The 144,179-nt window shown below is 41.0% G+C and overlaps 2 long non-coding RNA genes across 6 annotated transcripts; one reads left to right on the top strand and one right to left on the bottom strand.

Annotated features, from left to right (window-relative positions):
• The first annotated feature begins 23,504 nt into the window (after positions 1-23,504).
• On the top strand, positions 23,505-134,128 carry LOC124094712 (uncharacterized). 5 transcript variants are annotated; one of them, XR_006852335.2, is made up of 7 exons: positions 23,505-24,576; positions 25,047-25,248; positions 70,527-70,639; positions 114,663-114,833; positions 125,174-125,318; positions 128,113-128,187; positions 133,440-134,128. It is a non-coding gene; the product is annotated as an uncharacterized LOC124094712 (long non-coding RNA). The 5 variants fall into 5 exon arrangements; XR_006852327.2 differs by lacking the exons at positions 23,505-24,576; positions 25,047-25,248 and adding exons at positions 38,436-38,634; positions 51,360-51,520; XR_009226908.1 differs by lacking the exons at positions 23,505-24,576; positions 25,047-25,248 and adding an exon at positions 38,469-38,634 and having other exon boundaries at positions 133,443-134,128.
• On the bottom strand, positions 96,208-103,283 carry LOC124094877 (uncharacterized). The gene is made up of 2 exons (XR_009226916.1): positions 103,214-103,283; positions 96,208-101,059 (listed from the first exon to the last, which is right to left on the bottom strand). It is a non-coding gene; the product is annotated as an uncharacterized LOC124094877 (long non-coding RNA).
• Positions 134,129-144,179: the final 10,051 nt, after the last annotated feature.

Here is a 144,179-nt window from a genome sequence, read left to right as displayed (position 1 = left end):
AGAACTCAGACTTTTTTTTTTCTTACAGAAATTATATATGTTTAATATAAATCAAACCCTCCCAAAATGACTGAATGTATAAGATGGGTACAGCCTTATTTAACATAATTTAATTACATTTAGCAATACATTTGTAGTATCTTAGTTTTCTGCTGCTACAATAGAATACCCATGGATTGGGAAATTTTAAAAGAACTGAAGTTTATTTCTCAGAGTTCTGAAGGCTGGGAGTCCAAGGCCACATCTGGTGAGGGCCTTCTTTCAGCATCAAAATGTGGCAGAGGGCATCACGTGACAAGATCAAAAGAGCATGCAAGCTCAAGTCTCCTCTTCTTAGGAAGCTACTAGTCCCATCATGGAGGCCCCTTCTCATGACCTCATCTAACCCTATTACCGCCCCAAAGCTCCATCTCCAAATACCATCAACATACACAATGCATGAACTTGGGGGTGGGGGGACACAGTCAAACCACAGCATATTCTTTACCTTGGGAGGAACAAGAATTCAGCAATGAGTAAGACCTACTTCTGATTTTCAAGTAGCTCATAGTGGGATAGGGAAAGCCACCCATAAATGCATGATTGCCAAGTGGCACAATGGGTGCAGAGTAGCCCTGGGTGCTTTCACAGGGCACACAGATCACTTGTGGACTGAGTACATGTGTGCTGTGGTTGAGGGACAAACCAAGGGTGCTGGAGCTCATTTCCCTCTGATAATCTCTGGCAGCAGAAGAGCAAGGATCTCCCTCCCCGACTCTTCCAACCACCAGCTCCCAAGTGGTCAGGTCCATGCCCAGAGCGAAGGCTGAAGAACTTGTCAAACCAGGACTTGCTGCCAAAGCCACTCTGCAGGCTAACTTCCTGTTTTTTCCGTATTTTTCACCAGGAACCACAGAAAGGGTAACTTGATTTTCTTCCACTGACAGCTCTGTTGGTTTCTTTCCTGGATTATCGTGCAGCTGGGAGTGGGCCAGGAAGCCCATTAAGAGCTTCTCACTGTCTTTCTGATAAAATCCAACCTCCCTTCCAGGTGGGTCCTCATCTCCCTCTCCATCTTCCCCAACATGTCCACACTGCACTCCCCGTGATTCCTCTGACCCACCACACTCCAGTCTTCTCCAGTCTCTTCTACATACTGCCCCTCTGGTCTAGAGCACCTTTCCTCCTACTCTTGGCTGGCTGAAGCCGGGTCATTCTTTGGTCTTCAGTGTCCACACCATTTCCTTAGGGAGGTGTGTGCTGACCTCTGAGATAAGGGAGCTCCTAGATAACCCAGGACTTATCTTAGGTCTGCATCAACCTTCACAGTGATTGTTCCCTTCACACCTTTCTTCTATAAGCACAGATCGCATTCCCAGGGCCTGCCCCATAATTTGGTAGATGCAGGGCCAGGTGACCTGTGCTGTCACACAGGGACTCATGCTTAGGAAGGTGGATTAATGTTGTTGTCATCTAGAAAATATTTCATTCTGCACAGGGGACCCCATGCTTTCATTTTTTTTTTTCTGGGCCTCACATGTTATACAACTGACGCTACATGGTCAGTGAACAAAATTAATGCATATATTACCCCTTACAAAATGTTGAGCCAAGTAAATTAAGGCCTCTGAACTCCTGATTTCGAACACAATAAAATAATCTGGGGGAAAAAATTGCACTATTTTATGTAGAAAACTTTATGATCTGTTTTGCTATTTTCAGATATTGTTTGTTCATATGAGAAAAAAAGAAACAATCCCCGAAAGATCGGTGCTGTCTGTCCTGCAAGATGGATCTTTATTAAAAATTATATTTGATTCAATCACAATCATTATAAATTAAAAAAAAAAGAAAACTGAGTCCAGGATGATTTAGTCTTGTGTTTGATTCATTTAAATTAAAAAGACAGGTACAACTTAGAAAGGAAAGGAAGCAGGAAAAATTCTGCAAATAGTGATATCTTGATTTCTACCTCTATGAGGGGAAGGAAGAAAGTGTATCTGTTTGGATAGTAAAAGCCATATTAGAAAAGTTAAAATGTAGCGGACGTGGCTATTCCATGAATCAGCTCGAGGGTAATATTTAAGAGAGAACGTCCCCGGGCTTTGAACTTGTAAGGCCTGAAAAAGGCCACGAGGTAGGCTTTGTGAAAGCATTCAGGAAGTCTCTTAGTCTTACAGGTGGCATAAATTTATTTCTCAGTTATGGACGCTGAGAAGTTCAAGATCAAGGCACTAACAGATTCGATGTCCAGGCCCCTTCCTCAAAGCCTGTGCCTTCTCTCTATGTCTGCACATGGTGGAAGGGATGATGGACTGCCCTTGGGCCTTTTACAAGGACATGGATGCCATTCCTGAGGACTTCACCTCCCAGAGACCTCACCTCCTAATACTGTCCCTTTGGGGTTTAGGAATTTGACATGTGAATTTGGGGAACACAAACATTCAGCCTATAGAAGGGAGTCCTTTGTTTTTATAAGGGTCTCTCTGAGTCACCTCACTATCTCTAGCAGGGACAATGACTGTCTTCACCATCTTTGGCACTCTGGAGAAGGCAGCTCTGGTGGGAAGGTGGATTCTGCTCACCAGGGCCTGAACTCTCTCTGCCATGTGATAATCTGACTTTTTCTAACTCCTGTGAGTCAAGAGGGACCCGATCCAGGTGTGTCCTCACCAATAACTTGCTGTGTGACTTCCCCTCTTCAGACCTCAGCTTCCCCATCTGTAAAATGAAGAATAGAAAGTTTTCTCATCCTCTCCTGCTTGTCTTTCCGGTACCCCAAATCTCTGCCAAAGAGCATCCCTTCTCCTGATCCCAGGAATGAGAAACTCTCATCCAGATCTCCATTGGCATTTCCTCAACCCTCCCTTCTTTCTTGAAAATGCTATTGTGTTTTTCCCTTTGTCCTTCTGTATATTCTCTCTCACTCTTTCATTTTTTTTTGTAAAACAAACAAACAAAACCCCTTCTTGTTGGCACATTATAATTACAGATATTAGTGGGACACATAGTCACACATGCATACAACATAATTCAGTCAGTTTTGTTCCCCATTTCCCTACCTACCTCCCTCCCCCCGGCTCCTTTCCTCTACTCTAGAGTTTTCCTTTATTTTCATGAGAGCACCCCTGACCTTTTACCCTCTACCCTTTCTTGAGTTCCCTGCCTCATGTCTGCTCAACCTTTGAGAAGTTAAATTCCACCCTCCCAAACTCTCTCCAGCTGTGTGCCACATTCTGCCATTTTTCTATAGCTTCCCATGCATTCTTACAGTCTGTGATTTCTTCTGTCCTTGGTCTCATCACACTGTTTTATCATTATCCATTTCCTTGTTTGTTGCTCTGGAGTTTGAAAGTTCTTTGAGGTCCTAGACTCTTCCTCTTCAACATCTAGCCCAGTCACAGGGACATAGCAGGTAGCCAAACTATAGAATGAATGATTGAACAAATGAACGGGTGAAGGCCTCCTTTTCACCAAGCATTCTTTTGGAAAGACGTACTGTGCTTAACTGGGCCTTCTGGAACACAGTGAGTAATTTGGAGGAGTCAAGGTGTAGAGGTTCAGGCTGGTGAGAGAAAGGGTCTCTCCACTGCTCTGCTGGCCCTCCTGCTTGGCCTCAGCCCCCATCAGCCTAGACTACAGTGTCATTGTAAGGAGTAGTTACGGGAGGTACCAGGGAGCTTCCGGGGTTTTATTGATCTCCTCTGCCTTAGCTGGACAGTCTTCAACCCATCTGAATGGGGTTGACAGTAAGAAGGTGGGGAGGGGAACACTCTGGGTAGCTCCTGTAGGCTGCCATGATTTCTCCCTCAGAGATGCCCAGAAGCACCTAAATAGAGATGTGATCATCAGGCGTGGCCAGCAGTGGGCACAGTGGAAATCATGTGTGCAGCAAACACTCGTGGAGGGTCTGCACTAGTGCCAGGCAAGAGACTGGTGCTGGCTAAGATCTACGGATGAACCAGGTGCAGTACCTGTCTCAAGAAGCTACTCCTCTCTAATGGAGCTAGATCACAGACAGAGGATTAGAGTGGAATGACTTTAGCTACTCTTTTTTACTCCACTCAGGATCTAAACAGTTAATAAGCCCACATCCCTGATTTTATGGAAATGGAAATGTCAAGCTAATAGTAGGAAATTTTAAAATTAACCAAGTCCTTTTACGAGCACAACCTTTAGACCTCATAGAAATCTCATGAGTTATGTAGAATTGTCCTCTTCTCAGATAAGGCTAGGAGAGGCTAGGAGAAATTAAATGACTTGCTTAAAGTCACCCAGTGTCCTGGTGTGTCCTGGGACCAGTACCATTCGAATCGTTCTCCTAACTGTTGTGTATACTCCATTTTCCAGAAGGCTTGCTACTTAGGAAGCCAGATCTAAGTTTCTCTGAGGTCTTGAGGTGCCTTTAAAATGACCACAGAGTTTGGCTCCATATCCTTAAGTCAGAAGTGTCTTTTTTTAGTTTTGAGAAAATTAAATATCCACAGCAGGCCTATGATGAGATGGGAGGAGGTCTGAGCATAAGAGAAGGAAACTACAGCCCAGGGTGGGGAGTTGGTGGGAGGAAGGTGACATGCTGGGCTCATCTGGCCTGGGGAGTAGTGACTCCGGGCTGCTCTGGTTGCAGAGGCCAGGCTGGGGAAGGAGGCTGGTGGCCCCAGGCATAATGGTCAAAGGACAATGCATACTCAGGCCAAGCAGACACCAGCACTGGCACTGATTGGCACTAGTGAGCATAATCCAGCAATTGGGAGTTGGCCTGATTGCTACCCGGTGGCCCAGAGCAGGGCAGGCAGGGGCAGCCAGTGAGCAATGCAGATTCTCCCCCTCCAGGGAGGAGACAGGCACAGGGCAGGGAAAGACTATCCTAGAGAGAGCCAGGAGGTGGGGACTTGGGTCAGATTATTGATCAGATTTTGATGTAAGGAATAAAGGCATAAGAAAGGTGCCAGCACTCATTGAGTACCTACTGTGTGCCACGCGCTTTTCCATATGCGAGCTCCAGTCTTCCCAACAGTCTTGTGAGGGGGAATTAGCATCCATACTGCATGGGCAAGCTCATAATTTGCCAGAGGTCCTGGAGTTAATCAGAGGCCAAGGCCAAGTTTGAATCTGAACACAGACAGGCCTGACTGCCCCTCCCCCCAAACAAGGCAAAGCTCTTCCTGGGGCTGGGGACACCAGGGTGCACCCCCGCCCAGCACTGGGGGATGTTTTGATCCTGGTAATGAAGTCCAGCCCACTTTGGCATACCCCTGGCCAGGGACCTCTGGTCCTACCCAGAAACAAAGAAAGTCAGGGCCTGTAGGCGGGTGGAGCCCATAGGAGACCCCCCAGGGTGGTCAAGGCCAGGGAACCCAGGAAGGACACCATAGGAAGTGTGGTAACTTGCAATTAAGTGGAAGAGCCAATTACTCAGAATACCGCAGGCCTCAACCATTCTGAAACGAGTTTACTGTAATTCCAGATAAAAACAAGACTTTCGGAGCGGATACTTAGAGACTTGAGGCAGGGTTGGTTTATTTTTTTCTCTACAGTTTCAGTATAATTCAGCACTTTCACTTTGCGAAGATAAGCCTGACCTTTCTGTGGTCTGGGGACTGCTGACTCAACAATTGGGGTAACCAGTGGTGCACTCATGACCCGAAACAAGCCTGGCGGTTGTCAGGGTTTTCAATCTCCTCCCTTGGGCTCTCGCCATCTCTGGAAACAGGGCCTTTATCAGCCCTGGGAGCCCAGGTGACAATAGGGGTCTGGATAGGCGGTCATGATTTCAAGAGCTTTTGAAGAGGGAATTTTCCCAAGTTCACTGGGGAGGACAGAGCGCTGATTTAGCCTGGGTCTTCCCTCCTTCCCTATGGTAGCCCAGATGGCGACTGAAGATGAAAAACGAAAAGAGGAAGGAAGAGGGGAGAAAAGGGGAAGAGAGGATGGGGACAGTGGGGTGGCCAGCAAGGAAGGATTGCTTTTATTTCCTTGGAAATATTTTGCTTCTTTCTAAAGCTTAAATTTGAGGTTCTCTCGGAAAAGGAAAAAAACCTAGTTTCCTCCAAATGCCTCTGCACAAGGATTTTCAACTGGCTCTGTTAGTAGTTTCTTTGGAGTCTGACTGTGAACTTGTTTACTCCCCATGTGAGAAACACAGACGAAAATTCTACCGTCTCCAAAACAAAGGCAGCCCTCACCCCACCTGTGAGCCACAAAGTGACATTTTTGATGTACTTATCATAAATCAAATCTGCTGTGTACACCAGTAAATGGTGCCAGTAAGCCAGGTGTAACCAAATCGGACTTCAGCCTTGACTTCCAGTGCTGACCTAGGAAAATGATAAGCCATGGGTGCCCTGCACCTGCCCTTGCAGAAGATGGAGATGGTTGCAGGGGTCAGAGTCTGGGATAAGGAGAATCTGGAATCAATGATGACCCAGTGGTCATGAGCAACGGGCTCAAGAAAAGTCAGATGGAGTGAGTCACACTTTAGAATTTCGTGTGGCCTCTGTTTGCTTCTCATGGGTTTTCTACATTTTCCTTGTAAGAACAGATGCTCAACTTTGCTGTGGGCTAAAGGGAAGGTCTCAAAAATGACCTACATTCTGGCTGATAGGATCCAAGCCCTGGCTCAAGCCTTAAGCGACAGTCCCTGGTCCTGAATGGATTCTCCATAAATGTATCTGGCACAAAGAACCCAGAGAAAGGATGCCATGAAATGGTGCCAGTACTCTGCCCAGTGTAAAATGACCAGCAAGAACCACGCTGTGTTTGGAGAGATACAGAGTAACTGGGAGGATATGGAATGGTGGGTTTATAGGTGATTTTGATTTTCTTAACAATGTTTAAAAATAGGTTTGAATTCCCCCTCAATCATTGCATCAAACATGTCACCTATCTAAATTGAATTAATTTTCAATTTGAGCCTCTTTTTAAAAATTTTTCTTTTAGTTGTAGATGGACACAATACCTTTGTTTTATTTATTTTTATGTGGTGCTGAGAATCGATCCCAGGGCCTCACACATGCTAGGCAAGCGCTCTACCGCTGAGCTACAACCCTTTGAGCCTCTGCTTTTAATGATTAAAAAATGCCATCAAAATTTTATTTTGCAGAGACTATCCTCTTCTGTAAGATTATAAAATGATCCCAGGGTCTTATATGGTACTTCAGAGACCATCACTGGTGGTCACCATCTTTATTGCTGCTAATCTTTTCCCTTCTTTGGGACACTGAATAGCAGGGAGTGTCCCTTCACTGTGGCCTTCCTTATCATCTCATCTGCAAGCTTTGTTGTAGAGATTGTTTTGGAGTTTGAGGCTGTGGCTTGGGAGACCTAGCCATTATAGCATGCCATGATCTCAGATGCCATGTATAAGGGGGACAAGGACTTTAAGGAAACTCCAACCTTCCACTCCCCTTTGTAATATTGGAAAATAGCCTCCATGGTTTAGATCTTTGCCCCTTCCTACTCACAACACCATTCCTATCTCCTTCCACTCTGGATCAATCCAGATTGACTGCCTCAACAAAACACTACAAATCAGAAGGCTTAAACAAAAGGCCAGGTGCAGTGAGCACACCTCTAATCCCAGTGGCTCAGGAGGCTGAGACAGGAGGATCACAAATTCAAAGCCAGCCTTAGCAAAAGCAAGTGCTAAGCAACTCAGTGAGACCCTGTCTCTAAATAAAAGACAAAATAGGGCTGGGGATGTGGCTCAGTGGTCGAGTGCCTCTGAGTTCAATCCCCCATACCAGGAAAAAAAAAGGCTTAAACAACAGTAAGTGATTTTCGTATTCCCGCTCTAGAAGTCTGCAATCAAAGTGTGTCAGAATGGGTTCCTTTTGAGGCTGTAAGGGGAGGATCAGTTCTAGGCCTTACTCCTTGGCTTATAGATGGTTGTCTTCTCCCTATGCATATCTCTGTGCTCAAATTTCCCCTTTTTATAAGGACACCAGTCTTATTGGATGGGAGCCCACCCTAATGACCTCACTTTAGCATGTTTACCTCTCTGAAGACCTGATCTCCAATTAAGGTCAATTCTGAGATACCAGGGGATAGGACTTCAACTTATGCATTTTTTTTGGGGGGGGGGGTAAACAAACCAATCCATAATAGGCCTAAATATAAGGATGGGGGAAACAACCAAGAGCTCAGGCTAAAAATAAATAAATAAATCAACTGAATTTTGTTGTTGTTTGGTAGGGAACTTGAACTTAGGGCCCTGCACATGCTAAGTATGTGCTCTACCACTGAACAATAAAGGCCATAAACTTGACTTTGCCAAATAGTATTAGATTCACAGAAAAATGGAGAAGATAGTACAGAGTTCCCATATACTTTTGCACCATGGGAGACCAGAGTCCATGGCTTGTTCAGATTTCCTTAGTTTCTTCTCAATGTTCTTTTTCAGGCCACCCAGGGTACCGTGCTGCATTTATTTATGTGTCTCTGAGTTTCTCTTGGCGGTGCCTGTCTCCAACTCCTTGTTTGGATGACTTTGACAGTTTTAAAGAGTTTAATGAAGTATTTTATAGGAGGCCTGTGTTAGCTTTGTGTTGCTGTAATCGAAAACTTATCAAGAACATCTCAGAGGAGGAAAAGCTTATTTTAGGCTCATAGTTTTAGAGGCCTTAGTACATGGTCAGCCAACTCCATTGTTCTGTAGGCAGAGCCTGACAGAAGGACATGTGTAGGAAAGCTGCTCAATTCATGACAGCTGGGAACAAAGTATAATCCCCAAAGGCATATACCCCTAGTGACCTACTTCCTCCAGTCATGCCCCATCTACCTACAGTTACCACCCAGTAATCCAATCAAATTATTAATCCAGTAAACTGATTAATCCACTGATTAGATTATGACACTCCTACTCTAATAATTTCATCTCTGAATTCCTGCATTGAGCTCTTTGGGGGGATACCTGGTATCTAAACCATCACAATACCCCTTGGTTGGATTTTGTCTGGTGTTTTTCTCATGATTAGGCTGCAGTTATGGGTTTTGGGAAAGCAGATGGCAGCTATGCAGAATAATATGATTTATTACTGTTGTTATTGATCTTGACCACCTGGATGAAGTAGTGTTTATCAGATTTCTTGACTGTAAAGTTACTCTTTCCCCCTGTTTTCTCTACTGGACTCTCTGAAGGAAGTCACTTTATACAACATACCCTACAGGAGTAGGGGTCTGTGTTCTCCTTCCTCAAGGAGGGTCTCCATAATTACCTAGAACTCTTCTGCATGGAAATTTGTCTCTTTTCACCATTTATTAATTTTTTTCAATCATTTATTTATATCAGTGTGGACTCATGGATATTTATTTTATGCTTTACCTTCTTTAAAAAAAATTTTTTTTGGTTGTTGATGGACCTTTATTTTACTTATTTTTATGTGGTGCTGAGGATAGAACCCAGTACCTCACACATTAGGCAAGCACTCTACCACTGTGCCACACCCCCAGCCCTATGCTTTGCTTACTAATTCAATACTACTTTATTTTATTGCTCAAATGGTTCCGTCTTTGGCCATTGGGAGCTCTTTCAGTTGACACTGGTGACATTTTGACATGTCACTCATTATCAATGTGGAGGTTTTTGTTTTCTGTTTTTTGAGTACTTTCTTACTTTCTGGCTCTATGACATGCCATGTTCCCACTTATTGGTACTGACTCAGGACCAGTTTTGTTTTTTGTATGAGTCTCTAAATTGTTCCTGATATCCACATTCCCATTTTTGGTCTTTATTCGAGAAACTCAATTTTGTCTTTGTCCTTATTATGGTTTGGATCTGGAATGTCCCCCCAAACTTTATGTGTTGAAGCTTGGCTTCCAATACAGCAAGGTTCAGAGATAGGACTTTTGGGACAGAATTGAACCATGAGGGCTCTAATCTCATTAGTAGATCAATTCATTTAATGGATTCTAATTATAATTAGAATAAAATACTTAGAGGAAGTGGAAACTCTAGGCAGGTGGAGCCTTGGTGTATGTGTGTGTGTGTGGGGGGGTGCCATGGGACTATATCTTGTCCTTGGCCCCTTCCAGGCTCTCCCTCAGTGCTCCCCAGCTACCAAGAGCTGACAGGATTTCCTCTGCCACGCCCTTCCACCATGATGTTTCCACATTGGACTGATTGTGAACAGAAACCTCTGAAACCATGATCCAAATAAATTTAAACATCATTTTTCCCATAGTATATTCCATAGTATAGGTGAAAATAGAGCCCTAAAATCATGTGATCCCCATTTTTTAGAGTCTCATTCCATATTAACCAAAATAAATTTTTTTCCCTCCAAGTTGTTTTTCTTAGGCATTTGGTTGTAGTGATAAAAAAACTGATCAACCCAGTCCTCACTTGATCCCTATGTCTAGTGACATCCCATTTGCTGACAGCTTATGTGCTTCCCTGATGTTGACCACAGTTCTGCTTTCGTGCTTCCCGTGTCACATCTTCCCTATTCCCCATTTCCATGCTGCCTCCCTTTCCCAGCCCTTCACCTTCCCCAAACCCAGCCTGGGACCTCTTTGCAGCCAAGTCTTTCTAGGGCAGACAGGTCCATCCTTACCAGATCCCCAGTCACTACCCCTCCTCAAGATGATTCATTTTATTATCCCCGTACAAACTCTTCGGCCTCCTTAAATATCATTTTCCATAGCATATTCCATAGAATATGTGAAAATAGAGCCCTAAAATCAGGTGGTCCCAATTTTTTAGAGTCTCATTCCATATTAACATCTTATAACCATGTCCTCAATAAAGAAAAGTTTTGCTCTGTAAAGATGATCATGAAATCATCTTTTGCTATTGTCGCTGGCTTTGCACCTGGTGTTCCACAGTACCTACTTTGGGAAACATTGCCCTGAATGCTGAAAGGCAGTGTAGTACAATGGTTAAGTGCCTCTGCCTCCACAAGTGACCTCTCAAGTGAGTTACTCATTCTCATCTTCACCTACACATCAAACGGATCATAGTATATTGTTTTATAAGGGATACAATGAGATAATTAAGGCAAAGTGTTTAAAATGGCACCAGGATGTTATCATCACTTCATAGGTGACATTTATTATATTTTTCTCTTATGCCATTTTAGGTTACTTCCATTTCTATAAGTGTACTCTGACTTTAAGGTACTTTTTCTTGGCAATAACTAACCGCCCCAGGGTCTGTGCGATGCAGACATTTTAGATAACTTCCCTATAATTTGTGACCTGACATGTGTGTATATTAAAGCCACTTTGCCAAATTTTTGCTTACTCCTGCAACCTCAGGAGGTTTTCCTGCACTTTATTTAGTTACCTAAAGAGTGCTTCAATTAAAAAAAAAATCTGCATGATCTTCAGGGGCAAAAATCAGATTTTTTTTGTACATAAATGTTATATTTGACTTTCTCATTTAGAATAAAATGATTTAGATAAAAGAAAAAAAAATCAGACTGCATCTCTCCCACAAAACAGATGGGCATGGATTCAGCACAAGACAGCATCTAGTGGTACAAATAGTGCCCTTTCTTTTAGAAGAGAGAATGACTTGTTTTGTGCCCATGCCAAAGTCTGGAACAAAATTTAAGTTACTCCTCGTTTATTTCCATTTTTCTGTTTTATCTTCAACTGTCTCATGACTCTGTCATTTCTGACCTCAGCCTCCTTTTTCTACAGGATCTCATGGGCCCAAAGGAATAATTTCTTCTAGAAACAAACAAACCCAAAACGATAAATGAAGAAACTTACTTTGTTTCTTAATTATAAATAACATACCAATATATTCTCTTACAGATAAAACTGAAGACCATCAATCCAACCTCATGATGCTTATCAGTTTGCATTTACACATACACTCGCACACACACACACACACACACACACTATTGTCTTGTGTTTGCTTTCAGAAAAATTGCATAACATTTTATTTTCAGTCAACTTTTATATTGATTTGAGACGTGTTAGTCATTATCACTCACAACTGACTTCATCCGGTTAAGATATACTTCAACTACTAATAATTAATACTATTAGTATCTATTGCACTATTTTTAAATTAGATTACCTAGGTCTATTGTTCTTGGACTTTGCTACATGAGACTCACCTGGGAAGCCTTTAAAATACTTGATGCTTCATCTACATCTACAATAACAAAATCAGAATCTTGAGGGAGAATCTTGTGCACCCAGGCATCAGGAGTTTTGAAAAATGGCCAGGTGAGTCCAAAAGGCAGATGAGTTTGAGAACCTATCTCCTTAAGCCCAACTCCTGAGGACTTCTTGTTCTACTCCACAGTAGAAAGGTTTTGAATTCATTACTCATTCAGGCTCTGCCAAGATGAAAGTTGGTTTGCAAAGGCAGATCAGGGGAATCTTTTCTGCACTATGGTCAGCACCAACAACAGTTGAGAATTAGCTTTTTATTGTAATTTCTTTTCTGATATTTTGGAAATATACTAACTTCTGAACTGTCAATAAAACTTGAGGGACAACTGGGATCTAGGGAGGGTTTTATTTTTTCAATTTATAAACGTACTTTAAAATCTACTTATAAAAAAAATTTATTTTCCAGAACTCTATAGAAGTTGGTCTAAAGGTCTATCATTTAGATGTTGCATTGGTGATAACATTTGAAATTAAAAAAAAGTACTAAATTATGGAATTACAGATGTTCCATGCATACAGAAAATTAAAAGGCAATGATTTATAACGTGATGGGAGGCCAAATAATGAAGAGGAAAAGCAAGGGCTCGCCTTTAGAAAAATTTATGTTCAAATATTGACTACACCACTTTATCTATACTTTGGTCAAGTCACTTCATCTTTTGGAGCCTATTTCTTCACCTGTAAAATGAATACAATATTTCCTGTCCCATATATGAGTTCTGATGATGACTGAATTTTGATATAAAGTACCTAACAGTCATTGGCACAACATAGGCATTCAGCAAGTGTTATGTGGTATTTCCACATCAATGATTGAAAATAGTTCATTATTCAGTTGTTGGGTGGTAAAAACAGAATTTGAATATTGATTTCTCCTGTATTAGTCAGCTTTTTGTCATTGTAATGAAATAACTGAGACAGATGAGCTTTGTAAAGGAAAGAAGTTTATTTAGCTCCTAGGTATGGAGCCTGAAAGTCCAAGCACCATTGTGTAGGCTCTGGTGAGGGTTCCCTTTGGGCAGTATTACCTCTTGGTGAATTGCAATGGCACATGGACTTGTGGGAGCAAGAGATCACATCTTGCTACAGAAAGCCAGAGAAAGAGAAAGAGAGAGACAGACAAACACACAGGGGTTGGGGGGTGACTCAGGGGTCAGGTTCAGACTCTTGTAAATACTCGCTGTCATGAAAAGTTACTCAAGAAAACCAGTATTTCCTTCCTTAGTGGCCTAAAGACCACCCCTCACATCACCACACTGCAGACCTAGCTCCCAACACATGAAATTTGGTGAGACAAACAGCATTCAAACCACAGCTTGACTCCCTGTTTGTTTGTTTTGTTGTTGTTGTTCCACAACTTGAAGACAGTGGAGTGATCCTCAAGGAGAGGAAATAGAGTATTTTCAAAGGGAAACTTAACAGCAGTGGGGACAAGTCAAAGGTGAAACATTTATAGTACCAAGAGTCCTTGCTCTGTCTGGTTCTGATATGAAGCAATTTCAGTTTAGCATAATTTAGTTAAATGGTCCCAGACTTCAATAACATCAGGCACTTTCAGTTTCCATGATATATTAATTGTGATCAATCCAATAAAGAGACTACATTACAAATGCTGTCACTCACTCTTCAGTTCCCAGATTCCTACATAAATAACAGATGTTCAATAGCACAGCGACTTATCACATCACTTCTGTACTGTGCATCCATCACTGGGGTCCTATAGAGACAGCAAAGCTTGTAGTTGTGTTGCTTCCTTGTCACTCCATGATAAATCCACGTGATATTTTACAAAACTGGAGAATCAAATGAAGGAACTGGCCATGATGATGAAAGTGAAGGAAGAAAACAAAAAGGGACAATGCTGGAAATGATTTGTGGTTGAATGTAAACGAAAGAGGCCTCCGCATGCGGGGAGCTCTGCATGTGCAACCAGAGAAACTCGGTGGAGATGAATGTCGTGACGCAGATGAGAAAATGGTTCTGATGAAAGCAATGAATGAAGATGGATGAAAAACTTCACATTAAAGAAATTCCTGGATAGATTTTGCAACCATGAGAGCGCAAAGGAATAAATTTTGGAAGCTGGTCCAAACTTCGAAAGGAGCATGAAGATTTGCCAAGCTTTAGATAAAATGCTTGCTCAAAAAATGTTTCCTCAGTGTCATGAGTTGTATGATGAGAAGACAAGCATGTTCATACTACTCTTTTTTTAAAAACATTTATTTTTTTTTTAGAAATAGTTGGACACAATATCTTTATTTTATTGATTTTTATGTGGTGCTGAGGATCGAACCCAGGGCCTCACACGTGCTAGACGAGTGCTCTACCGCTGAGCCGCAGTCCCAGCCCATGTTCGCACTCCTCTTGATAAGTTGTTTTTACACAAAAATAAAACACTTTAGTTTTCCGTATTTTCTCATGCTTTAGTTGGCATCTACTAAAGAAATATTAGTTTTACTATTTTTATTTCTCAGTACATTTATAATTGAAGGAAATAATTTATAGTATTTTGAAAAAAATTAAATATCCTAAGACAAACATAACTTTTCCTGTTGATTATTAAGATTGTTTAGCATGGTTTCAACCTGCATGGTCGTTTTTATGGCCTTTGCTATGGTGCAAATAGAGCCTGTGCCAAATGGTCTGACTTCTAAGTCATTTGAGGCTGAGCTGGTAGTTGACTAAGATTAAGAGCAATCCACAGGGAGCTTGGGTCCTTCCTCTGCTACTTCTGGAGAAACCAAGGACAAATACCCAGGCCCCTCCAAAGCCACATGTGAGGAGCCCAGGAGAAACCATTTAGATCCTTCCTGGAAGTTTAATCCTTTCCTAAGAATTTCTTCAAAATCTTTCTGTGCTGTGAACAGTTTTATCTGCTTCCACCAGAAGCCTTAGCTTCTAAAGTTGCAGGAGGATTCAAGTTGAAAGTATAGCTACAAAGCACTTGCACTCTACCTGATTTATATTTAACAGTCAATGAAACATCATTATTATTATCATAAATCTTTTTGTTGACTGTAGTTTCACCAACTGTCCCAGTTTTCCTAGGACTTAGTATTCTTGGGATACAGGATTTTCAGAGCTAAAACTGGAACAGATCCAGGCAAATCAAGATGGTTAGTTACCCCATTTGACTCTCTAGTCCCAAATCAAACAAAATATTGGAATTAGTGCAATAAATTCCCTTGGGATTTAGGAAGTCATTGGAAGAGGGAAAATTCTTTATGCATAGTTTCCAGAATAGAATTTTAGGGATTGAAGATTTTGTGGTCCATGTTTCAACAAAGCACAGGGTGACCTGCAGTCCAATCCAGGTAGACTCTGTTGACAAGTATCATGCACAAACTACTTTCCTAGGAACTGAGGAAAATACTAGGTGAGAAAGACTCGTTTCCTGCCCCATAGCAACAGTTTACATTCTAGGAAGGAAGAACATCAGCTATTTGCATTATGACTTACCACCATTTATAGAGAACTCACTCTGAGAAAGATGTTTTAGACAGGTAATCTTGGGGCTGAGGATGTAGTTCAGTGGTAGAGTGCTTGCCAAGCATGCTAAGGCCTCAAGTTTGATCCTCAGCACCTAAAAAAAGAAAAAAAAAATAGTGATCTTATTTCCTCCCCATGACAATCCTAACAATATATTGTTACTCTCTTCTTACAGATAAGGAAACTGAGATTCAGAGCTACTGAGTTAAGTAAAGTCACCAAGCCTGTAGGTGTTATAATTGATCTTAGGACCTAGATCTGTAGTGACCAAGAGCATGGGCTCTGGGGTCAGGCAAATCTGTGTTTGAATCTTAACTGTCTCACTATCTTGCTGTGACAAATGTCTGTGAGCTATTGTTTCCTTCTCTATAAAATGGAACTAATAATATCCACTTTCAAGAGTTGCAAAGATTAAGTGAGAAATGCACTTAGCAAGGGCCTAATATATGGCAAATGCTTAGCAAGTATATATCATCTCATCTTCACTCTAAGTCCTATGTGGTTCCTGTGTAGCAGGTGGTCTTTCTCACCTCTCTGCAAATCCTTAGGGGAAAGAGGAATCAACGTGATACACCAAGGGTTCAGAGGTGGGGGAGACTGCTTCAGTCTATGGTCATCAAAAAAAGGCTTCGTGAAACACTGGAATGGATATAGTTTCAATAGGTTGAACTTGGGGCAGGAAGAATATTCCAGGCAGAATGTAGAGGGTGGGATTTCAGCTGAGGCAAAGAATCAGGGAAGCATGATGAATTGGGGGGAATGATAACTACTGTTGGGTACCATGAAGGTTTCTTATAAGATGAATGATGGAGATGGTGCTGGCAAGATGGCAAACTTTGTAACTGCGGAAATATTTCTGAGAAGGTCTATCTTTGCTTCATAGATGCTGTTCTGGCTGTCTTTTCTGTTCAGGCCTCCCAACTGGGCTTCCATCAAGAGTTGCTTCCCTAGGGCTTGCTCCCTCCTGACACTGCCCTCCTTGGCCTTGGGAGTCTCTCTCTCATCTTCATCCCTCCTATGTGGTGCGCTGGAACTGGAGTGCACAGCTGTGCTTGTTAACACTTCTGGGGTGTTCTCAAGTAAGCTACCAAAGTTTGCTGAATGGGTTGGATGGAGGTGGGGGCAGAGGCTGGAACTGGATCACAACCAACTAGAACACAAAAGCACCGTTCCGCCAAGATGCACAGGGCTCAAGTTTCTTGACTTCCTAAAACAGCCTGGGACAGGTATGGGAAGGTCTGTTGGAAAAGTATGGTCCTGAGAGGTTACAGAAAACAGAAGGATGAATTCTTATTATTTCCAGAGAGAAGACGTTTTATGTGGGGAAATCTCTGGGAAGAAGGCAAGGAAGGAAACAGACAGCATCATGCATCATGACCTAGGGAATAATAACATTTTCCTATGAACTTCAGCAGAGAGAAGTTGTTTGGCATGGAGGGTATTATGAACTGGATTTTGTCTTCCAAAATTCATGCCTTGGAGTACTAAGCCCCAGCACCTCAGAATGTGGCTGCATTTGGAGACAGGCTGTTTACAGAGGTAACTAAGTTAAGATGAGGTCATCTGGGCAGGTTCTTATGCAGTATGACTGGTGTCCTCAGAAAAAGAGACAATTTGGGCATAGACACCTAGACACCTTGATCTTAGACTTTGAGCTTCCAGAATTGTGAGAAAAATTAGTTTCCCTTGTGGAAGCTCCCAGTCTGTGGTACTTGTTATGTGGCACACAGGGTGAACGACTATCAGCAGCTCAGCCTCTGACAGCACTTGGTATTTCCTTAGCTTCTTCTTTTCTTCTGTCATGAGCTCCCCCAAAGCCATGTACTTCAGGGATCAGTTGATATATATTTTAGTGATTAAAAAAAATGAAAGCGAATCTCCTTCTCCAGGGTGGATCCCAGTGACCTGCATGAGACCAGCACAGCTCCTCTGCAGCAACCTCGAAGCAGGGGTCCGTCTGCCAGTCTCTCCTCCAGCTGAAGGAACCATCTCGGCTTTACCGAGGATTGAAAGGGGATATGGTTCTATCCTGCATTAAATAGTGAACAGCTTAATCAATAGCAATTTTAAGATTTCTGTCATCCTTAGTCCTACTACCCCGGGGCTTCATCTCGACCCTTTCCTCCAGCAACCCAAGGACACCCCCCTACCCGCCCTGCCACCATTTGCAGTGCAGTTTGGCTCTGTTCAGCTTTGCCAGTCATGGGGCCCTGGGGACCCACAGTCCCTGGAGGCTCAGCCTCTCCACAGGTTTACCAAAACCTTCACTCTAACAAAATGGGTCTTTCCCAGGGGCTTCTTCTTCTGCTAAGGAAACTATGGATTTTTTTTTCCTTTATGTTTCCATCTTTTACTGAGCAAATATTGCAACCTTTGACGTCTTTATCAGACTTTCCTTTGTAAGAAGTGTGTGAAGAAAAAACAAGGTATACCTCTTCCTTTGGGAGCTGATCCTTCCAGGGTTCATGGCCAACCTCCCTTCTCCTTTCTAAGTGGACCCCTCTTCGGATTGGGCTTCCTTATCCAGCCCAGTTGTTTAATTTCAGAAAGGTCTCTGACCCCAGCATGGACATAGTCCCTCACCCCAGCATGGACAGGCAGCAGTCCTTCTACATCAGCCAAGATGCTGATGGTTCCTGGGGAGTTTCAGGAGTGGTATGATTTAGATATGAGGTGTCCCCCAAAAGCTCATGTGTGAGACAATGCAAAAATTTCCAGAGGTAAAATGATCAGATTATGAGAGGTATAATTTAACCAGTGGATTAATCCACTGATTTGGATTAAACCAGTGATAACTGTAGGCAGGTAGGGATGGCTGGAGGAGGTAGGTCACTGGGGGTCACATCTTTGGTGTATATATTTTGTCCCTGGGGAGCAGAGCTCTCTCTGCTTCCTGGTGCCATGTCCTGAGCTATTTTCCTTTGCCATGACTTTCTGCCATGATGCTCTGCGTCACTTTAGGCCCAGAGCTGTGGGGTTGGTTGTCTGTGGATGAAGACCTCTGAAACCACTAACCAAAATAAAACTTTCTTTCTCTTTGTTGTTCTTGTCAGATCTTTTGGTCACAGCAATGACGAAGCTGACTAAAACTAGAGACAAGTGCAACATGAGGACCCTTTCCTCCAGCAACCCAAGGACACCCCCCTGCACGCCCTGCCACCATTTGCCGTGCGGGTGTGCATGTGGGACCCAGCCTGACTTGGCTCCACTCCACTCTCCACCCTCAGAACAGGTGTCTGACTCCATCACAGTCGGCGGTGCCCCTTGGCCTCAGCTCCTCCCCTTAGGTCTTGTTCCCAGAAGATATGTGAGTTGGTATACTGGTGGACTCCTTCCCTCATGGAGTGGGGATGGCATGTTCCCCACCCATCTGTCATTTCCTGACCCAGGTTTTAGGAAACTGGAATGAAGCTGCGTGAAGGTGAACAAGACAGCCATTCTGAGTCCAGCAGACACCAGAATGAACATCTCCACAGTTAAGCAGATGAGAAGATCTCATCAGGGGTTCTCTGGAATCCCTGATACCTTTCTTGATCTCCTGTCTTCAGCAAATACCACGCCTCCAGGCACTGTTTTAGACTCAGAGAATTCCTTGGGTCCTAGAGCCCTGCACACCTCACTCCAACACTTAGGGCAAGTCTGTCACCTGGTCCTGACAAGGACTTTTGTGTGGATGCCAAACCAGCCTCCTCTATCTGACAGTCACAGTGAAGATGTCCACCTGGCTCACTTCTCAGCTTGATGAGACTCTGAGCCCTAGGTCAATATGACTGGCTTCTGACAGGAAGCCTCTAGTTTCACTCCAAGTCAACCACAAAATAGAAGTCAATATCTTTTCATATATTCAAAGTGAAGCCCATCCCCTCAAGTGCATAGAGCAATGCAGATTATAGTGAAAATTTAATGAGAAGGAAAATGTGCTCCTTACATGGCAAATCAGGTAGCAAACAACTTAACAAAACTCTGTTAGTCACTTTGGTTTTCCCCATCTCCAGCCAACAACTCACAACTCTCTTTGTTGTGAGTTGCTTGGTCTCTCCCCTACCATCCATCCTGACTCTGGCACCCTCTTTTCTGGCACCTGTGACTTCTGCAGGTATTTGGCATGGTGTTCCATGTGTGCCAACAGCCAACAGGATCAAATTGGTTGGTGCTGTTCAAATCTTCTCCAGTCTTTCTGTTTTGTTTTTTTTTTTTTTTTTTTTTTTGGTCTACTGATTTTATCCATTACTGAGAAGGAAGTGTTCAACCCTCCAATTGAGATCATAGATGGATCCATTTCTGTCTTTAGTTCTGTCAATTTTTTCTTTATAGATTTTGAAGCTCCCTGTTAGGTGCAAATACATTTAGGTTGTCAGGTCTTTTGGTTGAATGGACCCTTTTATTGTGCTGAAATATCTTTGTCTCTGGCAATTTTTTTTGCCCTGAAGTCTACATTGTCTGATATTGATATAGTTTTCCCTTTTCACACACTCTTACTTTATGTGTAAAATATCTGCATCTTTATACTTAAAATATTTATCTTGCAAACAGTATAGAGATGGGTCCTGCCTTGTTATCTGAACTATTTCTGCCTTTTACTCGACTTGCTTAGTCTTTTCACATTTAACGTCATTGTGGATATCTCTGGGTGTGAGTCTGTCATGCTAATATTCATTCCTTCTGTTCTTTGTTCTCCTTGTGCTTATTTCCTGCCTTCTTTTAAGCGATTCAACTATTTGCTAATTGGTTGTTTTATTTATATGATTTTTTTTAGCCTTTTTGTGTTAGTTTTTAGAGGTGGTTCTAGAATTTGGAAGTTATCATACTCTACATTCAAATATTGTGTTACTTCTCAATGCTTTCGCATTGTTCCAATCATGTACTTTGACTTGGTGCCTCCCCCACAAGGGGCAAATCTGAGTGTTTGGGTGGGACGAGGGTGTCAGTCACTCCAATGTTGTAGTTGCCCTGGGTCTGGGCTGTTGTGGCTTTCATTGGATTCAGGTCGCCACTATCTTCCAATATCACAAAAACACGACGAGGACTTGCCAAGCCCGAGCAGCTGTGAGCCTCTAGGGATCCCTTATGCCTCACAGTTAAATGGCCAACTTTCCAAAGCATGAGTGGCCTTTCTTGCTCTGTAACCTGGCTGGCAGCTTTTGGGGCTGCTGGGGAGTCCTCTTTGCTGGTCAGTTTCTCCCCTGGCTTTCTATGCCTTCACAGACTTTTCTCTCTCTGACCTTTTGTCTTGTCCCAGCTCTCCAGGGGCTGCTGGGCTGCACTTGGCAAAGGACAGGCGGGTTTGGAAGGGATTTCGTTAGCCCTCTGGCCCCCCTCAGCCTTCTGCAGAGGCAGCGTTGGGGAGGTTTGGCTCAGGTTTCCTGCACTGCTTCTCAGCTCTTGCATTTCGTCCCCAGACTCTTATGTCCACCCTATGCTCTTGGGATCCTGGAAGTATTTCTCTTATCAGTCCACAAGCAGCTGTTCAAAGTTTGTTAACAACTCAGCTGATTTCCTTTTAACTCTCATTTACGGAACATTCTTTCTTCTCCCACTGATCCTGCTATATTCTGAATGTACATGTCCCTCCAAAATTTGTACGTTGAAACTGAAGCCCCAATGTGATAATATTAAGAGGTGGGGCCTTCTGGAGCACATTAGGTTATGAGGGTGGAGCCCTCATGCCTGGGATGAGTGCCCTTATAAAAGAAACCTAAGCAAGCCTGTTTGCCCCTTTTTCCCCTTCTGCCATACGAGGCTGCAGAAGGATCCATCTCTGAGAAACAGGCCCTAACCAGACAGAATGAATTGATTAGCACTTTGATCTTAGACTTCCCAATATCCAGAATTGTGAGTAATAACCTTCTCTTGTTCATAAATTTCCCTGTCTAAGGAATTTTGTTGTAGTAGCTTTAATGAATTAAGATGGTCACTTGAGATGAAAGCAAACTAGGAAAGGTTTAGAAATTTAGTTCATTGAGATATCTTTGCGTTCTCAGCCCTAGAATGCGTTTAATAAACTTTGTAGCTTTCCCCATCTTTTTTCATTGTTACTCGAGGAACAATTGTATTATTGTGCTTCTTAATACATCTGGACTAGAAATGAAACTCCCCAAGTGAATTTTTATATTTTATATGTGACCAGGTTTACCTTTCTGATAATTTCTAATATCTTTCTTTATCGCCACTCTGAAACTTCACAATGATATAGACACCTTGGTAAGGGCCTGCTGTGTGGGGTTTTAAGCAGTCCCTTTCAATGCCTCAGTTGTGTGAAATATTCTTATATTATTGCCTTAATAATTTTATTCCTTTCATTTGCTATTTTTCCCTAGAATTCATACTACTTGTATGCTGGACTTCCTCTCTTGATCCTCTGGGGCTCTTAGCTTTTCTTCCAAATGTTTATGTTTTTCTCTTTTTATTCCATTTTATCAAGATTTTTCTTTTCAGTTTTATCTTCCAATCCTTTGGATTAAAATAATTTTGTATACATGCGCACATGCATACATGTATATATGTATACATACATTATGAATAGATAGATAAATAGATAGATATGGATATATAGATATATAGGCTGGTCTTTATTCTTCTTCCTTTAAAAATATGAATCTTCTTGTTTCTCAGACACAAATTCTATGACGGTATGAATTACATCATTTTTTTTCTTTGGCTCCTTCTGTCCACACTGTCTCTGCTTCTTCTAAGTTCCTCTCCCATTAGTTTTCTTGGTTGATTGGTTGGTTTTGGTCTCTGTCCTTTATGTTAGTTTCTCAAAAGCCTAATGGTCTTTGGTTGTCCCTTTATAGTGAAGAGTAAGAAGCCCACAAGATGAGATCTCTGTGTGTCTGCACAGGGTCTATTGATTTGTGGGCTTCACCGAATGGGACCTAGGTGCCAGTATTTCTAAGTCTTTTTTTAAATTTGAAATTTGAATTCCCTGGAGAGGAGTACTCTGGGGTCCAGTGGGGAAGGTGGTTATGGGTCTACTGTTGAACATTCACTTAACCCCTCAGTCAATGAGAGGATCCTACTGGCCTTCCTCAGTCCTCCACAGAAACTTCTGGTTTGGTTTCTCTGGAGAACAAGCCCTGTTGGGGGACTGCTCCACTCTTCAGGAATCTTGGCATCTGACTCCTCTTTCTGCAGCTAATCCTACTATTTCTAGTAGTATCTCTTGCTGTACAATTGCCATCTGAAGTTCCCACTTCTCAAACCTTTCCAGGGTGCTGTGATCTGAATTGAATTGCTTTGGGGGGGCACCTTCCCCTGCCCCCAAAAGAAGCTAGATTTCCATTTTCTTTACTTTTTTCAGTTTCTTTTCTTTTTACTCTCACCCATTTTTAAATGGGTGTCTAGAAAAATTAGCGCATGATAAAGGGAAAGTAGGGGCTGGAAGGCTCACAAAAGAATTAGCATTTGACTGGGTCTTGAATAGTCAGTTGACTTTTCACTCTTGGAAAGGTGTCTGGAGAGTTAATGCAGGGAAGAGAATTCTGGGCCCAAGAAGTCACATGAGCAAAGGGGGAGACATGTGATTTAGGTTAAATGCTTTCTTTACCCTTAGTCAGTCACCTATTTCACCATCTGCTTTCCATATGCAAAACGTTGGACATTTCTGACCCAGTGTAGTCTCTTCTCCTGTACTTTGGTCTTTTTCCATTTTTGATGTTCAAAAATTGTCAATTAGTGGGACTTGGGAGTGCAGCAGTACTAAGTGCATTTGTTTAATTCAGGGTTTTCCAACTTGACATGGTCAGCATTTGGAGCCTGATGATTTTCTTGTTAGAGGGAAGCCCATGCCCTGTGCATTGTAGAATAAGCAGCATCTGGACCTCTAGATGCCAGTAGCTCCTACCCCTAGTTGTGACTTCACAGCCTCCGCACTGTGAACAATAACCTTCTGTTGTTCGTAAATTATCCCGTCTTAGGTATTTGTCTTTAGACATTGCCAAAAGCTTCTCAGAGGAGCAAATCAACCAGTTGAGAACCACTGGTTTAAATTCCTCTCTTTTATTGGATGTCTAGAAAAATAGATTCAACAGTGAATGATGGGGAGAGAGGAGAAAAAGGAGCTTTAGTAGGCTTATAAAGGAATTGGCATTTTGACCGGGTCTGGAACAGTCAGTTGGATTTTGTCTGGTGGAAGATTGGCTGGTGCAATAGAGAGTAGGGAGAGAAATTCTAGGTCAAGGAAACCCAAGAAAAAATGAGAGCAGAGATTTAGGTCAAATGGTTTAGTATAATCTCAGCGTAAGATATCTGTGATGGGGAAATTTTTGGAAAGGTAAGTGACAGATTACAAAGGCCCTGAATGCTCGGATATGGAACTTGGACATGAGCCTGCAGAGAAGTGATCACATCTTTCATTTTGAGCAATAAGTCTGACTTGAAAAAGTGGGAACTGGGTGCTGGGAAACCAGTTAGTTGTCTACTGTAATAGTTGGGAATAAGAAGGCCTGACTTGGGCGATGGGAACCGGAATTGGAAGCTTCAAGTGTCCTCATTTCCTCAATATTAAAGGAACCGAAGAGGGCGTTGGAGATAAACAGTGGTTAATGAAGATTTCACAGACATATTTGTCTATTCAAAGAAACACTCTCTTAATTCAAGGAAAGTACCTCACCAGTGGGAATTTCAGGGGGTGCATGCCCTTACAACCACACCTAGGAAGCAGCACCTTATTTAATTGGTGTGTTGTCAGCTCAGGGTCTAATTATAGCAATTGCCTATCACAAATGGTATTGGTGCTTGAGGTTAAAAAGGGAACTAATACTTCCTAATGAAGCCTCTTTAAATTTGCATCCGAAGGCAAAGCAGCCTACGGAAGAACTGAAGTTCTTTGAGAAGGAACTCAGTGCTTTTGCCCTTGACACCTCGGTTCCTAATCTTAGTAAGAGAAAGGGAACTACCCTTTTCTCTCAGGTCTGCTTGGAAGATGAAGCCAGTTTGACTTTCTGCCAACTACTGCTGTCTCTTAAAAAAAAAAAGGTAATTATAGATACTATCTTTGAATCATTATATCTTTACAAATAAGGAGTTCAATAAAAGCAAAGGAAAGATGGGGTGTGTGTGTGTGTGTGTGTGTGTGTAGAGGGGTAGATCTTGGAATTTGGGGGTTAAAAAGGAAATATTTATAAATGGAGGCTTCCTAGAAGTAAAATTAGAAATGAACAACTGAAACTGTGGTTGTCACCCCCAAGGGACAGGTGAAGTGGCCCTACCACTCTGCTCCAACTTTCCCCCTCTCTGCTTTCAATTTCTCCTCACTACTCCATCCTGCTTATTAGTGAATCGATGGGGGAAGTTTTGGTGTAACCTGAATATTTCCTGACTTGAGTCAAATCAGAAAAAAAGTACAGAAAGGAGATATGGTTTTGAGAGCAAAGGGAAATTGACTAAATGTGAAATCTTCAGTCACCATAGAAACTTCAGAGTGTCCATTTTGCGTTTCGTTGAAGGTTCTTGGAGACACAGGACAGCAGATCCTGACACCTAGCAATGGAGTGAATAATCAGACATGGCTTATGTGTCCCCATCGTCTTCGATTGTATTTCACTGGCTTCCCACTGGAAAGTGTGCCACACGATTGACTGCTGCAGGCTCAGAAAGTTTTGCTAACTATAGAAAAAACGGTGACAAGGAAGTTGGAAGATTCTGGAGGTATAGATAACATGAGCAGTGAGTTGCTGCTTGAAGGGATCAAACTTCATTAGATGGTGGGGATGTGTGTGATTTAACTTTATATTATTTCCTCTGAATTTTGGGGATGAGATCAGATGCATTTTAACAAATGACTCTCAGTCCAAGCCTGCTCTCTTCCATTCAAAATGTCCAATGAAACTACAATAAAATAGATAAGTTTTGACTAGATTTTAGTACTCATCTGCAAGATTCATCCTTGTTTTCGACTCAGAAAAAGGTTTTATTTTTGTGTGCAATGCCGTATTGAGGGGACAGCTCTCTGTCTAATTGCAGCTGGGTGGAGGTGTAATAGTACATCTGTACATTGCCCAATGTGAATGGATTTTGACATAATAAGAGATCATGCCCATTGATGTGTTTGTTTGCAATTATAGCTTGTCTCTCAAGTAGGATGCTGTTTTCTGAAAACTATTAATGAAACAGTAAACCTTGTACAAATCTAGACTTGGAAAGAATAGAACAAATGTTGGGAAACTTTGTCACAATTGACAATTGCTATTTTTTGTTTGTTTGTTTTGGGTGGTGCTGAGGATTGAACCTAGGGTCTTGTGCATGCTAGGTAAGCACTCTACCAACTGAATTATATATCCTTAGCCCCTGACAACTGCTAATGTTCACTCAGTTGGTCAGAAGCAGCGCCGTCATTGGTTAAATAAATTTTACGATGAAACCTCAAATATCTACATGTCCTCAGTCTATAACTTGTTAACCATTGCTAGACTTTAGCTGGATTGAGGATGGTAGGTAAAGGTAGACACCCAGAGGAAAGTGGTGTTACTGGATAGTCCGTTTTTTTTTTTTGTTCTTTTAAAATTCTGTAAGTGTTAACCATTCACTAAAATCAGTAAGCCTCTTGAACCATTTTCTTGTTCTGATATAGTGGGGTGCTGGTGAGGACTGTGTTTTCATTTCTGAAACTCAGAAGATTGACTGCCATGAGGAGGATTCAAAGTACTTTGTGCCGATTTGGTGGAGTCTGGATCTGATTTGAGCCTATTTGTGGGGGCCTGATTGGGGAGCCACTTTTGGGGATTGTTCAACAGGCTCAGATACCAATAATAATGAAGGCTAACATTTGTGGAGTGTTTCCTTCCTAAGTGTCTCACATAGATTCATCCATAGACTCCTTAAATGGCCCCAGGGCATGTCTCCATCTTAGAGATGAGAAGACGAGGCCCAGGGATATTAAATACATTGGCTGCTAGTACATGGTACAGCCAGAATTGGAAGCCAGGTGATCTGATGTTGAAGTCCACACTCCTAGCACCCATGATTCCTCTTGAAATAATTTGTTCTGGGGTAAACAGGTAGAGATGTGGCAAAAAAAGGGGGGACATTTATTAACCTGGACAGACCTGTGGAATATGAAATCTTGGGAACAAAAAAAAAATGGAATAGGATGAGATGTGGGGAAGATAATCTGAATGAAACTACTTATTTGCATGCTCTGATCCCAGGGTGATAGTGATCAATGTAGGAAAAGGATACCACTCATTTTTTACAGCAAATATTTATGGAGTGTCTACTGTCCTGTCTGCACCAGGCAGCTGTGCAAAGCAGAGGATCCTACAGCATTCCCCGGGAGGAATAGGCATCGCTGACCTTCAATTTGGAGACTCTGGCTTCATATTGCTCTTAGAAAGTTCCAGTAACTCAAGTGCACCTTGTACTTTTCTCAACTTTCTGTTGAAACCTTCTCAAGAGTTTCAGGTGTGGTCACCAACATAGTAAGTGAGTGGTGGGCTTGGAAGAACTGGCAGAGGGAATACACAAAGCTGAGGTGCCCCTGCCCATGGAAGTGCCAGGGCGACACGGTGATCCCAGAAGAACTTAAGATAAAACTTCCCGTCTCCAACACAGGTCTGAGCATCTTATATTACCTGTAACGTTGTTTTGGCTCTTCTTTATTTGCCCAGTGCTTGACTTGGTGAGGAACTGTTCAATAGTTATTTAGCCTGCATACTGTAAATCTTCAGGTTTGACCACAGAAGTATTAATTTGATTATGTGAATTCTACCCAACTCCATCAGCCCTGTATGCTGTGTTACTATGCTGGCTACCTTCCTTTGCCCGCCTAAATCCATCTCACTCTGTGCCCTGGGAAGTGAGCTGGGGCTTGGTTCATTGGGCTCCTCTGGCCCTCCAGCTTCTGCTTGGGAATCAGTTAATGGAAAGCGCTGGCTGAGACCAGAGGATGGGAGGAGAGTGACAGGAGTATCTATCTCCTTGACAGGCCTACTGCTGGGTCACGAGGTGGCAGTGGTTTAGTTCCTCTGTGAAAAGCCACAGCTCTTGTCAGACAGCCTCTAGTAAAACTATAGTTTCAGTCCAGTCTGGGTTCCTGTGACCATTGCCTCCCCCATCCCTCCAGGTCTATGAATTCCTAATGTGCAGTGACATTTAAAATATAAGATATAAAGAAAATAAAAATAAAATATAAGATATAATAACAGAGTACAAGGTATGGTCTAAAAACTATGTGATTGAGAATGATGGAATAAGAGGAATTATGGCTTGGAATGTGGTGATTGTGCTTTATTGTTCTCAGAAGAAAGAGAAGGGAATGGAAGAGCCGATTAAGTGCAGAGAATTATCTATCGATCATCTCTGAGCCAGGTCAATGTGCATGTCTCAGCTTGCTTCACTCCACCGATAGTCTTGTGGGAACTGCTGTTACTCTTATTTTAGAGATTATGGACTTGACTGTGGTTATACAGTTAGTAACCACTGCTAGTTAAGTGGCAGGGCCCGGATTTTACTGCAGACCTCAAGGGCGGATGAAATTGCTGCTTCTACCCCAGGCACCTCCTAGGAATAGGCCATTCTTCCTTGGCACTCTTGGGCTAGAAGACAAGGGTACAAGAAAAGGGAGGCCAGGATTTCACAGATGGTGATGGATTCCAGATGTCAGGTCCTTTCTTATTTTGGCAGCTGATAAGATAGCAGGAAGGAGCCAGGGTACCAGGATGAAGAAAGCACCTTGCTGAAGGATGAGGGGAGGAAAGGATGCACATGACGGTGTCTTAATCTGTTCTCTGTTCCTGTGACTGAATACCACAGATTGGGTTATTCACGAATAGAGGTTTATATAGCTTAAGGTGCTGGAGGCTGGGAAGTCCAAGAACATGGTGCTGATGCCTGGTGAGGGCTTCTTTGCTGCACCATAACATGGCTGGGGGCATCTCAGAGTGAGACAGAGCAAATGTTCTAGGGTCAGATCTTTCCTCCTCATCTCATAAAAGCATTAATGCTATTGTATGACCCCACCCTCATGATGTCATTTCACCCTGATTAAATCTCAAAGGCGCCACCCCCAGATACCATTAGCATATGATTTGGGGAATTAAGTTTCCAATACACAAACTTTGAGGGGAATACATTCAAGCCATAGCAGCGGGCAAGGTTTGAATGGTAGCCTTAAGTGCATACTCCCTGTGAAGCTTTCTCTAGGCTCACCCTGCTTACTTTCAACTGTATGGATAAATAAGAGCCAAGGTCTTCAAATCCTTTGGTTGAGTGGAAACCATGAATGTGAATGGCTCAGAGAGATCATTAGTCATATCCTTAGCTGTGACTACCTCACACACTTTATTTTATAGGAGCCTTCTACTGAGAGGGTCCTTTGGATTATCCTTTTGAATCAGATGTCAAAGAGTGGTCTTATGTTTTAGGTTTTGTTTTGTTTTGTATTGGGAATTGAACTCAGGGGCACTCAACCACTGAGCCACCTCCCCAAACCTATTTCGAATTTTATTTAGAGACAGGGTCTCACTGAGTTGCTTAGTGCCTCGATGCTGCTGAGGCTGGCTTTGAACTCACCATCCTCTTGCCCTAGCCTCCCAAACCTCTGGGATTATAGGTGTGCGCCATTGCAGCTGGCTTGGTTTTATGTTTTGCGGAAGGAATTACACCTTCATTTCCATTGTGAATTCCTACTGTTCTGATTGATAACACATACACTTGTAGCTTCCAAAGCCGGGTCAGGGCTTTGGAATAGACGGAACTGGCATCAAATTTTGGCTTAGCTGTGAAGTAAGTTAGAGTGTAGCTTGGCTGTATAAAACAAATTTGAAATAATAGAGAGATCAACAAAATAGCTTTTTAAAAAAATTTCTCAGTCTGAGGTGTTCTGAGACTGGAATAACTGTTATTCACTATGCACTGTTCAGAGACCAAGATCCTTCAGTTTTGTTTTTGCACAACCCATAAAATGATGCTTTCAAATGTAAAGTCCAAAGTGGTTCTTACTTCATCGGTATTCCAAGCAGCAGCATGGTGGCAGAGGAGAAAGCGTTGGTGTTGGCGGGAAGATCTCTTTCCCTTTAAAAGAAAACCTATGGTGTTACCCAAAAGCATACTATTTTTCTTCAAAGCCTATTGGCCAGATCTTATTCTCATGTCTGTAGGTGGCTGCAGGGAAGGTTGGGAATTGTAGTCCTTTTCCTAAGAGGCATGTGCCAAGTCCAAAAATCTATCACTTTGGGACCAACTATATGGCTTTAGGCTAATGAACTAACTTCTATGTCTCCTTTTCTGCATCTCTAAAAGGGGAATAATAAGACTACTTCATAGAGTTGACATGATGATTTAAAAGAAATATAATTGATGCACTTAGTGAGCATTTGATAGAGAAGCTGTGATTATTGTTGGTTCATTGAGGCTGGGAAAAGTTATGGAACCATGGACCCAGCCCATAGGACCCTGAGTTTGCCATTCTTTTTCAAAGAAAGCTCATGTTTGAATCCTGTAAAGGTCTTTCTGATTAGGGCTTAGTGATCAAAAAATTCCAATTAAAAGCAAAAAGGTACATTTCACATTATTCCTAGGAGAAAAGCAATAGTGGTGGCTACAATTTCTTTTTCTAGTCACTAACTCGTAGAGGACCATGGGTTAAGGTGGGAAGCAGAGTTTGGCTTCATCTTCTGCTACTTATCATGTCTACAGCTCACCTTTTATTCCCAGTCCTGGTCCCCCAATTTCAAGCTGAAGTCTGCCTACTCCTTACTTAGTGTTTTTTTGCTTTAGATCCCCACACCTTGGCCCCTGTCCAGCCCACCGCAGAAGCCATTCATATTTACACTGAAGTTAGCAATGAATTATTACTAGAAAATAATTTTTATAATCACCCAATTTGCTGGCTTTGTTTTATGAGGCTGGTAATAAAGCAGGTCCTAAATCTGATGGAAGTAGAAGCGTCTTCCTTCCTGAGTATGGCGCAGAACCTCATTAGGGAATGTGTTTGCACTCTGATGTGGCTAATCCATTTTAAAAGACCCTGTAAAGTATCTGCAGTTAAGTTACCTGAGCCTCTCTGGAGGGTAATTCATTTGTCCTGTGGCTTATGAAACACCAGTTCTTCCATATGGGTGGCCCGAAAGACATTCCTTTGTTTTCAGGTAGCCACAGATTTGCTGAACACCCTCCATTCAAAGTCAGCGAGCATTGGTTGAGGGACTTCTGTGTGCCAAACACTTTTATAGTTGCCAGCTAGTCCACCTTCGCAGAATGACATTGCCACTCTGGTTTGTGGAAGACCAATTGGACCACTTGGCACAATTGAATCTCAGAGTTCTGTGGTGATTCTTTTTTCTTGGTGGTGCTGGGGATTGACCCAGGGCCTTGTACCTACCAGGCCACTCTCTACCACTGAGCCCCAGCCCCAGCCTTTGTGGCCATTCTTAATGCATTTCAAGACCTCCTTTCCTTGCTCCAATTCCTCCTCATGGAAAAAATTATCTCCTTAACTTCATCACTGCCTCTGGAAGCAAAAAAACTGAAAGCCCATGGTAGTTGAAACATGCATAGATTTTTAAATTGGCAGGAGTTCGAGGCTCTTCTTTTTTTGCTCTAAATCATCCAAGAATTTCTCAGCTGCAAGGGTTGCATTATTAACAAATGGAGATGCTAATAGAAGCTATTAAAAGCCAATAGCTTTTCTTCATTTCCTTCTCTCTTTCCTTCCTTTCCCCTTTCCACCTCCCTCCTTCTTTCCCTTTCCATTCCTCCCTTCTATTTCTTTCGGTTCCATCTCTCCCTTTTCCTCTGCTTTCCTTTTTGCTTTGTAAATTGCTGTGACTGCAATAAGCCGCCTAAAGGTTTTGCGGTTTTGGTGAACTAACATTTAACAGATCACCGATAATCACTAGTTTGTCCTCACTACAGTGAACTCACTTGTTGCGCTTTACACACACAGTTAAGGGAACCAAAATGAATCGGGCTGCACATTCTGGTTCTCCACAATGAGGTGCTGTCACTTGACATGCATCACTTACAGTAAGAACTTTGGTTTTTCAAACTGATCCTGTGTTCCTCAATTCTATCTGGCGAGTAGAAGCGGTAATGGAAAACTGCTGGGAGCCATTAGCCAAGTAGGTATGACAATTTCCTTGCCAGCGTACCCCATGTTGTTTAGTGGAAGGACTTGTGGAAATAGGACATTTTGCAGTGACATTGCATGTAGGTGACCTTGCTCAAGGACCAGGGCGGATTAGGGTGTTCCCAGTTTAGGATAATCGGGTTTAGGGCGTTCCAGGTTTAAGATTATTCCTCCTGGGAATAGGGCGTATCCTGCTTCCTGAGTTCCCCTTGAGTTCTCACGGGATTCAGACAGTATTTTTTGGGAGACAGAAGCCCAGTGGATGTAGATTTGGGCAGAGAACGTGGATTTCCCCAGAACGTGTTTGTAGACGGCTGGTGTGAGTTCGGGAATAAAGAGTTGCTGTTTGAATCTACAAGCTGTGTGGTGGCTCGTGATGTGTGCCCAGCCAGACTGCGGCAGAAAACAAAAAGGTTCTGCACAAAATTAGGGCAGAACCTTAGTGAGGAATTGAAAGCATTCCTTTTTACTGTAGGTCCCAAAAAACAGCTCTGGAATTTCGTTTAGTGATAGCAAGAAAAGCTAGGGCCAGGGAGCACAGGACCGCCCCGCTCCGCCCCTACCAACTCCTTTAATCTTTTTTTGTTGAATCACTGCCACTTGAATCTAAGGAAATATCTTGGGTTAAATATAATAGTTTGCATTACCATAACCTGTTACTAGGTGAGGTCTCAAAACAGCTTTTATTTCCACATAATGCCTTTTGATAGTAAAAATAAATAAATAAATAAATAAAACAAAAAAACCCATGGCTCTTCTAGTAATTAGTAATGCTTTTCAACAATTGCTCTCATAGAGGATTGTTGTGAATCGGCCTAATTCTACAAGTGTGGGTTCTGTTTCATATTAGTATTTGTACATAGATACAGGGAAGAGACTATAGATAGGCAGAAATATTATACTTAACAACCCGGAAAACTTTAAAACCCGAATTGTGCCTCTTTCTCCTGTTAGGTTAAAAAACAAGAGTCCACACAATTATGCATGTTTAATGATTTGTTTATTGAAGATAAATGTCTTATTTCTTCAAAAAACTATAAAATGGAACATGATGGTTCTAATAACTTGAAAGAACCATAAGCTTCTCCTCTAAATTCACAGAAACTGGCATTGACTGTTTTCTTTTTTACTCTGGTGTGGGGGGAAGGAGACCATTTTCCATAACATGATAAAATAGCCCACAAGCATTATTCAACAACTAGGGAGAAGCATTGTACTTTTGTCGATTTGAATATTGAAAAGTTTGCAGGGAATGCATTCATAATTTCAATGGAAGTAAAAGCAAGAAAAATGCAAAGTCTGATTCTGTAAAAAGTGGGAAAAATACACATTAAAAAGATTGAAAAGATGCACATTAAAATGTTAGTATTGTTTACTCTGGATTTTGAGATGATTTGCTAGGAATATTTACCTTCTCTATGCTTTAATGCCACTTTCCATTTTTACAGTGGTTAGGTTATATTCTTTTAAGAGAAAGAAAACTTTAAGAAAACTCACATGTATTAGGCCGAACTTGGTGGCGCATGCCTGTAATCTCATCAACTTGGGAGGCTGAGGCAGGAGGATCACAAGTTCAAACTCAGCCTCAGCAACTTAGTGAGGTCTGAATCAACTCAGCAAGACCCTGTCTCTAATAAAATACAAAATAAGGCTGGGGGTGTGGTTCAGTGGTAGAGTGCCCCTGAGTTCAATCTCTGGTACCTGGCCCCCCCTTAAAAAAAGAGCGAACATAGCTATGTTCAAAAAAATCTTTATGTTGGACACTGAAATTTGAATTTCATGTATTATTTATTCTTTTTCTCCCCACTATTTAAACACATAAAAATCATTCATAACTTATGAATCATATATAAGCAGTTGACAGATCAGATTTATCCCTTAGGTCATAACTGGCCAACCCCCGCTCTATTCTATTATTCCATATTTTTCTAGAAGACCTTAAAATAAAGATGCATTCATGACTTTTCACCTTTCTTACTTTGTAGGTTTTAATAGTGTCAAGTATTTTTAATGAGTGCATGTACTTGAATCTTTCTATGGTAAAAATGCATTCCTATGGGTCAGAGCCAAATTGGCTCCTCTGACTGAAATCCTAGATCTGCGGGGCCAAGTCCTACACTAGGTTAAAATTCAAGTGATGCTGAGGAAAGGAAAGGGGTCTTTCCTAGCAAACCTGGCAATGTCAAAGCCATTGGTAGCCCCTGTGCTTGAGACAGCCTGCAACAGTTGCAACTTTTTCTGAGGCTTCCTCAGGACCCCTGTGGGAAGGAAGCAGTCATTCTCCCCCAGGCTATCACAAGGGCTGAGCTGGAGCCACTTTCCCCACTGGGATGACTCAGAAATAACCCACACGGGTACCTTGCTGGTTCAAGGAGGATGTTGTTTCTAGGAGAAGGGGTATCCGGAGCCAGAGGCCATGGCAGTTCAATGCTAGTAATTTTGTGGTCCTTCTGAGTAGCTGCTGTTGTAAGCTGTGGTGACTTTGGGGTGGGAGGGAATAGATTTAAACTCTACTTGTTTTTTTTTTCAAGTATTAACAGACTGTTTGGTGGAAGGGTTGCTCATTCCCAGAGTCCTTTGATATTGTTGCTTTTGTTGTTTAAAAAAAATTAAAAAAAAAATTTTTTTTTGTTTTCGTTAACTGTTTATTACCTAGCTTAGTAATGGACAGCTCCTCAAAACCTCATCTTGACAAGATCACGGTCATTGAGGAGATGGGACAGTGGGTGTCTGGGGAGAGCACAGCATGAGGTTAAATGGCACCCCTAGAGAATGGATCAAAGAAGGCAGAATGTGTTTATTCAATACCTATGATGTTCTAGATCTCAACAGCCCCCGTACCTTCTATTTGCTCTCTATGCTCACAATCAGATAGACACAATATGATTCTGGGGCTGATGGGAGGTCAGGGGAGAAGGGTTTGGGAATTTTTATACCTGTTAACTTTAGTTTTAGGACTCCAGATTTTGAAATGTATATAGACCTTACGTAACAGGGATTGAGAACCAGGAGCCAGGACCCATGGGTCCTGCACATGAGGTTGGCTAATCCACTGTGCCCATCATTCTTAGGTCTTAAATGGATCATTCTTAATGCCTAATAATGCTGCTGCTCAAGATACTGGAGTTATTTGCCAAATTGAATGAGTAAGAAAGCTTATTCACCTAGGAACCTCACTTCCAGGCAAGAGAGACCCAGGGAATGCCTTCTGGAGGAGAATTGTGGTGTCTGAGCTGAAGGGAAGGCAGCAGATCAGAGAGGGTGGTGGAGGTCTGGAAAGCAGTATGGGAGGTGAAGTCAGAACTCATAATAGACCAGGGGACAGTCCACCTAAAGTCTTGCTCCAAGAAAGCTGAGCTGGACAGTGGGAACAGGAGCATGAGCACAGGATCAATGGGAATCACCAGGACAAAGCTAAGCTCACTGAGATGTTAGAGTCGCTATAAGGCACCTCTCACCAGGAGGTTGGGCTTGGAGAGTTGGGGTGTGGGAGGTGTTGGGAGTGTCACACCGAGTTACACCTATACATACACACACACACACACATCCAAATGCACAATCTTTATCTACCATACAATTGGGGAATAGGGAACTCCTCAAAAAATGTTATTTGATAGCCGAAGTTTGCTAGTTAATCCCCTAAAATGGCAGTGCATGAGAACCATTTCAGTAGCTTTAGAGAAACATCAAAACTTGGGCCCAAACTCACAACAACTGAACAGAATTTGCTGAGATGGGTCTCAGATAGGGATGTTTTCGAAAACATTCTTCTTGGCAATTATCCTCCATAACCAGGTTTGGTAACTGCTACATTTTAAATTTATTTTTAATGAACAGATTGCTATTTACACTGAGCAGCTAAGACTACAACACTTTTATTGCTATTAAATGTTCTTCTCTCTCTGCTCTTGGAGTCGGCCATTCATCTCTGGGAGCTATTTGTCTTCCTACTTGGTCTCCTTTGGTGTCATCTGGAATTTCTAAGGAAGTTTATAATATCAGGGGAAGCTGCTAACCAAAATTGTTAGAATTGTGGTTGACAATCATCCCATCCATTTGGCTAGTGGCTTTTTGGTCTTCCAAACTTCTAGTTTTGAGATCTCCAAGTATTAAAGTGTCTTTAGTTCTTAGTTTTGGGGACTTAGTTATGGTAAGAACCCAGAGCCCAGAAACCTGAATCATGGAGAAGAGGGCAGGTTTGCCAGTCCACTTGTGCACACGGGAGCTCCCCTTTTCTCAAAGTGTAGAATTTGAGTGAGAGTTCCCTAGGGAGCTAAGTGGCAAAAAAGCAGAGCAGAGGTGACAAAGAGCACTGGAGACCCACATTATGGTTCCATCTCCCTCATTAGCTATGTGACTAGGGCTGGCCTTTCTGCTTCCCTGGACCAACTGTAAAATACAGATGAATCGGTTTAAAAAATTGGGACAATTTTTGGAAATATTCAAACAGAAAATCATATCAAAAAATGTAATAATTACATATGCACCACCCAATGTAATAAGTCCTATTATTTTTCCCACATATGCTTCTTTCTTTATTTATTTTTTTGCTGGGGTGGGGGTACCAGGGATTGAACTCAGGGCCACTCGACAACTGAGCCACATCCTTAGCCCTATTTTGTATTTTATTTAGAGGCAGCATCTCACTGAGTTGATTAGTGCCTCATCATTGCTGAGGCTGGCTTTGAACTTGGGATCCTCCTGCCTCAGCTTCCCAAGCCTCTGGGATTACAGGCATTTGCCACCGTGCCCAGCTGCTGCTTTCTGTTTTGAAGATACTATCAAACCCTTTTCTTGAACTCCCTGCATAATCCCATTTTCCTCTCTTCTTCCCTAGAAATAATCTTTCTCCCACTGTGGAAGTTGATCATTCCCTTTTGTATTTATACTGTAACCAACCTGTCCACACACAACACACACAACTCCATTTTGCTGGTTTTTGCACTTCAAATGAATGGTCTAACAGTTCTTGTCCTTCTTCAATTTACTTTTTAAAAATTTGATATTATGCTTTTGATGTTACTCTGTGTTGATGCATTTGGCTCTGGTCTGTCTGTATAATGTCCCATTCAATGAATGCACCATTTGATTCAGCCATTCTTTGTTGATGTTGCTCAGGACAGAGAAATGTCAAGGTTTCTTTGAGTGTGAACCTTTCTGAATGTGGCATAAAAATGTAAATTTTTCTGAAGAAGTTTTGGGACACTTTCAGCTTTTCCCCAGAGTCATCCGTGGCCCACTTTTTTGAATTTTAACTTTAGACGCAGGTGGGAAATCAGCAGAAATCTGATCTTTGAATGATTGGGGGTCATCACTGTGTCTAGTGAGCACAAGAGAGACTGTCTTAGTCCATTTTCTATTGCTATAAAAGAATACCATGGATTGGTTAACTAATACATCAAAGGAATTTATTTCTCACAATTCTGGAGGTTGGGAAGTTCAGTGTCAAGGTGCTGGCATTGGGTGAGGGTCTTCTCGCTGCATTATATTATGGCAGAGGGCATCACTTGGGGAGAGAGCTCTGCTTTATAACAAAGCCACTCCTTCAAAAACTAACCTGATGCCACAATAACAGCATTAATCCATGCCTGAGGGTGGAGCCCTCATGAGCTAATCACTTTTTCAAGGCTCCATCTCTCAATACTGTTACAATGGCCATTAAATTTCAACAGGCGTTTTGGAAGGAACATAGCAGGCTGGGTCATGCAGTGGCTACAAGCACAGACTCTGGAATCAGACATTGTAACGTTGCCACCTGTGTGTCCTGTGATCTTGAGCAAAGTGTGTGTCCTTTCATCTAGAAAGTGGGAAGTCAATTTTACTTCATCTGTTTGCCATGAGGATTATTAAACATAAGGTACATGGTGCTTAGCAGCTGGGCACCTGTAATCTCAGTGACTCTGGAGGCTGAGGCAGGAAGATTGCAAGGCCAACATCAGCAACTTAGTGAGGCCCTAAGCAACTTAGTGAGACCCTGTCTCAAAGTAAAAAATAAAAACCACTGGGGAGGGCTGGGGATGTGGCTCAAGCAGTAGCGCGCTCGCCTGGCATGCGTGCGGCCTGAGTTCGATCCTCAGCACCACATACAAACAAAGATATGTTGTGTCCGCCAAAAAACTAAAAAAAATAAATATTAAAATTCTCTCTCTCTCTCCCTCTCTCACTCTCTCTTTAAAAAAAAAAAAAACCCACTGGGGATGTAGCTCAGTGGTTAAGCACTCCTGGGTTGAATCACCAGTACCAAAAAAAACCCCAAACAAACAAACCCCCCCAAACAAAAAAAAAAACCCGCTTAGCAGAATGTAAGTGCTTGATAAAGTGATTGAACAAATAGTGTGTATGTGTGCACATGTGTGTACACACGATAGGGCGAGGGAGAGGACCGGAATTCTGCCATAAGCAGTATATTTATTGTTTATTCTAGCATCACACAATGCCTGGCACTTAATAAACATTTGCTAAAAAGGGGAAAAAACTGAATAAGCGCGTCTATAACTGAGATTATTGGAAAACTGTATTTTCCAGTGGAATCAGGGGAAGCTGGTCTCTGAAATGACCACAGAGAAGTTTTTCAGTGGTTCCTTTTAGTAGAGAGTGACTCAGAAAAGTTGAGAAGAAAATTTCCTGAAGACCAAATATTCTGTCAATCCAACCAGTCACTTCTTCCAATCTTCTAGAACAATCTTGCTGAAGTTTTAGGCAAAAAAAAAAGTAAAATAAGGAAAAAAAAAAAAAAAAACAGAAGCAACCTACAGTCCAGATATTATCTACAGTTTCCTATCTGTCCCCGTGGCCCCTCCCTTCCCTCCTGGCTCCCTCCTGGGTGACCAGTGTTCATCCTCTAGACGGCAAGTGAATGTCCACGTTTACATGAGAGCAGCAGGCACTTCCTGACTGGCTCCCTTCAGACAAGGAGCCTCTGTTCGCCTTGGGACTAGGGAGCAAACAGCCACTGACAGTCCCAGCTGGTGAGTGAAAAGCCCCAGCGCCCAGAGACGGTTATGCTTTGCGTACATATTTTTTAGCAATGGATAGTTAGCAAACCCATCGGTTATGATATTGCCAGCCATTGAAAAAGCAACACCCAGCAATAGTGTTTACAAGTTAATGTTTAAGAAAACAAAGCTCGTCTATCTGGAGTTCCTCTTAAGTGGCAAAGTTTGCAAAGGTGTGTCCTTTCTAAATAAAGTGCTCTTACTGGTAGCTCATACCCAATAGTGGTGGAGTATTGTTATGACTGTGTCTTACTTGGAGGTTGTGTTTATGTCCAGCTTCAAGCCTTTAAAAAAAAACGTATATACATTTGAGACATTTTACTTGACTCCTATTAAAAAACAAAACAAAATAAAAACAAGAAGAGGAAAATGAGTGTTGCCGCTGGACTTCAATGTTAGAGATGGAGTGTGGCTGGCTGGTGGTCACTGGTATGCTCAAATGGATTCCAATTCCCTGCTTTGAATCAGCTTTGGCCTGCCTTAGGGGTCAAAGTGGGACCTTTTGTTAGGGACCATCTTGAGTGGTGGGAGGGGCAACAAGTATTATAGGATTGTAGGTTGCTATTGTCTCACATGTGAGTTTTCAGGGTACTTTTTTTTTTTTAAAGGGAAACTTGGGGGGGGGGGAGAGAGAGAGGGGGAGAGAGAGAGAGAGAGAGAGAGAGAGAGAGAGAGAGAGAGAGAGAATGCTCTCCAGAAGGGCGGTGCAGACATAGGCCTGGCTGTCCCTCACTAACCCCATCCCCCAGGCCACTAACCCATGCGTTCTCCCTGACCCAGAGACGGAATATAAATGAAATGCTTTGCTGTACAGGACACTAACTGGCAGCGGCCTGCTGGAGCTGAGGCCATTTTCTAAGCAGCTCACTAATCAGAAGTGACTGGGGCTCTGGAGAGAACACAGTCCAGCCCTGGTTCCACCCTCCATGCTAATGAAGAAGGCAGTGAGGTGGATAATTAAGGGCAGCGATGTGAATAATTCCAAACTGATCATTCGGAGGTAATGAAATGCACTAGGAGTTTTGGGGGCAGCAGACTTCCCTTACCAGACATGGCTGTTTTCTGATAAAATGAGCTGGCCTTTTCCAAGCACCGAGTCTGGGAGGAGCTGGCCTGGGAAGGCAGAGGTTGAAGGGAGGAGCTGACCTGGGATTACGAATTCATGCAGCCATGAAAAACAGTGTTTAGGAAGCTTGCGTAACCACACAGGGAGACACTCGTGATATGATCTTAAGGGGAAAAAAAATGAAGAAGCCTGCAAAGTGATATCGTGGCTCACTACAGCAATTTTGAAAACAAAACCAATAACATGACAAGATTGTATACATGGGGAAGAAAGACTAGAAGGAAATCTACTACCAAGAAGGTTAGCAGTAGCTATCTGGGTAGTGGGACTGTGGAGGATTTATTTTTTCCTCTACCATAATTTTCCAAATTCTCTTATAGTAACTTGGATTGCTTTCATAATGAAAAAGGTGAACACATGGAAAATAACTTGGTGTGGCAAAATTCCTCCCCAGCATGGACATAAAGCTAACTCATGTGGATGGACATGGAGTCTAGCTAGGCTACATTTTACTGCATAATCTGCTCAAAGCCCCACAGCCCTCTTCTGGATAGAAATGTTTCCTCCATGAAGTTCATACTGAAGGTGAATCTCCCTGACTGTGTTTTTCTGAAAGCTTCAGAGATGTTTTCAGAGACAGCAGGTTTGGGGCTACTATGTTCCTCTGAGGGTATAATCAATTTCTACCTGTATCAGTCTCTTTTCCATTACTGGTCACAAAATACTGTAATAAAACAAAACAAAAAATGAATAAATAAATAAAGCTGAGTGACTTTCTACAGAAAAGAGGGATAGTTAGAGGTGGTTATAGAGATCCAAGGGTCTGCAGTCAGCTCAGCTCTGGTAAGGACATGATGGTGGATGGCATCACAATGGCAAGAGAGATGGAGAGATCACAGTGCCCCAGAGGAAACCAAAGAGTGACTGGAGACTAGCAGGGGGATTGCAGGAGAACCATGTTAATCCCTTTGGAGGCTAATGCTCCCAGTGACCTCAGGCCTTCCTGCTAGGAACTTCCTCTTTTTAATGTCCCGCTACCTCAACTACCACATTGAGGACCAAGCTTCCAACACATGAGCCTTGGGAGGCAGCCCCATCTGAGCCACTGTACCACCATATTTCGTAGTTTCTTGGAACCTCTCCTTAATCTTGTGTCCCTAGTCTTCCAGTTTTAGAACTAGTTATGAACAATACCTATTAAATGAGCTCCTTATTTCACTAAATCATGGGACTAGTCAAGCTCTGGGTTTTATAGTAACTAGCTGAGAGAAGAGTAAGTTTATTTCTTACTCTTTCTTATGAGACAAATGTAGGAGACTTGGGAAAAAAAGTCTTTTGGGAAGACTTTTAATTTAATGAAGTTAATCTGCTACTCCATAATAAAATCCATATTTGGGGCTGGGCTGGGGCTCAGCGGTAGCGGACTTGCCTGGCATGTGTGAGGAACTGGGTTTGATTCTCAGCACCGCATATAAATAAATAAAATAAAGGTCTATAAAAAATAAATAAAATAAAATCCATATTTTCTTTTTATAATTTTGGGAATTTCTAAACAGAATCTGCTATGATCTGAAGATTTGAACCTCCCAAAATTCACATGCTGAAATGATAAACCTCAAGATGATGGTATTAGATTGTGGGACTTTGGAAGGTGATTTTAGGTCATGAGATTGGACTTCACTGGAGCCTGAAGAGACCAGAGTTCTTCCCTTTCACTATGTAAGGACACATTGACAAGGTGCCAAATGGGCCCTTACCACATGTTGAATCTGCTGGCACCTGGATCTGGGACTTCCCAGACTCTAGATTGTGAAAATAAATTTCTGTTGTTTATAAATCACCCCAGTTTATGGTATCTTGTGCAGTAGCCTGAACAGATTAAGGAACTCTTTTTTTGTCTTTTGGTGGGAAGGATACTGGGGATTGAACTCAGGGGCACTTTTACCACTAAGCCATATCCTCAGCACTTGTTTTTTTTTTTAATTTTATTCGGAGATGGAATCTCACTGAGTTCCTTAGGGCCTCACAGTTGCTGAGCCTGGCTTCAAATATATTTGCTCTTATGTATAATCATATCATGGTTCTATATACCATAACCTAAAGGATGAGGGCAAGGATACTCATCTTAAAGGTTAAGAAAATTGGATGAGACCGTGAAGTGATGAGTATCGTGTTTGGCAGGTGATAAGTTCTGACTTAGATCTGTCAGGCAGGTGTATGCCAGTTACAGAGCTCACTTGGAAGAGCCAAAAGATACTTCCCCTACTTATGACCCCTTCTGAACACTGCCCTAGGTATAGGCAGCCATGTTTATACTCCAATGCCTTGCCCCTTTGACAAATGATTGAGTTGGAGAAGGCATTGGGCCTGAGAATAGTCATCCTATAGGCTGGTAAACAGCTTATGATATCATACCTGCCTCTGCCTAATGAAATAATAGTATCCAGTTTACTCAGTCAGGTCCTCTCACTGTGCACTGGAACTCATGACATGCTTAGAGATTCTATTAGCAAGAATAGCTCCATTTCCTCTCTGCCTCTCTCCCCTAGAAACAGACCCAATCTGCTAGCCAGAGTCCCCTAAGACCATCAGAGACTTTCCCTTAGATTTTTAGAGTTGGGCAGAAGGCTCTGTGGAACTGGGCTTCGCTGCACATGCCTGCAGGGCCAGGCAGGCACACAGGTGAGACGTCGCCAGGTGTGGATACAGCGGGGCTGGAGAGGACCTGTGACCAAAGAGAAGGCACTATTGCCAAAGGCAATCCAATGAAAAGAGAATTTATACCTGTCTCTAATACTTGGCTAATAAAATAAATGAAGTCTTAATATATGTCTCCCACTAGGGATTGCCTGCCCCATTAATATCAGCTGAGAAGTCTGGGCCTCCTTCTCTCATCCTGTAAATGAACTTTCTCCAAAAACTGTGGCTATAGGCACTTTATGGATGAGTTACTCTGCATTTGGTGGCTGATTAAATGATATTAAAGATGGAAACCTTAAAGGAAAAGATGGATATATTTGACTGAATAAATAAAAGTATAACTTCTGTAAATTAAAAAATAATTGTAAAATACAAATGTAGCATATTAATATAATGTATATAAGTAATACAACAAATAAGTATAATTGTATATAAATAATAAAGAAAATGATAAACTAAAAAGTACTTGTGATAGATATTTTTGATGCTGCCAGCTTTAATGATCATTAAGACTATGTAACTTCATTAAGGTAGTTACTTTATTCAGCTAGGCATTCCCAGCATACCTTGTCCACAAAATGGCAGGATATCACTTAAACTTCTGTTCCTCACTCCATCTGAGTAACCAAGCTCCAGATTGATCTAAGACTGCTGTGAGAATTAAATATTTTGTTTATGAACTTTTTTTTATTGTTGGACCCTTAGTGTCAGTGTCCAGGAAGATCTCTAAAGGGAGAAAGGAGAGTAAATCACAAAGGTGAACACAGCCATCATTCTTGACATTTTGTGTAATAAACCACCTGCAAACTTAGTGACATGCTACCAATTCACTCTATCATGATTTTGTAGACTGATGTGACTGGAAGAGCCAGGGTTAGGGGCATCCTTCTCATGCTGCCCTCTTCACCTGGTTAGCTTTCTCAGCATGGAGATTTTTTTTTTTTTTTTTGCATAGGGGACGATATCTTCCAGATGTAGTATTCCAAGAAGCCAAAGTGTAAATTGCCTGTCTTGTTGAAGGTGAAGCCCAAACCTGGTGTAGTACTGCTTCTGCCATTCTGTGTTGATAGCAGGCCAGTCATAGGCTACCCCAGATTCCAAAGGAGAGGAAATTACCCTCTTATTGATAAGGAGAATGTCAGAGAGTGTTGCCATCTTTAATCCACTGCCACCATGAAGGTGATCTTGCAGGGAGAGGAAGGACCAAAGGTTAGCGCAAGGAGCTGTGTGGAAGGATGACTTTCCCTTTCCACTGGGCTTAGCTCTGTGACTTATCATTTTGGCCTCAATGATTGGAGAGTGATGTGAGAAATTTGGATATGTCTCAGAGAGAAGAGGATCCCATAGAGATGATTTCAATGTTGGGGAGTAGGATCTGTATAGAGGGATCCTGAGAAGTGGAATTGATTTGGCCTGAAGTGGGGAAGATTGAGGGATGGCTGGATCATTCACTTTTAAATACCTGATAGTTGGTATGAAATAGATGCATGACCACAGAAAGTTGAGCAGAAATGAATTGGTTGGGCTGGGAATACCAAAGAATTTCTTAATCAGGATAGAGGCATCTCTGAGACCTGAGAAAAATTCCTTTTTCCTGAAGCTGCCTGAAAGAGACCACATTTTATATGCGTGTAAAAGACTTGGAATTAGTTTTACTGGATATAGAAATGGACAATCAAATCAGATTTTATTTTAAGTAGCAGAATCATTTTCTCAAGCAAAATGTTCTATAAGCAGATGAAAAGTGATGTTGTTTAGGTTAAAACAAAGGCATGGCTGAAGCCACTCATGTTCTCTTCTTGTCCCTTGTCATCTTAAGCAGTCCCAAAGGTCCCTGTGTGAGACACAATGACCCTGCAGAGAGAGTTTGAAAATAATTAAAATTGATAAAGAGTTTCCTAAGTGTTCCGTAAAAAGGTGGTACTTGGAGTTGTCCCCCCCCCCCCCCGCCAATGGAAGTTAGGCTTTGAGGGCCTTGCAAAATTGCTGGATTCTTTTAATGGTTTAAATTTACGAGATCATATTATTTTTGAACTCAGATTCTGTTTTTGTGTGTGTGTGTATTGCCAATGCTTATAAATATACTTTCTATATGAATATTAGATACTAAGTGTACCTAAGTATAAGGAAAGCAATGGTTAAAATTTTTCATTTTAATCTTCTAGTTCAAATGAAATTAGCAGCTTTACTTTATTAGTGATGAATGATCAGTGAAATTAAGGGTTTCCTTTATTAACCCTTAAAGAAAGTCATTGTAAAAAAGAGAAAAATTTCACCAAAGCCATCACTCTTAGTTACTATCAGGTAGTTTCAAGAACAATCCATTCACTTTGGAGTATTCTTTGGAGTATTCTAACACCATTTTAATACACACATACTATAACAAGTTTACGTAAAAATATAAATACATAAAGATTTCACAGTTGATACAACTTCTAATTCAAGGTGGTGCACTGAGTGACTGCTCCATCTATGACCTTTCCTATGAAGGTCATCTAATTGGTAAAAAATACACTGAAAAATGATACACAATGGCACCAAAAATCAGGTGCAGTAATATTGGATTTAAAAATATCCAATTATGTTTTTTTTAATCTCATAAAGAAAAATGACACAAAAATTGAAATGTTGGAGTGGAAAAAGCTTACTAAGCAAATTCCAACAAAAAGAGAGTATTCCAATGTTAATATTAGACAAAATAGATCTCAAGGTGAATTATCTTTAAAGGATTAATGAAGACATTCCATACTAAAGTAGAAGTTCCCTAAAAGCATTTAACATCATGGGTTTCATGCAGCTGGTGTTAATAGCTTTGACAAGCAGGTAGGTTTGAGGACTTAGCTTTTAGCGTGATCTGTAGTTGCAAAACATAAAATAAAACAGAAAAGAACTAAAAGTCCATTAAATGGTGGTTGGTTAAATAGACCATAGAGTGTTAATATTTTGAAATACATTTTGACAAAGAATGAAGATAATCTTTCTAATAATATATCTAGCTCTCCAAATATATTGTTGACTGAAGGAGCAATTTTGTAGAAAGATGTGTTTTCAATAATATAAAACCAGTTGCATTAACACACATACAAAACAGTGCTATGTGTTTTATTTGTATACAGATGTTTTATATAAATAAATAAGAAGGAAATTTAAACACATATATATAAAAGATGTTATTGTAGATACTTCTGTGGAGGGGGGAAGAGGTGAGTCCAGATGAGAGGTACTTAATCAGAAAGAACTTTAATCATTATCTGACATGCTTCTACTTTTAATCAGAAAGTTTTATTCTTTATTATTCATGCTATTATTATATACTTTTTTTGGTACCAGGATTGAACCCAGGGGTCCTTAGCCACTGAGCCACATCCCTAGACTTTTAAAGTTCTTTTTTTTTTTTTTAATTTGAGACAGGGTCTTGCTAATTTGCTTAGGTCCTCCCTAACTTGTTAGGGCTGGCTTTGAACTTGAAATCCTCCTGCCTCAGCTTCTGGAGCTGCTGGGATTACCATGTTATTAATTTTTTTAAAACACCATGATTTCAGGAAGCGCTGTACTAGTCAATGTGTCAAGTTGATGTACTTAGCTGTAAGAAGTGAATCTGAATGCTAAGACTGGACCAGCAAGGGAGCTGTATCACCCTATATAACAAGGTGTTGAGCGGGGTTGAGGGCTGACTAAGTGCAAAGTTCAAACATGTGCCATTGGAGGCTCATCTATTTCTTTGCTTGGGGAATCCTCGAAGTTCATTTAATCCTCAGGCTGAGAGCAAGATAGAGTCAGCTGTTGCAAGCGAACATGGAGAGGAACATAATAGTTAGCAAATGTCTCTAGTACTTGCTGTTGTGCACCTGCAGTTTACATGCCTTAACTCATTTCTGCCTCATAACTCATTTTACAGATGGAAAAACTGAGGTGTTGAAAGACTAAGTAACTTGCCAAAGGTTACATAATTAGTAAGTGGTAGATTCAAACCCAGGCCTTCTATGGCATGGCAATATGTGCCCTTGATCTCTGGCCTCTACTCTACACTGCTTTACTTGTTTCCTCTCCTCCCCCCCTTTCCTGTCTTTTCCCATGACTCTCTCAAAAGAGTAAAGAAGCATTTCCAGAACATTCCTAGCAGACAACTCTTTGCATCGGCTCATGCTTCCTTCTGAACCAGATTACCGTTGGCCAAAACAGACCATCACCAGAGTTGACGTGGGGTCAGCTTCCCCAAGGGACATCAGGTAGAGAACCACAGACATGTGGAACTAACCAGGTTCTCTTTGGAAGGAAAAAGGGGTGGGGGGAGAGTGTTGATTCCAAGGAGAGAACCTACTGTATCCAGTAAAGGTGATGACGATTGGTTCCTCGTGGTTCAATGACTCTTTCACTTGACTGCTTGTTATGTCAGGCACCCAGAAAGCAGTCAGATATATGATTCAAATCTTGAGAAAAGTCTGGGCTGGAGATACAGATCTGGGCTGGAACTAGAGATCTGAGTATCACCAACACATAGCTTGTGATTGAAGTCACAGACTGCAGAAAATTCCCATAGGAAAGAGTACAGAGACTTGAGGGAGGATGATCTACACTTTTGAAGTACATTAAGTAAAACATTTTCCTATGATTAAAAAAACTTATAACTACATTTAATATACATAGATGTTATTAATAAATAGGCATGTGTAAGTTTTTATAGTTTATCCTAAACATCGTGAAGGCACTTGTTCTTTGCTAGTCCAAGATGTTAAAAGGTCTAATAATCAAACCTTTGAAAGAATAATGTAAAAGTGTCCCTGACTAAATGAAGTCATCTTGTGGATGGTCACAGAGTTGTGTCCTGTTATGCGTGGCCTACCCATTTGCTTTGTATGTGTCTCATTTTCAGCAAGCCAGGAGATGACTGTGTATCAGAGGGCTGATCAACAGGCCCCATGTCTCCAGTAGAGATTTCTCTCTTGTTCACACTGCAGCCCAACATGGCAGGCGGCTGCTCCTTTCACTTAGCAGCTTCATCACACCCTTGAGCCAGGAAGTCCTCTCCCTGGTCCTCAGCCTTTGGCTAGCAGGTGAAGGAAAAAAGAGAGAACATAGAGAATTGCATGGGAGGTCTCTGGCCAGGTCTGGAGTTGGTGAACATTGCTTCTGACCCACATGCCATTACAAGCCCATGCCACAGGGTCACAGCTAACTGTAAGCAAGTCTGGAGATGTCTAGCTAGCACCTAGCTAGTGTCTGGGGCACCATGGTACAAGTGAAACATTTACATCATGTGAAGTTTAATGTTTCTATTTGGTATCGATCCCATATCTTGTTCCTATTTATAGGAAAGTTTGCTTAAGCTATGTTCTTCCTCACTCATTACAGCTTGGGAATTATTCTTATTTTATATTTATACTTATTCAAAATCCCTTCATTTGCGCTTTTATTGTTTTTGGTGATTCTTCCAAGTTCTCTGCTTTCCATTTTTCAAACTTGTTGAACTTCAGTCAGAATTCATTTGATCTCTTCTCCAATGCTTCAGCGAAATTTTTTTTTTCCTGGGTTCTTACATGTGGGTTAGCTATTTTTACGCATCTCAGAACTTTTAAACTTTTCAATAAGTGGTCAAACATTCAAAGATACATACCATTATTTGATTCATTAAATAAAACCTCAGAAATGTGCTCTGTGTTATATTAAGTTCAAAGCAGCCCATTTATGTTTAACATTACGGATGGCAGAAATGATAAGCTTAATTTAAAAATATGAAGTAAAGAAATGACCAGAAACTCATAGAATTCTTGATAAACAGTCATTAGGTACCTGTCAACTGTCATTGTTAACGTTTAAAAATTAACCACTATGGTTTTCATGTGATCCCAGCGTGATGAGGTAAAAACCACACCCGGCTGAGCCCGGGAAAACAAGCTCGGGCATTTCAGATACATTGATATTATTTTTTCCATTGTTATCATTACCATTAAGATCAACAAGGTGCTTAGGGACACATTAAGCCACAGCTGTTGCAATTAATTGTACCCTTATAACCTCAAGAGACAAGCCCCTGCAGTGGCCAGCTAAGTCCCAGGGAGTGACAAGTCCTAACAGGAGGCCTTCGCACAGTATTCTTTGGGTCCCTCCCCGAAGACAATCAGTAGCTTGACTAGGTGGGGCTGGGGCCAAGCCTGGCCTGGGGCTGGGCTGGGCTGGGCTGGGCTGGGTTGGGGCTGGGCTGGGGCTGGTGGCAATCTCTTCAATGCATGACTTTTCATTGGCTGGGCTACACCCCACTCGATTACTCTCTCGCTGGGTGACTCCACTTTATGCAAAGTGAAGCAGCCTAGAAACCACAAATAGAATACCTGACAATTTGCTGCCATTTTATAAGAGTGGCTCTTGGGGCCATCAGTTGGCCTTTTGTAGGAAGAGGTCTATGTACTCACCATCACAGCCAGCACGGAGTGGTGGCCACAGCCCTTCTGCAGTAGACCCAAGACTGTGATATTTGTCTTTGCTGAAATTCATGAACCTTGCCTGCCTGAAACTTGATCAATGTGACGTACTCATCATGTCACACAAATGGCGCATAATATCAGTTTTTTTTTTAATTTGTATAAGTGACCTGTTTTACAGCTTGATTGGAAACCAGAATTAAACTCTTGAATGTTGTATGAAAAGAAGTCTAGGCAGAATTAAATCTCATCTGACCTTGACTATCTGCTGAATCTAAGCACATGTTCCTCACATTGTTCTTGCCTCAGTGGGATAATTAATTGGTGATTCCACTACTTGTTTGTGGAAAAACAAGGTTTGGGGTGATCCCATGCCAAACAAATGCCCATAATAAAAATAAGAGTTCATTTCTTTATAACCTGCCTCCTGGTAAATGTAAAGCTTGTTCTAATGTATCCAAGGACCTGGGGCAAAGTAGGAAATCAGGGGAAAGAGAGAGAGATTTTAACAAACAGTTTAGCAACCTGTGCCAAGCTGTGGGGAAGCAGGGGAGGGCCAGGTGGGCACCTGCCTGAACTGGGAGGTTGGTCTTCAACAGGATTCCTCTGTACCATTTCTTTCTGGATGAAATCTGTGGGCTCCGACTCTTCATTGTAGAAAATAGTCCTTCAGCTCGCATTAAACATGTCACTGTTAAAAAATGAGCAAAAGTAGAAATCGCTCTGAGTGGAAAAAGGAGAGAGAGGAGTAGGAAAATTTCGGTTGGTCTCATGGAACGTCAGCCACTCCTAAGGTTCTGCATGCCAATGTCAAGAAGGATCTGTGAGCAAGACGCTGGACGTCAGGCAGGAACAGCCAGGGGTCACATGTCTGTCTCTGGAGCTACATAATACTACACAGGACTCCACTTGGCAGAACAGCATGCAGAGAAGGAGACGAGCAAAAGGTTAAGAATTGGCGGGATGTTGAGCAGTGGGTTAAGTTATGGTTGCCTGGAGTGTCCTTTTTTTTTCCTTATAGGAATACACACACACACACACACACATGCTCAAAAACAACAATGAAAACTTTAGAAAACAATCTGAGATCAACAGTGGGAAATCATCCTCGAGAAACCTTGACTTTTCGAAGCCAAGAGGCCAATGAAAGATGGGTTCTTCCCAACATAGGAATAGAATTTTCATCCAGCCGAGAAGTGCTGTAGTAAGAGGAACAAAAATAACCTTCTGGTTTAGCTCTGGTCAGATTAAATACACAGGCTTGGGAGCCAGACTAACACTCAGGAGCTAATGAATCTCTGGGCCTCGGTTTCCTCATTGGTAAAATGGGGGATAGTAATAGTACCTAGTTCATAAAGTCATCATGAGGATTAAATGAGTAATTTTTGCAACTCCTCATAGTAGTCTGACACATGGTAAGTGGTAAATAAATCTTACTTATTTCAATAATAATGCTATTATTATTGCCATCATCATTATCACCAGAATAGCCATAATCTATTATGGATGTTGCTTATGGACATTGTTGACTCTTTAATATTGAATTTAGGGAAATGGGCATAGCAATATTTACCTCGCAAGGGTTGTTTACGGGATTAGAGCTAACGAGTGCCAAACGCCAAGAACGTTCTCCATGTTTCTTGAGAAATGTTAGTATTATTTCTAGTTTTATAGAATGTGTTTTGGGCCAACATTTTTTGAGCACTTCCTGTGATGGGTACTGTGTTCATCTCTTTGTGGCCCTGTGTGGTCTCTCTTAGTGCATGTCCCAGGTGAGCTTAGAACAACAGAAAATGAGGTTTATAACAAATGTGTGTAAAGTATGTGCCATATTTGTGCAATAAATGTTATCAAAAATATGGGTTAAGAAAACAACAGCTAACCAATGGATCTCCTCTGGGTTGGGCTGCAGATGACAGAAGCCAATGAGGACGTGACTCCTAATGTGGGACAAGCCCGGGGGTCTCTGTGTGTATTATTTTCTCCCCACTGGCCCAGATGGCCTCTACTGCTTTCACATTCACTGGGTCCTAACTTCCACTCTGTCTCAGAGAACTGTCTGGTCTCATCTGGAAGACCCATTAGTTCTCGTGGGGCTGGCTGCCCCCAGAAGGTGGGAATGTAGCTATGACAACTAGCAACAGGGCTGACATCACCCCCACCCCCAGGGTTGGACTCTGGTTGCTGCTCAGGGAAATCCTGTTTTCTTTTGGGGGTAGTGGGGTGGAGTTGGAGTGGGGGGCATCATGAATCAGAATTTGGCTTGGCAGGCTCTGAGTCACTTATCTTCTGAAGATAGTGCCCCGGGTGCCCGGGCTACATCACCAGGATTTCCAGCAGTCAGCATCAGGGTGTTAACTGGCTGTTTTTCCTTTAACACCCATTAATGTTCACCTGGATGTTTTTAATTTGGGTATCTTTGAAACCTGGACTGTCTTAGCGTTGTCAAGGTACTACTTAGCATTTAGGTGCTATAAGACGTTGGCTCTATTTATGTCTTAAAAACTTTACAGGGCCTTTGAAAGCGTTCTCACCAAAATCACTGGAGATTGTATCAGTACCCAGTATGTCATCCACATGAGTGTCCTTGGAGTCTCACCATGAATAATGTGACTAACAAGCATAATGTGAGGCCGCCCAGCACATCTGGAGCCACATCAGCCTGACTCTTCAGGTAACTTCCTGGAATGGAGCCCAGTAAACACCCTTCACAGAGGCTTCTGTCTTGCTGGACAATTTTTCCTGCCAACAGGGTTGAGCCTGAGAACATCCAAGATCTGCAGCCCTACTGTGGGCCAGGGTGCAAGGATGATTAATTTTTAAATTAATAGACTTTACTTATTTTTAAAAAGTTATCATTATTATCATTATTATTTTGGTACTGGAGATTAAGCCCAGGGGCTCTTAACCAATGAGCCACATCCCCAGCCCTTTACAGGGTCTCACTGAGCAGCTTAGTGCCTCACCATTGCTGAGGCTGGCTTTGAACTCAAGATCTTTCTGCCTCAGCCTCCCTCCCGAGCCTCTGGGATTTTAGGTGTGCACCACTGCACCCGGCTTAAAAGTTTTCTTTTTTTTAATTGACACATAATAATTTACATATTTGAAGGTACAGTACGTGTGTCCAATGTGTAATGATCACAGCAGGGTGATTGGCATTTCCATCTCCTTCAATAGTCATTATTTCTTTGTGTTTGGAGACTAATAAAAACCCTGGTATAGTTTTCTAGTCCTTTATAAAATATATAGAGGGGGTTGGATAACAGGTTCCACAATGCAGCTAGATGGGGGGACACATTCCCATGTTCTGTAGCATTGTAGGGTGACTGTAGTTTAATAAGGTTTATTTTTAAAATACTTTTATTTGTTCTTTTAAGATATACCTGACAGTAGAATGTATTTCAATGAATCGTACATCCATGGAGTCCCATTCCTGTGGTTGAACACGATGTGGTGTTTCACTGGCCGTGCGTTCATATATGAACATGGGAAAGCTATGTCCAATCCATTTTGCTCTCTTTCCTATTCCCATCTGCCCTCCCTTCCCTTCATTCCCCTTTGTCTAATCCAATGAACTTCTATTCCCACCCCAACCCCCTTATTGTGTGTTAGCATCTATATATCTGAGAGAACATTTGGCCCTTGGTTTTGGGGGATTGATAAGTTTTATTTTTTAGAGCTGTTTTAGGTTCACAGCAAAATTGGGGACAAAGTTCAATATAGCCTCTGTCTCCGCTGATTCCCGGCTCCCCACTTCCCACACCTGCTGCCAGGTTTGTTCCACTCCTCGGCCTAGACTGGCACACCTTCCCCCAGAGCCCATGGTTTTTGTGAGGGTTCACACTGGGCGCTGGGTGTTGACTAATGTGTAACAATGTGTATCACCCTCAGAGAACCAGGCAGAATGGCTCCACTGCCTTGATGTCCTGTGTCCCCTCCTTTCCCTTCCCACCACCTGAAGTTGAAGGATTTTAAAATCTTCTAATACAAAGATTTTTATTTTGTAATAATCAGTTGCTCCCTGGGGAAAAGAATTCCAGTGTCCTTCCAGCTATTCTATCCCAGCCTCCCTCCAGCCGCAGCGAGGCTGCTGGTGGTGGTATGAGAGGAAGGAAAAATACCTGCCATTGCCTCTTTCTCTATTTCCTGGTCTCCCTCTGCTTTTATTTTTTATTTTTATTTTTTGGTACCAGAGATTGAACCCAGGGGAACTTAACCACTGAGCCACATCCCCAGCCCATTTATTTTTTATTTTGAGACAGGACCTTACTAAGTTGCTGAGGCTAGCCTCAAACTTGTGATCCTCCTGCCTCAGCTACCAGAGTCACAGGGATTATAGGCATGTACCACCATGGTTGGTCTTCCTCTGATGTCCCAGTCTTTTTGACCCAGAGAAGGCAAAAGAGGCTTTTCTGGTTACAGATAATGCTGAGTTCCCTTTAGTTGTATTTGCTTGTGGCCTGGGTCAATGTGGGATATTCATGTTGCCTTAATCAACACTGGTGGCAGAGTAATACCGTGCACATTTTACACAGTTAATATAAATCTTAATTATTCCAAGTAAATAGTTGACGATGTTTAGTTTAATAGATTAAGTGGATGAAATGGCCAACTGATCATCTCTTCAGACAGTTAAAAAATAAAATAAAATAAATAAAAATAAAATTCATTTGCTTTATTTAGTTTATGCAAAAAGCTTTGGGCACACAAAGAAGGGACACTTTGGAGGGCACCATGACTCAGAGTTCTTCTGTGGAGTCTGGAGTATGGTTAATGGCACAGAGATATTTTTACATCAAAGCCTGAGGAAAGCACCAGGTTTGCCCCAAGGTATGTCCTCCTCTGCCAACTCAGGACCTGGGAAGGGTGTGGCCCCATCATATGGGCCATGCTTTAGGACAGACTGCAGGCCCAACAGGCAACTGGGCCAGAACCTCCCTGTGAGGGAGAACTGGTCAGGGAAGGTTGCAGAAGGCCTGCAGAGACGTGCTGGAAAGCAGGCATCTCACACTGTCAGGGTGGAGACCCATAAGGGTCTCAGGAAACAGAGCAGGACCTGGGTGGGGTCAAACCGAAAAAGGAAGATATATAGAGCTGCAGCTAATCTTTTAGCATCCATGAGGCAGTCCGTGTGTGCCGGGCACAGTTCTCTGAGCACGTGACCCTTGGCACTACCTAATTCTCAAACTCGAGCATGCAGCACAATCATGCTTGTTAAAATACAGGTGGCAGGGCCCCACCCCTGGAGTTTGTGCGTCAGTAGTGTGCTCTCTCTCTCTCTTTGTTTTCTAGAGCTCAGCCATCACCTCATGTCTGTTTGGGTCCTTCCCTCTCCAGGACATCTTCCCAACCTCAGTTGTTTCTCCTCTGAACTTTTCCAGCTCAAACTGAGTTCAGGGCAGAGACTTGAATGCTTGCTCTGCCACTTGCCAGATCTGTGACTTTGAATAAGTTCTTTTATTGCTCTGTGCCTCCAATTTTCTCACATGAAAAATGAGAATTATAGCATAGTACATACTTCATAGAATTGTTGTGATGACTCATATATAATATATATATATATACACACACACACATACATACATATCTATATCTATACATATACATATACATACTCATACATATTTCCAGAACAATGTAAGGAATGTTACCTATATGGATGTATGTACATATATTTGACATCAATATATGTATAATATATGCACTCATCATTTTTAAACCAGTATAAGAAATTATATTTTATTTTTCAGTTGTGATAAACCCTTACTTATTATGAAAATTATTACTATAATTCTTAATGCATACTGAAATGTCTTCATTGTTAAATCCTGTGGTGATAGGATCTGAGAAGGACACCCATTGAGAATTCGTGACAATAGATGTTCAAAAAGAAAGCTAGAGAATTGGGTGGGGTTTGTAACCCAAGGCAAGACGTTCTTAGCCTTTTAGTTGGTTGAAGGAATGTCAATCATGTCTGCTTTGCAAAAGGGCTGCTTGTTAGAAGATAGAGGAAAAGATAGAGGAAGTGGAGGGGAGGCGACCTTGAAGATGAAAGGATAGCAAATCCTCCGGTAGGCAGAGGTGATGGCGTATTGCAATCAGGTTCTGCCACATAGATGGCAGCCTATACAAGCCTCTGCAGCCACACGGATGACCAAACCAAGATCCCAGCTTGTAGGAGCCCTTGAGCCCAAGGGTTCAAGGCCACTGTGAGCAACATAGCAAGACTCCAAAATGAAACAAAAGAATAGTACAGGAAGAAGGTGCCTCCCTCTGAAGAACAGAAACTGGATAAATCATCATTGCTGGCCAGGACATTTGCTCTGGACAATTTAATACTTCAGAGGAAAACAAGTCTGGGCCCCAGGTCAATCCTGTCATAGAGTGTTACTGCGTGATCACTGAAGACTGGCATAAAGTCCAACAGAAAAGACTTCTTGTGGACAAAATAGGGTAGGTTTCCTCAACCCAAGGATCAAGCAGCATGGCAGGAAGAGAGACTGCAAGCAGGACCAGCTGCATAATTTTCAGGAACGGGGTAGAATGAAAATACAAAGCTCCCTGTTCAAAGAGCAGGAAAAGGTATGTTAAAGGTATCAAAATGCAAAATGTTTTCCTTCTTGGGTGTCTTGTATCCAGGTTGTCTTGTTTGGTTTTGATTTGCTATTTAATATCATGCTGGAGCTCAAACACTTTTAATGGGGCAGGTACTGACTCTCACATTCACCTGCCCTTTGACTGCAGGTCCTCCACCTCAGTGCCCCCCCACAACACCCCCCCCCCCGCCAAGGCTGGGCAGGTTGAGGCAGGCATCTCCTCTTCCCACTGGCCTCCCACCCCCACCCAGAGTGCAGACAACCCCCAGGGATATTGTAACCTCCACAGCGGATAGACAGGTGCGTGGAGCAGGGCTGGGTGAGAGGCTAGTCCTGCCATGTCACCTGCCCAGGATAGGTACTGTGGTGCCGTCCATCTGGGGTGATGCTTAGCCTCAAGACCCGGCAGGGTGTACATACCTGACCTCCAATCCTTTCTGTATCTACACCAAGACCCTCTGGGGAGAAGACAACACTGGTGTCTGAGTGTGATGACACCCAGATGGGCTCAGGGTGTCCAGGAAAGGAAAACAGTTGGCTGGAAACCTACCCTTGGGAGGTAACCCAGCATCAGGAGGCTGGACAGCATCCAAGTAGAGGCTCTGAGGCCCGCTTCCTGTGCCTTCTTCATTGTCCCGTCAGACTTCATGCCCCGAATATAAATTCAAAGATAAAATTATTAAGAATTTCAACACATCAACTACAGAACACTGACCCCCAAGTTCAAGACTTTCTGGGGACGGTGCCCTGTGCAACCACATTGGCCAGACACTGTGGAACTGGCTCTGGCTACCAATGAGAGAACCTGTCATAACTCAGCACCAGAGAAGAGAGGACAGGGGTCAACAGGAGGACCAGGGACTGGATTTTCACCAGGTTGAGAAAACTTGTTAACCCAAATCTACTTTGGAGGAAAAAACCCTGAATATTTTATTTCAGCATGCGCCCCAGATAGGCAGGGTAAAGGCACAGAATTTAGCAGTTTACCTCATAAGCTGTGAATTAATCTCAGTTCAGGTAAGTGTGCCTTAGCAGCAGAATACTCAGAAAGCTAATCCACTTTCAGTTTTCTGGGGACCTATTCTTGCGTTTCCTTTCTTAGCTTCATGAGTAAGCGTTTCTTCAGAGGACCACCAGTCTTGATTGGACTGAACAAGGAGGAAACGAAAGTCTTCCACGCTTACTTGGACAGATGTGGCTTCAGTGTCTCCCTGGAGGCCACATGCAGAGGAAGGCTGGGACTGGATCATTCCTAGCACAGGGAAGATCAGTGTGGCTGCTAGGACAGTGTGGAAATCAGAGGCTGTGTGTGACCTCCTCGGGCCTTGGCCACTTGCTCCTACTGGCATATAATATCCACGAGGGGCAACGATCACAAAATAAGAATGATTTCCAACATTCCCCACAGGTTACACATGGGCAAGCACTTTCCTTCTCAGAAGTCACTTTTAGGGCCGCATACAAACTCTGATGAGCCCGAAGGCAGAGAAGAAAGCACATGGGCTTCTCAAGGTCAGACCTGGGATAGAATTGTGGTTTTGCTGCCTTTATAACCCCTCCCTCCCTCACTTCCTGTCTCTCCTTTGCTCCTTGGTATGGTTCAGATCTGAGATGTCCCCCAAAAGCAGCTGTGTTGATACAGGAATATTAGGTGTGAACCGACTGGGTGGTGAAAACCGCAACCTCATCAGCCCACCTAGTTTGAATGGATTAACTGGGTGGTGACTGTAGGCAGGTGGGGCCTGGCTGGAGCAGGGAGGTCACTGGGGCCCTGAAAGCGTTCATCTTCCCCTTGCTCCCTTGCTTCCTGGCAGCCACGACCTGAGCAGCTACCCCCCACAGTGCCCTTCCACCATGATGTTCTGCCTCCCCCTGCGTCCACAACCATGGAGTTGGCTGATCACGGACTAAATCTCTGAAACCTCATGGTTTTTGATCAAACCTTAGTGATGAGGATGATGTGAATGGTGATAATGTTGGTGTGACAGGACAGACTGGGATTGGATACAAGAGGTGCACACAGTCAAGAGAACTTTCTGGAAAATTGGGATCAAACCTCAACCCCTCTCCAAGTTGTTCTTGTGGGGTATTCTAGTCCCAGCCACAAAAAGTTGACTAACAGGTCCCCTCTCTTTCTCCCTCTTCTCTCATTGGGTCAGTCCATTCGAGTATTTATTGTGTTCCTGCATCCCACTAGTCTGAGCTAGGTCCTGGGAAAACAGTGGCTAAGAAGATAGACCCACAGTCCTTGTTTGATGGTGCCTGCAGCAGGGAAGGCATTGAACAGCTATTCCAAGGGGATGTGCAGAATGACAGGAAACCCACAGGTGCTATGGGAAAATGTAGCAAGGGCTTCAACCAGAATGAGGACTCATAGCCCAGGTTCTCGTGACTTCATTGTCCTCTACACCCAACTGTGAGAACATGATTCTGTGTATAAAGTGTCTAGCACCATGCTTGGTCCATCTTGACACTGTGACTACTCAAACCAGCTTTCGCATGGTCCTTAGGAAACCGCCATCAAAGTCAATTCATGCCGCATCAATGGCCCCCTCTTTTATATCCTACACTGCCTCTGCTTGTACTAATTAAGTTTTACCCAGATTCATCTTGCTACCTAGGATTCCAGGGAAGGCAAGGGTAAGTAGTAACTCTCTTTGAATCTCCAGAGGGCCTGCAGTGGTGCCTAACACATAGTAGCTGTTCAATAAATGTTACTAGATTCAGTTGAATAATGGAAATGAAACAGAGTCTCAGAGAAAGGGCACTAAACATCTCAGAGAATGAAAACGTTTTATTGGAAGAAGTTAGAATTTATTCTGATATTATTTATAAAGATGATAAAACCTATTGAGTGAATAAAAACCAATACACATCACATTCTTTGTCTCATCACTGCCTCTGATAGTAGGCAGAAAAGATTAAGAAAAGTTTTACTCCAAGGAATCCTTCTTAATTAAGTGGTGAGGCATTATTAAAAATCAAATTAATTAAAATAAGCTATTGCTGTTGTACTTCACCAGTAGATACAGGGGTTCTGAGAACATAAGCCATAGGAACTCTTAGTTGCATATAAAAATTTTTCTGAATCTTTCAAGTAGATGGTGAATCTTTGAGTAGAAATCTTCCTGGCTAGCTGGTGTGGGATTTCTCTTAGGTTGATACAGAGAGATGGACTAACATGGAGCTAATGAGGCTTAAGCTTTGGTCCCCTGGCTGTATATAGGCCCTTCCAAAGCCACGGTAAGGGACTTCAAGTTATGTTTGCATCTATGACATATTTAATATGTAAGATAATTTAACACATGTATACCATGTATATAGATATATAAATTTGTAATGGTAAGATAATTTTGTACTCTCTTCCTTTCAAAGTTTACTTTAAGCTTCAAGACAACAAAACTTGAATTCTCCCTGCTAACATGTCTCCTAGGAAAGATCTGGGGTGGAGCCCAGGGATAATGACATTAGTAATGAAGATGATGTCAATAATGATAACATTGGTGTAACAGGACAGACTGGGATTGGATATAAGAGGTGCACACAGTCAAGAGAACTTTCTGGAAAATTGGGATCAAATGAACATAAAAGACCTGATAAGGACAGGATACAGAATACAGAACACATACCAACCCCAGGGGCAGGGTTTCTGCCCATCCCTGCCCCCAGGTTTTGGGAGATCTCAAGTTATTCTCAAACCGCAAGTAAATTGTCTGCATATATGCAGCTCCCACCCCCTAAAGAGAAACTCAACTCACAAAATTGGGAAACTCTGACATGGGCATGATAGAGAATGGATTGTCTACGATTATACTATTCTAGGAGTAGAATATATAACAGTAGGAGAAAGTGCAATTTATAAGCCAAAATTGTATGGCATCATCTTGGATCTCCCTCCAGTGTCTTCTGGTTTGAGCCTATGTCACCAGGCAGGCACAGAAGGACAGGCTTGATAAGGAAGGTGGTATGGGACCAACCTGGGGATCAGGAGAAAGGAATCTTAAAGCAGTAAATTAGACTCCCTCCAATGGAGGGTCCACAGGCTCACCTATGGCCCAAGTCAGCTTACCAGAGAACGGTGGAAGGACAGAGAGAAAGTGAGTCTTTCATTGGGGTATGAGGTCATTGAGGATCTCCTGAATATCATGACTTTTTCCTGCACATAAAGACCAGAACCAGAGACTGAGAGTCTAGAGGAGCAGGAAACTGTCTTTTAAAAGAAAATAGCATTGGTGGTAACAAGAAAGTGCCTAGTGCCTGGGGATTCATTTTAACTATGGGGTGAATATAGTACGTCTGGAGCCTGAGGAGGAAAGAACTCTGCTCTTCAGTAGCCCGGAGGGGTGAGGTTCGTTATCGGTGCTCTCGGGGAAACAGGAGCTGAACTGATCCTAGACAGAGGGTGACGTTAGGAGCACTCCAGGAACCACGGGGAATCACAAGATCAAGGCCAGACTGAAAGGTGGGCTGGGGAGAGGGACCCTTGGATTCCAAGGAAGGAGCCAGGGAGTTCCGCCTTCACGGGGTCAGGGAGTGGCCCTGGATCAGAACCACATGCCTGTGATTCGCTCTGGCAGGCCCTCTTGAGCCAGGTGCAACCACTTCCCTGCCACACCTGCAAGGCCAGGCTGGCAGAGCCCAGGGTCCCCCCCTGCCTCTGCAGCTGGAAACAAGCAAGGTGCTTGGGCCTAGGGCAAGCATTTGGCTCAGAGTCAAGTTCTTGCTATACTTCCTTTGTCTGTGCCCCGCCAGCATGGCCAGCACTTTGACTTTTGTACCTAAAAAAGGAGGCTTTCCTTTTCTCAAGCACAGGGAATATGTGCTAAATCCAGTGATTTGTCCTGGGCTTTCCAGCCCCAGCCTAGCACCAATATCAAGAAACACGGTCAGCCCCAAATGCCTTGCACAGGACAAAGGCTGGGGACTTCTGGAGAGAAAGAGAATTGGGGAAGAGCTACTACTCAGGCAACGCTAGAAAGAGAAACTGACCCTTCCTTTATTCCCCAGTATTTGTCAATGATCTGTTAATTCAAAAGCCAGAAACCAAAGAGGTGGCGGAGCTTATCAGCAGTGTGGTTTTTATTGTTTTGTTTGTTTTAATCACACCTAGCCCCTGAGCAAAGAAAGAATGAGGGACGGTCAGGTGAGTTGGACAGAACAGTTCCATAATATTCTGAGAGCACCTATCGCCAAAGCCTCTTTACCCATGGAGTGTGTTTCTGAAAATAGAGTTGTACCTAAAAAAGGAGGCTTTCCTTTTCTCAAGCACAGGGAATATGTGCTAAATCCAGGCAAGGGTGAACCACTTCAGGAGATTATATCAAGCTTGGGTTTAACTTTTACACAGGTTGCTAGAGGGCATGTCTTAACTGACACGCTGTGAACTTACTTTGGGTGTGGAAGAGCTGCTGCCTGCTTTATAATCTACACAGGTGTGCAGAGGACTTCAAAGCTAGTTCTAGAAGGAGGTTGCTGAGAATTACCTCTGGTGGGGGAAAAAAAAAGAAATCCCACAGAACAGATGTAGAGAGAGAAAGATCTTCTCAAAAGTTGCCTTTACAGTAACTTTGAATTCTATCATCTTTCTCTTGAGCTGATTTTTTGCTCAAGAATGGGGACTATCCCATTCCATAGTATGACTTCAGATTTGAAAACCTCTATTCTTTCCTGAAAGCAATTCTAGTAGAGTGTTTACCCAGAAAAATTCAGCAGGATATTAGCCTATTGAGTAGAACCCATCATGGCTCTGTCTTCCAACCCAGGACGACAGACGCTCCCACGCAGAGATTCTTCTAATGTACTAAACTTGAGCTCCAGTCTCGTGGTGGGGAATGTGGTCACAATACATTTGCTTCTCTTCTGTAAAAGTAATTGAATAAGTGAGTATGGTGCCCCTTTTTTATGAAATTATGATGTTGCCTAATTTACTATGTTCAGCAGGGTCTACACATGGAGTTGTATTTTTTAACAATGTTATTGGGGTTGATTGTTGTTACCAAAGGGAAAAAAAGTAATCTTTCCAAGTGTCAATATTTGAGTTTTATTAAAAGCTGAGGGGGATTTATGCATTTACTTACTGCATCTTTTCCTTCTTGGTATTTTCAATGATTTGTGGCCAATGAATCATAAGAAAGAAACCTTAAAACCCCAAGAAACCACCAGAAACCAGGCAAGGCACTTAGCATATTTCACAGTAATTATTCCCACCCCACTCCAAGTCTGAAATATTTATTTTCCCCAATTTGTTTGCTTTTTTCATTTATTGACATTTTGGGAACTTCCAGATTAAATTCCCTGTTCCTCTGAGGGTAGGATAACTGAAATTGAGTATGGGAAGTCCTGTCTGATTCAGCCAATTTCCCTCTTCCTCAGAAAACAGGAAAATCATTTTTCTCATAGAGTTTTTTCACCCCTTGGGATAGACTATTTCCACTAGATTGATTCAGAACTGTAATACATAGTACTTAAAAAGTTAAAACTTCTACCTGGGCTCTCTGGTTAAAGCATCTATCTAGTGTCGTCACTTATTTTCTAGGCAATGATGACAGCACTTCAATTTGTTTACATTTGTCCTGTTACCTTCCAGCTCACCATGTATCTGAGCTTCATGTGCCCTATTTATTATCTCCCCATTTCATCTTAGCAGTTCTTATTCATTCTTGCTACGGGTTCTTAATTTCTTTCAATCTGGGGGACTTTCCTTAGTTTTGCAGAATTTCTCTTGGCACAGACTCTTAGTTATCCTGTGTCCCTTTTTCCCTTGCTTCTACTAACTAAATCCACTTCTAGTTTTTCTTTTTCCTTTGGTGGGAATACTGGGGGTTGAACTCAGGGGCACTCGACCACTGAGCCACATCCCCAGCCCTATTTTGTATTGTATTTAGAGACAGGATCTCACGGAGTTGCTTAGTGCCTCACTATTGCTGAGGCTGGTTTTGAACTCACAATCCTCCTGTCTTAGCTTCCAGAGCCACTGGGATTACAAGTGTGCCGCTACCACGCCCCACGCACTTCTGGTTTTAGTGAAGTATTTTGTTTTACTCTATTGCCTTGCCCCCAAATAGAATTTACATTCTGCAGTCTCCTTGCAGCTGGTTGTAACCATGTGATGAAGCCCTTAATGACAGACTGTGGACAGAAGTGAGGACTGATGAGCACAGCCAGTGTTCACTTCCATGGAAGAGCATTGTTCACCTCCATTCTTTTCCTTCTTCCTCCTATGGGCTAGCCAGAACCTGTTTGTGGCATTGGTGAGACAGCTGTAACCATACAGTCAACACCCTAGGGGGACACAAAAGCTTCAAAGTAAAAGAAACTTTAGAATCTGAATAATCCAAATAAATTTCCTGGACCACCTACCTATCTCTGGACTGACTGTTACATGAGAAAAGAAATACACTTCTCTCTTATTTGAAAAATTGTATTTTTAAGTCTTTTTGTTACAGCAGCAAAACTGACACCGTATTCTGACAAATACATTTCTGAAAACAAAAGAGAAGATGCTGCTACTGGACTCTATGCTGGTCAGATCTTACTTGGAATGTGGTCTTACTATCTGTAAATCACATTTTAGGAGGCGTAACAGGAAAGCAGGGGTTTTCAGAGGAGAATAATAGGCATGGTGAGAGATTTGAAGTTGAAGATACTAGAAGAGCAGATTTGAGTAGGTGTGCGATTTTAAAATGTCTGCAGAATTGGCACATGGAAGAGTGACTTGCCTTGTTTGGAGTGGTTTCAGAGGATAGAAGTAGGATTCAATGGGAAAACAAATGTTGCTTAAGCCAAGGAACATTCCTGACCCTCAGGTCTGCATGAACATTGAAAGGATATCTGGAAGCCTTGAGGTCCTGGCCATGGAGAGGCCTCTACAGAACCTGGGTAGCCATTTGGATTTCATGATGACTGTGTGCCATGCGTGCGCATTACATAAAAACTGTCTCTAATTCTTAGGACAGTATTAAAAATTACATAATTGTATCTGTTTGATAGAAAGGGAATTTAAATTTTGAAAGAAATTAAGACTGTCCAAGTTAGGGGCAGAGTTCCTGTTCTTTCTCCTGACTACAGTTTACAAAATGGCTGAAAAATTCCTCCAAATTTGAATCCTACAAGTCCCCATGGAAAATCATCTTTTCCATCTTGGCAAGAGATCTTGCCTGAAGGTTGGTGCGCCTCATCTCCAGAATTTCAACCTGGTAGCCAGCTTACTTTAGGCCTTCCTTTATGTGTTAGAGGGGGTCAGCAGGTCAGCAATCTGTTTTCTGACTTAGTATACGCAGATAATACATTTTCCAGCTTCCCTTGGAAGAACGGGAGCAAAATGATGTGAGGCACTTCCAGATGTGGCCCATAGAAACCTCCCTTGTTCTTTCTTCCACTGCTGCTAGATCCTGACACATGGAGTGACCTTGACTCACATGGAGTGACCCTGACTCCCACTGACCTTCAACTGTGTTGAAGATGGCAGAACTCTCCTTCACCTCCTGCCAACCTGTTGGAATGTGTGTCAGTAAAACCCTTTCTGTTCCCCTCTCCCCCAACCCCTGGAAATCACCAGTTTACTTTGTCTCTATGATTTTGACCATTTTAGGTCCTCATATAAGTGGAACCATACACATTTGTCTTTTTGTGACTGGTTTATTTCACTTGGCATGATGTCCTCAAGGTTCATTCATATTCTAGCATATGACAAAATTGCATTTTTAAGGCTAAATAATATTCCGTTGTGTATATAGACTACTTTTTATTTATCTGTTCATCCATCCATGGATGTTTGTGTTGCTTCCAGGTCTAGCTAGTGTGAGCATGCCGCTATAAATATGGATCTACAAATATCTTCAAGGCCTTCTTATTGATTCTCTTAGATAAATACTCAGAAGTGAAATTACTGGATCATATGTGATTCTGTTTTAATTTTTTTTGAAGAACCTAGGCTGAACCTTTTGAAAAGCGTTTCTTTCTTCTTTTTCTTTCTTTCTTTTTGGATAATGCTGATTTGATTTCTTCCAGCTCTCACTCTTTTGACCCTGCCTAGTTCTTCCAAGTTGACAAAGTGATAACAATTTCTTTATATAACATCAGAGAAGTTTTACAACACAGACTCCTTGGGTTAAAGGTAATGTCACAAGTTTGTCCAATGGTAACCCATGGTTTAGCCAACCAATTTGTGCTGTTTGAAATCTAATATTTTTCTTTTTTTTCAATTATTTTAAATATCAGGAAGTTTCTTATGAGAAAAAGTCAGGCTTAGATTATTTTGTAAATTGGAAGATTTTGTACAATTGTATCAAAACCAGATGGCACCAGGAGGGTCCCTTGAGGCAGGTCATACCCTCTCTGGTTCCTTGCAGACCCAAGGCTCCCTTTTTGTCCCTAACAGTGATACACATGACAGTGGCCACATATCTTTGTGATGCAGCTATTTTTATTCCACACCATACAGGCCATTTGGACTTATGCCCCCTGATATTGCTGTACTAAATCAATGATTAACAAAGAATTGCTCTCTGGCCCTTTCCTGAGAGCTGGTTCTGAAGGGGTGAGAGTTCCTTTGGAAGGCAAAAAACCCTTCCCAGGGGCTGACAAGATGAACCAGAAAGTCTCCCCATTATTATGAGGTACTAATCCTTTTTGTGGGAGCTTATGCCGTCTATATAAAAAAAATTATTCTCTTTGGCCCCTAGCTTCCTCCATAACATGAATATAAGACATAAAATCAAATCTGTAAGACAGAAGGAGAGAATTTGTGATTCTGTTTTGAATTGAAGCCCAGACAGTGATATCAATTGACCTTACCAGAGAGTTAACCCTTTTCCTTCCTTACTGCCATGTTCCTACCTACGCTGACCTCCAGTTGTCACCATCAGCCCCTTGAACATTGCACGGGTCCAGGTAACACACCCATCAGTGGGTCACCAGCAGAACAGAGGAGCTGGGAGCAGAGGGGTAGCAGGTACAGAGGACCCCCTGCCAGGGTTGGATACCTGTGCAGGGTTCCTGGCTCTGACTCTGTAGGAAGGGTTAGCAGGTGTGCTACTTGGTTTTAAAGCTCTGGAATGTGCAAGATTAGGTTTTCTACAGATGTGCACATGATTTTCATGCAAAATAGTTTCCTTTTTCTTAAAGCTTAAGAGGAAGGAGTAGTACAAAGTGGATCACAGATTTCCCAGAGGATTTTCTATACTCATGGTACAAATGGGGTAATGAGTGGGTGGGAATACTTCACTGGTTTTACCCCATCTGTATTCTGTATACCATAGGAGTATACAATATTGGGATGGTATACAGTTGTACATTTAAAAATGTGACATTTTGTGACATTAGAATAAGGACAATAACAACAATGTCTCAGGTCTATCATCTCATTATTACAAGTGCTTAGAATAAATAAAGGAAAGGTTAAATTTTAGAAAGGGAACTTTAGGTTAAATAAGAATCAAGAAGACTTCTACTTCTAATCAAGATAGAATAACAAGGACAAATTTACCCTCCTACCTGAGCAGCTGAAAACACTCACACACACACACACACACACACACACACACACCCCAAAAGTACTCAGGATATTGGAATCAGGCAATGAAGGATAGGGATCCCTGCTTCGCCTAAGCCATACAGGAGATCAAACCCAGGGCCTCACACACACCAAGCAGGTGCTCTACTACCACCAAGGTATACCTGGCCCCTAAGGCTCCTTGAAGGAGGAGAGACAGATGAAGTCCTACTACTGCCTGAGGGGAATTTCCAGGTCATGGTGCAGGGGTGGGGAACCAACGCAGAGCTTAGTGATAGTCACAGGGACAGATCTTGGGAGTCCACGGAAGTGAAGATGTTAATTTATGGGGCACAGAGGAGAAATCATTCCAGAGAACTCTAGCTCTGTCCAGAGGCTCCTGATGAGTGTAACCATGGGAGGAAGTCACCAGAGGTTGGGGGTAAGGGACTGAAAAGATTAGAGGGAACAATGACTGGAAATTATAGTGTTTTCAACAAGCAAAAGGAGACAAATGACCACAACAAAAACCTTTGATCTAGAGCTCATCCTAGACACAAAAATTAACTCCGAATGGACCATACACCTGAAGGTAAAACACTAACTATGAAACTTTCAGAAGAAAATGTAAGGAAATCTTTGTGTTCCAAGTCTGATAAAGATTCCTTAGGGATAACACAAAATGCACAATGTGTAAATAAAAAAAAGTGATGACTTCGGCTTTATCAAAATTAAAAACTTTTGCTTTTAGAAAGACGCTATTAAAGAAATGAAAATATGATTCACAAACTGGGAGAAAACTGTTAAAAGTCTCATATTTGACAAGTGACTTGAGTCTAGACTACATAAAGAACTCTCAAAAATTTCAATAATGAGAAAATAAACTCAATTAAAATTGGGCAAACTATTTAAACAGTTCACCAAAATAAAAAATAAAAAAGATGGTGTATTGGAAGTAAATTCATGAAAATATGCTCAACATCAGTAGTCATTAGGGAACTCATAATTAGGTATTACTAAACATCTATTACAATGGGTAAAGTTAAAAAGTCCAACCATACCAAGTGTTGGAAAGTATATTGGATTGAACAGAACTCTTACACACTGCGGGAATTAACTATGATAAGTCAATTAAAAATAGTTTGGAAATTTCTTTAAAAGTTAAATATGCACCTACCCTATGATTTGCCCATTTTATTACTAGATAGGCAAGAAAAAATATTTCCATAAAGGAATATTTTATTTCATAAAAAAGTATTCCATAAAAGAATACTTCCATACAAGGACTGGTATAAGCATAAATAGCAGCTATATGTGAAATAGTCAGATAAAGAAAACTTATCAAAATCCTGAAGGAGTAAGGATAAACAAATTGTTGTGCGTACATATCATGGCTAACTTCTCCATTATAAAAATGTGTTACCAAGTCACAGCAGCATGGGTGGATTTTAAAATAATTATACTGAGTTAATAAAGCCAGAGTACAAAGAAGACAAAAAACTGGGTATCTACTGAATGATTGCATTCATGCAGCTTTTTAAAAATGCAAACTAATATGTAGATAGAAAGCAGATCAGTGGTTGCCTATTATATGTTAGCTTTACATTGCTGTGACCAAAACACCTGACAAGAACAACTTAGAAAAGGGAAAGTTGATTTTTGTCTCACAGTTTCAGAGGTTAAATATATGGTGGGCTGACTCCATTCTTCGGTCCCAAAGTGAGGTAGAGCACCATGGTGGAAGGCTATGGTGGAGGGAATCTGCTTTGCTCATGGCTGCCAGAAAGCAGAGAGAGAGTGGGAGAGAAAGAGGCTGAAGGGAATATGAACCCTTCTAAGACACCCAGCAACCCTCCTCCTCCAGCCATGCGCCACCTGCCTACAGTTACCACCCAGTCAGTCCATTCAAACTAGGGTGGACTGATCAGGTTACAGTTCTCATAATCTAATCATTGCACTTCTGAACATTTTTGCATTAACACAGGAACTTTTGGGGGAACAGGTCACATCCAATCCATTACATGCAAGAATGGATGTCAGAGAAGGGTAATAGAGATAATAGGGTAGTAAAAAGAAACTTCTGGGAGTGATTTTGTTCAATATCTTAATTGGAGTAGGTGATGGTTTCATGGGTGTATATGTACATCAAAGCTCATCAAATTATGCACTTCAAGCACGTGCAGTTTATTGTATGTCAATTATAACTCCATGCAGCTATTAAGAAAACACGAATATCGCAGAATATGGTAAAAATTATGAAGGCTGAATAAGTTTTAGAAGCACAGTTCAGAATTACACTATTTGTTCCTTTTCTTTTCTTTCTTCCTTGTTACGTATTTTTCTTTTGTCTATTTCTTTTTCTTCTCTTCAAGTAAGAATAGGTAATAACAATTTGGGGCTACCAAGAATGCCCCAACTTCAATATAAGAGAAAGACTTTTGACCATGTCTGTTCTCTAAAGATGCTATAGAATAATTTGTTTCATAAAATAAGGAGGCCTCTGGGGCTGGTGTGGTGGCTCAGTGGTAGAGCACTCGCCTAGCATGCATGAGGCACTGAGTTCAGTCCTCAGTACCACATAAAAATAAATAAATAAGATAAAGTCATTGTGTTCATCTACAACTAAAGAAAAATATTTAAAAAATAATAATGAGGAGGCCTCTGTCTTGGGAATACTCCATCACAGACTCCAGCACAAACCCTTGACAGGGATAAGTAGCATCAGATGAGATGTTAAGTCAAATCAGTCAAGCTTATTTTTGTTAAGTGTAGTAAGCCAGGCACAGGAAAACACACACACACACACACACACACACATTGTGACTCATTTGTGCAAACAAAACAGTTGACCTTATAGAAGTAGAAAGTAGAATCAAAGTACTAGAGGATATAAAGGGGAGGAGGGAGACAGAATAAGGAGAAACTGGGTATCCAAATGCAGTTAGATGGGAGAGTGTTCCAGATCACAGTAGGTAACTAGAGTCTACAACAACTAATTACAACTTTTCAACGTAACCAGAAGAGTTTGAAGTTTCCCAACATATAGGAATGATAATATTTTTAGGAGATAGGTAATGAAAACTACCCTGATTTGATCTTTACACATTGTATACATGTATCACATTATAATATTGTTCCCTATAAATAGGTACAAATATTGTGTTGATTTAAAATTTTTTTTTAAATTCAAACTTTTTTTTTTAAACTCATAAAACTCTTTCTACAAATGAAAGAAGCCTTAGATGGAAGACAAATACTTAGAGAAGTTAAGGGCTCACAGTCCTGCCCACTTGGCCCGCTCTGAGGTGGCCCTGTTAGCATCTCCTTGGGTAGATGACTCTTGTTTGCTCCACCTCTGAAATTATCAAAACTTTTACTTACAGTGGGAGTAATTGAGGGCCATGGATGAGAAGTTTTTGCCTAAACCATCCCATTAGAGCATGGGGTTGAAGTGAAGGTTTGACCACATCTTAGTCATCTGAGAAAAATGGACCCATTTGCAATAGAAAACGGCCCATTACATTCTTTTTCAAATAAATCTTGTAATTATGACATTGATAATCTCTTTCCCAGACAGAGTATAATACAGCTACTATTTATCCAGCCCTTGCCCCTTTTCACTTTCTGAGAAAGAAAGGATTTCAATAATGGTGGGGTTTAATAACAGTGTGGTCAGTTCTGTCTCTTTCCCTTCAGACCATGCGTGTTTCTCTCCCTTTAACCCTGAGTGTACCAACTGTGTCCGACCACAAGAGAAAAGGGATGCTCTTCTTTAATTTATAAGAATAATAAAAAGTCACCATTGTGAGCTTTTACTGAGCACTTACCAAGTGCCAAGCACTAGGTGATGGTAAATTTTATGTTGACTTGGCTGGTCCACAGTGCTCACGTACACGGTCGAACATTATTTTGCAAGCTTCTATGAGAATGACTTGGGATGGGATTTCCATTTAAATTGGTGGACTTTGAGTAAAGTGGGTTTCTCTCTACAATGTGGGTAAGCTTCACTCAATCGTCAGTTGAAGATCTACATAAAACAAAATTCTGAATGCCCCTAAATAGAGGATTTCCCCTGGATACGGCCTTTAGTCTTCATCCTTCTGGGTCTAGAGTAGATAGCTTTGGGACTCTATTGGCAACTCTTTCTTGCGTCTCCAGCCTTTGGCTTCCTCTATCAGATTTTGGATTTACTGAACTTCCCACAATTACATAAGCAGATTATTTAAGTTCTCCCTCTCTATATATATCTATATAACCTATATGAACTGTTTCTTTAGAGACCCCTGACCAATACAGCCTGTGATAGGTCTCTTAAATACTTTAGTTCATCTCATTTTCTCAAAAATCCAATAAAGCCTTTAAAGGTATTATTGTGTCATGGGTAAAGGAACAAAGGTTTAGTGACAAAGGGTGATTTGCCCAAGATGCTCCAGCTAGTGGGTGGCGGAGCCATGATTGCAACCCACTATTCAGGAACTGATCTGCTTTTCTTAACCACACTAGTTGCCTTTGACATGTATGGGCCTCAGTAATACTGACCAGCACTGCTCCCTGCAGTCTATCTCTGATGGGTTCTTTTTTCTTTCTGCCAGGGGCTCCTGGAAGACTGCTTGATGTCTGCCAGAAACACCCAACCACTCCCGGGCAAATTCAGGCATGATTCTTCTCTTGCTGAGCCTCAGTTTCTTCATTGACAAAAAGGAGGGTAAACCACTTCACTAATTTGTTGTGTGGATTAGATAGTGTCTATGTTATTGTCTGTGCACAGTGTACACTCAGAAGTGTTCTCCCCTTCCCACCGTGCTCAAATATGCATCAAAAAGACATCAGTACATTACAGTTGGATCTTGGACACTCTCAACTCCCTATACAGTGAGCCCCTCTCTATGCTACCTGTATTGGTTTGCTAGAGTTGTCATTTCAAATACCATAGACTGTGTGGCTCACACAGCAGAAATTTATTTCTCACAGTTCTACAGACTAAAAGTCCAAGATCAAGGTATAAGTGGGTTTGTTTTCTTCTCAGGCCTTTCTCCTTGGCTTGTAGGTAGTGGTCTTTTTGCTGTAGGATCTTGTCTCTGTCTCATAGTCTTTTATCTGTCCACATGTATCTCTGATGTCCCTGTGTGTCCAAATTCCTTTTTCTTACAAGGACACAAGTCATATTGGATTGGGTCCCACTCTAATGGCCTCATTTTAACTTCACTGCCTTTTTAAAGGCCCTATCTTCAAATATGGTCAAATTGTAAGGAGCTGGGATTGGGAATTCAACCTATAAACCTACAATTCAGCCTATCACACCATCTAATCCCCCAAGTGCTGAGGATCTGCTGCTTAGGAAACCTACTGTTTCTACATTTTATATCAGTTACCATTGAGATTTATGCACAATTTTTTTTTCTGTCTTATCCTTCAAACTTTCTGCCAGTTTGACATTATTTCTTCAGGATTGTGCTTAGAGACCAGCTAAACTGATCAGTACTTAAGGCAAGTGGTTCATTCAAATTCTATGAATTTGTCCATTGGTTATGAAAGTTTACCAGAAGTGTCGGGCATTTTCACAGAAGTTGCTTCATGTTCTTAGTCTACAAGCTGCACACCCTTTCACCACCATCATCAAACACCCACATAACCTACTAAGAAAAATACTCTGGGGAGTAGGGAAGCATTTTGAAGTAGACTTCAAACAACCATTATAGAAGGAACATGATATCATAATAGCATTGCTGTCTACTCCAGTGGATCCTATATGCTTTAAATCTGCTTTTATTTGTCCCTGAAGGAGTTACTCCTGCTCATGTCAAGGGTCCCAACAATTCAATCTCTATATTTTTGTTTTTTCTAATATGTGAACCCAAGAGAGCAGTTCTGGTTGATTTGATCAGTATCCAATATGGATCATCTCTACTAATAAAGGTTGTCAGGTCAGAAGACCTCACAGGCCACTAATCTTCCTTATGTCTCACCTCCTTCTGGTTGCTTTTCACATTGGGTCCAATCTGGGATGTTTGGGGAAGAAGGGCCTAAAGGTACAAACAAAGTGACTTAGAACCCATGTGAGTAATTTCCCAGGAAAAGTGTGTGTATACAGGTGGGCACCACACTCCATGGGCTTCTCAGATACTCTCAGAGGCCCACTGTGCAGAGTCACTGTGCAGAGTAACCGCCATGTTGGCAAATCTCTTTCTTTTGCTGGCAGCCTGCTCCAAAATAGTCCTTATCCACTTTAGACAACAAACGGACTTTCTAACTCCAAGAATTAAATTTTATAAACTGGGTAAGTCATGGACCTCTGTTTTTATGCTACTCAAAATTATTTATAAGACACAGAAACCAAATTACTGAAAAGTAAGGTGTGTGCACAGAGGATAATTTAATATTCTGAGAGGAAAACACATGGAAAAGAAATCCAGAGAAGTTGTCTCTACCGACTTTTTTTTTCCTTTTTATCTTTTAAACAATGCCTTAAATAGAGCATGAACTTCTATAAGTTGAACTTAAATAAAGAGTAAAAGGAACAGGAAATCAATGGGAATCACAACTTAATGCAAGCTTTTCTAAAAGAGCCCAGGAATCCATAAGGGACTCATTCTGTATTGGATTTCTGAAAGTCAGCAGAAAGAAACTGAGCTAGTAACCCAGTGATGGATGCCTGCCATCAGCGGCACATCTATCCCTTTCCTCCCTGGAAGCTTAAACAAATTTTACCTCATTTCACAAGCTCTCAATCATATTCATGAAGTCAGGACTTCAAATGGGGCATGATTATAACTTTAATGGCTCTTGCAGGTAGAACTGACTCGGGTGATGTGGGATGTTGGCAGCAGTTTAATTACTTTAGGGTAATGATGCGAATCCCAGTTAGGGGCCGATTTTGGCATTGCTGGCTATTATTTGCAATAATTAATATGATTAAGCATCCTGCCTCACAATCTCTTTTATTCTCCTCTCCGTACTAATATTGGGGGCCTGTCTTCTGAAAGTATTGTTTGCTCAAAATTTCCTTCCCTTCATTTTTATACGTAGGGCAGGATATATACACCTGAGAACACAAGGACCTTATTTATGCATAAAGAATGTTTTTCTGGAATCTTTTTGCACAGATGAAGCAGAGGAGGAACTTTTCCACTTTCTTATTCCCCTTTGTCTTGACTCCTTTCCTTGCTTGCTTGTGGTTTGTGTGGCTCTCTGGAGTGAATCCACCGATGAATCAATGGGCATCTATGCCATGATGCTATCCAAGAATGATAACAGCCAGTGTTTGTTGTTTACTGTAGAATGGCTGTAAGCACCTGACTTTTCTTATCTCAGTTCACCAAAATAACTGCATGATTCCTGTTTCACAGATTTAAAGTAAAATTGTACGGATTAGACAACTTGCCTGAAATAGCATACCTAGGAAGCCATAGCACAGACATTTAAGTCCAGGTGGTCTGTGACTTCACAGGAAGAGCTTTTCCACACTAATTTCTACTGAAAGACGGTAGTGCTAAGGATAACTTCTCTCTCAAAAATGACAGTCATTCCTGCAATTCATATCCTGCAACATATAGAGACTTTATTATTTTATTATATTATATGCTAAGGCCATCCTAGAGGCTCAGACACAGGAGAAAACTAGATACAGCCTGGCCCTCAAAGTGGTCATGGCTTTCAGGAGAAAATTAGAGCAGCATGTGATGATGTTATGATGGAAAATTATAGAAAATGTCTTCTAAAAATAATGGTAATGTGGTCACTCAGAGGAATTTGACTAAAAAAAAAAATCTCAGTGAACTCCAGCCACTGGATCATTTTCTGAAAAAATAGGAAGAAAAGCCAAGGGACAGGACATAGATGATACCCTCACTATCATCAAAAATTAGCAATCACTGAGCATAACCTGCAGTCGAGTGAGAAGTTTATGGATTCTGGAACCCCACAGACTTGGTCTCAAGTTTTTGTTTGATTCTTTATTAGTTGTGACACTTTGAGCAGTCTTCTCAAACTCTCTAAACTTCACCTAGAAAAGCAGACTATGAAAGATGGAACCTCTTCTGGTTGTTTAGACAAGAGATTGGCAAACTTTTTCTTAAAGGAACAGAAAGTAAATATGTTCATTTTTGCTGATCATACAGCCTGACATGATGACTCGACTCTGCCATTGTAGCATGAAAGCACCCACAGGCAATAAGTAAATCTACAGGTGTGGCAATGTTTCAATAAATTTCATTTACAAAAACAGATAGGCCAGATTTTGCCTATAAAGCTACCGTTTGCCACTGTGGTTTAGAGACTTAGATGAGATATCAAAAAGAAGTCAAGCGAAACGAACCCAAAAAACTCATATAAGGGTCTCTGGTGTTCTGTAGCACTCAACAATTGTTTGCTTTCTTTCCTTCTTGCAATTTATTCTATTAGGCTGATGAGTCACAAAGGTGCTCGCAAACACGGATCCTCTCTGTTGAGGTGCTTACCATCCTGTTGGGGTGACATGCCATAGAAAATAAAGAGAGCAATACAATTTTACAAGCACCAATTGTGAAGGAAACAGAATAAGACATACAATTATAGAAACTGAATGAAGGAACAGCTACCATAGGGGAAATGGCTAATGTTAGTGAAGAAAGAGGAAAGGACTTCCAGGTAGGGAATCCAAGGGAGGCAGCAAGCTCTAGGTATTTTCAGAGAAACCTGAGTGGAACAACTTGTCTGGAAGAGTAAGTGGCAGTCTAGCTAGGTGGGGTGCTGTAGGGATGCTGCTGGGTTCTGGAGCTTACATCTTATTCTGTAGATGCTGCTTGATGCACTACTTAAGCCAGTACAGAGAACAAAGAGGGCACTCAACAAGTATTTGTTTAATGAATGAAGTCATTGGGAAGTGGTTTGTAGGCTGGGTGGGCAAAAACGGGCTGCCAGAAGATCAGGGGATAAGGGTGTCAACCAGGCAGTTAGGATCAGCCAGAAAGGATAGATTGAAAGAGCATGGGAAGGAAAAACTGGTGCAATAACAAAGTCCCTTAGACTTATTGTTAATGAACAATAGAAATTCATCTCTCACAGTTTTGGGGGCTGGGAAGTTCAAGATCAAAGCACTGGCAGGTTCGGAATCTGGTGAGCGCCAGGTCTCTGCTTCCAAGATGGTGCTTTGAATGCGGCTCTATTGGGGGTGGACACTGTGTCTGCATATTGCAGAAGGATCAGAAAGGCAAAAGGGTGTGGCTAGTTCCCAACAGCCCTTTTGTAATGCATTCTCCTATCTGCAAGAGCACAGCCCTGATAGCCTCACCTCCTCAAGGTCTAAACTCTGAACAACCATTGCAGTGGTCTTAGGTTCCAAGGTGAATTATGTAGGGACACATACCCTCAAACCATAGCAGTGATAGAATAAAGGGAAAAATACGTATTAAGTCTTAAGCATTTGGATTTAGCATCCCTAGAAAACAGCAAAAGAAAAAGTGTAGTATAATAATATGTGCTCCAAGAAGATGAAACCCAAGAGTGGACAGAGATTTAGACGTTATTCTCATAAATGATGGATCATGAGATGGACAGGGTCTTGATTCTGGATGAGATCAGGAAACCAAAGTAAGACTTGGATAGTCAGAGACTGGGGGTCTCCCTAGAAACCACAAAGCATCTCTTTAGTTCATTTAAAGTATTATAGCAATGGAAATGCTGAGCAATCTTGAGTGCTATCTTGTTGTGCTATCTTGAGTGTCCTCCAAAGGTCCATGTGTTAGAGCCTTGGTCTCTGAATTTGGTGCTGTTGGGAGGTGGTAGAAATTTTAAGAGGTGGGACCCAGTGGGAGGTTTTTAGGTCACTTGGGGCTTGCCCTCTAAAGGGATTGTGGGACTCCAGTCTTTTCCTCCCTTTATCTTTTCTTACTTCCTGGCCATGGGGTGAGCAACTTTGCTCTATCTACCATGTACTCCTGCTATGAAGTGCTGCCTCACATGGTGTCAAAGCCACAGGGACCAATCATGGACTGGAATCTCCAAAACTATGGGTTGAAATAAATCTTTTCTCTTTATAAGTTGATTATCTCAGGTGTGTGTTATAATAACAGAAAGCTAACACACTTGGTAATGTCTCACAATAATTGTTTTTTTTAACTAAAAACAAAAATCAGGAAAAAATTAAATAAACCTTATAATTCTGATGTCCAGAAACTTCTCCCATATAATCAAGAAGACACTGAGTATGAATTCCTACAATATTTGAGTTCTGATACATAGGTCTAGAACAGAACCATCCCACTGAGTTCAATTAATAGAAGACATAGAAATGTGTCACCAATAATAATGACTAAAACAACTCTAAGACACTCTCAGAACTTTCCGAAATGTGGCTAATTCAATCATTACTTGGCAAAGCTGCTTTCAAGTTTAGATTCAAATGTGTTGCTCTGTGAAGTATGATTTTATGTAAACCTTATTCAATTCTCAATAGATCTCAGAGCGATGATCTCTTTTGTCTTGCACCTGCTTCACATTTGCTAAAGCCGGGGAGGAAGGGTATTTTCTCTGTTTAGGAATGAAAGTGGTCTACAGGGCAAACAGCAAGAGAAAACTCTGGAATAGAGGTGCCATTACATTTTGTCTAAATGAGAAACATTGCAATCGGGCCTTGTTAGACCCCAAACCTTTGTTACACTGGTGAGCTATAAGGATAGTGCTATGACCTGAAAAAATTTTTGTAGGGGTTCTTCATTTTCCTCTTTCCATTTAACTATTTCCTAAAGCTGATGAAATACATAGTGTTTATGCCATTGCAGGGTGAAGCAGAATGTTCTTTCTAGGGAATAGATGACAGTGAGGGAATAATAGGATTTTAAAATCTGGCATCAGAGCTTGCCAAGTTTAAACTTCTGATTTAAAAAAAAAAAAAGAAGAAGAAGAAGAAGAAGAGCAAACTAAGACCCAGAGAGGCTAAAGGATTGAACAACTCAGCCAGTAAACTGCAGAACCAGGCCTGGGCCCAAGAGTCCTGGCTCCCAGCTCATCCTTCAAGTACATCTTTTTCAGAGGCCCATGTGAGTGGATTCTCCTTCTATTGTGGGAATTAGCAAAAAAAAAAAAAAAAAAGCATCTAAGTCACAACCACCAGAAAGATTTATGCTGAAGATTTATGTTCAGGGTGCATCTACCAGGTCCATCTCCTGACAATACTTTCTAAAGTCAGGACCAAGTCAGAAAGTGCTGCTAGAGACCTGGTCACTTTGAGAGGGAGAGCAGGGATCCTAAGAGGGTCAGGCATAATCCCTTTGATGGATATGCCAAGAGGACCAAGAGCCGGCCCTGAAACCTTGATATTTAAAGCGGTTGTCTGTAGACATAATGCCCTAGTTTGATCAAAGGGTAGGGCCACACAATCCCAGGGAACAGGAAGGCTGACAAGGGGGGAAGGGCCCTTTGTGCTGGAGGCCTGGAATCCGGATGCCTTGGCGGGCGGGGCCGCTGGCCCTGCTGGGAGGGGTTGAGGCCCAGCTTGTCCCCTGCCGGCCTCCCCTGCCCTCTGCTGCTCCTCACACCACAGAGCCTGCCTTCTCCGCACCCTCAGGCTCCTATAAGTTTTCTTCGGTACATTTTTAAAAATAATTTCCAGCTCTGTAGACTTTGCTTAAATTCTTGTTTAATTCTGTGATCAGAAAAGGGAGGCACCCCAGTTTAACTCTTTGGGTCTTTCTCTCAGTATGCGGTTTCCTAAACAAATATTTCATCTATCCTTCAGGTCACATTCTTGACCTTGTTGTTTCAGGTGCCTGATAATTCTGGACTGATGACAGCCTGGCCAGCGCATGGGCCACAGCCCTGCTCCCCCCATTCGGGTCAGGTCCCCTTTCCTCCTGTCCCCCGGCAGCTTTCCCTGGGCCCATTTTTTTTTTGTCCCGGCTTCTTCCCCATTAATTGCTTTTCCCTGCAGCCTTTGTTTTCTTTATCAAAGTGCTTGCTCTGAAGGCTTACACTTCAGATTCCTGCCCCTGGTGCCCTTGGCCCGTTCGTTATTTAATTTTTCTTTCATTCCCTTGCCTGTCAGGCAACTTCTGCACGCTGATTGTTTTCATTCTTGAAAGTCTCCAAACAAAGATCGCAGCCTTGTAGATAAGCTTGAAAAAAATTCAAACACTCTTGGTGTGTGCAGGAGTGTGTATGTGCGCGCGCGCGCACACACACACACACACACACACACACACACACGAGTTAGAAAAGTGTGTTTGGACCCACCCACGTTCTTAGAAGCACAGGATTTTACTGATAAAGGGGCTTTACGCGCTTTCTGATGACCCTGACAGCAACATGACCCCTAATGCCTGCTGCACTCTTGCTTCATAAATTGCTGGACAGAATTTCTTTTTGGTTTTGTTTTAGTCACTCAAATAAATATTTGTAAAGAGTAACTTTGGCTGGTGGGCGGATGGGGTTTTAGAGATACAGTCCGGTTGAAAGGATTGTGTTTTCATAGAATGAGGCAGCACTAAATGACAACACCTAGCATCTGTGCCCAGATAGGTTCAGCCATGTAGGATGGGGCCAAAGCGGCCGGTGGAACAGAACATGCTGGGTCTTTGGGGACGAATGATATTTGGATTCAGGAGGCTTTGCTTTTCTTCTTCTTCTTTTTCTTCTTCTTCTTTTTTTTTTTTTTTAACTGTACTGGGGGTTGAACCCGAGTCCTCAGGTATCCTAAGTTAAATCTCTAGCCGCCAGCCAAGTTCTTCTGATCTCCCCTTCCTTTCTCTTTCCTTTCACCTTTCTTCCTCCTTTCTTCTTCTTGTTTTTACCCCTGAACTTCATATATGTCCTACATTGTCATGGCCCAATTCTGTTCCCCCCAAATCATATGTCAAATCCCTAACCTGGGAATATGATTATCTTTGAAGTCAAGGTCTTAAAGAGGTCACTAAGTTAAAACAAGTTCTTACCCACTTGAATCAAAGTGTGGAATATGATATGTCAAGAAATTTGTAATGTTTTGAACAACCCACAATAAAAAATTAAAAAAAAAAAAAAAAAAAAAAAAAACAAGTTCTTTAGGGTAGGCTAGCCAGCCTGACTGCTGTCCCTACAAGAAAAGGAGATTAGAACACAGACATACGTGGAAGAAAGACCATGTGAGGACATAGGGAGAAAGGGACATCTACAAGCCAAGGACAGAGGCCTCAGAAGACACCAACCCTGCAGACACCTTGACCTCGGACTTCCAGACTCCAGAAGTGAGAGAAAATAAATGTCTGTTGTCTAAGTCCCCCAGTTGGTGTGCTGTGTCATGGTAGCCCTAGCATACTAACACAAACACTCGTATTTCGGATGCATTAGTTCTAGATGGACCATGAAATCAACCAGATAGCTATTCTGGACAGGAAGTGGTTCTTCTGCTTCTCTTCAGGCTTCTTCTACTTATTTATGAACAAGTAATAGATACTCAATCTGCATGTATTGGGCTCCTACATCATGCCACACCTTGCACTAGAGATGATACTAGCATCTCAAACGGTTCCTGGATGCCTACTAATGATTGTCCTCTGGAGAATCTCTTCTCTGGGACCTAATGGCTACATTGCAACAAGACATTTCTTCTTTGGTTACTAGTTTGATTCCTAAAGTATTAGCTAGAACCATATAAAATTGCCTTTTTATACAGATCAGAAAAGTTGAACTAAAAGCAATGTGGAAAATAAATTGTGTTCTAGACAAAAAAAGACAACATTATGAAATACAAATGAAGTAGTCCAGTTAATAGCTATACACCAATGTGAATTTCTTAGTTTTGCCAAATGTACCTTGGTTACGTAACATGCTAAAATTGGGGAAATGTGGGGAACAATATAAAAGAACTCTTTGTTCAGTCTTTGCAAATTTTCTAAATTGTATAAACCTAAAATTATTCTGAAATAAAAAGTTTACTTAGAAGATATTTAAACATTAGCAATTTTACATGGTTTAGATAAAAACCAAGGGCTTTGGATATAAAGCCTGCTAATCCAATCTTTTTAATTTTATAGAAGTAGAATATATGATTGAAATTTAAGGGTGTTTTAGTGATAGACTTTTGTACTTTGACAGCCCAGCTAGCTCCTGGACATTCAGCCAGTTCAGGTAAGCCTGAGAATCTTCCAAGAAAGGAATCAGTTGTCATTACTGAGGGACAAGCTTGAGCCCATACCTGCTAATGGAACTCCTCTCCTTCTCTGACTAGACAAAGATCCAATTTCTGGAGGGCTCTATGCTGTGGCGATGAGTAACTTCCTCTTGGCAGACAGTGGACACCCATCACAGCCCAGTTTCAGGAGAAATGTTCGTGTTCAAGTCCTTCCTTCTACTAAGGAGCCTTCTTCCCCCACCCCACCCTCAATTGGGTCGTGAGAGGACAGAGGGATTGGGCTATATATCAAGTTGCAGGGACTGGGGGGGGTGGGATCTAGATGCTCATTTGCAGGAAAAAGAGCCAGCTTTCAGTTATACTGTTGGCATATTTTCTTGTCTAACTCTAGACAAGAAGTAGAGAGCAATCTTTTTTTTCAAGATACTAGTTTTAGAGTTATGTTGTTTAATATGGTAGACACTACCCAGGTATAGTAACTAAAATTTAAATGTAAATTGAAAACTTAAATCCAAGTCCTCTGTCACACTAGTTTATGTTAGGTATACTGCACTAATGGCTACCATATTGAATGTGTAGATATATGGAATGTTTCCATTATCACAGAAAGTTCTAGTTGACAGTGCTGATCTAGAGTATTAGCCCTACATAACCTATGTAAACAATTGTTTTTTAATATAACTTAATTTGCCACAAGGCATCTATACAACTAGGCAATTTGGTTTATGATAGGTTGAGAGACATCAAAAAGCTTTTTCTCTCATTTCAATTAGATGTTCTAATTCTAGATGGACACTAGATTGTCAATTGATTTGATAGAATTGCTATATTTATCCACTGCTCACCAAAGAGTGAGGGACACTAACATTTGATCTACTAGACACATTTTTGGTTTTGGTTTTTGGTCCAGATTCTTGTTAGGAACAAATGACCTAACTTCTAAGTTCTAGTTTTTATCCCTATTGACTTTGGCTTTTGAAATTAAAAATTTCAGGACAGATTATGTATTATGTTCAGGACAGATTATGTATTTTGACTATGTGAATTTAAGATGGTGATTATTTAATAATCATAATAGTGACTATAGTAAATTATTAAAAGATAACAAAGTATTACAATACTTTTAAATAAAAGCATTAAAAATAGTAACAAGTAGAGAGCAGCCACAAAGTGCTTACTGTTTACTTGGCACTGTGATAAACACTTTGTGGAGTTTACACCAGTTATCCTTCACAATAATCCTATTAGATAGAAGATATTCTATATGAAGAAACTGGTGCTTATAAATTTCAGTCATTTACAAGGTAACTCTGGTGGTGAGTGAATGAGCCAGAATGTGAATCCAGTTTTGTCTGGTGCAAACCCAGCCATTAAGTAGCCACTCTGATATCCTAGAAAATGCAAATCAATTGGTTTTTCTATCAGTCCATTGCTGACACCTTGTCCAAAATGAATTATCAATGACCACGTGAGGCCTAGAGTCTGGGTCCTGTGGTTCTGATTCATGCTCTATCCACTGCTACACCCTATCTTAAAGGCCATTTTGGCCACATTGCGGGAACATGCCTGGAGGCCTCATTGGGACCTATGCATTTTTGCTTTAGAAACACTTTCCTCCATGATATCAAAACTTTTATCTTCCTTTGTTGCTATAAAGACAAATATACTGGTATTCTTTATTAAACCATTTTCTTTTACCTAAAAGTTTTTGTCTTTTCTTTCAGTTTTAAAAGAAATTGAAATGTTTTCATGGCCTATAGTAGGTAGAATCCTGACCCCTGTCCTTCCCCACAAAAGATGGCTGTGCCTTAATTTCAGACAGAGGTGATTAAGAATCTGGATAAGGAAAGATTTTCTTAGATTATCAATCAGAATCATAGGGGTCCTCAGAGGAGAGTCAGAGGAGAAAATATGGCAAAAGCAGGTGTCAGAGTGTCACTGTCTAGGAAAGACTCAATGGAAAGGGTTACAAGCCAAGGAACGTGGGCAGCTTAGTCCTGGTACCATCGGTGTGTAATAAAGGAAAGACAAGAATCAAAGAGAATTCTTTCATGTTTCCAGTGTCCCTACCTGTTATGGTTTGGATATGAGGTGTCCCCCAAAGCTCCTGTGTTAATGTAGGGATGTTAGGAAGTAAGATGAATAGATTGTGAGAGCTGGGACCTAATCAGTCCATCCTAGTTTGAATGGGCTGGGTGGTATCTATCGGCAGATGGGACATGACTGGAGGAAGTGGCTTACTGGGAGCGTGCCCTGGAAAGTAACATCTTCCCTGTGGCCCCTTCCCACCTCTCTCTGCTTGAGCAGTTCCTCTCTACCATGCCTTCTGCCACGATCTTGGGCCCAGAGCAATGGAGTCAGCCATCTATGGATTGAGACCTTAGAAACTGAGCCCCAAATAAATTTTCCTTCTCTAAGTTGTTCCTGTTGAGATTTTTTTTTTTTTTTTTTTGGTCACAGGATGTCACAAACATTTCCCAAACTCATGTTGAAATCTAATCCTCTATGTCAGTATTAAAAGGTAGGACCAAGTGGGACCCTTAAGAAGTGATTATATCATGAAGACTCTGCCCCGATCAGTGGATAAATCCTCTCATGCCTTCATGGTTAATGGGTTATCTCAATGGTGGATCTGTTATAAAAACCACTTTGTCAAACTATGTGATGCCCTGAACCACTTTGGGACTCTAGAATCCCCACCAGCAAGATCCCTTCCCTGGGTCCTCCTAATCTCCAGAACCACAAACTGGATTAAGCTTCATTCCTTCAAAGTTATCTAGTCTGTCATCATGGCAACATAAACAATGGGCTAAATTAACACCCCTCTAAATAGTCACCCACCCTATGTCTAGAAGCCCATTTCCCTCCAGCACCAAAGAAGCTTTTGTCTTGTTACCATTTGCCTTCCCTAGACCTGGTGATTCTGACGCTCTTCAGAAGGTGCATTAGGAAGAGACGGAGCAGTGTCTGGGGAGGGTGCCCAGAATAAAAAGAAAAACAGGGACTGAAAGGGCACAGAAACAGACAGGGGGCAAGTGTAAAAATGGCTCTGAAGATGCTGAGAAGGGCAGAAGAGAGGGAGACTGCAGAAATGAAACCAGGCATTCGGAAAAGAGGCTGGAGGGAAGCGAGCAATTTGAGATTTGAAGACGCAGGAGGAAAAGTAGAAGCACAGAGACAAAAATCCCAGCCAGTCATGGGCCTAAAAGTAAATCTCCTTCCTCTCCAGAACCGCTGCTGGGCACAGAGCTGACCTTTACAGGCCAGAGGCCACCTGAGCCATCAATCCAGGCCCCACACTGCTACCACAGCCAGTGGGAGTCACACATGTGGGACAATGGCAGAACAGAGCCTGGGAAACCAGGGGCTCCTGCCTGCTCAGGGGCTGCGTTTTCTCTGCTGTCTTGACACAAAGCTCTTGTTGATATCCAAGTGGCTCCCCGTGACCTAGGATGTTCACAGACCAAACTCGGAGGCCCCTGTTTCAGTCTTAGGCCTTTTTTGCAATTTTTCAAAACAGTTATCTCTAGGAAATCGACCCCATTCTCAATTTTATATATAATTTCTGTTTTTCAGGAGTGTGGCTTATTGTGGAACGCTTATAGTCAATATCAGTTGACTTTTGTTTTTGTTTTTGTTTTGTTTTGCTACACTGCTTTTGCTTACTAAAAGATTGAAAGGCTTGGAATGTAGCTCAGAGGTAGACTGATTGCCTAGCATGTGCAAGGTCCCAACTTGGATCCCTAGCACCACAAATAAAAAACTTAAAAAGGAGAAAATTCATTAAATATATATAAACATAACATATATATATAGACATACGTGTGTTGGATATGACTATATTGAGTATGCAGATACTATGTGGCTATTCTATGCCCCTCTGTATACATACATATCCATATAACACCTCCATAATCAGATTTTTAAGAAACGAAAACAAAGCATTGCAGCGTATTTTAATAAGCCCAGATTCCCTCTCTAGATTCTATTTTCATTTTTTAAAAATGCACATCTCACATTGAGATTATTTCTTAGCTCTCTAGATGATTTACTGGGACCTCACTTACAAGGACTCCTCTCCTTGTTTTTAATTTCACCCTTTTCAATTGACTTTTGTATGGATAACCACTCATTTGTGTAGGCTTTATCCAGATAACTTTTTAAAAACAGTTTTTTGCCCATGCAACTTTTAATTGTTCTTCTCCAAAGTGCATTTGGCACATTGACACTCCCTGGGGGTTGGGGTTTTGGCTCACAGGACTCTTTCTTCCTGGGTCAACACTGGGTGGTCTCCCAGCCACGTCTGGTCAGGAGGTATCACCAACAGCTCTGTTTCAGGTTTTTCACACAGTTCATTTTTCTGTCTCAGTTTAGGGGCTGAGATATTTTTCCTTGCTCTTTCCTTGAAGTGGCTGTTTAATTTACACAGGGGATGGCATTGACGGACACCTTGCCTCCCTGGGTATCAAATCTGTACACAGATGAGCAAACAGGACAGGAAGGTAGGTAACTTTCTTCCATCTTATTTCAAAAATATTTTCCTGTTTGCCCTGAAGTTGGAGGACAGAAGAGTAAATATGTCTTAATCTTTACTTAGACAATTTATTTACCAAGTACTTACATTGTGCTTACCATATTCAAGGTAGGAGTGCTCAGTGCTTTCCATGTAGGAACTAATTCAACCCCCAGCTAATGATCAGAGTGCTACGATGCTCCATCATTTATTGATGGGGAAATGGTGGTAAAGAAGGTAAGTGAATCAGAGCTTGTCCAAAGTCACAGTTCTGACGGCAGTAAGGGCAGGGCTGTGTGTTCAAATGCAGACAGTCAGATCCTGCCTCTAAAGCTGTTAACTACTAAGTTGGGGTGGGGTAGGGGAATGGGGCACAGATCTCTTACTTTATAATTTCTCTAATGGTGAGTCCAGTGTTCCCAGGACTAATTTTGTATCTCTTCACATCACATTCAAGTGCTTTTTTTTTTTCAAAGTATTGTATAAGAAGTATTACAAGTCAGAGCAATGACTGAGTCCCACAAACCTGCTTAGGTGTTCTTCTTGCACCCCTTCCCTTTCTTAAGCCAGCCAATGGACTGGGCTTATCATTCTGGAGAGTCTGATGGCATTTGCATCTCTTTTCGCCTTGTTATTTCCATCACCTCCTTCCTGCAGCTTTTTGTGAACTTTTTCATCAACAAGCAAGGCCCCTCTATGTTTTGAGAGCCACACCCTTTTCAACCAAACAACCACAGATGCCATACATAAATAAAAAGTGACCTTTGCCCATGAAAAGAATTTTGATGAATTGCAGGAAGTAATATACTGTGCAAGGAAAACAGCCTTTGATCTTTTTTTCCCCCTTAATGTAAATCACTTCCCATGAAGAACAATCTGAGTCTAATGAAGTTCTTTAAGTGGAGACTACAAAGACCCCCAGAATATTAGAGAATATTAGAGAAGTCTCTAATTTATTCCTCCTAATGGAGACTGTGGATAGGGGAGGCAGGAGGAGGTTGAGGATGAAGAGGGAATGACCGAGAGTTTTCAAGTTAGTCAGTGAATATTTCTTGGCTATCAAATGTGGGCAGAACTCTTTACAGCAAAGTTTTAAACTATGGACTGGGGCCCATCAGTGAACTCTGAGACTAGTGTAGAAAGAAAAAGAAAGAAGAATAGAAAACAGTGTATAACATAGTAAGGAAAGCGTTTATGTGAAATTTTTCTAAAGGTGTGTGTATACAGAAGATGTATACTAAATTGTGGTATAGACTCTTATTTCTTTCTATATATCATGTTCTAAAAAAGCTTGGCTAGAACTACTCCAAAAAAAAAAAAAAGTTTTGGAAAGCAACCAAGTTATTCTCTCTAACCTCTGACAGCTTAAACAGAAATGATAATTAAGGCAGAAATGTCAATTCTTAAGGTTCTAGAGCTTTTAGGGGGATTTTATACAGAAGATTTAGAGCAGGGTAGAGTGAAGAGGTCATCTGGGGAAAAATAGGAGGGGTCAACTACAAGGGGAGCAGGTGACTATTCTTGATAATGAGTGTGGACTTTTGAGGTGAAGTCAAGGGGAAATTCTGAAGACTGAGGTCAGAGTCCAGGAAGCATGAAGTGTGAATGTTCCAATTTCATGGGCTGGGAGAAGAGGTCTAAGTTGCAAAATGGCTGATGAAGGCAGATGGTGAAAATATTTTCTTGGTAGAGAAGAAGGAATAGGAGGGATCAGGGGGCCTGGAGTGATACCTAGATCCCAGTTGACCAAAATGAAACCACAGACAAGTTTGCTTTGATCTGGTATTTTAAAATTTATGAAGTTCCCCCCAAAAATTGGAATTACCAGTTCCTCCAGAAAAATCAGAAGACCTAGCACCTACAAGTCTGGATGTAGGTGTAATAACAATCTCCTGGAGCTGTGTCCCATGCATAGCCACTAGCACATTCAGGTCTTTGGATTCAAATTAAGTTAAAAATTCAGTTCTCCAGTTATAGTATTCACATTTCAAGCATTTAAAAAACTTCATGTGGCTAGTGTCTACTGCATAGGGCAGCATAGATGTAGACCATTTCTATCGCCACAGAAAGTTCTAGAGGACAACAATGTTTTTAGACCCCATGGTTGTCACTATTTAATACTTTCTTGCCCTGGCCAGTCCCCCGCCTTTTAGTCACCTGTCATACTAGTAGGTTATACTCTGCAACTCCTGCACATACTGTGCCTAGTTTGGCTGAAAATCTCAGTGACTCAATCTTGATGACTGAGACCTATCTCATCTGAAGTATCTTGAATTGAGTGTGTGTGTGCGCGCACGCGCACATGTGTGAAAGAGAGTGTGTTTTCTTTGTGAAGTAAGAAGGGACATGAGAATTGCAGAAACTGTAAAGGATACCACACAAAGTTATTAGAATGGAAGAAGAGTGGGTCTTGGTTAATGTTCACTACAGAGAAAATTTTTAGAAAAATAGACCTTACCTGTAAACTACAAGTACCCAACATGACAGGTGGAAAAGAACCAAGAGGACCAAATTCAACTAGGGCAACTTACAGTAGAGCAACAAGTAGCTTCCCAGATAAAATTAATAGATCAATATTCTATTAGAACATACGAAGCTATCACTTCTAGCTCTGCCCACACAGTGTGCATACAAGGCACAAAAAACAGCAAGGGGGTTTATCTGTAAGGAATCTGTTAAAACAAATCATATTGGAGAGAATCATTTGCCTTTTATTACCTAACAGTTCTAAATCAGATAAACATAAATACAAATATCATTTGTGTCATCATGATCATTGAACAAGTCATCTTTGAGCCCAGTAAAATCCCTGTCTTCTCTCTCATACACACACACACACCCACACACACACACACACACACGCACACACTTTAGTTTGTAAAAACATAAAGCAGAGTGCAGAAGACCTAAAAGGGAAGTTTAGTATTCTGAGAGTTACTGTGTATGGACAAATTTGGGATCCAAGTTGGATTTTAGCAGATTTTAAGTGTTATTTCTTCTGTCTTGGGTAACTTGCCTTAAGCTCTTTTGCTGTGGAAATGCATGGAAAATATGAGAGGATCCTGAAAGAATTCTTTTGGCACTGAGAAAATTTTGTTTTTCAACCTGCATTTGTTCATTGTCGTCACTACCTACATTTTTTTCCATGTTCACATATGAAAATAATTATTCTTCCATTCAGGAAGTCAGTTTTTAAAAAGTCAGTTTGGCTTCAAAGGATCCAGCACCCTTAATAGGGTCAGACTAGACCAGAAGACAGCTGGGCAGGAGCCCTGGCCTGGGAGTAATCTGTACTTTCCTGCCTGGTTACCTCTTGGGACTTGTGTCTGAGTCCTGGAAATAAGGGCTGTGTCCCATCTGACTGGGGAAGTAAAAGTGTCTGACCTTCAGAGGTGGGAATAGCTCACAAATAGAGAACCGAAGTCCCCATGGACGACTCCAACAGTTTTTCTTGCAGAAAAGACCAAATCATCTATGGCTCAGTATGTTCTACCAGAGAAAGTCTTTGGGTAAAAGGGCCCAGGACTAGGGCCAGAGCCCTGCTTTCTTGCCCCGGATGTGTGACCCTAGGCAAATCTTTTCAGCATCTATGAGTTTCTGTTTATTCAGGTGTATGGAGGGTTTCAACTGATTCAGTCTTCATTTTGGTCTTATGTCTTTCTTACTGGATTACCATCATTGTAACTATAAAATCAATCTTTATCTCAAAACATCAGTAACATGACAACGTTATGCTCTGATGAATAAGACAGAAAGCCTTACCATTTGCACATGCTGTAAGAATTAATTACCAAAGAGCCCTACACCAGGGGCCATTCAAATTGTAGCCAGCAAAAGAACTTGGGGGGCTCATTTAAATTGCAGATTCCCAGGATTCTCCTCAAGAGATTCTCTAGCAGGTTTGGGTGGTGCAGGGAATTAACATTAGCTACCATACCACATGATTCAGGGTCTAGAGAGAATATTTTAAGAAATCTGAGACTTGTCTACATCCTTGATATTTTAGGAAATCTGAGACTTGTCTACACCCTTAGCTCTCTCTGCACAGCTGGTCCTCAACTCCCTATCCCCAGGCTCAGTCCTCACTGCTACTTATCCTAGGGACGGATAACCAGCTGGTACGTCTTCATAATATAAGTTTCATCGAGAAGCAAGGGGCCATCTGACCCTGTGTCAGCAGCTAGCAAGGAAGCTAAGAGGGGAAATAAAAATTAACAATGTCCGTTTTCCAAAACATTCACCTCCTAGACCACATAAGCACTAATCAAAGCATGCACAAAATTACAGCACATCATGTCTGAGGATGGGAGTTATAATAGATCCCATTTCCATAATTCTAACATGCTACAATTTCCATCTGATGAAATGTGGCTGTGAAATTAAAAGTGTCATTTGATGTGAGAAAGTTCTAAACCCAGGCTAAAACCGGAGGAAGATATCTTTTAGAGTTTTGAAAGGAGGGTAGAAATATGACAGAAATATAAAACACTCTCTTGAAATTTATTAACAATTTAGGTGATATAATAAGAAAAGAAGCTAAAACTCTGCATGATGACTGAGAGGAAAATGTCTTTGAAGATGTTTCCTTTTGACAGCTCCTAGGACAGTGCCTGGCACACAATAGGACCTCAGTATGTAATTATTGGGTGAATTTACTGAGCACAAGCTGGGGGAGAAGACAGGAGGGGAAGAGGAAAGTGGTCTAAGAACCAGACTTCCTGAGAAGCCAGAAGATTGGCCATTTGAGGAGCTGAAGAGGGCATGATAGACTTTGAAGGGAAGGCAGATGAATCCGTTTCTCAGAGCTTCTGCAACAAAGTACTATAAACTAGGTGGCTCAAAATAACAGAAATGTTCTTCCTTTTCTAGAGGCTATAAGTCCAAAATAATGGTGCTGGGAGGGCCATGCTCCCTCTGAAACCTATAGGAGAATCCTTTCTTGCTCTTTTGTTGCTTCCGGTGGTTTGCGGGTCACATTTGACATTGCCTGGCCCACAGCTGTGTGACTCCCAGCTCTTTCTTTATCTTCCTGTGCCATTCTCCCCGAGCACCTCTGTTTTCAGTTGGTACCTTCTTGTAAACACACTAGTTTTTGGATGACTGTTCCAGTGTGACTTCTACTCCAGTATGACCTGATCTTAACTAATTACACCTACAACAACTGAATTTCCCTAAGGTCACATTCTAAGTTACCAGGGGTTACAACTTTAACATATCTCTTTTGGGGCAACACAATTAAATTCATAACTGTGGGCATTTAAAAATCAATATGAGACACCCGTTAGGATGGCTGTTGTTTATAAAACAAAAGACAGAAAGTGATGGTGAGGATGTGAAGAAATTGGAATCTTTGTACACTGTAGATGGGCATGTAAAACAGTGGCACCTCTGGAAAACAGGATGGCAATGTCTCAAAACATTCAATGTAGAATTTACCCTCAGATTCACTAATTCCACTTTGGGGGATAGGTATCCAAAGCAGTGAAAGCAAGGACTCTAGCACCTATTTGCACACCTGTGTTCATAGTAGCATTATTCCCAATAGTCTAAAGGTGGGACAACCCAAGCATTTACCGATACATGAAGGGAGACGCAAAATGTGACACATTCATACTATATTATTCAGCCTTAAAAAAGAACATTCTCACATGTGAATAGTGATTAGAAGGAACCCATGAAAGTGACCTTAAAATATAAAGAATATATATTTACATGGGAGAACAAGTTACCTAAAAATTTCAGAGGTCTCTCCCCCATATCCATACTTCACATTTCCATAGCATATTATTATTGTCAGTTGAGAAAATAGTTTTATAAAGTGTACATTTCATACTAGGTTATAGATATATGAACCTGGCCGTAAACTCTCTGACTGGAAGTTGTACTATGTGTTTTTAAGGTCCTTTCTGATTCTTTCTATAATTTTAAGTGATTTATCTAAACTGGGTCTATTGTGTCAAGGGAAGGAGACCAGGACTTACCTCAGAGGCCTGGTATAGGCCTGGCCAGAATTTTCTCTGCTTTTAATAATCTTGGGTTTTTCATCTGTGAAAGTGGGCTAATAATTCATAACTTTTCGGTGATTGTTGGGGATGTAATGACAGACACCAAAGCAATTTTTACCACATCAGGGAGATATTTGTTACATTCTATTTAGTACTTGAATAATTCACCTCAAAGTTTCAGGATATCAGAAATATGCAGCAAGGACACAAATTTTACTTAACTGAGTGGAAGTATATAGACTAAGGCTCCCTCTCCACCCAGAACCCAAAACTCACAAGATGAGTTAACCTCACAGGTTTCTGACTTTGCACTTGTTATATGCCATGGATCTGCAATGGCTTTTTATACTATATAGCCCAATAATGTTTTTGTTTTACATGAATAACACCTTTGCATTAACAACTTTATTCCTCAATGATTGGAGAATGAGCTGCCTATATAATGCTCCATCACCTTCAATAATCGAGGGTGATTTTTTTCTCCCTGTACATGGAACATGTTCCTAGAAAACCATGGCACAGCTGGAGAAATCAGAAAATAAGCATTGACACCTCACTACCATTTAATCCTCAGACCCACTCAAGTTTCACCAATTTTCTCAATATTATCCTTCATAACAAAGCAATCCAATCCAGGATCACACATTACATTCAGTTGTCATGTCTCTTTAGTTTGCTTCAATTTGGAACAATTAGAACAATTCCTTTCTTTAACTTTCATGACCTTAATACATTTAAATTTCTAAATGGGCCAAATTCAGCCTGCTCACCTGTCTTTGGAATAAAATTTGACCAGAGCCCAACCCTGTCTATTCATTTACATATTGTCTGCGACTACCTTTGTGCTACGGCAGCCATTGAGTAGTGGTGACACTGTATGGCCTGAAAAACCTAAAATGTTTAGTGTTGGGACCTTCACTGAAGGACCCAAGGAAGAGAAATGAAAAGCTTACATATTGGAGAGGAAGAAGACTGGTTTTAATTTATTTGATTGCTTACATCCAAAGTCCTAAGGAATCTATAAAATAACTTCTAGAACTAGTAAGAGAATTCAGCCAAGTTGCAGGATATCAAGTCAGTATTTAAAAATCTATTTTATTTTCATATATCAGCAATAAACTTTGGAAAACATTTTTTTAAGAAAACATTAAAATGGCATCAAAAACAAAACTTATTTAGAAATAAATGAATAAAAGATGTGCAGTACTGCTATGGTGAAAATGAAAGAATGTTCCTAAAAAAATTTTTTTTAAAGATATAAGTAGAAAGATTTACCACGTTCACCTATTGATCAAAATTGATAAAATGTCAAATTCTCTCAAATTGATTATAGATTCAATACCATCCTAGTGAAAATCTCAACAGGAAATATTTATTTTTAAAATTGTCAAGCTGATTCTAAAACTTGTATGAAAATGCCAAGGACCTAGGTTAGCCAAAACCATACTGAAAATGAAAATGAAAAACCAAGTTAGATGATTTACACCACATGATTTTAGGCGGTCCTTGGAAACCAGCCTCCCGAAGACCCCCAGTTCCTGATGTTCATGTCCTTATGCAGTCCCCCTCCCACACTGCATCAGGGTTGGTCTGTGTGACCAACGGATTGTGGCAGAGGGGAGGTGTGTAATTTCCAGATTAAGTTACAGAAGACATTACTGTCCTCATCTTGAGCCCTCTGTTTGTCTCTCTTGCTCTTTCTCTGAGTTCCTGTTCAGAAGAAGGCCAGATTCTTTGTCATGAACAGTCCTATGAAAAAGGCCACATGATAAGCAGCAAAAGTCCTTGACCAACAGCCAGCAGGGAACAGAGGCCTCTCCCAACAGCTACACAAGTGAGCTTGGAAGACTCTCCTGTGCCAATCCAGCCGTTAGGTGACTGCAACCTGGCCAATAGCATAGCTGCAACCTCATGATGGACTCTGAGACATAACCTCCCAGCTTAGCAGCTCTCGGATCCCTGACCCTCAGAAATAGATACGGATGGTGTGCTGTGGATAAGTGTTCGTTGTGTTGCACTGCTCAATCTTGGGTAATTTGCTATGCAGCAATAGATAATAAATATAAAGACTTAGATTTTAACCTGCATTATTTATGACAGTGTGGCATTGATGTAAGAATTGACAGGCAGATCAGTGAAACACAATGAAGTCCTGAAATAGACCCCACATATATGCTTATTTGGGTTTGACTAAAGCAGAAAAATAATTCAATGAGGAAAGGATAGTCTTTTCAAGAAAAAAATTAGAGGTTCTAGAAGACCCCTTATCATACTATACACCAGAAGCAACTGAAGACAAAACATTGAGAATTTCTTGCAACACTGCAACAGGTAAAGATTTCTTAGACTGACACTAAAGGCACTGTAGTTAATTTTGTGTTAACTTGACTGGACTATGGGGTGCTTATATTTGATATATTTCCTATTGGTTTTGTTTTTCTTGAGAATCCTCAGTAATACGGGCACTAATTATAAAAGAAAATAAAACTGCCATACTGGATATTATCAAAATTAAAAACTTCTATTCATCAAAAATATCATTAAGACAGTGAGAAATAATTCTCAGTACATTTACTTAACAAGGGATTTTTATCTAAAATATACACCAAATTTTAACACCTTAGTGAAAAAGACAAAGCAATTATTAAAAATCAGGTAAAAGACTGAGCAGACATTTCCTAAGAAGATAGATAAGGTGTCAGAAGCAATATGAAATAATGCTCAGTGTAATTACTCATCATGCATATACAAATTAGAGCCACAATCAGAAATCATTTCACACTGCTTAAAATGGCTAAAAGTATAAAAAATATAGCCAAACCTTGGAAAGGCTGTGGAACAATTGGAATCTTCATACATTATTGCTGGGAGCATGAAACAACCTCTTGGGCAAAAGTTCTGGTGGTTCCTTATAAAACTCAACATATACCTCATGATGATCCATCAGTTTACCTAGGTATTTACCCAAGAGAGATAGAAGACATATGTCCACAAAAAGACTTGCGCAAGAATGTTTCTAACAATTTTGTCATAATAGCCAGAAGCTAGATTCAAGCCAAATGCTCATTTAATAATTGAATGGACAAGCAAATTGCAGTATATTCATGTGTGGGAATACTACTCAGCAATAAAAAGAAATGCACTGCTGATATATGCAACAAAATAGACGAAAAGAATGTTGCACCAAAAAAGCCAGAAAGGGTGCCTCATACTAGTATGAGATGTTACCTGTTAGAATGGCTATTATGGAAAGACAAATGGGAGCAAATGTGGGCAAGGATGTGGAGTGAAGGGAACTCATGTACGATGCTGATGGGATTGTAAATTGGTAAGCCATCATGGAAAACACTATGGAGGTGTCTTAAAAAATTAGAAATAGAACTAAATGCACAAGCCAGCAATCCCATTTCTCGGTGTGTATCCAAAGGAAATTAAATCAGTGTCTACATACAATGTTCATTAAAACTTTATTCACAATCGCCTAGGTATGCAAACAACCTAAACATCTGGTTAAAGAAAATGTGTGTGTGTGTGTGTGTGTGTGTGATTTAACAATGGAATAAGTGCTCAGAGATGTGTTGTTACTTGATTTCATTGTTGTATAAATCATAAAGTATACATATACACACTAAGATGGCTATGATGTCACTAGGTGATATAATTTTATGAGACCCCTGTGTATATGCACCATTGACCAAAATGTCATTATGTGTTTTATGATTTTGTGTGTGTGTGTGTGTGTGTGTGTAGGGGAGGGGGTGGAAGAGAGAGAGATGGAATACTATTAAACCTTAGAAAGAGTCAGGGGGGTAAAAAATAAAAGCCTGCCATTTGGGACAACTTGGATAAACCTGGAAAAGGTTGTTAGAGGGCAAAGAGAGAGTAGAAAAGAGAGCCATTCAAATGGAAAGGAAACAGAAATGAAAGGGAAAGTTAAATATTCACTTTCTATTGAATCTTTTTTTTTTTTTTTTGCAGGGGTGCACTGGGGATTGAACTCAGGGGCACTCAACTACTGATTCACATTTCGAGCTATATTTCATATTTTATTTAGAGATAGGATCTCACTGAGTTGCTTAGTGCCTTGCCGAGCCTGGCTTTGAACTTGTGATCCTCCTGTTTCAGCCTCCTGTGCCACTGGGATTAAGGCTTGAGCCACCGTGCCCAGCTTTATTGGATCTTTACACTCTTTTGGACATGCTGTCCTTTTCCATATGTCTTCTCCTTAAAAGGAGATTTCTCTGCAAGGATGGTGAAGTGTCTTAGAAGTCTGCATTTCCCAAACCTTCCAGCACTATTTTATGCAGACTTGATTTGGTAAATATTAGAGAAAGAGAAATTAAGAGAGCTGTGATTTAAAATATTTTCAGTGGGCTTTCTACATCTTTTCTGGGATAGCTGATTGCAAGTTTCACAAGAGCCTAGCACAGTGTCAATAATGCCACAATAAACATTCATTGATTAACTGAAGTGTACACTACAGAGAAAAATAAATGCGGTCCTCTCAAAGCCCTATTGTCTGGCCCCCACCTTACCTCCAAGCAGTAGAAATGTTTAAATATGCTTTTTGTTGTTTTATAGCCATTTGCATTTAAATTGGGTGTGTCACTGTCACGTTTTATTAGCTATTCCTCATACCAGTCCTGTGAGGTTAGCGCTGTTATCTGCATTTTACAGGCGAGGGCACTGAGAGGTGAAGCAACTTGCCTGGGATCAGATGGTACAATGAGCCCCTGGAAGCAGTGGATTTTGGTGCACAGGACCCGCCTCCCAGCCAGCAAGGCTAGTCCATAAAACTCTGTGGCTGGGAACACAATAAAGAACTGTGGCTTTTCTGCAGTAGACTTCAAAAGTCATTTTAATTGCATTAATTCATATGAAAGAATTGAGTTAGGATTGCATTTCTTTGGATGGATTATTTTCTTGTGAGCAGATAGTTTGTTGTTGTTGTTGTTGTTGTTTTAGTAGGTACTTGATTGGGCTGCCTAGACCCAAGATCCTTGAAGGAAGACGCTCGCTCCAGAGATTCATCCCCATTATTTCCTGACCAGACACTGGGCCTCCCAGAAGTGTCTCTCCTTGCAGCAGTCTCCCCACAGAGCCCAACCATGTAGCATAACCCCTAAGCAATATTTGAATTAGAGTAAATAAATTTTATGAAATAAGAAAGTATTTAGAACGTATCTAATTATAAAAATTTTAACATGGTCCAAGAACTTCCTAAAATTGAATGCACAGTAGTCTCCCCTTATCTGTGGGAGTTATGTTCCAAGATCCCCAGAGGATGCTTGAAACCACAAATAGTACCAAATCCTATATATACTATGTTTTTTTCCTGTACATAAATACCTTTGATAACATTTAGTTAATAAATGAAGCAAAGTAAGAGATTGATGATAAAAATTTATAATAAAATAGAACAATTATAACAATTCACTATAATAAAACTTATGTGAATGTGGTCTCTCGATCTTTAAAAAGGTTACTTGAACACAAGCACTGTGACACCACAATAGTGCATTGGAAAACTGAAATGGCTACTCAGTGACTATAGGGTGGGAAGCCTATAGAGCATGGAATGAATAAAGGGAAGATCCACGTCCCAGACGACGTGGAGCATGGCTACACCAGATTTTATCACCCGTCTTCACACTACTCAGAACCACACGGAATTTAAAATTGACAAATGGTTTATTTCTGGAATTTTTCATTTAATGTTTTGAACCACAGTTAGGCAGGGGTAATGGAAACCAAAGGACGCTAAACTTCAGATAAAGGGGACTGCTCTACAAACAGTGGGTGCAGATACACATGGCATTTTCTTCTCCTGAGAGGATCAAGATTGCAGGCAGTTCTCCTTAGAAGTGAGAGGTGAATTGGGAAATCGAAGCTCAGTGAACTTAAGGAGCTTCCTTATATGTCACACAGTAGAATCCCAGCTCTCCCTTATAATAGCAGGACCTTGACAATGATCTTTGTTCCTGGAACAAGCATTGGAAAAATGACATCCCCGGGTTCTTTAACTCATTGACTTCATCTAAGGAATTGGTTTCCCCCAAAATGGTATCTTTGATCAAAATAAAACCACCAGCCTGGCTTTTCCCTTGTCTGATACAATTGCACTCTGGAGGCTGGCGGACGTTCGACTCACAATGGAGCTCACACTCCTTGATGTCCTTTCCCTTCCTAGCAGTATTCCCAGCATTCCCAGTTCTGATAACTCTGCCCAATATGGTTAGCAATATTATTATTGCATCACTCACTAACTCCCTCTGTGACACTGGGTGATTTGATTAAGACAAGTGGTTTTCAACCTTGGCTGCACTTTAGATTCACCAAGGGAGCTTTTAAAAAGCCCCTCCCAGTGGCCCGGCCACACCCTGGACCAATTAAATCCAAATCTCTGGAGGAAGGACTCAGCGGAGAGCCAGTTTTTAAACCTCTTCAAGTGATTCCAGCATGCAGCCCAAACTGAGAACCACTGACAGAAATGAGAACAACAACAACAACAAAAAAATTCAAATTTCTTAGGCACTTATTATGTACCAGGTGTTTTACATGCGTTAGCTTATTTATTTCTCACTGACTCAGATAGGCTACTTAACTCCTCTAAAATCTCACAGCTGGAAAGTGGCAAAGTCCAGTTCGAAATCCCAGTCATTATAATTCCTGAGGCATGCTTTTATCACAGGAACAGATGGTTTACTGAAAACTGTCTGTATAACATAAATTTAGTGAACATTGAATATGGCACCTCCTGTTAAACACCTGGTACGTAGTAGGTGGGCCTGAAAAATCTCTGTCACCATCTTTCAACCCATCCACTTTTCTAGAATGTTCCTTCTGGCCCATGCAATGACACGACACACAAGACTTTAAGATCAGAGAACTTTGAATTAATCCCAGCAGCTCTGCAGTTTATACCACCTTTTGTATATACTAACCATGTTGTATCAGAATTTCATTATATGGGGATGTTCAGTTTTAGGGAATATATATTAATGAACCATATAACTGAAAATGTGACCTGCCTATTATATACATTTTATTGAAGCTTTTAGCTCAATATATTTTAATTTCCTATGGCTACTAATTTTCCCTCTTGTCATTATGGGATAAATAGAGGCTCCCCACTTAAATTGAGGGGAAAGTTGTCAGCTGCTATGCAGATGATGTAAGCAGCCCATCATCCACCCACTGTCTTCGCAGGACTACAGCAGGAAGCTGTGCCTAGCAGTTCTGACATTTACTCCCAATTCCAGTCTATTTGTGAGGGTCACAAATCATGTTTTCTGTTTTGTTTTGTTTTGTTTTTTTCTGAATTAGTGGCATCCGCCAAACTGGCATGGATAGAGCAGGGAAGTAGACAAGCTTCTTCCTCAGAGTGGGACTGATTTTGGCATCTGCCAAAGACAAAGGGATGATGACTTTGTCCAGAGTGGCTCTCTGGGCCGACTGGCATGGAAGTAATGACAGCCAACGTCCATAGCAGCCTTCTGAGCCAATATCATCCTAGATGTTCCACAGAGAGCGAGATGGGCTGTTTCATGCAGGGCTGTCTGGATTCAGAGTCTGGTCTCGATTCACAGAACCATCCCATTGGTCCTCAAAATCTGCTGTCTCCACACCTATAGATAAAAACAACCAAAGACCAAAAATACATATTTTTTAAAATTATGCATCTGCACTGAATACATACAGACTTTTTTCCTTGTTATTATTCCCTAAACAACATAGTAGAACAACTATTTACATAGCATTAGATATCATAAGTAATTTAGAGATGATTTGAAGTATATGGATATGTGCAGGTTATATGCAAATACTGCACCATTTTACATAAAGGACTTGAGCATCCTTGGATTTTGGAATCCATTGGGTCTTGAAACTAAGCCTCCGATGACACTAAGGGACAACTGTACTTTGGACCATCCCTCTAGTGGGTTGGGGGATTGCCACTGAGGAATTAAAGGGTCTTTGTCAACCTCAGAAAAAGGAAGGACCGAGACATATATGGCTGGGCCTCTCTGTGCCCTTCCTTTCTCCCTTATTCCTCCAAGTCACAGTTTCCCTCCAAATCCTCTGAGATGGAGGGCACCACAAGAGGACAGAGACAGTAGTATCTGAGGGAAGGAGAGCAACTAAACATCTATCTCTTCTCCCTTCATTCCTCCATTCATGAGCCCGGCATCGAGTGCTGGCTGTGTGTCCAGCATGGTTTTCAGTTCTTCCTACATATTAACTCAGAGAAGTTCAATCCCTTGTCCAAGATCCATTGCTTGAAACGGTGGAACTCAATGGGGACAAGATCAGAGAGTCTGGCTCCATAGTCCACAACATTAGAACTAGAAGGCTCTTCTGGAGAAACCTCATTAGGCTTTCATTTGTTTCCATCTGTCTTGGTCGGGATCCTTGTCTGAATGTCGCCCTCGTATCTTTTTCCTTCATGCTAAGGAGGGTACCACTAGCTACTATTTCAAAGCTGTAATATAAGGACAGTTTAAAACCATCAACTACTAATTCATATCTCCATAAACAACAGAGGCAATTCTAGGAGTGATGGGAGGGGATGGGGGCTCTGCTTAAACAGAGATGCAGGGGCTCTGTCCTTAAAACAGGGTTTTTGAAGATACCCGATTCTTAGACATTGAGCTGACCAAGAGGGGATAAGAAGACAACGGCTTCCCGCCAATGATAATCCCTTGGTGCTTCACCACCTATGATTGCCCCTTCACCCTGCCCATACCTCTGTAAATAGTGCCTTCCATGAATTCCCTTAAATAACCCCTCTAGAGTGCTATCTCTTAGCTCGTGGTTCCTGACTGATTCAGTTAGGACTTGGAGAACCTATATAACACCCCAAAAGGAAAGTATTTCTTTATTATTGTATCTGCTTTGGAGTTAGGCAGACCTAGTCATGAAGTCCAGTTCGATCCCTTTCTAGTTGTGTGCTCTTAAGCAAATTACTTAGCCTCTGAGCTATACTTTCTTCACTCATTAAATGAAAGACAGTGGCTGTTAGGATTAAAAGAAATAGGATTTCCCCCTCTGCCGCTTAATAAAGGCGTTGCTGATCCAAAAAATAAATAAATAAATAGCATAGGTAAGCTACCTAGCCCAGCGTTCGGGTACATATTAGTAATTAATAGAACTGGAAATGGCAAATGGGAAGATGTCAAATTCAATAATGCAATACAAATTCCATAATGAAATTATTAAATTGATTTAATCTACACATTGCCTTCTTAAAAAAAATTTTTTGTCATAGGTGGACACAATACTTTTATTTTGTTTATTTATTTTTATGTGGTGTTGAGGATCGAAGCCAGTGCCTCACACATGTGAGGCAAATGCTCTACCACTGAGCCACAACTCCAGCCCCTTTTGAGGCTGATATTTTTAAAAAGGTGATAAGTCCCAGTTGGACAATGATGATGTGAAGCAAGGCACACACTACAAGTGAACTATAAAACCTTTCCAAAGGGTCTTTTATCTATAGATCTGCATTCTCTTTGGCTCATCAGTTCACAGCAATTTTAGGAATTCATCTTAAGGAAATAATCAGACAAAGATGCGCCTTCAAACACGTTCATACTATCATTGTTTAGAGTATTTAAAATTGGAAATAACAAATATTTGACAATATAGAATTAAGGAAAGCTTGGAAAATCCATACAATAACAAGTGGATGAATACAGGTGATTTTTTAAAAAAAATGTCCATAACACATTGGGAAGTAAAATAAACAGTTACAAAACAGTGTTTCTACTCCATATTTTTTTAAAAACAATAAAGAAGAAAAATTGAAGGAATATATGTTGATATAGCCATTTTGGTTATTTCTGGAAGACAGGATCACAGTTAATGTCCTCTACTCACACACTTTGTATTTTCTAGTTTTCTACAATGAACATTTTATTGGCTGCAAACAACAAAAAAGAAAACCCTAGCAATTCAGCAGCCCCACAATGCCAGGACCCAGGTCTGAAATTTTCTTGACTTTTCCTTCGTGGACTTGAGGTGGCCCCTGTGTCCCAGTTGTCACATATGCATTCAAAGAGAGAAGAATGGGGACAGAAAGGACTACTCCAAGCAAAGGCAGGAGCTCCAGGGCAGAAGTAAGCCTGATGGGGGAGATTTGTGTCCCATGATCACTCTACCTGGAAGACAGAAGGGAGAAGGGGTCTGGGAAATGGGGTTGAGGAGCCACTTTGCAATCTCTGCCAAAATGGGTATTGCTTTTATAATAATAATTAAAACAAAATTAATTACTGAAAATTTAAAACAAATAGTTTCTTCTGTTCTTTATTCCTCTAACACTTCACTCCCTATAGTCACCCTTCCACCCTCTCAAGCTGCAACAGCCAACAAGTTCACAGTCACTGAGCCAATGGGGCCAGGAAGAGTCAAGAACCCCGAGGAGGAGAGGAGCTGCACCCTCCTGCTGGTGGAGCAGACTGGTGGGCAATGTGCCGAAGGACGAGGAAGTCCACTTGCTCATTCAGTGGACCTCACTGGGTCTCTCTGGTTTGAGGTTCAGGCTCTGAAAACTTATCAATGAAGAGTTTTGTAATGTCAATTATTCGAGCCCTGCTCTTGTTTTCTAGACTGTGGGGAACTGGCCCTGGAATTTCATCTGGCTTGCTTTGGTCTCAGTAACCCCTCACAAATAAACTGCATGCCCTGCAATCTAGGAACGCACTAGATTGCACGGGTTCAAATCCAGGCTGGCCACTTCCTTGATGTGTCCCTGCACCTGCTACTTAAGCTCTGAATTTCTGTTTCCTCCACTGCAAAATGGGAATGATAAGAGTCCACATTTCACAGGGTTGTTAGGAAAGATTAGATGAGTCAGTGTTTGTCAAGTGCTTAGAAGGTTCCTATCACATAGTAAATGTGATGTAAGTATTTGTTTTAAAAAATAAATAATTATGAGAAAGGCAGAAACAGCCTCATTTGTTCGAGATTTCATCTTACTTGACATAAAACTAAAAAAAAAAAAAGGCTGAATTTTCTTTTGTTCCCTGCTTGCTGTGCTACACGGTCCCTATAAGGTCCTTTCTTAGCATCTGGATGGCCATCTTAAGTGATAGTCTCTATTTTAAGGAAAAAGTTTTGCTTTCTCACCCAAGGACCTTTCTGAGAAAGGCTTTCCACTCCCTCATACCAACCCAACCCCTAACCACCCCCGCATTAAGATCTGCCTAGTTATGATTCCTAAGCCTGCCCCATAAAAGTCCTGTAACCCAAGCCTGTTTTGCCTCTATCCATCTACAGAGAGATGGCCTTTATTTGTCAGCCCTGACAAAGAAACTGTCTCCTAGGTATCTCTGCCTGGTCTCAGTCTTTCATTTCTCGCTTATCTGTCTCTTGTTCCTCACTTTCCCTTCAGTCCCGGTGACAGGAAAGAGAGTACATAGGAAGCTAAGAGCTGTAAATTAAGAGCTATAAGGCCCATACTGGGTGTTAGTGATTCCCCAATCTCCGCATATGTAGCAGATCACCTAAGATTTAGGAGGCAGGTGCTATCCCCACCCTCATTTTATAAATGGCAAAGATGGAAAAACCACAGATCAGAGGGTTGGAGTAATTTGACCACAATCACATGCCTACAGGTTCAACCCTGGTCTGCGTGACTCCAAAGCCCGCATACTCCATATTAAGAGTGATCTTCGCCAGAGAGACTTTCCTCTACTTGATCCTGAAAGGTTAACATATATATCTATATCAATCCTTAAAGATGCTTAAGGGGCTTTTACTTAAAAGGCTCTAGTAACAAATCATTCTATAGAATGCCGTATTTCTCTATATTTAGTTTGGCACATTCGAATTTTCACATATGGTGTTTTCTAACAATATGGTGCATTTCTATTGTTCAAAAAAATAAGTTCCAGGTCAGGCACTTACCTAAAATTCTGGGTGTTTGTGGTATTTTCTCTCTTATGGGATTTGGAAACCTTTCTCTGAAGCTCAAGTAGTCCTTACTAGCAATAGATGAGGGTTTTTGTCACAGTCCTGGGCATATTGCCTTGAAGCAGAAGCCTGGCTTAGGCCAGCTGAAATCATCAATAATTAACATCATAGATGTCTCTCAGGTCCAAATTCCTCCCTGATCAGCAGCAGAATTCCTTTCTGCTCTCTGATCTGTCATTGCCACCTTTTCACAGTGCCAGTTCCAAAGACAGAACCGACTGTTACCCAACGTTTTTATTAACAACTGCACTCAATGCTCAAGCAAATGACACGTGTTCAAGGAGAGTTTCCCTGTTCTTTCTCTTTAAGAAAAAAAAAAAAGAGAAATCATTAAACCACACCCTACCCCACCCTTACCCTCTAAGTTCTTGAGTCTCTAGTGCCTGAGATAGAGCCAAGATTAAAAGAATTGAAAAGAAAGTGAGCTTTTTTTTTTTTCCCCTGAAACTTTTGTTCCCAGCTTATAAACACTCCCACCCCTGGTTGCAGAGCCCTGGGATCTGACCCAGTGTCATCTCAAGCCCCACTGGGGCCTTTTCCTTGGCTCTGGGCCTGACCTGTGTCACTCCCCAACTGCATCCCAGGGGTATTAACCCTTCCAGGAGATGCATGCTAGCTTCCAACAGTATCTACCGTCCTGCAGCAGTGCTTATATTCTTGGCTACATAATAAATTCTATTCTTCTGCCAGGGGGTTAAAGGATACAGACAGCCAAGGAGCAGCTGCAAGGAAGCTCTGAAGTAGGTATCTCGTGGGTGGGGCCGCTGCAGGCAGGACAGACCTGGAGAGAGATTAGGTGAAACATTAGCCAGGGCCTTTTGGACTCAGTCCAGTATCTTTCAATGATTTCTTTATGTGACTTGGGTGCTGGGTTTATTTGGCCTGGGACAGGCACCCATTAGAAGATTTCACAATGATTTTGCCATGTTACAGTTTTAAACATGTGAACTCCGTCACCAAAGGAAATTTGTGTTTTTGCCATCTCCCCCCAGCTCTCCACCTCTCCCTGGGGAGCTACAGGGAAAAGTACTCCAAGCGAATTCATCAAAATGACTAGGAAACCTCTCAAAATAATAAATGTTGTTACAGTCTGGATCTCTTTCAAGTTTGAGCTCATTTTGTGAGCTTGAAGATCCATACATCACATTGGATGCATATTATTTTTTTATAAAAGGACTATTGCACAGGGACAGGTAAGTTATTAAGACACATAAATGCAATGACCCTCAGAACACCAGACTGTATTTTAACTAAGTTAATTAAGCAGTTTGGCCAAGAAGAGGGCAAAGGATAGGTGCTGTAATAATTCCTTAAATTGCCTCCATAATCCAGCCTTACAAATTAGAATAGGCTAAAAGCTCCAAGCTCCTAAAACAAGGCCCTGTGAAATTGATGTGCACAGTTAACATCATAACAAAAAGAGAAAACACATGTTATATCTCCTTGGGCTTCTCTCACCTAATAGAAGATGTACTATTGTTAGATAAAGGTAAAAGCTTTGGAAAACATGAAAACCAATTCAAAACAGGTTAGTAAATAATAACAACAAACCCAAAAGAACAAGCAATGATTATTATTATTGTATTTTCAAAATACCTTCTAGGAGATCAACTTCAAAAGAATGTTTTTATATGAAAAGATACTTGTAGCTGGGTCCTGGGTTCTCAAGGCCTTCCTGCATGCTGCAGTAAGATTAGATAAACCCCAAGGTGAGACTGAGAAGGAAAATCTGCGTTGGAGAAAGGAAACTGGTAATGATGAGGTGGATTCTCATTTTATTTGATGCAGTTTTCTGATATTTCCAAATATCCATGAGCAAGGCATTTAAAGATCTGGATCCAAACCACCCACAGCCCTCGATAATAATTTATCCACGTCATACGGGCCACTAGGTCAGTTGATTGTGAAAGAAAATAGGAGCAAGGCTCCCCTAGCCTTATTGTGTATGTCCTTTGTCTCCAAATCTGAGCCCTGCTGCTAAGCAGGACTAAACCACAAGGATATTTTCTACCTAAGTAATCTCTTCTGTCCTGAGAGACTGCTCCTTAGATAATTCTTGCAACTTATTCTCAAAATAAATAAATTAATTAAATAAAAATAGGCTGATTGCAGTGTTGCCGATCCCAGCCTTTGTTAGCTGCCTCTATTAATCATGGCTGACAGGAGAGACTAGGGGTCATGGGTAATTGAATTCCAGCCAACCTTCAGACCTAATTCAAGTCAACCCTTTGACCTCTTCTTTGACCAAATCTGCTGCCAGAGCTAGTCAATAAATATTGTTTTTAAATTTCAAGAAACCTGTTTTTGAGTGCCTACTACGTGTTAGCTTTGTGAGGGATGTATCCATTACCTCTCGTCATTCATTCATTCATTCTGTCCACACTTCCAGCGGCCCAGACACAGTGAATTAAGAGATAGAGGAGAGGAGACTAAAAAAGGTCATCTTGGGGTCAGTCCAGTGGGGCACCGTGTGTTCTCCAGACACTCTGACTTCCCATCAGCGCGGGGAGATAGATCTTTAGCATTGACAGGAAGCCTGCAGCCCTTTCTGCACACGGATATGGATGATAAGTGTTTTCCCTACTCTCCAGGAGAAGCTGGGCAGGACCTTGGGGTTCCAAGTCCTCCTTCTGCCGTAGTTGATGTGGGATGTCAGGTTATGTTATTTCACCTTTGTGGGCCCCGGGTTCTTATTTGTGATAGAGAACAGAGTGTGCACTTGGTGGGGGGAGAGAGGAGAGGTGGTAACTAACCCAGCAAGATTCTTAAGATAACCTGGGGGTTGAGATAATGCGTCTGGGGAGCTCCTAGTAAACTGTAAGTCTCTTTGCAGTGGGCGATTCCTGCTAATGATTGTCACAAAGTCTCCTTGTGAAAAGTCCAATGAGCAGTTAGAACTGTGAAAGTCAGGCTAGGAACAAAGACCTAGCAGACAGCACTCACTCTGCTTTCAAAGAATGGATGTTTGGGTGGAATGTCTCATGAACTCTCTTCCTTTAGTTTGCTTGGTAAGTCTCTGGATCACCTCCATTTCGGCTGAGCACACGTGATCTAGATTTTATTGCCAGAATGCTTTTGTGGTATTTCAGTTTCCAGAAAATGAGGCACTAACTTACTTCCTCCTCTGAGCTGAGGCCACACCATATTCCACCAGCCTTTCCTCATCAGACAGTTTGAGATCACCTCACCAGTTGACTATCAGTGTTCGGCCATCACCAACCCTGGCTTCCATAATGAAGCTCAGGTTGAATGGCTACAAATAATTATCTTGGCAGCAATACTTTTTTTTAGGAACTATGAGTCCGTGTTGTGCAGAAGTTTGGGGGAAAACAAAAAAAGGTGCGGGGGGGGGGGGCTCAAATAATAGACTTTCTTGTTTTAATTTCAAAATGCTATGAAGCCCCTATGATGTAGCAAGCAGCCCAGGGCCACTGAGCAGCCTGGGGAGGCTGTGTTGAAGGGGCAATGTTAATGGAATTATCCCTGCTGCCGGATAAGTGTCTGCTGTAGAGATAATTACCCAGGCAAAGATGAGGTATCGTGGAAGATAAACACGGGAGCAGGGACCTCACTGTTTATTTTCCATGTTGCAGAGTCATCTCCTCCACTCTTTAACTTCATTAGCATCCCTGCTAACCCCGGGGCCACCCAGTTTCACTTAAAAGAAAGAAATTAAATAACCTGAACCTACATGTGATTGCAAACAAGGTTGCCGGGGATGTGGGTTGGGATGTTTTGGCTGATATAGTCAGTGGCAAACAAGTGTTCCCTTTGCCCCATCCATACCTCTCCCCTGTGTAATGAAAAATGGATGTGTCTCCACTTGGGCTTTTCACGTACTTTGTCCTGTTTAATCTCCACACACGACAATTCCGTGACTTTGGAGTAAGTACTAGTGGGGGAAACTGTGTGTCAGAGAGGTGAAGTAACTTGTCTAAGGTCATCAGACTCCTGAGCAATGGAGGGAGGATTTCAGCCCTTGCAGATCAGCCCCAGCTGTTTCCAGAAAATCCTGGGCCCCTGCACGTTCCAGCCCCTCACGGCTGGTCTTCTAGACTCTACAGATGAGTCCAGACAATTTTATTACCTCTGCAGCTGCTTCTGCTATCTTTATTAGAGTGGCTGCCAAATCTCCCATCCGGTCCTTGGTCCAGTTCTGTGTATCTGTTTTTTTTTCTCTTTTTTTTTTTTTTGAGAAAGTATTTGCATTCAACCCCAAGTGGTCAAGACCAAGCTTTTAAAACTCACACCCACAGGCTTTGCATTGGACACGTTCCCTGCCTTCTTTGGCCAATCTGTAAGCAATCAGTCTCCTCTAGGCTCCTTCTCCCCAAACTTATTATCATAAAAATTACACACAGTGAAAGGAAAGCAAGGAGAAATGAAAGACGGAGACCAGGCAGAGATACACACAAGAGTTTATTTGTCAGAGCTGACAAATAAAGGCACATCTCTTCATAGATGGAGAGGGGCAAAACAGGCTTGGGGTTTGGGACTTTGATGGGGCAGGCTCAGGGATTAGACAGGAGTGGGTCCAAATGCTGCGGTTCAGGGTCGGGTGGGTGTGAGGGAGTGGTGAGCCTTTCTCAGAAAAACCCTGGGGCAGGAAAGTGAACTTTTTCTTAAAAATGGCAGCCATCATTTAAGATGGTCGTCCAGATGCTACTCAAGAACCTTACACACAGAAAACCTGAAAGACTATTTCAGAGCACATCTGTTTGGCTTCCACCAAATTCAATTATTATTAAAATTTTGCCATAATTGATATACAAAAATCAATCAATTTCTGTTTTTATTTCTGAAACATTTGGGAGTTTATTTCAGAAAACATGGCACTTCGGGCCTAAATGCTTTGGTGTGCATTTCCTAAGAACATGAAACATTTCCTACAGGAAGGCATTACAAATACAGTGTCAGACTGGAGAAAATTAACAAGAATTCCTTAGTATCATCTCCTATCCATTCCTTAATCATAGCTGTTTCTTAACTGTTCTCCAACTTTCTTTTATAATTGTTTTTTGAAAAAACCCAGTTTTAGGCAATGTGCTGGTAATAATGTCTCTTTAAATCTTTTTAAACTAAAATACCTTCCCCCATATTTATTTTTTTCCCTGCCGCATTTAGTTTTCAAAGACTCCAGGTTTGGGATGGTTGAATTGTTTTCTATTTCTAAGGGTCTTCTCTGGTCCCTATCTTCAACTCTCAATCATCCCTTATTGAGATGGAAACTCCAGAATTTCTACAGGGAGGATCCTGAGAGAGAGTGCAATCTGGTGATAAGGTGGGTGGTTGGGAAGTCTTTTGCATGATAACAACACTTAAAGAACAAATTGATACTGGTGATTTATTTGTCATGGCTGCTGTCCTGAGGCCGGGGCTGGCTGAAATGTAGGATAGTGGTAACACAGGATGGTAAAGATTCTAGACAAACTGCCTGGGTTTGAACCTTAGTTTTGCTTATTCTGAGATGTGTGTGACCTTGGAGAGATTACTTAATCTTTCTGTTACTCAAAAAATTTTATGATTTATAAAATGGTGTTGCAAGCATGACAGAATCTAATTCGCAGAGTTGTGCTGAAATGAATTAATAAACACAAGGCAGTAAGAATCCTGCCAAGGACCAGAGTAGTATCTACATGCGGCAGCCATTATCATTAGCAGTATTCTCCTCTCACATTCTACTGGCTTCCTTCTCTACTCACTTCCATCTAACATTTCTGGCTGCCTGACAGTTTTGCCCATTGCCTTTGACATGATGTTTCATTTATTCTGTTTGGCCTGGGAAACTTCTAGTTTGCCATCAATCTCATTCTCTTTCCTTTCTTTCTCCTCTCTCTCTCTCTCTCTCAAATCCCCATTGTTGTTGTCCAATCAAATTCTTACAAAATCCTTCATTTGTATCTGTTTTCTTGTGCTTTATGTCTGGTTTAGCTTCCTCCCTCTTTGCACTGAGGCATAGAATCATCCTTGGATTTAAGATCCAGTTAAATCTGTTGTTTCTAGTCTAGGAACAATTTTCTGCTGAAGTGACCCTGGAAGCTTCTTGGTTACCAGCCATTCACTCAGCCAATCATCAAATCTTTTGGGCCTCCATGAGGGACTGGGCACTGGTTTAGCCTTGAGATGCAACAGTGAGCTAGACATAGTCCTGCCTGTGGAAAAGTACCTAGCCCATTACTCAAAGTGAATCTGCACTGCAATTAGGAACCCATGTAGTTCTAGAAACTCCCTGACCCTGAGCACTTAGAGAATTCCAGGAGAGTGGTTGAAGGAGATGTTAAGAGGTCCTTTTCCCCAAAACAAATTTTACATTGACTTGAAATTCCTACCATGAGAGGCCCTCTAAAGTGGCTAGTACCATTTTCTGTTTCCCTATCAGGCCTTGAAACAGTCCTAGAATCATTTTAAGCTTTAACCATCTGTGACTACTCTATTTCCATAAAAGTACCTAAATTTTTACTAGACTATCACCTGGCACAATTTCGTCATCTGAAGAATGGAGATAATAATAGTACTCACCTTAGAGGTTTGCTACAAACCTTAAAAGAAACAGTATGCTTAAAATGCAGCATGGATGTAAGTGTTTGATAACCAGATAAAAATAAGGCTGTTGAGAGACTCTGATGGAGTCAACAGAGAATAAGACTCAGAGCTGGTGAGCTTTGAGGGGGGGGTTAGAAAAGAAAGGTGAAAGTACAAGGCCTGACTCGGGGAGCAAATGAGGCAGGAATCATTTGAGGAAATTGTGGAGAGGACAAAGGGAAAGTAAAAAATTAACTTTGAATACTTTATAATTTAAAACAACAACAACAAAAAAAAGTTGGCCTCATCTCCTTCCTTTATTTTAAATGCTGGTCTCTAAGCAACCAATTCCAGAACAAACACACAATTATTTGATGCGAATTGGCTAAGAAATGTGATGGGGGACAATTCTCCACGGGTCTTTAGTTTCTGTATTTCTTGTGAGAAGGGACATTGACCATCTTTGTTCCTGAGTATCTTTTCATGGATATTTGTGTAGTGAACATCCTGGAGAAATAGAGATAGTCTCTCCCTCCAGAGCAAAGGACAGAATGTTTACTGCCATTATTAAAAAAACAAAAAACTTTAATAAAGGAGTCATTTTGCCTTCTCATCACTCGACAAGAATTGGGGAGTCAGGGAGCTGACAAATGCTAATACTCTAGCTGCTGCGACCACTGGAAGTAATAAGCTGCCCTTTGTCTCTGACCCAGGAGTTTCGTGTCTTCTATCTTACCCATGAAACTGTGAGAGGCTAACTCATCTGCTTGCAAGTAGGGTAAAATCTCAGCTCCTTCACGGTTCTTCACAACTGTTACAGTCTAGGATCCTCCTATGCTCACAGTCCTTTGCTGGAGCAAGCAGCTCCATGTGGTTCTTTGAGAATGATTGGCAATGTTCTGTGCCACATGATCCTACTGATTGGACAAGGGGAAGCATGTGAATCAAAGGCAATCTATAACTGGTGGCCATGTGGTTGTCTAACACATAGGCACTGCCCATTGGTGGCAAGAGTAACTTATTGAACCACTCAAATTCTGTCTTGGGAATTGAATTTGAACTCAGGATCCAGAGAGCATATCAGTCATGGTAGTAGGAGTAGCTGAGACAAGCAGAGCAGAATACTGGAATAGCAAGGAGGTGCTGTCAACAAGGAGATGGGGACAAACCATCTAATGTTCGGACTTTGGTACAGTCCCCATGAGCCTTGACCTCAAGCTTGTCCTGCTATCTGCCTTCTTTTGGTAAAGATTGATTGTTCAACAATTTCCATGTTTGGGGAGGGGTGGCAAAAGTGGCTGAGTGAGGTGTTCACTTCCCTTATGTTCTTCTTTCCATGTAATCAACAAAGGGAGAAGGTCTCACTATCATGTCATGGAATCATTCCTGCCTTCTCCTGACCTTTTCTTCCTTGCCCAGACCAAGCTACCACCTGGAAATGGACCCAATGTTTTCTCTTTTCTGACTCCCCTCCCCACTCTCTCTTCAAACCAGTGTCTCTGTAATTTCAGACCTATATGCCATTTCAACAAGAATGACGGGCGGTGCTTTTGACCTCCTGCCAAAGGTGCCCATTTGTGAACAAAGGCGGGGAGAAAGGAAATCCCTGCTCTAGGGCTTCCTGCTCCTTTTCTGCCCTTAAAAGCATTCCTAGTTAGTGACTCTCCAATGACTCCAGATTTATAGCGCCTCCATTTACTGTCTTTTTCTTTATTCTTCACCCTGATCCCTCTCTGTGTTGTCTCTAGTCTTCTCAAACCCTTCTTCATTCCTTTTTTACTAATGGGGAGCACATTGGGGCACCAGACCAAGCAACTGGCTTCTTGTAGTCACCTGAGCACTGCAAATTCCCAGGCTCCTTTACTCCACAGCTCTTTTCCTGGATCATCCTAACCCATCTCTCCCACGCTGTCTGCGTGTCTCACTCTTACAGTACCTCAAGGAAGAATCCAGGAGAAAAAAAAAAAAGAACAAAACCAAAAGTGCATTAAACAGTATAATTTCATTTTCTAAATGAATAGTAAAAAGGCACAACATGTGCTTTTTTAGAATTTTTTCACAGAGAATAGTGGTATGTGTTTGTAGAACAAACAATTGTTTTTTTCACAGCCTTCTGCTTCTTGAGCATTTTAAACTTTTTATAAAGCTATCTCTGTCACCAACATTCAGCACCGGGCTAGGGTTGGGTGACTAAGGTTGGATCTGTTGCATAGCATTTGGGACTGATATGAACACATTGCCGTGGTAAAAATACATCTTTCTAAGCTAGTGTGGTGGTTGAAGTATGAGTCAGTTGAGTGAGCTTGGGCAGAGAGGGGTTGACAGCTGGATATCCATACATGTGGCAAACTCTCAGGGGGATGGAAGTGGGAGGATGCAGACCTAGGATGCCAAGATGGTGTTCTCAAGGTCAGGCAGCAAGGTCTATAAGGTCTCTAGACCAATAGCAAGACCCAGCCCACCTAGAGATCAGTAATCAGAAATAGGCAGCTGTAAAAAATGAAGAAGTAATAAATTAATAAAACAAACACACATACACAACATTGTGAATTTTTGAAATTGAACAAATTGTGCGTGCTCATTGTAGAAATATTGTAAATTATAACCAGGAAATAAACAAAAACATCATCCATAATTTTGATGCTCCTATACTATTAACATTTGGATGTGCATCATTTTATTTCAATATGTATTTATATTTTATATACACATCCATAAATGGAGACATATCATATTCTCTTATATATACTTTTCTTTTTGCTTACATGCTGCTGTAACCCAAAATTATACATTCACAGCATAATTTTATTTATTTGTTTGTTTGTTTGTTTTTACAGTAGAATGCATTTTGACATGTAGTATACAACTGGAGCACGACTTCTCATTCCTCTGTCTGTACATAGTTCAGAGTCACGCCAGTAGCGTAATCATACATGTATATAGGGTAATAATGTCTGTCTTTTTCTATGGTCCTTCATATCCCCACTCCTCTTCTCACTTCCCTCTACACAAACCAAAGTTCCTTCATTAATCCCTATCCCCCTCCCCACTATGGATCAGCATTTTGCTTATCAGAGAAAACATTCAGTTTTATTTTGGGGGGATTGGATTATTTCACTTAGCATGATATTCTCTAGTTCCATCCATTTATCTGCAAATGTCATCATTTCATTCTTATTTAAGGCTTAGTAATATTCCATTGTGTATATGTACCACTTTTTCTAAATCCATTCATTGTTGAAGGACACCTAGGTTAGTTTCATAGTTTAGCTATTATGAATTGAGCTGCTATAAACATTGATGTGGCTGTGTCACTGTAGTATGCTGATTTTAAGTCCTTTGGGTATAAACTGAGCAGTGGGATAGCTGGGTCAAATGGTAGTTCCATTCCAAGTTTTCTGAGTAATCTCCATACTGCTTTCCATAGTGGTTGCACCAATTTGCATTCCCACCAACAATGTATTAGTGTGCCTTTTTCCCAACATCCTCACCAACACTTATTATTGCTTGTATTCTTGATAATTGACCCTCTGACGGGAGTGAGATGAAATCTTAGAGTAGTTTTGATTTGTATTTCTCTAATTGCTAGAGATGTTGAACACTTTTTCATATATTTGTTGAACAATTATATTTCTTCTGTGATGTGTCTGTTCAGTTCCTTAGTCCATTTATTGATTGGGTTATTTGTTTTTTTAGTGTTAAGTTTTATTAGTTCTTTATATATCCTGCAGATTAGTGCTCTCACAGCATAATTTTAAATGGCTACATGGCTTCCCATTTTATCTCTAAGTTATTTAACCTACTACTTATTTGGTCCACTCACTTCATTTTCAATTTTCAATGTTTCACTATTATGAAAATACGGTACAGTACATCCTTGCCATACTTCTTGGAATACTTGTCTGACTGTGTCCTTGAGAAAAATTTCTAGAAAGGGAATTTCTAGGTCAAAGAGCAAGCACTTATTTACAGCTTAGGTACATATTGCAGCCATGCCTTCCAGAAAGTTTCCACCAATTTATAGTTTCATCAGCAATCAGATTGGATTTTTGAGAAAGTTTTCATGCAACTCTCCATTCTAAGGAGGAGTTCAAGAATCACCTGCTACTAGAAATCACAAGCCAGCTTGATAAACGGGCAGAACAAGAAGATTCTGTTGCTCACACATGGCTCTTTGATGCTGTGGCCTCTGTCAGTTCTACCACAAAGAAAAGAGTGTCCTTGTGTACATGGTCATAGTCTAAATTGATCATGGAAGCCATCAAAGATCCCCAGTTTTGAAATTGTTGGAGAGATAAACCTAGTGCAAGAATCCTGGGTCAAAAGAATAAGTTAGCTAAGGTAAGTGTGTTCAATTTATTATTATTGATGTATAATAAAGTATTAAAAACTTAGTTATTTAAAGCAACACATATTTACTATCTCAGGAACTGTTCCTATAGGTCAGGGGGAACTTGGTAGCCATAGCTTATCTGGGTCCTGTGAGTCTGTGATGAAGGTGTCACCGTGGGCTGAGTTCTAATCTGGAGGCTCAGTTGGTGACATGCTTCCAAGCTCTCTTGGCATTATTCATTTCTTGCAGCTTCCCATGGAAGTTTGATTCCTCCATGTCACCAAGGAGAGCAAGACTCTAAAGTAGGTCAACTGACTACATGGAGTCCTACTTAAAAGGAAGGAATCAGGGAAGGCCATCCTAGCAGCTGTGCCACACCCTATTGGTTGAAGCAAGTCACTCACAGGTCCCAACTACACTCAAGGAGAAGGAATTATCCAAGGATGTGAATTCCAGGAAGCAAGGACCACAGGGGCACGTCAAAGTCTGTTCATCATAGTAAACAACTCTGAAATTTCCTTCAAGTACTTTCCGCATGAGTAATCAAGGAAGCCGAAAACTTGGGAAAATGTAAAATCTGAAACTCATTGACTGAAAAATATTCATGCCATGTCTCTCATTTCAAGAGGAGGTGGCTAGTTCAGCTTTCTCTAAACAATATTTGGCCTGAGATCAGTGTGGCATCTTCAAAGGTGTACACCGGCACATGTGTTTCATGTTTTCTTGGGAATTCAACTCTGTATCCCTAGGACTCTTATTTTCTCCCTCTTTGTCTTGTGGAATGAGGTGGCATACTCCCAAACCATGTTGTGACGACCGCAGTTGAGACATTTTCCATGTGAAGTTGTGCTAGCTATTCTTATGTCTCTAATTGCTCTGTCTCCCCAAGACCAGTCCTGAGTCCCCACAGCCTTTTATAAAAACTTACAAAATACAAAGGGAGTCAGGCAGTTAAAAATATTCTTTAAAAAACATAATATGAATCACGTTAGGAAAAGGAATTCCCTCCTCGTATCCACATTTTTTTTTATCTCTCTTGTTAAACCTCCAAGGAGAGTTTATGTTCTACATTTCAAACTTTTCTCTTTTTAGTCCAATTAACTAATGTCCCAATTGGAAAGCGGTTGTAAAACAACGTTTTCTTAGGAAAACACTGTGTATTTGATGCATTTGCTTATCACTGCTCATAATTGCCATTATTTCAGATAGTATCAAAACCTTGGAGGGAAGGAAGGAGGAGAAGAATCCTCTAGAAGTACTTCATCCTGAGTCTCTTTCTCCATGTGGTTCCCTTTCTAGACCTACAGTTAGAGCCAAGCCAACTGTGATGGCCCAGGGGTGAGTGGCAAATGACCCCTAAGAAGTGTGAGCTACAGTCACTCAACGAATGTGCAGAGATTTCTCTCTGGCGGAGCTCTGTGTAGCTGCTTCAGTAATCAACTTATTTTCTTACAAAGAAAAAAAAAAAAGGTAAGTTCTTGGTGCATATGGTAAAGATAATGATGGTCAGCTCAAAATGTTTCCGGAGTGTTCAGAGCCACCCTCCTCCCCTTCCCTGCTGAGCGTCAGGCCCCGCCTCCATCCTGTAAGGAGAGGAAGAACATTTTCTAAGAACAGCCAGGGGGCTATCAGATTAGCTGGAGAGCTGACAGTAGGAGTTACATTCCCCAGGAGGGCAGGGGCCGAGTCAGATGGGAGGGGACCCGTAGGGACTGTGCTTGGGCTGCTGTGCCCTTCTTTGACAGGAAAGCTGCAAGAGCAACTAGAGAGGGGAAATAATGTGCTTGGGTGAAAGGGTTCTTTGGGCTAGGGGTTGGGTGGGGGAGCTAGGGAACAGGGCAGCGGCTGCCTGGGGTTTTTAGTAACAGTTACTCCAGGTTTTCCTACTTGACCCTCTGAAGGTTTGAGGTGTTATCAGTGAAGTATCGATGTTCCTGTTCAACCAAGGCTTCTTTCAATGTTAGGTCATTCCACCCTCTTTGAAGCATACATCAGATCCCTAGGACTACTGTAGCCAAGTTCCACAAGAGTGCCTGAAAACAACGGAAATATATTGTCTCACATTTCTGAAAGCTGGAAGTCTGAGATTAGGCTCTTTCTGAAATGAGAGGACTCCTTCTTTGCCTCTTCCTAGACATCTAATGGTTGCTGGCATTCCTAGCTTAGTAGGTGCATCATTCTAGTCTCTGCCTCTCTTGTCACATGTAAAGTGTGTGTGTGTGTGTGTGTGTGTGTGTGTTTTCTGATCACTTATAATAAAGACACTAATTGTATTTAGGAAGTATTAACTCATATGACCTCCTCTTAACTAAATGTATCTGTAAAGACCCTTGTCTTAGACTGTTATTTTTTTTCTCCCTGTTATATAGCCAAATACCTGAGGCTAGGTCATTGGAAATATAGTTATTTGGCTCACAGTTCTGAAGGCTGCAAAGTCCAAGGGCATGATGATAGCTTCTGCTAAAGTTGTCATAACATGATAGAAGGTGAAAGGGCAAGTGAGAACATGAAGAAGGGACAAAGCTCAAGGAGCAGCTTCACCTTTGAAAAATCTGCTCTCCTGGTAACTAATTCAGTCTCATGAGACTGAGCATTCACTCCCTAGGGAAAAGCATTATTCCCTCTTAGGGACCTAATCACCCTTGAAAGGCCCCACCTCCCAACACCACCTCAGTGGCAATCAAATTTCAGAGGGGACAAATCAAAGTATTCAAAGTACAGCAATGCTGTTTCCAAGTAAGGTCATATTCTGAGATTCCTGGTGAATGCATGTGGAGGGGACACTATTCAACTTGTACAAAACAAAACAGAGAAATACACACACACACACACACACACACACACACACACACGATTAAAACTTCTAGCCAATCAAATGCAGATTTTATGCTCCACCGAATTAGACTTGGGAACAAAGTCAGCGGTGCTCTGCTGGGGAAAAGAGCTCATGTGAAATGTTCAACTTCTCTAGTCTGTTCCAAGCCAGCAAACCTCACTTTAAACAGTGTTCTCTACTTTTTTGCTGATCCTATTCTCCAAACAACTCCATTTCTACATGTCCTAGATGTATATGCACATCTGTGGAGTATAAACACACACACACACACACACACACACTCACACACACACACACAACTTCTGTCAAGAACAAGGGACCCGTGGCTATCTACACCTGTACCTCCTGCATCAGCAGATGAAGCGCTTTGCTTCTCCTGTTTAGGAGAAGCAGACGCAAGTATGTAGGGTCTTTGAAATGCATTTGTTAGGGTTGGCCAGAAGCACTGGGCAATCTGCAAGATCAGGGACTACTGGCTTATCTTGTTACAGGAACACACACACACACACACACACACACATACTTTACATGTGACAAGGCAGGTACAGTGTCATTGGGATACTACTCAAGGAGTTAATAACTCCTCACTCCCCTTGCTGAGGAGGTCTTATAATAAACCTGGTTCATCAAGTGCCAGAAGATACCTTGGGCCACATCTTGCCCAATCAAGGGGTCTGCACGATTGAGGATGGCTAAAATGTAGTGTCAGTTTTGCTTACACTAGATGTGCAAGAAAAATGTAGTTTAACTTTTAATAACTGATCCATGTCCTTAAATGCCCCCTAACACCTGCACTTCTGGCTAATAAGAGGTGCTGGTGGAACTGAACTTTAGTCTGGTCTGGTGGACTTGGGCTACTCCAGTCAGCATCCCTTTGGGGTGAGTCAGTTTTTCCAGTTTACACCCTTCTTCTTGCTCTTCTCCAAGATGAGAGCTGGGTATTGGGAAGGCTCAAAGACTTTGGGCTGTTGGGGAAGAGGGAGGTCCTTTGGGTTATTCTGGCCCTGGCAGTGGGCCCACTGACATTTGTAGGGTGGGTAGGCTGCTATCAGCTCAGGCTGCGTGGAGGAAGCTCACTGTTGGAATGTGCCACCAGGGCTGCAGCCTTGGTCAGGGCTCGGTTGTCCCTGCTGACTCAGCCTTGCTTCTGGCCCCCTAGCACTCTGTGATCTGAGGGACCCATTGCAGGCCCAATTTGGTGAGGGGGCCCACAACTTGGCCATTCTTTCTTCCAGGGCCAGAGCACAGGTCCTGGCAGGGCTCTCAAGAAGACAGAGTCCAGGGCTATGGTCATCCCATTCTGAGCTTATTCTCATTACATTGTCCATTCTGGGCCAGGACAGGAACCTGAGAATGATGCCAAGGTGGACAGATGGTCCCCAACTCATCATGCTTTCCTAACAATTTTTTTAACTTTAGGATGTTGCAAAAGTGATACACATTCAGTAGAAACCATACTCTTCTTCTCGTCTCAGGCTAGCAATATGCTATATGAGACTAGCTGGTGGTGCTGGGTGTGCCCACTCCCGTCAGCCACGCAATCAGGAGGCTCACTCCCAATGCTCCACGGTGGACTGTGTTGCTAAGCCCTGGTGTTTGGTTAGATGCATTAAATGCATTCTTTTCATTAATATGTTCAGCTTATGACATTTTCAACTTACAATGGGTTCATTGGGACATAACCCCACTGGTCCAGGGCCATGTGTATCGTCTTGGCTGCACTGACCTGGCTACGCTCTGAATTGTTGGGGTGGTCAGAGGCTAGAGATGCAGCAGAGGTTTAAGCGTGGAAAGGAAAACAGCAAAAATCTAGAGAAAATGACTTTGCCCCCATCTCACCCCTAATACTACTGTTTGAACATGTGGTCCACAATATTGGGCGTAGCATGGGGGACAAAATGTGGCAGAAAAAAGGCAAATCAGATATGAAACATTAAGCTCTCAATCCCATAAAACTTCCTGAGCAGTTGAAATGTGACTAGCACTTCTAAGGATCTGAAAATTTAATTTAATTTAATTTTAATCTTTAAATGCCTATGGGGCTAGTGGCTATCATATTTGATGGTGCAGCTCTACAGTCCATGGAGTTCTGAGAACTAATGTTTTTTAAAACATAAAATAAAATATATAGTGTTACAATGGAAACCAATTAATTTAATATTTACACTGTTAATATTTGATTACATTTTAAAGATTCTTTAAATTTTTTCATGGTATAATATTCTATGTACTTTCTTTTTAATGCATTAAATATCAGTCCTGCAGTGAGCTTGATAACTATTGTGATTTTGAAGTAGCGATGAATAAAAACAATGTTTTCATATATCTGACAAATAAGGTGACATATCTATGATGTCTATTGAAGATAAAGTCATATATATTGCTAATGTTACTCTGGTTGGGGGTTCAGTTAGGAGTCAGTGAAAATAGATGTGCAATTATTTTCCCATCTAAGTCCACAAGCCTCCTAGACTCTCATCACAGACCTGTCAGGGCTATATGGACCAGGCTAAAAGTCCCCATTCTAGTTTATGTAAAAAGTCAGCTGATGGGTGCCTGCTCCATGCCAGGTGCCACTCTGGAAACTTGGGTTGCAGTTGTGACAGACACCGACAAGGTTGGAGTTTTCAGTGAACATATTTTAATGGTGGAGAAGGGAAATGTATGAACGACTAGATAATGTCAGGCGGCAGTAAATGCTATGAAGACCATAAAATAGAATGATCTTACAGAAAGTGACTGAGAGGGAAAGTGCTATCTTAGACTGGGCTATCAGCATGCTCTCTCTGGGAAGTGCCATTTGACTTGAGATGTGGTTGGAAGAAGGGGACACACCAAATCTGGAGGCAGGATCTTCTGAGTGTAAGGGTGGCCTTATAGGAGGTAAAAGCTAAAAGGGTGGGTGTGGTTGGAGCAGCAAAATCCACAGGAAGAGCACTGAAAATCCAGGTCAGGGAAGTGGGGGGGTGCCCAGGTCGGAGCTGGAGCACTGAGTTTGTGAGCCGCCATTGTAGAATGGCAGGATTTCTATCTATTCTAAAGATGGATGGCATGATTCCCTCAGTAAAGAACAGATTAGCTGTGGAAGTGGAGGGGGGAGTTCAGGCAGGTACTGGTGGTACTGGTGGCTGGTGAGTCAGGAGGTGGTAATGTACAGAGAGAAAGTGAGTGAAGTCAGGACATCTTTTGGGGTATAACTGATAAACCACAGACAGAGGCTAGGGAGTCCCAGAATGCCTCAGGGCAGTGTGGTTATTGAGATGAAATTGTGGTGGGGAAAGTAGATTTGGGGGTAAAATCAAAGCTTCTATTTTGGTTTTATTAATGCTTTTTTAGGTATCAGAGTGGGTATGTTTGAATGCAGAAATCTAAAGCTCAGCAAAGAGGTTAAGACTAGGGTTACAAATTGGGTTCACCATCACAGAAATGGTATTTAGATAATGTGATAGAATGAGATCAACAAAGAACAGTGTTTATAAAGAAAAGAAAATGCCAGATTTGCACCCTAGGAAAGCTGAGTGTTTAGGATTAGTTTATTGATTATTTATTCTTGGTCTGGATGTTCAAGTTGGTGTGTGTTTCCAATCGCAGTAGAGAGCCCTTCAACCCAAAACAGGTCCTCTACTGATCTGGGAAATGGACTGTGGATTAAGATGAGGACCCCACAGAGCCCTCTGGTCAAATGCAATTACTCTGTTTGTAAGGACTGATTACCCTATTTTCCATACTTAACATCACAATGATGTTTCTCTGGGGTATTTCCCATCCTTTTTTGGTAGGTCCAGTCTCTGTGGATAATCAAGTATCTTTGGATATGTTTGGAGACTCCTCATATTTGAAAAAGTCCCCATTTTGTGAGTCCCACCTTCCTCTATAGATTTCCCAGGGAGCCTTCTTATGGAGTGATCTAGGATTTTCTTTCTTACAACACATTCTCCTGCCTGGCTTGCTGTCCTTCCTGGGAGATTCTATGAGCTATTTATTATCCTTTAATAAATTATTATTATTTTTGTGTGTGTGAAACCAGTGTTGATGTTTTAGTTTCCCAGGAAACAGAGCCCCAGACAAAGATTTGTGTGTAAGAGGTTTGAGGGGATTGTCCTCGGAACCAACATCTGTGAAAAGAGAAGAATGCAGCAGAGGGCAGAGAGAGAACTTGAACTGTGATCAAGTTCCAGCAGAATCCTCATTTGATCTGATGGGCACCCTAGAGCTGAGAGGTCCTTCAGAGTTTCCCTGGATGAGTAAGAGGGATGAGGATTCTTTTTTACCCTGATCCCACCCCTGGTCTTTGAATACAGGTTGTCACAAAGAGGCATGTCCTTGGATGAGGTGATTCTCTTAGCCTGAGAGCCATCCCTGATCAGAGATGCAGTTGAGACCAGAAAGCCACCAGTCTCCAAGACAAACTTTACAGTTGACAAACCCATGACTCCTCTGGAGTCTAACAGTCTAACAGATTCAACAGATCATGTTCTTCATAGTTTGAATAAGAAACTGAAGCTCATAAATATTAAATAAACTGCTAAAAAGATAAAACTCAAACCTTAGTCTCCAAATTCCATGTCTTCGCCTGCAACCATATTGAAAGTTGCAGAGAACAAACCAATTTATGGACAGGCAAGCTGTCCAAGCTCTTGAATAGGGTCTGAGTGGTTTTAAAATTTTGAGGCATATCACGTTTAGATTTTTCCTCAAGAGATCTCAAATTTAGCTAGGATTTGGGGGCAATGGATTCCATTTGTGGAGGAATGTTACCCTATTCTTTGGGGACCGAGGAGGAAGCCAACAATAATCTAAGCCCCTGCCAGACATTATCTGCTGACCCCAGGCATCTATCCCTGCCCTCATTAATGTTCCCCCACCGGGTCTGGAAGCCAGCTAGGGTTCTGGGTGAGACTTGAGTTCCACCTGTGAAATGCACTTCCATGATATTGGGAAGGCAGAAGAAAGACCTTTCTTATAGGTATGGGACCTTTCTTATAGGTATGTTATGGGCAAGTTAGTCCAATGAAAGCAAGGAATGGCATCCACATCCACTCCCTGTCACCAACGTCTGGAACAGAGGTGGCAGTAGCAGCAGGTTTGCTGATCCCCCTTGGGCAGCTGCTATCCCCTGATTTCTACTCCTCTGGCCCTTCCAAAAATTTTGTAAGCACTTAATTTCCTGGATTAAGCCATTCTCTTTTTTGATTGAAATATTTGTAATGATTTTATTTTGCCCTTGCTGAACCCGATATAGCAACCCAAGCGTGAAGCCAGCCAGCCAGTGTCTCCACTTTCCACACCCACACACCCACACATGACACACTGTCTTGTGTCTTGATCATGTCTGCTTTCCCTTCTGCCCCTGTTTCCCTCCCCCACCTATCCCCTTCCCCTTCTCTGGTAGTTCCCCTTCTGATTGCTTCTTGTCTTGCTGTATGGATTCTAATTTTCAACCTTTGTGACCATGATACTTGGTCCCAGCATAGATACATCCTATACCTTTTTGATTCAACATCCTAATGTCATGGAGAGACAAGGTATGAAATCCTATCAGGATTGCTGGGTCAACAAGAAGCTTCTAAAATAAAGAAGATGAGCAGAAGCCCATGACCATTGGCAATTGACCAAGTGTTAGCCAAAGTTGGAGATACCAGTTACCAAAAGAACAGTTTATGGGTGCCGTGAATCCCATCCTCATGGAATGTTAAAAAAAAAGGCAGTGAACTTGTGGAAATCGAGCCACTTAGATTTATAGCCATAAAAAACTATAGGACTCTTTAAACAGAGATGTCATTTATAGACAATAATACTTAAGAAAAGTATTTTACTCTGTGCATTCAAGCATGAAATAAATATTCAAGGACATTCAGCCCACAAATGCAGAAATGGGGACTCAGAAGATGTTATAAAGCTATTTAGTTGAACCACATACAACGTAAGAAGGGATTGGAGTAATGGGCAGGCACCTCCATTTTTAACAAGAATCACTGTAATATCCAATTTCTATTTCATGAGTCTGTTTCCATGTTCCAGGCAACAGCTGGTCCCACTTTATTGCTATGGGTACAATGAGTTCTAGTAAATCCTGTGTAATAGATGTATTCATATGCTCCATCCTTTTAACAATCTTCTTAATTAGGGTGCTGTCCTTTTAAGTAAAGCATTTATGTAGTTACTTTATTGCATTTGAATACAGTGTTAGCTTCAATAGACTTAATATAATTTTATGGGTTTTTAAAAAATTGTTTTACAATGAAGGGATTTTATTTTATGATTGGTATGGAGTTATTCCCATGGACATTTAAGAGCCATTGATGCAGAGCCTTATGAAATGCTGTCGAAAAGGAAAAATCCTAAAGATGTGGTAGGTGGTGGTGTTTCCGCCATTTATTGGCTTAACTTCTGAGAGCCTCAATTTCCTTATCTGTAAAGTGAGATCGTTATCTTTCTTGCCTACTTCATGGAGCAATTGGGAACATTAGATAAAAAATAATGATCCATAAAAGGGCTTTATAAAGTTCCAAGAGTTCTGTGCATTTCCAGAGTTGTTGTTCTCCATGTGGAAGCTCCTGTCTTCAAGCCACGTAGAAATGTCACTGGAGCATGAGTGTCAGAGGCAATGGGATAGACTTAGCCTTTCGGGATGTATGGATGATGGAGAACAGAGAGAAACTGGGGATTTAGAAAAGATAATGGTCATAAAGGGAGATGAGAGTCCCAGGCATTTTGGAGATGAAGGAAGAAGATCAGGAACAACAGAGGACCTGATGTGGATTAATCAGGGTGTGAGCTGCAGGCACCTGCTGACATTCTGATTACCTAACTCTGTGCCTCCTCTTCATGATACCAACTTCTTGTCCCAGCCGCTGCCCATTCAGCCTTGCCCAAGACTTCAGAAATGAATGCTCTGGAGTGTCCTCTGTAACCTAGAGTGCTAGTGTTCCGTTTATTGGGATCCAATGTCCTAATCTCCTTGTAAACATAGATGAAATAGAACTTGAATAAGACCTGGTTTCAGTTATCCGTGCACAATGCAGTTAGTTATGTCCTCGTTCTTCTTTCTCATTATACATCATAGAGCCAAAGGAATATTCGTTATCTTTAAAATCATGGAGGGAAATCTATTGTGTTGTCCATGATATGTTCAATTAAAAAAAATCAAGTATGTCAAGCCAGTATTTTACCTACTTCTTTTAAGTATATCAAAGTTTCAGGGTATTCTAAAGAATATAGGCTTAAAGGCAGTAGTAGAGTTAAAAAACATTACCATGCTCAGAGTCAGAAAACATAGGTGTGAATCCTACTGTAACCTTAGGTTGGAAAGTTTGAATAAGTTACTCTATTCACTGGGCCTCAGTTTTCCAGGCTCTTAAAATGGGATGGTAGCATCTACTTCATAAGGCAAGGAGCAAATGTGATAATGCAGATGAAGGAGCTTTGTAAAATTAATGTTACTTTATTAATGTTAACTGTTGGTCCCCCTCCAGCACCAGCAGGCACTCAGCCAGTGGCTGGTTTCAGCTGATAGAAAATATGTTTTCACATTATTGCTTAACATTTCCTTCACCTTGCACTGAATGAAAGGAAATCTTTGGTTTTAGCTCTGGACTTCAGCAGGCCAATGTTTCTTTATTAGGTGGTATGGTCATGGAGAAATATCATTATTTATTGGTATCTCATTGACATTAAAAAATCTCAAATATATTATTACCTCAAACACTGACTTAACAGACTTCTTAGCTGCATAGCAAGGAGGTTGGCAGCCATTCTTTCCTTCTTGGCTTCCCTTCCATCCTCTCTAGTTTGAATATTTAATTTAATGGTGGCCATGCCCTTCGTGACTGACCTTGCAATTAAAGATCAAAACACAGAGTCTTACTGCCAATTTCACGTCCATCTAACAGATGTTTGGATATGCAAGCTTTCATATACCCCAATATGATCCTGAGAATCTGCACCAGAGGAAGAGCACAGAAAATCTGGAATAGTCTTTTACCTCCTTGTGAGAGGAGCACCCAAGCACTACAGCAAAACATAAAGGCCAAGTGATTTTCCACATCACAGTCCTGCTGACTCTCAGGACCATCTGCCTGCGTAAATCCAAAGCTGAAGTCAGGGTATTTCCTTTCACCCAGTTCAAGGTGAAGAAAATGTTAAACAATAATGTGAAAACATATTTTCTATCAAATGAAAACTGTCTCTTGAGGGTGGTGGGGGACCAATAGCTGACACCACTTTTTCTTGTCCATGTTTTGAATGAATTGAGAAATAAAATAATGGGTTAAGGCAGGTAGAGAACCAAAACAGCACTTTTATTATTGATAATGCTGACCTGACTGCCAGGCATGGTCACAAACACATAGTCCCAGTCACTCATGACACCAAAGCAGAAGAATCGCTTGAGCTCAAAAGCTTGAAATCAGCTTGGGCAACACAGCAAGACCTCATTTCAAACCAAACAAACACAAACAGAACACCACGATCAACTCCAAGTGCCTTCCTAAGACTTTCTAAGATTTAAGAACAAGCCTTACATGAACCGACAAGCAGACCTCCTATTAGGGACATATCCAGTCACGACTGGGCCTCCCCTGCAGGTTTCTCCCACATATGAGAGCAAGGATGACCTATGTTCTCTGCAGGTGGACTCACTCCAAAGAGAAAAGGCAGAAAAAGGCATTCCACAGTGCATGCCCCCGTCCTCTTTCCCAGTTCATCCTGAGGAAGAACCAGGAGTAGAAAGCTGAGAAAAGCCAAGGATATTTTGCTAGCGGAAGTCCCTCTGCATAGATGGAAACTTTTCTTTCATCTTGAAAGTCAGCTTCTGTAAGAGCAGTTAACTCTGAAAGTCCACAAGAGGCAGCAATTGTGCTTCTCCAGACTGACAACTGATATAGAACATCCATATTTGAAGAATGCTTATATATTGCAAAATATTTGGCTGCCACATGTTTCCTCTCTCTTCTTACAATGCTTTCTCCTCCAGGCTATCTACCCTGCTCATTATAAATCCATCCATCAACCCAAGCCCAGGAAGACAATAGTTGAAGAGCAGTTGGAAAGGGAGGGATTGAGTGATGGCCGGTTTCCAGATCAGAGTCAACACTGCGAAACACTTTGCAAGATGGCATGTATGTTCCTTTCTCTCCCTCAGCGTAGATTATTTCTTAGTGTTCCTGATTCTGCTGGCAGGAATCCTGTTTAATTCAGGAAAACCATATGAAATCCATCTTGGGGGTTGCCAAAATAAATTGTTAATCATATCAGATGTAGCACCAAAAGAGTGTTCCATCACAGTCAATTTTCTGTTTGGTTACTGCTCCCCTTTGCTTCATTCAGGATCTGCCAAGAGGAGAGGAAGCCCATATTACACATCCACATCTTGTTATCTGCCCAAGGAGAGAGAACAGAGGGGGAACGGATTGTGGGGTCAGGATGAGGGGACTCTTAACGCTAACAAAAGATGTTTATTATAGTCCAATTTCAAATATCCCTCTGGGGACATTAAGAGGTTGGAATCCTCAACAGAAAGAGGGTATGAGAATCTCATGGAGATTCATTTGTACAGAGTGGGGATGATCAACAGAATTTGTACCTGCATGTTTCAGTTGGTTTCCTTAGATGCAAAAGACATATAAGATGACTGCAATTGCTTCCATTATCAAGTTCAATTAAATGGAACAAAACTTACTTGTGCATTTAGTTATCTGGATGGTTATACATTTCTCAGTTACAGAAGAAAGATAGAAACATAAATGGTAACCAGGGAAGTAATGAGATTATTATTATTTAAAAATATTTATTTTTTAGTTGTAGTTGGACACGATACCTTTATTTCACTTATTTATTTTTATATGGTGCTGAGGATCAAACCCAGGGTCTCATCCGTGCGAGGCGAGCACTCTACCACTGAGCCACAACTCCAGCCCTGAGATTATTTTTAATTGAACAAAAACCAATAGATAAGCAATAATCCAAATCTGTCCTAAGGCAGATCACATCAACACATATAACCTAATCATAATAGATCCTTGGAAACAGATTAAATTCCTTTGAATTGAATCTGCATCCCCTCCATATTTATACTATTGTACAGGTGTTAAAATGAGCATGCTTGAGGGCTATGCAGATCATGAACAATTGTTACAGTATAGGACTTTTGTATTTCCCTGAACTAGAAACAGACTGACATGATTAAAACAAGTAAGAGACTTTGTCCAGGCCTCAGATACTCAACAAATTCAGCATCCCTTTTGACCTCCATTTAACCAAAGTTCAACTGCTTTGCTATGCTAGAAATACAAGCAGGTCGGTTATGGTGTCTCCACCCACCTACTTCTGGATGTGCATTTTGATTTCAGTCTTAATAAAGAAAGTCCTGCTCACTAAGCTTCATCACCATGACTCACTGAAGCAGCCATGTATGCATGCTGATTTGTTCTGATTTAGATTTCTCATCGCTCTTCTGAATTTGGAAATGCATCCCACCTGAGCAGGGATCATGAATCCAAATCTAAAGTAGAACTACATTATTAGAAAATTTCTGACATCCCACAAAGTCGCCTAAATTTGATGGCATGTTGGAGACACGACACCCATAGATGGTTAGTTGTGGTATGAGGAGGAATTTATTTAGCAAGGCCTAAAGGAAAATGGATCCCACCAAGGCAATGTGGATACCATTTCCAGCCTGAAGCTTCTACACATGAAGTTTTAATCCACAGGTTAGGATTTGGCAATGGTATTTCCTTTCACGTGTTTGTGAAGGAGGCTGATTATGTATGCATGCAGACACACACATGCTGGGGAGAGAAAGCACACCATTTTTTGTGTGTGTGCGTGTGTGTGTGTAGAAGTTGAAATCAAGCTGGCTCTGAAATAGGCGAGTTTTTATTATCTCCAGGTGCTGGACAATCCTCAGCATGTCAGAAATGAAATAAAAATAAAAAATAAAAGCTCCTGTGGGTAATGAAGGAATTTTCAGAGCTGAAATGATTGGACTGTGAGACCTGAAACCTAACTAGTTCATCCTTTTATGAATGGACTGACTGCATGGTAACTATAGGCAGGTCAGGCATGGCTGGAAGAGGTGTTCACTTGGGGTGTGCCCAGAAAGGGTGCATCTTCCCTGCAGCCCTTCCCCTCACTCTCTCCCTGCTTCTGAGTTGCCATGAGTGGACTGATTCGCCTCTATGCCCTTCCGCCATAATGTGCTGCCTCACCTTTGGCCCACAGCAATGGAGTCTGCTAACCACGGAACAAGACCTCTGGAACCATGAGCCCATATAAACTTTTCCTCCTCTAAATTGTTCTTGTTGGGTATTTTGGTCACAGCAACAAAAAGCTGACTAACACATGTATCACATATTGAAAAAAATACTGCTTTTAAAAAAAAATGACATGCTGTACCTATGCTGAATAATTTTCTCATGGACAGTTTTCCATGAGTGTGCCACTGTTATAATGTTCTATTCATTGGATTTTTTTATGTCTTACTAATACTATATTTCAGCAAATAAAAAAAAAAGAATTGGTTCTTTGGAAAAAAAGAGGCATTTCCTGTGGCATCCCCAAGTTTAAGAAGCATATGGTGTAGTGGTTAGAAGCATGGGCTCTGCAGTTCATTTCTTGTCAAACTCTGGTTTAGCCACTCAGCCACATGCCTTTGGAGGCAAGGCGCAGTTCCTCCTCTGTCAGTGGGATAATAAAAGATCCTACCCTAACGTGTCATAGACAACCTAAGGTTGTCATAGACGTTAACAAATTACATGGTTGCGGACACAAAGGAAGCTCTAGATCAGTCCCCATTGTTCTTATTTCCAGAAGCCTTCAGAAGGATTTAACCTTGACTGTGGACGTGATGTTGCTGTCCAATATGTCTCACCACATTTGAAAGTTAAGATGAGAGATTCTTTTCTGTTTCAGGCTCTTAGCAGCTACAGAAGCAAGAAATTGGCTATAAACCCCTGAAAATGGGAGCAAGGACTCTTCTATTTGAAAGTAAGTGATTAATATTTTTGAACCTAGGCCCAGCTCCCCGAATCTCTTAGTTATCACATCAGTTTTCTAGGGCTGACCTAACAAACGGCCACAAATTGGGCTCCTTAAAACAATAGAAATGCATTCTCTTGCAGTTAAGGAGGCTAGAAATCTGAAAGTGAGGTGTTGGCCGGGCCCTGGGTCCTCCAGAGGCTTTGAAGGTGTCTTGAAGGTCCTCTTGCCTCTCCCAGCTTCCAGTGGCTCCAGGCATCCTTGGTGTCCCTTGGCTTGTGGTCTCATCACCCTGAACTCAGCTCTCAGCATTCCCTTCTTCCTTGTGTGTCTCTGTGTCCTCACTGCGGTTATGGCCCCTGCTAAGTCAGTATGACCTCACATTAACTTGAGGAATTACATATGCAAAACCCTGCTTTCAGATAGGTCATAGTTGAAGTCTGGGTGGACATCATTTGAGGAGGGGGTTTTGCCCAACCCACTAGAGTTTTTTATAATCATATTTTCCCAGCTCCCCAACTCTAGCTTCTTCTGGCCACAATTATCATTTACTTACTCATCCTCTGACATTGGCTTCCTCTCTGTCCCTCTTGCTCTTGGATGTGCCTTAAGGCATAGCTCCCTCTGCAAGAGAAAAGCTTCCAAAGTCCAGTTCTTGATGGCTTCACCTCTTGCTTGGCAAAAGCAGAACATCAGTGAATAATTCTTTGCATTGGGGTTATGCTTTGCCGTTTGGAACACTTTTCACTGGAAAGTGCAATATTTTCTCTCAGCAAATACATTTCCAGTTGTACACAGCTGGTTTACAGACTATTTTTAGGAACGCCATCAGCTCCAAGTCATGGCTTGCCTGCATGGTTAATGCAACATCACGCAGGGTTTTAGATTATCATCAGATCCACAGTGGGACTCCAGCCTCAGCATCATCTCTCCACATATTACAGTCTGTTTGAATTTTAAGAAATTAATATCACCAAATATAAAAAGTTTACTTTGGACAAACTAATAAAGTAAATTCCATTTGTTAGACAAGATTCTAACTTACCAGAAATAATTGCATATTACATTTCTTAGTGTGAATTTTTTGAAAATCAGAACCTGGGTCAAGGTCTCAGGTCCAGGTGGTTGGTTAGGGAGGTGATCCCAGCAAACAGGCTTGAGTGAGTACAGAGAATGAGAGGAACCGGCAGAAGGAGAAGCCAGAAGGAGGTTGCATAGTCTGGGTCTAGGTCCCCACAACAGGCAACAGAGGCTGGGTTCTCCAGGACTTTGGAAAAGTGTGGCAATAACCTCTACAAAATTATCCTCCTAAAAGTGGGAGCTGGAGCTTCCTCTAGCTTCCTCCCTGATCCAGTGAGGACTGCTTCTGGGGAACTTAGCTACCTCACAGGCTTTACTCTGTGCCTACCTGGGAAAGATGTTTCAGCAGAATGTTCTCACCATGGGGTGCCGGCAGTACGCCAGACAACCACATGGAACTGTCCCCACAGTTTCTGTCTGCAGAAGTGTGCTGAGACAAGGGGACATGGGCACCAGAGACAGCTGCTACATTAGAATTCCTTTTTTGTATATAGCATCCTCCTTTTAGTCACCATCTGAAATGTAGATGCCCTATGAATGAGGAATGGCATACTGTATATTTCTGTTACAAGTAGTATATAATTGAGGCATTGTGACCTGAACATAATTGGTGGGACATTAAACTAGTTAGCCTGCTTTAGGCTGCAGGTACAAGGAGACCCCTGTCAAGATGGTGTCAAGGGGAGGCTGGAGTTGGCTATGGCACCCTGTGCTGTGAGACACTAACCCCCTTAGCCTGCGGCAGCCAGCTGCAATCCTGGGGCAGGTTGTCTCCTGCTACAAGCCTCTCTTCAGGGCTCCTCATTGGGTGGCCCAAGTGGACACAGTTTCTAGAGGTACACAATGACATGCCGAGTGCAGCCAAAATAGTCTACCACCAGACCTCAACTTCTTTAGGGAAGCTTCTGGAAATGTTTATGTTCTAGGTGCCCCCAAAACATGGTATCTAAGAGCAAGGGAGGTGAGTGAGAGCAATGTAGGGGCTTCAGGAAGGCACAATTCCACCTGGTGACTCTAACATTTTTCTTTGTATTAGATACTTCTGCCCATTTGTAGCTGCTATTACCATTTAGTGGTATTCAAGCTAGCTGTAGGGTGCTTATTTTAACAGTGTATCTATAAATTAAAACTTTGCATTGTTTTGAAATATTTGATAGGAAAAATTACATTAGATGAGAGATCCATTTGAATTCATACAAGAAATTTCAGCATTAAATTGTTAACAAGAGAAAATGAGCTGTTGAACTTGTCAAATATAATTTCAACTATGATATTCTTAAATAGTTTTTAAAAGGTTTTAAAATTTTTTTTATTCCCGACTTTTTCATAGTTTCTCATCAACAGCCAAGTATTTGAAGATATCATTGTTACAAATTTCGAACAGTAATTTCATGTAGCCTTTTTAAGCATAAATCTCTGATTTTAAAATGTTATGTTCACAAAAGCAAGATCACATTCCTTGTGGTGATTTTGAGATATTTTTATTTAGAATGTACATAAATTCATATTTTATGTATTTCCTCACAATTTGCATTTGATTTTCCACACGTTCTTTATACAGTATGAGCTCTCATGAAGCTCCTATGCCATTATGACATGCGAACACCATCATACAAATATTATCTATGAGTGCTGCCATGTCACAGAAAGAAAGTGAGAACCACTGAAACAGCAATGGATCATCCTATATTAGAAGTTTAGGTAGTTCTTGAGCTGCACAGTGCCTGAGCTGATTAATTTACTCAATGATATGGAGTGCCCACAGTCTTCCTATTTTTGACTCTGCCTTCCTCTGCCCTTCTGCTTTTGTCTTCTGTGTGTCCCTCCTGGTTGCAGGATGACTTAGCAGGTCACACCTCATATCCTCATGCAACAATATCCAAAGTTCAGAGGACAGAATGTTATCTTTTTCAGCCCACTATAGGGACAAAGAAGGACTTCATAAAAGATTCCAAGCAAACTGTCCACTGTGACTCAATAGCCAGAATGTACCCGTGGGCCTTCCCAGTAAGGGAAGCACCAATCAAATCAGTCAACTTGCTTCACTGTAGACCTCAGAAATTGATTCCTGATGACAAAACAGGAAAGGATTTTCTATAACATATGGCAGATAACCAACTGAGCAGTCTTAGCTAAAAGGAGGACCTGCCGGTGTGCATCTCATGATGTGGTGCAATACAAGTGCCTAATGCCTCCCAGGAAGCATTCTTGCAGAACCATGGTTTTGAACTTGAACCTCAGCAAGTGTCCAGATCTAACTATCAGTTTAAGGAAATCCCAGGGATAGAGGAACTAATTAAACAACACCATGGGAAAAAATTCTCCAAACCCAGGATATAGTACATTCTATGGAGCAAATGACATGGATTTTTCCAACAAATAAATGACATGAAAAAAGAAGAAGGGAGAGATTTATTATAGTAAGCGAGACTCTGGAGACTAAAAATTAAGTGTAAAAATTCGAACTTTTTGAATCAATCCAGCCAATTATAAAAAAGCTGTATTTAAGAAATCCAGGGAAATGCAAATGTGGGCTGAATATTAGATAATATTAAAAACAATTGGATGCTATTAATTACTGTGTTTCAAAGTGGCATGTAAAGTATTTATTGGTGAAATGGCATGATGCCTGGTATTTGCTTTAAAACATTCTAAGGAAACAAGTGGTGGGAGGTGTTAGGTAAAACAAGATTATTAACAGAACCATTGATAATTGTCAAAAGCTGGGGAAAAGCACCTGGGGCTCATTTCATGGTACTCTCCACTTTAGTGTAGCTTTCAAACTTTGTATAATATAATATAAAAAGTGAAACAAATGCTGGATAGCTCACAGTATTTTGGAGAGTACTCAAGAACTAGGGTCTCTGAGGAAGGGTAGGGAGCTGTGGGAAAGGAATCGCCCAACAACACAGCTTCCAAAATACACCCCAGAACTGGTTTGATGAAGAGATAGCCCCACTGGCTCTCTATTCCACTGAGCACCAGAGAAAACTGCTGTTCCTGACCCATGCCTACTCTGCACCAGGCACTTGTCTTTGAAATCACAAAGAAACTGGTACTTGCAGCTGAAAGCCACACATAACTATTCCTTTGAGCCAGCAAAAAACTGGAAACTCCACACAGAGCCCATTTTCTTATTTTTCACATCTTGCTCACATGTATTTGATGGGTGGAGACTATACTGTGATCTAGCTGCAAGGGAGTCTGAGACTTGGCACTCGGACTTATCTATTAGCAAGGCAAAATTTAGGATACTAGCATTAGCATGTCCCAATCCCCCACCCCCCCAATATAAAAAGGTCATTCAAAAGATGATGGGCAGCCATGCTCATGACAGCTATCTACTGTCTTATTAGGTTGAGATTCACCCCTTGGTCCAGAAAGGACTGAGTTTTCCCTGAAACACATGAACACCGCATACCTGATTAACATAAGGTTCTGATGTCAAGGGAGAAAAAGGTCAGGGGTACTGTGGGCAGTCAGGGGTGGCTATTGGATAGGTAACCCATAGCATATATCACAGGTGTCAATGTATCAGCATGATGCATCCCAACAAGCCCTGGTCAGGAGATTTGCTAGTTATATAGCCTTGGTTTGCTGCTTAACGTCACAGACCAAATAAGAGAGATGGTTTAAAACACTGGCCGTCTTCCTTTCTTTCTTTCCGTGCAAAGGTAGCATAATTATTTGTTCCCCGAATAGGGACTTATTTGAGTAGCCACTGTCTTCCTCCCTTTCTCCCTCCTTCCTTTCCTTCCTTCTTTCTTTCTCAGCAGAACATGCATTTCACTTTAGTTAACTTTAAATAAAACCATGATCTTCAAACAGATCCCCAGGCAAACTATTATGATAGAAGTTGAATGGGTCAGAGCCCTGGGAAGTGGAGACCCTCAGCTCCCCACACTTCCTCAGAGGAACCTTAGGGAGCTCCATAGATTTTAAAATATTGCCGGACTAGGTAATATTTTAGTTATTTCCTCCAAGTTCCTTCCAAGTATGTTATTATTCAGTTACTCCCTTTGGACCAATTTACATTCAATGCTTTGTTTTATATTAATAGAGCAAATTGTTCTTTGAAATAGAGTATAATAAACTAGGGGTCAGAATAGCTCAATTTTATGCTTCCTGACACTCTTTCCTGTGTTGACTCATTCGTCTGCCCTGTGTCTTGTTTTTTCAAGCAGTAAGATATCCAGGTCCCCAGACTGTCAGAGTGTGGACCACATCCATGCTCTGTCCAGGCCCTCAGAGTGCAAACACCTTGGGGAAGAAGCTCCATTTTGTGCAATTTCCTTCTTCACGTCTGTCAGCCTCCCAGAAAGCTCTGCTCAGAGAAGGTGCTCAGAAAATGTAGGCTAATTCACAATAGCCAAGCTATGGAACCAACCTACAAGCCCATCAACAGATGAATGAATGAATGAATGAATGAATGAATGAAGAAATTGTCGTGTATCATTCAGCTATAAAGAAGAATCATTTTATGACATTTGCTGGTAAATGGATGGATCTGGAGACTATCGTGCTAAGTGAAATAAGCCAATTCCCAAAACCCAAAGGTTGAATGTCCTCTCTGATATGTGGATGTTAACCCACAAAAAAGAGAGTGAGGAGATTAGAAGTTCAATGGATTGGACAAAAGGGAATGAAGGAAAGCGAGGGACAGGAATAGGAAAGACAGTAGAATGAACCTGACATAACTTTCCCGTGTACATGTAAGAACACACAAGAGTGTAATCTCAACATTGTATACACCCACAAGACTGGGATCTAATTAGAATAAGATGTATTCCATGTTTGTATAAATATATCAAAATAGATTCTACTGTCATATGTAACTAAAAGAACAAATAAAAAATAAAATGTTGGCTGATTATGTAGTAATATATGAACACATTTGTAATGTTCTGAGAAGCTTATGTCCTCCTAATTGTCACCACTACTTGTATGGACAAAGACTGACTGGGCAGTGGGTTCCGCCTGGCCACAAGGACAGAGGTGAGAGCCCATGGGAGGCCACCGATGCACAGAAGCATTTTAAACACTCCAGAGGGAGGCAAGCAAGCAAAACCACTACCCTTACCATCTCTCCCACCTTCTACTTTATCCCTGAGGAAACTGACTTTTAAAGTCTTTCACCTGTTTATCCAGATGATGTTTTTACTCCTCCCATCTTCCATGAACAACCCAGCATTGGTCTAGTTACAGTCAGTACAAAATAACATGGATGGATGAGATTCAAAGAAGGCTCTTCATTGCCAGTGTTGACATGGCAAGCATTTTTCTTACAAGAATCTGACCTGTCAGAAGACATTATGATGCTATGATGTCTCTTTGATGGTTCTGCCTATCATAAAAAAGGGAGTGAAGGTTAGAAAAAAACTACTTAGCATTCTCAAAGGGTAGCCCTTTCAAATACAATTAGTTTCACATAGAATTCATCTGTTCCTGCATTAGCTAAAAGACAAAGTGGCCCATCTCTCCTCTGCCTTTCAAATCACATTGTGTATTTTAGCTGAACTGCACTCTTCTCTTATAAATTATATAATTAGAAGGCAATAAATTTAAAGATCTAAGAGGAGCAGCATAAAGAAAGTGTCAAACAATGACTTACTCTAATTAATAATCATTTATGTCTCTCATTTGGTAAAGTGCTTTGCAAATGTAACCACCTTTTAGTTTAAATCATATTCCTATTGAGAGAAGAATATGATTTCGTTTGTGAGAATGCCTTTAATCAACCTGGAGCTATTTAGAACTGGAAGAGTTCCCCTCTCAAAATTATATGCTATGGAGAGTTAGTTTGTTACACACTTTAACATCTAATTTCATAGAAGTTGTTTTTTTTGCTTATTTCTAATCAGTAAAAAATTAAATAGGGAGGAAAAACCACTCACCAGGTGTACATGTACATACACACTTATTAAAACTACTATAATATTTAAAGTTATCTAATATCAGCACTATTTTTAAGTCATATCTTTACTAGTGACTTGACTTCTATGATTTATTTTTTTAAGTAACGAACTTCTCTAATTAGAACCAGCCACACAATTATTGAGTTCCAACTATGGAAAATTTCTGAAGGTATTGCCACTTATATATCTACCTTTGCTAAAGATCTGGCCAAAATTTTTGTGCACATTTAATTGTATTATTTATCTTATACTTGAGTTGAAAAAGTTCTTTATGAATTTTGGATGCAAGTCCTTTGTCATATATATGTGTGAATATATTCCTGGTATCTGTGCCATTTCTATTCAGTTTTAAAGATAGCTTTGATGAGCAAAAGTTTAATTTTTTTTCCAGTTTTTCTAACATAACTTGTTGAAAATAATTTCCTTATTGTTTGGCGTCTTTTTCAAAAATCAGATGACCTTATAAGAGTTGGTCTATTTCTTGGATCTCTATTCTTTTCCATAAATTTATTTGTACCAATATCACACTATCTTAATTACTGTTAGTTAGCTTTCTGTTACTGCAACAAATACTTGAGAAAACCAACTTATGAAGAAAGAAGGTTTATTTTGGCTCACTGTTTTAGAGGTTTTAGTCCATAATTGACTGAAGCTTTTAGCCTTTTGGCTGGGGAATAAAAAATCAGGGTAGAGCATGTGGGAGAATCAAAAACCATTTACCTCAGGGTCAAGACACAAACAAAAGAAAGAGGAAGAGACCAGGGGCCCACAATTTCTTTCAAGAACACACCTGCAATGACCTAACACTTTCCTGCACCATGGGAGGGGGAATAAGTCTTTAACACATGGGCCTTGGGGGACATTCCAAATTAAACTATAGCAATTAATTATTTTTAAAAAATCTGGAAGTCAGATACTTAAAGTTCTCTAACTTTGCTCTTTTTCAAAGGTGCTTTTAATATACTAGTTTTTAAAAATTTCCTTGTTTTAGAAGTAGTTTGTCCATTTTTGCAAAACTCCTTGTAGGATTATGATTAGAAGTGAATTGCATCAATTGATCAGCTTGGGACATTTAATATCTTAACATGGGTATCATACTAATATCATAAACATGGCATGTCTCTGCTTATTCAGACCTTTAGTTATATTCAAGATCTTCTTTTTAGTTATTCATTGCAAGTTGTACTTTTTTTTTTTTACTAAATTTATTCCTAAGAGTATGTCAAGTGTGTTTTTAGAAATTACTGGGAATGAAATTTTTAATATTTAATTTTTAATTGTGTTTTTTTTTAAATAAACACATGATCTTTATATACTGGTTAAAAAAAACCCTCTAACTTTGCTAAATTCTAAATTCTTTTTATTGGCTCTAGCAGTTGTTGATTAGTTGTTTTGTGAAGGTGATTGTGAACATTCAAGTTATCTGCTAATATCATCAATTTTACTTTTTCCTTTCTGGTCCTTAGGTCTTCTATTTCATTTCATTGCCTTAGTATACTGCCCTCAGCCTCCAGTAATATGTGGATTCATTTTTAAGACCAAACATCCTTGCACTGTTGCTGATGTTAGGAGATAGTTCTTAATACTTCAACATCAGGTATGAGACTCCATATAGGTTATTGTGTAAGTGCCTTTATCTGGTTAAGGAAGTTCCCTTCTGCTGTGGTTTGGATCTGGGGTGTTGCCAGAATACTCCTGTGTGAATGCAGGAATGTTCAAGGGTGAAATGATTGGGTCCTGAAAGCCATATTTTACTCTAAACTAGAATGGACTGACTGGGTGTTATCTGTAGGCAGGAGGGGCTGGCTGGAGGAGGGGGGTCTAGGGTCATGACCTGGAGGGTGCATCTGTCCCATGGCCCCACCCCTCTCTCTTGGCTTCCTGGCTGCCATGAATGTGCTCCTCTACCATACCCTTCTGCCATGATGGGCTGCTTCATCTTGGGTCCAGAGCAATAATGTCAATCATACAGAGACAGATACCTCTAAAACCATAAGCCCCAAATAATTTTTTCTTCCTCTTGTTGACTATTTTGGTTAAGTAATGAAAAGCTGACTAAAATGCCTTCTATTTATCACTAATTTTCTCAGAGTTGCATTTTTCATGAATGAATGTGACTTTTATCAGATGTTTTCTTCTGCATCTATTGATGAATTTTTCTCCTTTACTTCGATGAATTACATTGATTTAAAAGATCAAAACCACCTTTGAGCCCTAGGATGAACTCAACTTGATCATAATTTATTATTATTTGTATATTGCTGAATTAACTCTGCCAGTATGTTATTGGTCAGTAATTTCATTTTATTTCTGGTGGTTTTCTTTTTAAATCAGGATATGCTGGTCTCATAAAACAAGTTCTTATACTTTAATCTAAGATTGGTGTGATTTCTACCTTAAACATTTAATAAGAATTCATCAATAAAACTATCTGGGCCTGGATTTTCTTTTGTGTACAGATTTCAAATAAAAATTCAACTTCTTTAATATAAACAAGGCTATTGAAATTTTCTATCTTATCTTTTGTCAGTTTAGGAAAGTTGTATTTCTTAAGAAGAGTTTTTTATTCTAATTCATCAAATTTGTTGCTAAATTTTCTCTGAAATAATCTTTTTTATTCTTTTCATGTCCATCAGCTCTCTATTGGGATTCCCTGTTTGGTTCCTGATATTCATAATTTGTGTTCTTTCTTGTATTCTTGACCACTTTGTCTACAGTTTTATCGATCATAGGAGGCTGAGAAGATAGATGATGCCTAAATCATAGAGTGTTAGCTTACAGGTGGGCTAAGGACTGACATGGACTGCTTCCTAGAACATTCTACCAGAAGGTCCTATATTGAAACATTTGTCAACTGTAAAATCATTCAGTTGCTTCATTATTTCACAAAACATGCCCATTTACTTTTGATAGATAAAAACACATAATACATATATTATGTGATTTTTAAAAAATCAATTTGGCCAAAATCTATCAGTATAACATGAGGATTAGGAGAATATCCTAATAGGAAAAAGCCTTGTCTCTGGAAATCAGATGGACTGTGTTCAAATCCTCGCTATAGTGCCTGCTAGTTGGGGATTAAATAATTAACCATTTTTTCCCAAGCATCTAATGTTAGGATTAAATACAATAATATATTTAAAATATTAAATGCTATTATTGACTCAATGTGTTCAAAGTACTAGTCTGGTCAGATTTAATCTTAGCTGACAAAGTTTGGCATATTTGTCGGTTAGAGTCTTGGGAGTCTTTACTTCCTGACCTAAACTCTGTAAAATGCTTCTTTCTCAGCATTATTTTCACAGTATTGTAGTTGTACATTATAAATTACCTCCAGAGAAACTTTGGACACCAAACAGGGTGTGTCCCATGTTGAGTGAAGTGATTTCTGCCCTATTTTCATTCGCATGGCTCCTCTGGTGCTCTGTGGGGGTGAAGGAGCACCTTCATCACAACTTTTCCCATATGTTCTTGAGAATTATCTAACCACGACCAAAAAAGAAGAGGAAAAAAAAAAAAACATTAAAGTATAACCCCAAGCAAACAGGAAACTGCCTTTTTCTTTTGGGAACTTAGTCAAAAGCCAACTTTTGTGGTTTATGTGAAGGTTCCTCCCACAAAGTTCAGAAATTCGTGTTACATTTTCAGTCTCTTATTTTCCTCTTTTTTTCTAGGCTACCTGCAAAGATACCATCTCTTCTCTTACCTTGTAGAAAGTCACTGTGGAGATAACTGCACAGATTTTTTTTTAAATGTTCTTTTTTCTTCTTCTTTCAAAACATTTTTTTTTTTGGTTTGTTTTAATTTTGAGATGCAGATAATCCCATAGAAACACCAGACAGCTTCATTAGCTTCAGGCAACTATAAATAATTTCTCCGTCCACAACCAAATACAGGTCCCTGGCACATTATTTATATAGCCTATTAATCATTATTCAGTCAAGAGGAAAGTCAAACAATGGACAAGCCTCGACAGAAGATGTGTCTTTTGTGGAGAGAGACTTTTGTTATATGTATGTCACTACTCATATTTTGAAGCCACCATGCTTTAGGATGAAACTGTTTAGCTCTGCTTCAAATTCATGGTTTTTTTTGTTTGTTTGTTTTGTTTTGTTTTTTTTTTTACTTTAAAGAAGTGACATAGCTGGGTAATTTTATTTGGGAAAAATGAAACCTTAATAAGTACGTGCATCTCCTTGTTTTCTTCATTATGAGTTATTTCCCCATCTTTAAAAGTATATACTCATGTATGTTTTCATATGGCTGTAATGTGTGTGTGTGTGTGTGTGCGCGCGCGCGCGCTCTCTCTCACTTGCCACTACTTTCTTTTTTTTTTTTAGCTTTTTATTTTTTTTTATTTTATTTTTTTTTAATTTTTTATTGTTGGTTGTTCAAAACATTACATAGTTCTTGATATATCCTATTTCACACTTTGATTCAAGTGGGTTATGAACTCCCATTTTTACCCCATATACAGATTGCAGAATCACATCAGTTACACATCCATTGATTTACATATTGCCATACTAGTGTCTGTTGTGTTCTGCTGCCTTTCCTATCCTCTACTATCCCCCCTCCCCTCCCCTCCCCTCCCCTCTTCTCTCTCTACCCCCTCTACTGTCATTCATTTCTCCCCCTTGTATTATGAAGTCAAACAACAACAAGTGCTGGCGAGGATGTGGGGAAAAGGGTACACTTGTACATTGCTGGTGGGACTGCAGATTGGTGCAGCCAATTTGGAAAGCAGTATGGAGATTTCTTGGAAAGCTGGGAATGGAGCCACCATTTGACCCAGCTATTCCCCTTCTTGGTCTATTCCCTAAAGACCTAAAAAGAGCATGCTACAGGGACACTGCTACATCGATGTTCATAGCAGCACAATTCACAATAGCAAGACTGTGGAACCAACCTAGATGCCCTTCAATAGACGAATGGATTAAAAAAATGTGGCATTTAGCCACTACTTTCTATACACATTTCCAAATAATGATATGGACTCTATGTCTGCTGTTACATTCTCTCACATTAAGATGAATTTTGTGTGCTAATGTAGTCTCCTATTATCGAGAATTTGTTTTTCATTTGCTACCTACTCTAATACATATTGAGCAAATAAAGATTTCACTATCTAAATTACCTTCCTCTCTTTTAAGATTATTTATTTTTATCATATTATGAATAATCTGTATATAACATTAAAACTTTCTTTTGGGATGTAAATCAAAAGGAAAGTTTTACTCTGATATAATTCTTCATAAATAAATTTCACTTGGAATAGTCAAGTAGTGATTATTTTCCCTAACCCCTCTCCTTGTTTTTATTTTCAACCTAAGAGGCATTTCAGAGTCAGACTCAAAACAAGAACTTTAGAAGTAACTTTTTCAATCAATATTTCTTGTACACTAACTACACACTGGGTATTACATGAATCCAAGCCCCTTGCCTTGTACAAACTAGGAAAGTGAGTCCTCTGACAGAAACTCTCAGAGGGAAATGCAAAGGCTCTGGGCTTTCATTTGAACATGACTTTTATGATTATTTCAAAGGTTTTACCTGTAATCATTACTTAGAATTATCATATTACATTGCCCCAATAGTTTTATAAGAGAGGAAAAAATTGCTTTTATTTTGCTTTGTTTTATAATGAGGTAGGAAAACCGAGGACTTATACAAAGTCACTCTGTTAACCCTTGGCCAACCCATGATAAGAACTCATTTTAGTGACTTTTTTCCTCAATTCTATCCTCAAAACTACACAAGGGTTTAGTACTAGAAAGGTAAACTAATTCATAGATGTGGGAAGGCAACTTATGTGCTCTTTCTTAGAGTTGGTTTATAAACTCAATCCTCCCCATGTAGGGTAATATTGTTTTTAAATATCCTACCACTAAAGACATTATTTCTTACTTAATAAGTGGGCAAAGGATGAAATTTAAAAATTTCAAAAAATATTTATTGGCTACCTCCTTTTTGTCAATCACCATTGAGAACTTTAGGAATTAAGCAATAAGCAAAAGAGATGCAGCCCCTGCTCCAGCAGCTAATATGTATGTAATTAACATATTCAGCCTTGTTAATGATCAAATATATACATTAAGAACCAGGTGTGGGACTCATACCTGTACTCCCTATAACTTAGGAGTCTGAGGCAGGAGGATTAGATTGCAAATTTGAGCAAGACACTGTCTCAAAATGAAAAATAAAAACAAAACAAAATGGTGGCTGGGGATATAGCTCAATGGTAGAGAAACCCTCGGCTCAATCCCCAGCACTACACATGCACAAAGAAAAACAACAATTGTGTACTTTTTTAAAATCTCAAATCAGTTCTTTAAAACAGAAAGAGAAAATGCTGAAGGACCACAAGCATTGTGAAACTGATATTGTCATACACTACAAGAGGAACTGTGATATTAGAACCCCCTTCTGGGAAAGAAATTTTGCAATATATATAGAGAGAGAGATTTAGAAAGGTTTATACTCTGTGATTCCAAAGTCTAATTCTGGGAACATTTCCTTTATCCACAAACATGTTCATGTCAAAGGTTTTTGTTTTGTTTTGTTTCTGGTACCAGGGGCACTTAACCACTGGCCACATCCCCAGCCCTATTTTATATTTTATTTAGAGATAGGGTCTCACTAAGTTGCTTAGGGCCTTGCTAAGTTACTGAGCTGGCTTTGAACTTGCTGTCCTCCTGCCTCACCCTCTGGAGCTGCTGGGGTTACAGGCGTGTGCCACCAGGCCTGGCCATGTCAGAGTTCTTTATAGTAGTTTTTTAAAAGACATAGAGTGATAATAGGAATAATGAAGAAAAATATGAGGTGTCTATGCAATAAACTAAAACATAGGCTTTCCAAAATGATATTTATAAATAGCTTTTTCAGGCAAAAGAAAAAAAAAGCCTCCATAAAATGGTTGTTATGATCTGGAAAGAAAAATACCAAAAATAATAATGAAATTATGGATGGTTTATTTTTATCCTTCCATTATGTTTTTTGGTACTTTCTAGATTTTTACAGCAAGATTTTTTTTTACTTTTAAAATCAGAAGAAAACGTTAGCCTCCCCCCACCACAAAGCATGTGTTAGCTACAGATTATTTGTTTTCATGGATACAAAACACAGAGATGCCAAGGGAAAGGAAGGAGTGCCAGGGGATACATGAAAAACTTGTTTTATTTTTCTCAATTGTCATCTTACATTTAACTCTGAATTGTTCCTTTTATCTCTTTTATTTGTGCCCAATTTATATATTACTTATATACTATTTAATTCTTTCCTGAAAAGCATCACAAAAATTAATGTTAGATTAAAAATTTGCCCTACAGACTGGTTAGAGTCCAGTAAGGTATTTGTATCTATATATTCCTATTCAAATATCTTTGGATATCTGGAATTGTTCTCTCACTTAGCAAACTTACCGCATCCATTATCCCAAAACCAGGGAAGATGGAAAAGAATTCTGGCAAAGGGCTAGAGAAAACCTGTTAGAAAAACAAGAAGGAATTTTCTAATTTGGCCTTGCCCTTCCAGAACTTTTCCACACCATGTTTGTGAGTTTGTGCATCTCTGTGCTCACAGTGGCAAGGTCAACCCAAGAGTTAAACATGGCCAGGTTTGGAGAATGCTGGGAGGAGTCTGTGAGATGAGGGTGAGCAGTGAGGGTGTGATGGGGGTGAGCAGTGCGGGTGTGATGCTGAACAGCTGTTCTCAGGACCTTGAAAGACTTCAGATGACCTTTCCCTCCTCTATGTCAGTCACTTCTGCTTGTCTCACTGCTATATGCTGTGTGGCTGTTAAGATTACTGATTTAAATGGAATGTTACCATGGAATGGCCCTTGGCTACTGATGGAACTACCGATTTGAAGCTGATCTGTTATCGTTTGGATGTGAGGTGTCCCTCAAAAGCTCATGTGTGAACCAATGCAAGAACATTCAGAAGTGAAATGATTGGGTTATGAGAGTCATAATCATGAATTAATCCCCTAATACAATTAACTGGGTGATAACTGAAGAAGAGTAGGGTGTGGCTGGGGGAGGTGGGTCCCTGGAGCATATATTTTGTATCTGGTGAGTGGAGTTTCTCTGCTTTCTGATCATCACGTGAGTTCCTTCCCTCCACCACTATGGTGTTCTGCCTCATTTTGAGCCCTGAGGAATGGAATCTATTGTCTATGGACTGAAACCACTGAAACTGTGAGCCCCCAAATAAACTATTCCTCCTCTATAATTGTTCTGGTAAGGTCATTTAGTCGCAGCAGTGAAAAAACTGACTAAAATAGAAATTGGTACCAGAAGTGGGGCTGTTACTATGACTAACCTGACTATGTGGTTCAGAAGCTTTTGGAACTTTTTGGAATTGGTGGGAGGAATTTTGAAATTCTTAGCAGTACAAGCTGGAAATGCTTTAGATTATAAACAGAGATTAATGGCAGATTCTAATGGGAACTCAGAAGACTGGAATACCAATAGGACCATGGATAGTAAAGACAGGGCTCAAGAGGGTTCAGAAAAGGAGGACTCTATTGGAATATTATGTTCTGGCTGAGGCACTATCTACATTTTGCCTGTGTCCTGAGACTTTCTGTGAGTCTGATTTTAAAAGCAGAGAACTTCTTAATCTGGCAGAAGAAATTTCTAGGCAGCATAGGACTCAGGTGGTGACATGAATAGTGCTGGCATCTTTTAGCCAAACATATTCTGATAATCAGGAACAGAAAGCTGAGCAGAAAGATTTGAAAAACTTGGACTTGCAAGATAAGAGTAAAACTAGGACTAAGTTGCACTTGTTAAAGACATTACCTCTACTAAAGAAATGTTAAAGACTTTGCCCAGAGACAATAAGAAAGATGGCTTGAGGGAATTTTAGGAATTTCTAGATCATATCATCTAAGACTCAAGGAAGTAAAAGTAAAATTTCTCTTGAGAAGAAACCAGGGGGACACCCTTATTTCACAAGGGTGTCTAGGAAGTTTTTTCAACATGCTCAGGTAAACAGTCCC

The sequence above is a fragment of the Marmota monax genome, unplaced genomic scaffold (assembly GCF_021218885.2).
Source record: "Marmota monax isolate L192 unplaced genomic scaffold, Marmota_monax_Labrador192_F-V1.1 WCK01_AAM20220418_F8-fsc00025, whole genome shotgun sequence".
Classification (NCBI taxonomy): Eukaryota; Metazoa; Chordata; class Mammalia; order Rodentia; family Sciuridae; genus Marmota; species Marmota monax.
Note: the sequence above shows the minus strand (reverse complement) of the source record. Positions and strands in the feature narration are given on the sequence as shown.